General features: G+C 40.2%; 1 long non-coding RNA gene across 1 annotated transcript; it reads left to right on the top strand.

Moving 5' to 3' along the window:
• The first annotated feature begins 3,007 nt into the window (after nt 1-3,007).
• On the top strand, nt 3,008-74,363 carry LOC121078131. Its single transcript, XR_005824466.1, has 3 exons — nt 3,008-3,035; nt 69,048-69,148; nt 74,263-74,363. It is a non-coding gene; the product is annotated as an uncharacterized LOC121078131 (long non-coding RNA).
• Nucleotides 74,364-144,179: the final 69,816 nt, after the last annotated feature.

A 144,179-nucleotide genomic window follows, 5' to 3' on the forward strand; every position in this document is an offset into this window, starting at 1 on the left:
TTGTAGTTTCCATGCCATCTTGCTCAGCTGTTCTCTGTATTTTGTTTTGTTCTGTGTAAGTCATCCTGAAAAAATTTAGGGAATTGTTATTCCATGTAACAATAGCAATTCCACAATTTTACTTATTTCTGATTAAAAATCATTGACAGAAGAAACACCTGGTTTGAATGAAAACTGTAAGATGAATATGCTGGAAAATAAGGTTGTTGCATCCTATTTATAGGAGTTATTTTACTAGCAGATACTTTAAATTTCATGTTATTTAATACCATAATCAAACATGATCACATTTTGAATAAAGTAAGTAAAAAGTAAGTAAAAGCCATGCAAAATTCACCTTTCTCCCCTCATGGAGAAGAGATCTTTTTCTCTTGTGGGGATTTTTTCTCATGTGGGGATTTGGGGCAGTGCAATTCAAGTTCCTCTTTGGTGGAGGAGGGATTTGAAGCCCACTGTGTAGGCCACAGCTAGGAAATTTTATGGCATGGTTGAAACAGTCCTGGGGTAGCTCTTTCCCCAAGATTCACTTTTATTAATATTAAGTTTTCTATGAGATTATCTTAGAAGCACAGCCATGATGAGATGAGTAGAGATGTGCTGATTTACATCAATAAAAATCCTGTCGTAGTTGTCTTTTTTTCGCAAGTAAAAATTGTCTTACATCTCAGGAGTTCAAAATATGTGTTCCAAGGCTTGACATTTAACAAATTGTACATTTTTTTATTAGGTAGTGAACACGAAGTATCATTATATTGTAATTGCAAGAAATAAATATTTTGTGGGATCTGTCCTTCATCTTTTTCATAACATATTGAAACAATCTTTACTTACTTTTATACTATTTAGATACATTTTGAAAGGTTTTATTCTGAAATATATTGCATCAGTGCACTTAAATTTTAAATGCTAGTGTAGGTAGTGTAGTCCATCTTCTTTAACCCTGTGCTGGTGGATGAGAAGTGTTCTGCTGAGGAAGGGCTTGCATTGCAAGCCTGCCAGATCTTCAAAGGGAGACACCTGTTCTGCCTCCTCCTTCCACTGAGACCAGTTTGCATTTTGAGACCTCTTTGGTACTGGTCTGTCTCACCCACACACTTATGGAGGGCCCTGGATTTGGCTCAGTGTCTGCTGGGAAGACTGTGGGGTAAAAACAATAAAGGAAAAGTGCTTCTGGGTTGTGAAAGGAAGGAAAACTCCTACTGTGTTTCCTCCCGGCCTCTGAGGATATCCCAATATATCAATACAGATGGTGCCCACATCAATATTCTTCTGTAAAAAGTTGGAGTTCCACATATACCCAGGTTTTACCCATGGGCTTAATCTGGGCTTGGTTGGCTGGGCAGTGGCACTGCTCTTCTTAGAGATGGAGGCGCACATATCCTTTGCAGGTTCAGAGCCAAAGCTGATGGGTCTGTAATTGCATCACTTCCTTGCACAGTTGAATTTACCACTTGGCAAAATGGCCTGAGATGATGTAAGCTGCTTTGTTAATAAGACATAACCCTCCCTTTTCTCTCATACCCTCTTGAATTCTGCTCCAGGGATGACTGAGTTCATCCTAGATAATCTCAGCAATGAGATCTGGTTGCTTAACTCTTCTTGGAAAGACAGCATGGAGGCCTGAGAGTGGTAAGAAATTATGATTTACTGCCAGCACTTCTGACTAATGCTAGTGCATAGTCTGTTTCCTAAGTGGTCCTCTTTCTTCATTAACCACAAACAGTAATGGTATTTTGAACTTTTGCATACTGAACAATTTTGATTTGTTCTTCTACAAAATGTTACTTTCTCCTTATTGTTGTCTATCCTTTAAACAACCGACCCTTATGCCTATAATCACATTTATTGGCTTTCGTCAGGCCTCAATATTATACGGTCCTCATTCAGTTTATTATTTACAGGATGAGCTCACACCCTTGTTAAAAATACCTGAGAAAAATCACTTGGCTACCATTGGCACTGTGTGGGTAATATTCAGTCTGGCATTTATTTATTTTTGCCACTGCACTCTGCCTCTCTGAATCTTTTGAACATTATGTCTCAAACCATGGCTCAGAAGATTAAGATACACTTCCGAAGTACCAGCAAAGACACCTATTTTGCTTTCTTAAGCAAAGCGGACCAAGTCATCTGCTCTGCAAGGTATAAATGACCTTCTGTTGCAGGGAAGAAGAATGATGTATTATTTTCAGAGGAACAAGAAAATTCTTATACTGACCAACTGCTTAGTATGGTGCTTTGGTCATTCTTTTTGGAAAAATATTTTGAAGCCATTCGTGCTAAAGAACTCCACTTTAAACAAGGTGAGTGTGAGCTTGAAGATCTTACTTACAGACTCAGTCTTGTAAATCCCAAGATGTTGTAAGCATCTTTAAAATAACCTTGAATCCAGCATCATGAAAACATGAAATGCATTTTCTTAACTTCTACACTGAACAGTACAGAGTCATAGAGGACTGTTTAGTCTTTCTCTTAAGCATCTTTTTCCTGACTTAGATTATCTGTGCTTTTTTTTTTTTTTTCCCAAAATGTATATTTTTATTAAAAAGACCTGATACAGTAGGTAGAACCACAACTGCTCCCATTTGCATTTTATGCCATTAATGTAATGTAGTCATTGTCATGAAAATGGTTTTAGCTTGTTCCCTGCATAGGGCTGGGACTTTGTTGCCATGTTGGTGTATAATAGATACCAGTGCTCTGTTCAATATTCAATTGTGATATGAAAGTAAGAGCTAGAAAATTAAAGTAATTAAAGTTGAAAATCCCCAATGCAACTTCAGTTTAACTGAGATGCTGTTGCTCACTTGTATTTTGTTTTCCTCCTTGTGGGTTTGATAAATGAGGCACTTGCCGCACTAGTTAAAATTTTGAAGTGCGTGTTTTGCTGTGAGGTTTCAGACTAAGTTTATTTGCTGCCTAGGTAACAAATCCAGATGTGACACTTCTCTGTGTATTTTACTGAATTATGTGGAACAAGCTGAAGACAAACACAAGAGACTGTACTCAGTTAAAGTGTATGCCGTGGTATCCCGGTGAGTTACTAGGGAAAACAAATATTGTACTCCTTGTCACTTGGATCTGTCTGGAAGTGAAACCAGAAGCTTGGCATTTAGACATGAATAACTGCCTGTATGATTTCCATTATCTTTCTTTGACCTAAGATTGTTTTACTTTAGAAAGTAATTGCTCTGTGTATTGATTAAAGCTTCACGACTATAGTGTTTCAGCACAAGAGAAAATTCAAGCACAGAGAAGAACAGGATTGATTGCTGCTACAGAAAACTAACAGCAGTTTGTTGTCTTTTTATCTCTGACGACGTTAATCTTGAAACTGATTTTCTAATTGTAAATCACTTTACAATGTGTACTTCTGAACTGTGAAGCTGGGCTTGCTGCTGGAATTGATACAGTTATTGATAAGAGTTTTTTTTTTATTTTATTTTTTGCAAATCAGTATGTTATAGAGATATACCCTCTTGGAAGAGCAACTGCATTTTTTAGAGAGTAATTCACCTGGCAAACAAAAGTTCCAATACTTTGTGACTAAAGGGATTACTGAGAAAAAAAGCACAAGATCCTGCCATAATATATCTGACTTTCTGGTCTGTGCTGTTTAGCATGATAATGACCCAAGATTCAATACTAGAGACATTCAGAAAATATAAAAGGTATTTTCTATATTTAATGAGGTTAGAAATGAAGCCAATATTCACATTATGAGTACATTGTATTCCTAATGTAGCTAAAATCATACTGATTTCAGTGTGAGATTTTGCAGTATTACAGCGAATTATCCTCCCATTGTTTGACTTCTCCTCAAACTCAAATGAATAAGTGATCTAAAAGGGGGGTGGAATCATCTTTCTTAGTTTTTGGTGAATGGCTTAACTGCTAAGAGCAAACAGGATTTAGCAGCTAGGAAGGTGCTTATGGTGACAGTGGCCTCAGGCTCCATCTCTGTGCTGAGGCTGCCCTTTCACAGACTGCTCCAAGCCTCCTGGCCTTTGCTCTCGCTTTGGGAGCAGAGTTGAGTATTTCACACTGTAGAAAGCAGACTGGTGGGTCTGGAGAACAAGAGATGATGAGCTTGATTATGAGCAAAAAGCTGGGGGCTGCCCTCTCCCCACTGATGTCAATGAGAGTTTTGCCACGGGCTTGGATGGGGCCAGGATTTTATGCGATGGGGGTATTTATCAGCCAGGTCACGGATGCCATCCTGTGCTGGAACTGAAGGAAGCTGCTAATAAGTTTCCTATGATGGAAATTTTTCACAGAAGGCAGTTTTCTATGCAGGAATGAGACAGAGAAATTCTCAAAGTCATGAAGGACCATAGGTGAAAAAGGTTGGAAAGAATTAAAAAACATAAACAAACAAACAAACAAACAAAAAACCACCATTCATCTTGCGTCTTCTCACACAATAACAGAAACATTAGCTCCTAATGTCTAAAGTTCTTGCAATCAAAAATGATTAAGCAGAATCTGGAGGTTAAACAACTCAATTTTAGCTTATCATCCCTAAAAGGAGAAACTAAATTTGGGATGCAATCTCATTAATATTGATGTGCTTTAAATATATTAATAGTGTGGTAGTGTTATAATAAATATTCTGAAATCTTTGGAATTGCACAGACTTTTCCTTTGGACACCTCAGGTCGAAGTCTATCTCTTCTTGTTCATTTTGGTAATCTCAGGGACTGTAGCCTCATATTTGCTGTGACTGAAGAAACTTGAGGAGGAATCTGCTAGGGTTCTCTCAACCTACTTGGTATTTCTTGCTGTACTGGTGGATTAAACGTGGATTCATGTATCTGTGAGGATAACTCTTCTGTAATAGATTGGAGAAATATTGAGAATACATTATATGTTCAGCATGGATCTATACACTGATTTATCCTCCATTTTTAAAGGTAGTTGTTTGATTTAACAGTCGTGTGTTCAAGAGGCTCCATAAGGTATTACTAAATTTTAAAAAGGTGCACATCTGTCTGCTCTTGACAGCAATGAATCTTAAGTAGATTTCCAAGTTATTTATGGGTATCAAAGTGATGTTCCTATTGTAGATCAAGAGCCATAGTGTGCTTCCCTTCTTTCCTGCTTTCCCCCTTGCAGTGCTGTAAATCTAACTTCTGCCCATCCTATTGTTCGAAGAAAAGCAGCCATATTGTGCTGATTGCTATTAAATTAAAGCAGAAAGGGAGGGAAACAAATGCGGAAGCCAATCTTACCAGCAGGGATACCACTATCTTTTATTTTGTTTTTTGGGGGTCACAAAGTCATGGCAGGCAGCTGACCTCTGATAACCTTTTCAGTGCCACAGCATGCAGTTTCTTTCGGAAGAACTTAATTAAACACAACTGAAGTTCCTGGCTAACATTTGTTCTTGAAAAGAGTCTTCTTTGATTGGTGTTTTCTGCTGAGGGGACAACAGAGATGCTGCTTTTGTTCCTAGGAGAAAAGTTAGCATATGTTAGCTAAGGATTTGTGGTTTCCTATAGTGTTGCTGGTCCTTTCTGAAGGTGCACCAGGCTTCTCAGCTAGCATCGAAGAACCACAGCAGTGGAGAAAAAGCAAGTTCAAAACACTTTGTATAAATATCAAATGAATTTACTCCTACTTAGGGCCATGTGTAGTTTGGTCCAAGCTAAATAATATCGGATTCCTCCTAAAGAGTTGGTGTTGTGTCTGTGGTAGTCCGTGTCTTTGATATGATCCATGCAGTATGGAACATGCATCCACCAAATCTTGGCTGTGAGGCCAATCAAGATGAATTGCAACAAGATGAGATTTTAATTCTTCTGTCATGGAAATGTGCTTGCAACACACGAGAGAATAAGCAGTTTTTTGTGGTATAGGATACAAATCCAGAATACTGCTTGAATATAGATTGCACATGTCAGGTGAAGTGTGTGCTGTCACAAGTAAAGCTCTTTCAATTGCAGAAATATATGGATATAAGTAATCTTCTGTATGCTTTTCTTAGTTTGATTATATTGGCATTTCATAAGTGGAATCAGTGGCAGAACATTTGACTGGAGGGAAGGACCGTTAACGATTCCTGGAAATGGAGCTGGGTTCTGTACATGGTGTTTGCTGGGCCTCTTTGAAACAGAAGGTATTGCTGACACGTGTCTCAGTCTAGCTCAGGATGCGTGAGCATCTGTATGAGTCTTTGATGGAGACAAAACTAAAATTTGAGCTTTCCTGCACAAGCAACAGGAAGAGGGAAGCTGTTTCTTTTTCTCACTGGCAAGAGCTGGGTGCTGGCAGCACCCAAGTCGCTGGTTTGGGCAGGGAAGGTCCGGCTTGTTGCCAGGGGAGGGATGTCTCAACAGAGGGACAGCTCTCATCAGCTGCCACCTGCTGCCATAGCACAAGGGGCTCTCAGTTTGCAGTGTCTCACTTTGTTTCCCAGGTCAAAACATTCAGTGTGTCTGGCCACTGAGGTCTGCTGTGCTGGCAGACATTTCTGACTGGGACAGCAGCCCCCTTTGGGCAGGTGAGAGCAGGGGAGCAGCTCCTGCACTTGGAGGTTGTCCTGGGTGTTGCCAGGGGAAGTGAATGGTCCTGCTTCATCAAGAGCAGTGGGACAAGGTGAGGTATATAAAATATACCACAGGAGACCCTTCCTCCTTTGCCGAGAGAGGATCCCTTCCCTCCTCCCCCTTTAGCAAATCACAGCAAAGCAAAATTTTCCCATTATTTACTATTCCATTTTCTCTGTCCTCTTTTTGCCCCTGCTGTTTAATAGTGTATGTCTCAATCTCGCAAAAGAGGCATGGGGATGATGTTTGCTGAGACTGCGTTGCCAGTTAATGCATCTCCGAGCAGGCGAAGGGTACAGGAAGCATCTGTTTTCAGGGCTGCGGCCACACAGAGCAGATATGGTGCAGTAAGAACTGCCTGGAAAGATCAGGTTACCAACTCATTAGAGGGAATGCATCCTGGTAACTGTAAAATGAGCTTCCATATTCCCTCATTTCTAGCATCTAATTTGCTAGGTGGTTTCATTTATTATTATACATTCAAGTGTGTGGGCACTTGTATGGCTCTTTCTTTAAGAAACAAAAACATTAACCCTCTAGTACACCACCTGTTTGCACTTCATTGTCAACTGTGAGGGGTTATTTTATTGGCTTCATTGTTTCAGTTTTCATTAACTTTTTTCTTTATTAATGTGCAGGCTGCAATCTGGTCTCTTTTTGCTAGAAATGGACTTTGTTTGTCATTAATACCATACTTCTGGCTATATTTCTTTATTTAAAAGAAATAAAGCTTTTCTTTTATATCTAGACTTTATATCTACCCTTGGTCTGTCTCTGTCCTAGTGGCTTTCCAAATGTACTTGATTTAGCTTTTCAATATGTAATTAATGCCAAACAAGTTAATTGCTTTACAAGTGTCCAAAATTCCCTCGTTTCATTTCTATTCATTTATCAACCTTCATTATACAGCCACTGTTCCACATAAACACAAATGATTGTTAATGAATGCCTAATGTCGTATTCATTAGAAAATCAGGTTAATGGCTAGTAATGAATATCTGAGCTACTTGTTACTTTCAAGTGTGTGTGTGGTGTTTTTTTTTTCCATGTTGATTACAATACTTCTTTAATCTACAAAGAAATCATACCTGTATGTTAGACCAACTGAAATGCGATGAGGTCAAACTTTTGCGAAACCCTAGAACCATATTGCAGGTGGTTTCTCTTTGGGTGGAATGCTAAAGACATTGACAAAGACAGACAACCTGTAACCACTACTTTATCCTTAGTTTGTGATTCATTTACTTAGCAGACTACTCGTGTTCTTAAAACCATTTGAGGCTAGTCAGGCTGACAAAGAGCATTCCTAGATCCCTTTTTAGAGTCATAAGAGATTTGAATATGCAGGATTAGTATATGTAGCTGGTACATGCTTCTGAGACATACAGTAATTCCACTGAATAGCTTATTTCTCTTTATGGGAGTGTGAAGTGCTGTCAGCCAACCATCCAGACGCCTACTTTTGTGGGCCACTATGGTTTAAGACAGGTGAGCACTCAAATGGAAACCAGTGCTAAATTTAATACTAACTAAGTTTTGACCAGATAATGCTATTGCATGTACTTCTGTATATCCATGCAGATATAGATCAGTGGGAATGAGTAGGTCTTACATGTTTTTGACCACAGATTCCCAGCTGCTGTATACTGTCTAATCCCCATGAGGATGATCTGCCCCTAGGAGGTTTTAAAGCAGCATTGGAAGAATGCATCAGTAGAGCTGCAACCAATGCTTTGATACTGATGTTGTGTGGAGATTTTCTAGGAAGTGATCTGCTTTATGGTAGTTTTGGACATTGAAATACAGTTCTGCACTGAATATTGGCTGACCTTCGGGAAATAAGCTTTGGGAAACACCTTATTTCAATCAGAGAGAAAAGTGGGTCCTGACTTTTTCTGTAGTTTAAATTTCAGTTGAACTTATTGAGAAGACATGAAACTCTGCCTTGATCAAATTGCATTCTAGCTAACAATATTCTTTTGCCTTCACCAGGAGTGCCTTTCAGCTCCTGGTCTCTACAAGTGTTGTGCATGATATTAATTCCTTAGGCTGGTTGGTATCACCCACCCCAGAAGTGGCTGCATTTTGGTGGTTGAAGAAATTCTTAGATGTTGGCTATAGTTTTAAAGTGTTGTATTTTGACTTACAATAACTCAGTAATCCTGATTATACGCGATTTTCCAAATATAAATACGTGTGTGTGCATGTACATGTAGTGCCTTTTCACAGATATTTTAGAGATAACTAACACTGAATAATTCTTGTCTTGTTTTATAAGGCTTTGCCTGCCAAAAAGCTTCGGCTATTTGAAGTTATATGTCCATAATAACTAGGCTATATTTCACATTTTGTTTTATAAAGCATTGGCTCGTCTTTGTTTGCTATCGCTCCTGCCATGGTAACATCAAGGCCTAGAGATCCTAGGAGCATTTGATCTGGAGCTATAGCTCTTCTGAGGGCTCAGGAAACGAAATATGTTGTATTGTTTGTATTGTATTGTGTTGATATCCATCAACAGCCTTCCTATTTTGCCTTATTAGACCTTTAAGGGACTTTACAAACATACTGAACAATAATGGTGATGAACATGGTACTACTGGACACCCCAAGCACAATAGCTCTTTACAGCTATAAAGAAATTACTCCTTATTGGTAACTAAACCTAGAAAGAACACATTTGCCCTAATTATAAACAGTGTGAAAAAGAGTCCCCAGAGTGACTGTGCAGACTGCTGTTTGTCAGACATTGCAGACAATTAAAAAAAAAAAAGAAACACAATACAGTTAAAATGTAATTGACTCCATAACGTTCCTTTCAAACAAATTACAACATGAAATAAGATGAGAGAATTTGTGCAATGAAAGACAGTAAATTATATTTATTACTCACTGAAAGTATTTAAGTGGCATTGCTGCATCAAGAGACCATTATCTGCTCCCAGTTAATGTTGGTAGTTTGGTAGTAACCGTGGCCAGGATTAGGGTCCTATGTCAGCACAACCGCTAGATGTATCTTATGTATGTTGTTTAATGTCTAGCAGTAACACTTATGAGTGCTTATGGTCAGAATGATTCCCTAGGGTATTGCTCATAAGTAGAAAGTCAAATATACGCTGTGCAATTTTTCTGAATCATTTCTACTGACACCCCAGGTTTCATCAGCTTCCTCTCTGCCTGCTCAGCAATTTGCACAACTGAACTTTAACAAACATGCCAAAACATAAGCATGTGCTGAAGTTGCTCTTTGGGCAAAGACAGCTGAAATGGTTGCTAGATGCAACACAGAACATCATGGTCTCTCTGTGTAAATCTTCTTTGGGTGACTTTAAGCTACATATACAATGGATTCATGGTTGTGGCCTGGAAAGGGAAATGTGACCAATTAACGTGAAGTAGTGCTTTAACCTACTGTAAGAGTAATTGTAAGATAAGTCCCAGATATCTGTTTTTACTTATTTATGATTATTTTGATCAGGTCAAGAAAGTCAGCCAATATATGATGGAGCAATCTCATGCTTTATCTTTCCATTGGACTTGGGGAGTGGAAATTATGCTTCAGGAAGTCTGGTTCTAAAAGGTGCCCAGCCCTAAATGATTTAATTTCTAATAAATTATCAGTTGAGTTTTTAATTTTAGAACCTGTTGACAAGCGTGACATTTACAGAGCTGAGAAGCCAACTGAGGAAATCTGACTATGACAGGTCATGGTCACACTGCAAACCTGTATGAGGCAAAACTCAGCTTGAGCTCAAATTTCTATTTTACTGCCTTAGCATCACCTTGGATGTGTTATTTCTTTGAAATCTCTTTTTGAAATCTCATCTAAAAATGATGTGCTCAGCCTGCAAAACTGAAATAAAAATAAGAGGCCTCTTTTTAAATACATTGTAGGCTGTCCCTTATTACACAGCCTTTGTGAGTGGAATAACCTCATGAGATAAAGGTGTTTGCTGCTCCACTGTAAACACAGTCTTATAACTGCTATGTTGCATTCAGCGTTGTTTTGCATGCTCTGCTCTACTGGCACCAGTTCTCCATTCACGGGAGGTTATTTGGCATTTCACTATGCCCAATTATCTTCACTGGAGACTGTCCTGCACAGGAATAGGGATGGCTTGTATTTTTGACCCTGTCATTCTGCTGCAAGGAGGAGAAAGACCCCCAACAGAAAGAAAGGTAACCTGTAGACCACAGACAACAGCATGAGGTAACTCAGTAGCATTGCTAGCAGTTGATGAAGGGTTGGTGGGGTCAGGTAAGGGTGAGATACCAGAGCACACAGAAGTTTCTGGACTGATTGACAGAACTTGGCAAGTAGCACAGGGAACTTATGGAATAACACAGCTCATCTCTGCCAGGCGAGCCAGACGTACAAGCTGATAGCAAAACATCCAACAGGAAACATTATAGACCTTTCTCCACCCACGAAGTTAACTGATTTTTAACTCTTAATAAGTACTATGGCCACATCAGTAGTATACAGCATATCCAAAATCCCCATCATAACTGCCAGGGATTTTTGTTTTAATAGGTTATTCATATCTTGTGTAGTTTTTAGGAATTCCTGCTTTGATCAGGCTTGGAGCTAGTATTCTTCTGCTGCTGGATGGCTCTTGATCTTTTGACTGATTAAATAACCCCTTTTCCACACACAAGGATTATAAAACATCACAAAACAACAACAAATAAAACCTTGCTTGGTGTAATTTTTAGAACTATTGCTAGCACTATCACCTTTTGCATTTAATGTGCTATTCAGATGACTCTATGAAGAATATTTTAGGAATACATAGATGTCAAAGCATTGATTTTATTATTCATCTGCTGCGTAAGAATCAAAATCAGCTTTATAGGTGCAATTTTCTCTTCACTAGAGGTACAAAGCACAAAAATTACAAGAATAATTTCATCTTTCTCTTTCAAATAAAAATAAATAGATGAGTTCATCAAGGAAATTGCTGACCTGTTATATTTTTTCTTTCATTTGCTAATGATCCCCTTTTTCAGTGAATGAAGCTTGAGCCTGGTGATTTTTCCTGAAATGTGTACATGTATATCTGGTAAATTAATGTCAGTGTGTTGGGAAAGATGGTAGCCATAGGCCAGGGCTTTTCGTTGCCATGGATCCATTGCAGACCTCTCTGATTGTAGCTTGTTAGGGCTTTGTTTAAACAAGAAGGAACTGGAAGAAAAAGGTTTTCAGCTATTTCTGTCATTTACATTTTAACTGTTCTAATTGTCCTAATTTCCTTCCTATTTACGATGAATAGTTAGGGGAGTAAGCCTTCAGTGGTGACCACTACACTCTTCAAACTCAGGCCCCACATGCTGTCCACATTTTTTTCCCTGTGCTATTCTAGCATGAAAAGGGTTTAGCTGACCTAGGTCTGCCTATCGGAGATGATTTGCAGTACCTTACATATATACAGACTCATCCCATGTAAAATATCATGTGAGAACTGACAGTGCTGATGTGTTAGATTTAGTATGAGAAATATTTTCTCTCTGACTTGGTCAGCAGTGGCACTTGCTTGAATTTACCAGACTATTCTGAATAGGGAAATATACTCTCTAATATTTTCCATTACTGTCAGTATAAACAGTAGGTTTATGCTGAACACATAAGGTTGTCACGTGTGAAGGCCAGCTACCTGCTCTGACCACAGCAGTAGGTACCAGCTTTTGCTGCAGGCACTACTGGTGTGCCAGAGTGGGGGGCTGTCGTGGTGACAAAGTGTCAGTGGGCAGCTGGCATCAGATGGACATTGCTGGGTGGTGATAAAATATCTGTGTCTGAATGTGTCCCCCCAGAGCGGCCCGTTCCCTTGGGGCCCAGAGTGAAAGATGGGAAATGTGTGAAATTCTGTGAGGGCCTGAAGAAAGAGATGTTTGGTACGATGTCTCCTGCTGGTCTGAACTCTACCTCCACTGAAGGATCTGTTACCTGCATGTTTCTCTTCTGTGTCCATGTCAGCTATACCTGTGCAGATACAAATAAGGAGCATTAAGGCGAATGAAAGTGAGGTATATCAAGTTTACTGTTACATTATTATTTTTTTATTTTTTTTTTTTACTCATAAGGTAAGCGTATTTGCTCTAATATAAATGAATCTAGTTTATGTTTCTAAATTTAAGAGCACCATTTTACCCTGAGGATGAGTAGTGTGACCTTGATGTGGCTGGAGATATTTAGGGATGTTATACTTAGAAACAGTATTTATTATTGGTGCCAAGACAAGGTTGGTTTGCTATTGCTAATTAATACTTATTATCTACTAGCTGTGAATAATGGTATAATTAATGACATTGCTAATAATAAAGGCCAATTTGTTGGCTGCATTTTTTTAATTCAAGTCTGTGTGAGCTGAAAAACAGGACCCAGTATCTTTCTCCTTTCTTTTGTTCAGATGTAACATGCAGCTCACCCAGTGAAAGCATCTAACCTTTTTTAAGACTGTGTGTAACCCAAAAATCTCAAGTTGGCCACTGAGAGCAGTTCAATGAGGTGTCCCAGCACTGTAGAAGGAAGAGGCAGGATTAGGGCTATAGCCCCTATTGCCAGTTACCCTATCTTTTTTCTCTTTGTTTATGACAGTCCCAAATTGTAATCACCTTCTGCATCTCTTCAGCCATGAAATTTTCAGGGCAGAGGTGTCAGTGAATAAAGCTGCTGGAGCAGCTGATGAAACATCACACAAGATACTATTCCACTATTTTTTGCAAATGTTGCTGTTAACCTTATTTGTACTGGTGCTAATGTAATGCCTTGTCTCTTGGCTTGGTGTTTCTTCTGCTTAGCCACAGACCTTTCTCCGTGTCTGTATTCTCTATGCTGCAAAGTTTTTGGGGTGCAAATTGTCACTTGTTTTCTTTGCAGTGTTGCATGTGGTAGATCTTGGTTCTTCTTGACCCTGAAGCCACACATTTATAAAGACTAGAGTCACAAAGAAGGCAGTCTGTCTGGGTGGGAAAAGAAAGGGCATAGACTCAAAAAGTTCAGCCTACGGAATTATCTAATGAACAACTGCCAACATTAATCCAAATCACCTTTCCCTGTAAGCTCACGCTTCTATTTGGCCAGCAGAGGGAAGATTCCCCACCTGCCTTTCTGTCACTACAACTTTCTTTCCTCTGCAAAACAAATAATCCAAGTGTTTGTGGCAGCTTGTTCACGTTGCGTTTTCCTCTACTATAAATTGCTCTTAAAGCAAGACACAGCATTTTCTTCTTATCTTCCAGCTGTTGGGGCATAAAAAAGTAAAGTCCACAGTCTTACGGCCTTGAGATGTGCAAAACACTGCTGGAGTCAGCATGTGTGCAGAGGTCTTCAGGGATACCGTGATAATCAAGTACTGGCCCCCTACAACACCCAGAACAGAATAACTTCTTGCTGGCCAAGGCATGCTGGAGCTTGCAGTCTCTCACTGCATTTCTCCATAGCGCAGCATCCTGAAAATGTCATTCAGACTGACAGCAGAACCTCAGGGAGTCTGCTGGGCCCTGATGGGCAAAACTTGCTGATTTTGGTACAAATTCTGACCCTGGAAGGGGAAGAGGGGAGGCAGGCATTGCTGGTGTGCCTATGGCAACATAGATATACTGGTAATACCCCCTAGTGGAGACACAAGGTCTGCAAGTGAAAAGAGGGGGGTTGCTTGCAGATTTTAACACTAATTTCAGGACAGCTTTATCAAAGTACTATATAGCTGCTGTAGGCCAGCATATAGGAAATATTTGAGAGAATGTGATTTATTTCTGAGACTCAGCCACTGTTACTAGGCAGGCAAAGTTGTGCAGTGTAGACCAATCTTTTGCTACATTACTTGTACTGTTACGCATTTACATGGGGGTCAAGCATTGCTCCTCTAATTTAGTAATTTACACTGAGTTTGTATTGCATAAATGCTAAATATGAAGGCTGTTAGCACTTTTTTTTTTTTCTCTTTCAATAGCGTTTTTCTGATAACTGCACGTAGCAGAGGTGAGAATTTATGTCCTGTTTCTTGCTGCTATTAGTCCTACACTACTCTGCCAACTTGATTAGGCCACAGGAATTTCTGCTGGTGAAAGAAAGACTGGAATTCAGCAATGAATAAGTGCATAAGCGAACAACATCACAACTTTCTTTTTTCTCTAAGTCATTTGCATGTAGAAAGCGGCGTGGTATTCCATCAAGATTTATAGAAATGTTATACTGGGATGATCGGATATTCTTCAGTAGTTACCAGTCTAGTATATCTTGTAGGAACAGAACTAAGACATGCTGCTGTTCTGTGATGTCTCTGTTTTGTTGTGAGAGATTGTCAGTGTCATGGGGAAGCCTTAGGAAAAGGCTGATATACGTAAACCAAAAACCCTCTGGTCTCTGCCTCAATTAATTTATTACTTGAATAAGGGATATTACTTCAGGTTGGAAGGAAGAAAGTCTGTTGGAGATCTATGCTATTTTGCTTCTTGAGCAGTTTTACAAGTTATCTTTCACTCTCGAAAGCTTTGGGAGAAATTATTTAATAATACAACAGACATAGTTATGGTATTATTTTATAAGACTTTTAACTCTGTTGCAGATATGGATGCACTTTAACATCAAATAACCCAGAAATCACAATTATTTTTTTTAAAGGATATTAAACTGCTGTAAATACAGAATCAAAAATAATGGGAAAAGAAGGAGCAATGGTGATTCTTTACTAACAATATTTAAAGTATCAATGCTTAAACTGTAATTAGCCTTTTGAATAAATTGCTCAGTTGATATAGCTGAGAACAGTTTCCATGACTTTGGATTTTGGATGTTTTTTGTATGTGAGGCCAACCTTTACTTCTGCTTGTACCATATGGTTTTGCTCACAACTAGAAAGAATATGAATACAACCTGATTGTCCCTACCCTAAGATTGTTTGGTGGTCTTGAAGTTCACTTTCCAAGGCGAATGTAACCAAGATTCAGCTGAATCTGACACAATTCTGCTAACATCTCAAGAATTGATCTAGATTTACACTTCTGTAAATGACAAGCATGATTAAACCTGTTGTGTTGCCTGCCTAAGTTCCTTTGGGCTCAGGTTTTTAAATTGCTCCCCAGGGTCTTAGTCAAGCACAGCAGGGTGGAATTTAAAGAAATTTTTTAGTTTTGGTTTAACACCTCTTCCTTTGAAATTAAGGGAAAGTTTTGAAAATCTCGCCAGGACTGTGTGATTGCTGAAGCCAACATTATTAATGATGTGTAAGTGCGTTGGCTCACTATGTGCAGTGTCTTAAATTTGTGTGAATGTGCAAAAAAACATGAGATAAGGTTGCTTTCTAGATAGTGAAGTAGTTATATCAGATTAAGAAGTATTGATTAAGACAATGGCAAATTGCTGGAATGCCAGTTGAGCGATGAGATCACAGATGGTTTGTTTGCTCTCTGTGGAAAGCTTTTCTTCAAGAGAAAATCACACCTCTAAACATAAAATGATATGAAATTGCAGTTTAGGATTTGTATGAGGCTATTACTTATTATATGGTGTGAGGAGGATAGACAGCAGGGAACAAGATATGCAGCAGCAGAACTGTGTAATCTTCCCTCTGGGTGTAAGAAACTTAAATTCACCTAAAAGGCGGGTACTCTGAGGTACTGTGTTCATGGCTGGTGCTCTGGAGGTCATTATTTATTTCATACCCGATCTGAAAGGCAGACAGTTTTGCAAGGTTCTTGCCTGCTAGTGGCTCACACATTTTTAGCACAGAGTTCTGAAGTTTGTATTTGTAACTTGAAAAACAGTGCTAGTTTTAACACTGTTAAGGACTAAAGTACAAACCCAGGTATTTTGGGGGAAGGAATGCTATATCTTTCAAGAAAGTCAAAAGTCAAGCCAGTACAAACCATCTATTTTGAGTTGACTTTATTATATCAATCAATTAGACAGTTGGATAGAAAAGGTGTTTGCTACCTGTGGAATGAAGAGGAAACCTAGCAAAGAAGGATCAGTAAGACTATGAGATACTTAATTAAGAGGGAGAAAAGTAATTTGAAACACTGAAAGGGTTTATAAAAAGTTAATAGAGTCGTGAGAAAATTAGAATGCGCTGAAGAGTCCATTGATATGATTAGTTACATCCATCAAAGTTCTGTATTTTAGTTTTATTTGTTGGTTTGTTTGTTTGTTCCCCCCTCCCCAGTATTTGGTAGACGTGTAGTGTGGTTCAGGATCTTGCTGAGGGCAGAGGTGGACTTGCTCTTGTACTGTCATGATGCACTGTGGGTGTCCCAACTTCTGAGCTTGCTCATTGATATATATAAAAATGTAAAGAAGTTAAGGTAGCAAAATGTTAAGCTTTGACTAGTGTCTGGAAAATCAATGGCTGGTTAAAGGGGAAAAATCCTGTTTATTTACCCACTGAGGAAGAGTTACACTGAGAGCTCAACTTGTTATTAGACATGAGAGAATCCCCATAAGAGACTGTCTGTAAGAAACAGACAGTTCACAAGTTCTGCTGCATGCTACACAAATGTGCATGCTACTTCAACAGTGACTTTTGAAGTGCATTAGGAAGAGGTGCTGCAAGCACCAAAATTACCTTGGGTTCTAACAAGTCCTGCAACATTAACTCCTCTGATACAAAGTGTTCCAGTTTCTCTTTCTGTGGACTTCCTTTGTAAGAGAAGTCACTGCTATGAGCTAAATGGATGGGTGGAAGTGCAGGAACATTCCTCTCCCAGCCAGCTTAAGACCTGTTTGGACAGCACTGGGGCATGGCTGCTGCCTTGAGGAGCTGATGGTGCAGGACCACACATGGGAGCGAGGGCAGTGCCAGGAGGCGAGGACATGGGGGAGGCAGCTCTCATTACACCACAGTCACTGTGACAAAAATTGTGAAACTAACTGTAATATTCAGACCAAAATATGCAAAAAGCCCCAAGTCCCCCTTTCGGTATATAAAATGTATAAGGAGTAGTAAACCATGTTTTGTTTGAAGCCAGCTGTAAAAGAGAAAAATGCAGTAAGTTCTCCTGGTGTTTCTCTTTCTCTGTATACAAAGGTATGTTTTCTCTCACAAGAACAGTCTAAATATCCCATTAATGCCTTATGTGTAATATTAGCAAAACCCCTTTCAAGATAGATTACAGTATTTTGATTCGTTACTCATCAGCATGTATAATTATCGTTTAACAATGTTATGAAGGACTGATGAAGGGAAGCAGGTGTTTAAACATGCGGTACCAGTAGTTTGACACAGCATTTAATTCTCTTTATTTGCGCTTTTTAAAGACATCTATTCAAGGAGGGAAAACAATGAGCCACTATATACTCGTGAGTGTTTGCAAGAGAAAGAAAAAAGATGTTTAGTCAATTTTTTGAGCAACTATTTTTCAATTAATAAGGGTGACCTTTTTTATAGTAGTATAACATATGAAGACAGTGAAGTTAATGAGTTATGTTACAATTTTAGATAGCAAGAAACTGATATCCTCAGATGGGCTGTATTACCCATAAAATGCTGCTGGGTGTCAGGATAATGAAAAATACAGCCTGGTCCTGAAAAACAAAGTATGATTTTTGAAGTCCAAAGAAATGACTGATAAAAAGCCTGTCCAGGGCAATTCAAAACCCTGCAACTATTCTCCAAAAGCTTGTTGTTTTGCACTGACCTCTCTGAAGGCTATTCCTGCAAACACTGAGTCACTTGGCTCATGCAAATGATTTCTCTGAGTGTGCTGGAACCACTTGTATGATCCAAATGACTCAGCTGCATGCCAAAGTGTTCAGCATTGGTCAGGGCTGGAGGTCACCTGGTGATGAGCCTGCTGGAGATGCCCAAGGTGAGGCTTTCTTACCTGGCTGATGGTGCTTGGTGAGGCGACCATGCTGCTGCTCACCCATGGCTGCCACCCCTTCCCCCCAGCCACTGCCAGCTGCCCACAGCAAAATCATGGGTGATGTCTGCCTTGGTCCTCCCCCAGCAGGACGCCACCCAAACTGCTTCATTTACAGGCAGTAGCTTAGGTGATACAGAAACACATGCTGGGACAAGCTGGTTCCCCACCCAGTGGTTCTTCTACAGGAAGAGAGTTTGAATGGAGAAGCTTGCCAGAGGATGGGAAATCCCAGATGGATCAGAGAGGAGCCAGCCAGCTCCATGGAGCGGTCTAGCCTCCGGGTATGCTTGGGATGCCCCCTGGTCTCCAGTACATGCTAGATGGTGCCACTGCCAGGAGGTGGCTACCAGGGCAATGAGGGACAGCGTGGCCCCAGTGGCCCTGCCTGCCTTGCCTGGCTGTGCACTTTACCTCCGAGGGGATGAGCAAAACACCACAGGGAAAGAACCACATCTCTGGAGCTTTATGGGGTGATGTATGGGAGAAGCTGGGAGCTTCATGACCAAGCAGTACTGTGACATTCTGTCCAACCATCTCTTAGAATAAGAACGCTGACCTCCAGGTAATGGTTGAGAGGTCCTTGAAAGCTTCCATGGCTATGGGCTGATCTATACCAATAGCAGTGGTGTCTATGGTCATTGCAGTTTGTCTACTCATAATTATTATTATTTGGCTAACAAGTTTTAATTAATATAGTTTAATACAGCCTTTAAAATAAATTTTATTTGAGTTAAAAAGATTATTTTTATTTTTATTTTTAACTCTCAACCAATGGAGCAGCAGTTTTCGGATGGAGGTCTAGCAGATGACAGTAGATTGTTTGAAATACTTCTGCAATGCAGCAATATTAGCACTGAGCTTCCTTTGAACAGTCATGAAGCACACCTGACTATTTCTTCTTTGGATCTGGCAGACAGGCTGAAGTTCTATGAGGTGATTCAGGAGATCTATATTTAGTTTTTTTGCTCTAACACATTGTACTGAAGTAAAAAAAAGAGCTGTGTAAGGGCAGTTTCAACAGTCTGGCTCAGCCTGAGTGAATATTGTGTCAACGCCACAGTCTGACTGCTTAGAGGAGAGATTTTCCTGTTTGCTGATGGAGAAGAGGTAGAGAAGGGGCAATTAAGCCACATCTCCTAGCCCTATTGCTACTCTGGTACTTAATCTCTCTCTCTCTCTTTATCCCTATCCAGACAATATTCTGACAGTTCTGTGGTGCTTCACTTCTCTGTTTCTGAAGAACTGTCTTCTGTATGAAACAAAACCTATGGTTACAAAGCCAGCAACAGCTCTTCTGAGAGGCAAAATGATTTTTGCATTAGCAATTGTGCTGTTGCCATTATGATTTGCTTTAAAGGTGCCAAATCTATGCCCTACCTTATGATGAAAATCATTGTAAACGATCCCTGTCAGTCATAAAGTGTACACATAAAAAGTAAACAGAAGATGATGTTTCATGATTACACCTGTGTTTCTCTTTGCCTGCTAATTTTGTTTTCTTTGCACAGTATTCAATTATTCATGAAAATTGTGTGTGTTTTGAAGTGACTTACTTTATGGGCAACCTTAATATTTCTTTTCCTCTATTTATTTGTCTCCTAATTGCTGATACATGTCATTAACAGGGCAGCTAGAATTATTGCACCTGCTGGGACACATAAGCTTTTTTCTTTTATTTCTCATTGATGATCTTGTTCAAGTAAGTTCTTAGCATGCTTGACTTGCTACTTGAATATAAATCTTCCATCTTACTTGTGCTTTGCTTTCATTAGCCAAATTTATTTATTTATTTATTTATTTATTTCCCAAGGGTGAACTGAAATTGCCGGTGAACTGAAATTGCCAGTGAACTGATTTGCCACTTCAAGCAGCTGTGACAGTTTATGCTGAATCATGCCCTGGGCAGAGCCAGTTCAGAGACCCTGTGTTGTCTATTATCATTTGTCTTGGAGACTCATCTTTCTTAGCATGTTACGCAAGCTGAGCGAGATGTTATTCTGGTCAGCAATCGACCTCTTTCACTTCCAATGAGGTCAGTACAAGTCCCCTAAGGATGAGACTGTAGTATTATTTGAGATAGGGTTGTAGTGCAGAGACCTTCTTCCCAACATTTGCCCATGTCAGAAGTAAAAGACATTAAATATAACAATGTGGACTTGGTGTATTTCATTAGTGGGATTTTTTTGGGTTTGAAGGATTTTTCCTTGTTAATGTGGATATCGAGTGGTTTTGCCAAGTAGCTTTGCTCCACAAGTACAGTTGGGTCACTTTTCATCCCTGGTGTATGTCATACCTACCAACCCTTTCAGCTGTTATAAAGCATGTACAGAATTTGCATGCAGAGGTGACTGTGCAAATGCCAACTCCTTTAAAGTCTGTATTTGAGCTAAAGAATGGGTTTGGGGATAAATAAACACTGGTCAGTACTGACTTTGCCCAACGGATGGATCCACTCCTTGGCTCAACAGGTGGCTGGTGTGTGGCTGGCAAATACGTGCTTTCTGCACCTCCTGAGGTCTCAGGGAGCTCTCCCAAACCTCTGCAGGAGAGCACAGCAACAGCATTGCTTGTTACTGTCAGCAGGGCATTGGGAAGAGGACCAGAAGTGCCTCCTGTCCCTGTCTCCTTCCTCGGCCCTGCTGTATTCACTGCTCAGCCCCAGGTTTTTTTGGGGAATGTGTGCGCTCTCCTTTGTTATTTCGTGGTGGGTAGGCAGGGCCCTGCTGTTGCTGAGGAGAAGAGATTGCCTCTGAGGCTCCCAGGCCTTGTGCCCAAGCCATGGTCAGCAGAGGGTAATTTTGGGGCTCAGCAGAAGGTTGTTGGGTAGGGGGCAGCTGCTGTTACCTGTTGGGAGGTATTCCCACTCTCTCCATTTCTGCACATCACTTGGATAAGAGACTCGTCTCTTGAAGTGCTTAATACAGGCAGGGGCAGAGACAGTTGTTTCAGTGGGCTGATTCAAGCATGTGAGCCAGGTCCCTGCTCTGAATCCTCTTCCAGAGATGTATCTCTTTTGGGATTTTACAGGGATTTTAGGAAGCTGAGCCTCCTTACCTAGGCAGCTAAATACGCACCCTGCTGCTTTAGTTTCCTGAGGTTTCTGTAAGATAGACCCCAGCTGCACACATGCTGTGGGGCCAGGCCGCGACCTCCCTTCCCGCTTCCTCTCTGCAGTGCCTTCGCCACCCTGGGGCATTGCCTTTCCCTGGTGCCTCCCAGTTAATCGAAGGAAGATTTAAAGTATGAATTCAGCTCCTTGCCATTTCTTCAGTGGGCTCCCACTGAAAATGCTCACTAGGATGACTTGAGTGGGAACTGAGGGCTTTTCATGCCCTGCAGATGCTCGGCCTGCAGAGCTGCGCCACAGCCAGTGTGTGTGGCCAGGAAGGCCGCGGCTGGCTTCAGTGCCTGTTTTGTTTGAGGAGAGACAACAGGACAGGCTGGACATCACTTTAATATGGCTTTTGTGTCCAGATAAAAATGTAACTTCTAGTATCAGTTGTATGAGAGTTGATGTTTAACTTTTTGGCCTTTAAGAAATTATAGTTTGACATTAAGTTTAACTTTCCTGGCTAATGAAATTACCATGATGGAGCAGCCCAAGTAAATAATAAATACAATAACTCTTCTTTGCCCGTTGTGTGCTTTTACTATTCATAATTTTTAGGACCATAGATATTAGATACACTTACGTAAGACTTAACGAACAGTAATTATCTTTTGGCTAAAGAAAAAGCCCAAACGAATGCTAAGCTGCATTATCGCTTGGCTTCTGACATGAGCTGATAATCAGATTTTCTTGCTTAAATCCATGGTGCTCGAACAATGCTACCCACTGTCTGTCCTTCCCGATATTACCCTTAATTAGAAAGAACAGAAACACAAATCTGAATTATTTCAAAATCTGGTTTCCATGGTCAGTGGTTGGAAGGGCTTAACTTTATTACAAATAAACCTGGCTTTATTTACTAATGAAATCTGAAATGCTAGGCCTGTAATAGTAGATAGCCTAATAGTATGGTGTTTACATGCTGAAAAATCTTGTGTGGGCAAAGTATTTTGTAATAAATCGTTAAGTAATTGAATTATGATTCTTTCATCCAATTAATAAAGCAGAGAAGACCCATAAGGAAGCCCTATGCTATAGTTAAGGCAGGCAATGACACATTGTTCTCTGGCCTCGCTCTTTGTATGAAAGACTTTTTAAAGATGCATTTGGCAAATGCCTGTTTCTATGTCATATATTTGAGATTTTGATTTGCCTCTTTTCCTTTTCTTTCGTATTTGCTGGCTCCTTGTTTCTGAACACTCAACACAGTAACATTATTATTATTTTTTGATATATATATGGCTAGGGAAATCACTGTATTTTTTTTCCTTTTCTTTTGTGGCTAGAGGATTGGAAGCCCCTTTCTCCAGACTAAGTATAGCCTTTTAATTTGCATAGATAACTTTTATTCTCTATAGTACACTAGAAAGGGTATTTTATTCTACCTGATGTCTCATACTCCATGCTGACAGAATTAAAAATCTGCATCCGTATTTACTGCTGTGGTTCTTTTTAAGCAAAATATAACTTCAAATCTGCCACAAAACAAGAAGAGTAAGAATACCTAAGTGATAGCAAGAGATCAAAATTAAACCCAACCTTTTCTTTAGTACATGCTTTTTGTTTCATGGCAAATACATAGCACTTGCTAATGTACCAGAATACGTATAAACCTTCTATCAATAGTTGGAGTTTTCTGCAGCATTTTCAGGCTAACTTCCATTTCTAGTAAAACACTGTATATCTTCAACAGATATTTTGTGCATAATAAATAGTTATTTAAGAAAAAACAGCAAAAAAACCACAGTGTTCTTGTGTTCTTGGCAAGCAAACAATTGGAAGGTACAGGTGCTAGGAGTGGGCATAGGCCTAAAGTAAATAGTTTTTTTTCCCTTTTTTAAATCAAAAGAAGGTACCTTTCATTCTGAGAAATTTATTTCTTTTAAATATTTGCAATCCACAACCGATAGCACATAATTTTCTTTATCCCTTGACAAAGGGAATAGCTTGTGGTAACAAGCAGATGCTTGAGTGGGCTGTGTAGCATGAGGTGTACCATCAGCCAAGAAAATCAATATTTACTGTTCTAGTATCTTTGTAGTGTGGGAGTTTGCCTTGTTTAAAAAGAGGATTGTGTATAATATATAAGGCCTTGCTTTTAGTTAATCAAAAGAGCTGTATTATTGAAAAGGGCACGTTCTTTACAATGACTCACACTTAACCCTGCATGTCCTATAGTCCTTGTCTTCTCATCTACTATGCAAAAAAATAAACTGAAATCAGACGAACGGTTAGATCTGACAGATGTTTGCAGTCATTTTCTTTTTGAAAAGTACTTGTTGTTGGCATAATAACTATGCTTAATGACAATGCTAAAATGATGTCTGTTTGCTAGTGGGAAAGGTGAGCATCAGCGGAGTCTCTCGGATCACTGCCGGGACATCACTAGGTTGGCCAGAGTGCAGTCCTCCTGTTGGGGTGATAGCAAGGGTTAATGAAGAATGCATCTGAAACATAGTACTGAGATGTGCTGAAGTACAGGTCCATGCACTACTAGGGGAAATAATTTTTTGCCTTCAAGGAAACATTTATAATGAATAAAACAATTAAGAAGTCTCAGAAATAGTTCCCCAATAATAATGGTTTACTTTTTGAGATTACATTTTAAAGGAAAGACTCATATCTGCATTTTGCGTTGATTTTTTTCCCCTCATTTCACTTTGCATTATGAAAACAGAGTTCAATCCCTTGTGATAAATTCTCAGGCTACCTTTTCCTGCACCATGCTTCTCTGCTGTAATTTTTTAATTCACAGTAGGGTGGAGTATAAACAAGGAAAACAGATGCTAGAGGTGGCTATAGGGAAGCAATGAAGTCTGTGGACCAATTCTGTGAACCCAAAAGTTACTTACTCACAGAATGGGAATTATTGTTCATTTGATTGTTCAGCTTTGCTCTTTTCTCTCTTCCATTATTTATTAGGCAGATACCATTTACAATGCCTTTTGTTTATTGGTTTTGCTTGTAGAGGAGCATAAACCTCTACTTCATAAAACTCCTGATCCCATGGAAGGCTCTCAAATGTTTTAGAAACCATGGGTACAGTTTATAGCTCATTAAAAAATTGAGAGTATTAAAAGTTCTTAAGTCAACTGTTGTGCTCCTTTTCACTCTGTTGTCTCACTTGTCTTTTGTCATCTTTGCCAGGATTGCAGTACTTGGGAACCCAGAGAGGAATAGGGAATCCTTATGCAACTAGACAGTGGAAATGGTTTTGAACATGTTATATGCTGAGAACTAGAGCCTGTGGTGAATGGTGCTGAGGAGCTCAGGAGCTGTGTTACACCACATCCTGAGCCTGGCTTGTAGACCTGGGCTTGGCTGCAGGCACCCTTCAGGGGCTGGTGGAGGGATGTCTCTTGCTAGCTCCGTCCTTTAACACCCCATGATCCTCAACCCTTCTGCCGCCAAAACCTCCTCCCTTGGCTTTTCACAGTGTTTGCTGGCTTATCTAGGAGATTGGGTTAAGTGCCCAGGGTAAATACCTTAGAGCTGCTGTGTGTAACATAGGCAAGGAATTCTAATTGTTGATGTTTGTATTGACAGTTGGTCAGATGAGCAGCACTGAGGGGTGCAAGGGCAGGTGAAGGACCAGGCTGGAGTGCACAGGGGACAGGATGAAGTTACAGATACTTACCTGAAGCTGCACGGGAAGGAGTCAGTGAGAGCTGTGGCAGAAACAGGAAGGCTGACATGCGAAGTCAAATGCAGAGTTGCTGTGCATCTGGTAAACATTAGTCCTATATAAACCCAAGCAGATTCTCCATTAGTCATCACAATGTACCATTTGATGTCTGTGTAGTTTCTGGGAGTCTGCTGGCCTTTCTTCTGCCCAACTTCTACTGCTTAACCTTAAAAAGCCCACCTTAAATACCAGAAGTGAAGTAATTTGTTTGAAAATGATTTGGAGAAACCAAGAAGTAAAGATGAATGGAAAAACCTGTTTAAATTTTAAACTGTATCAAAACAATATATGTATTTCTTCCTTCTCTTTAGAAATTCTTCATTTGCATACACTTGGAAGACAACAGATTATGCTGGAAAATACTTCCTGCACTTCCACTTCAGTGCTGTTGCTCTGGGATGGCAGGATGGTGTCTCAAACAACAGGTACAGAGATGTGCTAAATCTCACTTACTTTTCACTTCACAAAGTGCAAACAGAATGAAGAGGAAATTTAGCTGTCTAGCCCCAGACTCGTGTCACCATTGAGGATGTTGTGTGCCCCTGGTCTCAGCACCAGCCTCCAGGGCCTTAGAGCTCAAAAGGGGAATTAAATCTCAGGGGCTTCTCCCTCTCAGAAGAATATATTTGAAAAATCTAGATAATAAATATGTGTTTTCAGTCAGGGAGATTTAGGATGTTGGAGTTGTCAGTGTTATGACTGTGGAGTCTGTTGTTATCTGACTGCTTTGGAAGAGAAAATTGAACACCAAAGAGAAGTTCAGATGTATGCTGGTAGTGCGGGCACACAAACCTATACTGTGCTCAAAAACATTCTCTGTTTAGTGTCTAAAAGGGCTCAGAGTGGAGAGGAGATTTCTTATAACTACTCTACACCACTACACTTGTACAATAAACTTATTCTTGTATTGCATGTATTGGCATCATCTTGTGACATAGATCTTCAGCAGAGTCAGACCACATGCCCTCTTTATAATATTTTTTAAAATTTCAGCAATTGTGAATGGATAAAAAACATCATATGGTGATGAATTCCTCTGTCTTGCTTATTATTAGCAGCCTGAAGGCATCATGTGTTGCTTATTGCATCCCTTTCTTGCTACCCTTGCCTTTTTCAAAAATGATGGTTGTAATTTGTGTAAACGTACATTTGTTTCATGCTATGAAGAACTATTTCAATTATCTAGTTTAGTTTCTGCATAGTCCAGAATAGGTCACCTGTTGGTAGATGGTGATAGAATTGGGGCACAGCTGTCTGATCTTGATTGAAGAGTTCTTAAGAAAGGGAAGGCTGCTGTCCTAGTTTCCTCAGGACAACTGTACCAACATCTATGCCATCCTCCGCACCTTATACTTTTCTACCATCTTCCCACTTCTTGACAATACTGTACATTTATTGATCCATCTTCAAAATATTTTTTGCATATTGGAGCTTTAGCCTTTTCTCCATATGGCAGTCAGCAGGTAAGAAAGATTGTAATACGGTTTCTCTTTTTTCTTTATGACTTTGACCAAAATTCCATTTTTATTTTTTTCAAGATGGGCTGGAAGTGCACCAGAAACATGTCATACTGATTTCTATGAATGCCATATTGTGCGTGTTGGAAAGAGCCATGACGACACCTCGGCATGCAGAACCTACTTAAGAATATTGCCTGGAGTTTTTAGGACTCAGCAGGAGGGACTGTGTAACCTTTTAGCTTACTCTGAAAAGCAGAAGGTCCAGTTTGTTCCTTCCCAGTAGTCTAGGGTCAAATGTTTGCTCAGTGGGGAGCAAGACATTTTCTGTATACTCTCCAGCTTCAAAGGAGAATTGGTGTGAGGCCAAATGCCAAGTGCTTTGGAAATTTCTCCCAATAGAATGAGGGCTACAGTTTATCTCAAATTATTGCTAAGAGAGGGCAGAGATTCATCATGGGGAGTCTTGATAAGAAGCTCAAATTTAGGAACTGCCTCAAATCCTTAGCAATAGGTGTTTGGAAAGATACGTTGAGAATTGGGGGTGGGAGAATTTCTCCCTTTAGAAGATCTGTTGTCTCCATCAGATAATCTTGAGTTCTTATGTCTTCTGGACTGAGAGATGGGAGAATTTTCTGAAACGTATTTTTAAAAGTGACAGAGCAAGTGTGCCTAGGTATATAATTTCCATTAATATATGGAGCAAAGTTCAAATGCGCTGTTTGTGTTAGGTTGCAAGATTGTGTGGCATTAATTCATAATATATTTAAACGTTCTCAGACTGCATGAGTATAGTTTGCAAGTTGAATGTCTGACTTAAAGAGAAGACCGATATAAACAGGTATGAATAATAGTTGATTCATGGGCATAAAAATACTGAGGAAATAGTTGGAGTGTTCTGGATGTTTTTCAATTTTTTACATTAAACAAATTCTCCATCTGTAAGTAAGTAAATCCATTTTAGTTCCCAGAATAAGAGGAAAAATATTTTATTGATATATTGATTATTGGATATTACTGCTGCTATTTTTAATCTCTATGTGTAATTATAAAGTATGGGCAATGATGTCCTACTCTTAAAGTTGTGTGCTATTATCAGTGATTTAAGGCATCAAGAACACATTGCCAAATTTTCACTGTGCAGGTTTAGTTTTTCCATATTTGCTGTATGCCTCAGGCAGAGTCTTTTTAATAGTTGAAGCAGCGACAGTGATGCTGATTCCGAGAGCAATGTCAAGGAAAACAACTTCACTTGGCTAATGCAAAAAGATTTAGACTGTTTCCTTGAGAAGCTCTGGTGTTCTCTGGGAGCACTGAGTAGATCTCTAGCAGGATTTATGCTTCTATCCAGGATTTGCCTTTGCTAGAGCCCTTGAATTTGACAAGTTTATAATTAAAAAAACCCCTCCAGTCCATGCTTAGAGAACGATCAGTCAGCTACATTCTTGGAAAGCTCCATGGATCCGAAAAGCCCCCTCCTTTCCCACCGCCCATACATCCCTCTGAGCCTCCCCATGGCTGCCTGCCCAGGCAGAGCTGTGGTGGTGTGGGGCTGGAAGCCTGGGTACGGGAGACATGTTCAGGTGGTCTCCTGTTACAGCTGTGAGAGACAGAGGAGGCTCCAGGTGCTTCACAGCCACACAGGCAATGCAGGAAGTTACAGAGCTTCAGTACAGATCAGTCACTGCTCCTCTTCACCAGCTGAGACCTGGTAACGCCCTGAATTGCCTTCCTCCCTTTCACTGCAAGTCACCCATATGCACAGCATTTCTTGTAGTCACATGTGCCTGACATCTACACATTACTATTTAGTGCTGAATTAATAAAATTGCTCTTTTCAACATGGGCCAGCAAAGTTAATCTCTCTATTTGATACCGTAAGTTTCTTTTCTTCGTTCCAAACTTAGAAAGGTGGGCTAACTGCCTAAAGAAAAGCATGCCCTGATGAAAACAGCAGGAGTAGGGAGAAGCCATGTCCAACAGGTGGCAAAGAAGCAAATCACAAGAGGATGAAGAGGGTAGATGAAAGCCTGAAGGCAAAGTTCAGAAATAGAGGTAGAGACTACTGATGGCTTTTGAGCATGGCAAGGCGAAGTTGAGACACTGGCATAGGAAATGAGGTGCCACAGTACTGGACAGTTTATTAACTTTTGCATGCTTCTCCTTAGATGCTTAGCAAATAAGTGTTCCTTGAAATGTATTGGAATAGCTCACTCGAACTCAGAATCTGATCTTTTTGTCAGTTAGGCTGAAAGCTGGTCCTCCAGCTTCTAAATAGTTCTAGTTACAGGGAAGCTTGCTGTTGCACTCACTGTCAGTTCGAACAAGTGAAAATACAGGCTCTGTACAGCAAAGCGTTTAAGCATGTAAAAAATTAAATGCAAGCCAGTTTACTCTGGGTTTAGCTTTAACCCTACGCATAGACTTAAAGGCTTTTGTCAGGTCCCATGTACAATGTCTGAGCCCTTTGCTCTGCCAAAAAAAAAAAATCTGCTGAATTACATTGATTTTTTTCCCTCCACTTCAACATAAATTTTGAATGTAGGCAGTGTTTCTAGTTTTTGTCAGCTTACTTTACACAGGTACATGTCTGATTTATAGCACAGCTGCTCAGCAGCACGACTGTCATTCAGGATTTGGCAGAAACAGCCCTCTGTTATCTGATAGTAGTTTGGTTTCTCAAGAGCAGGCTGTGGACACAAACAAGAGATGTAGCCCTCAGAATCATTCCCAAAGCATCCTTCAGGAAGGGAGGGGAGGTTATCCAAGTCCCCATGCTGCTGTACTCATATAAATGCTCCCTCTTTTGTTGCTGCTGGACTCCAAAGAATAAAACCAAAACACAAAGCAGAGGCGGCACCACTGAGCGAATGCCACAGTGTTCCCTTAATCCATGTGGATCAAAAACATGAATGTTTCGATTCTGTAAAGAATCTTCCTCAGCATGCTGGATTAATCACATGGATTAATAAAACACTGTTGCACTCGCTCAGTGGTGCCTCCTCCGCTTTGTATTTTCTTTTATTATTCTTTGGAGCCCTGCAGGAACAAAAGAAGGAGCATTTATAAGAGTGGCATAGGCACTGGGAATTTTATAAACTTCTCCCTGTATAAGGTACGCTGCTTGTATTTTTCCCCATGGATTGTACACTGCAGATTTGTCTGTGTCCTAAACCCTGTGCTAGTGTTCCTCTCTGCCTGAGACGTATCCAATTTAAAACCCAGGCTTTTTTCTTTCATTGTGTTTCTATGCAAAAAGTGAGTCTAATGGCACATGTGGAATGCTCTCACTTGGCTTCTTTTGTGGAGCAAACACTTTTGTGTATCATTTCAGTGGCTGGCTGGAAACTGGAGCAGGGGCCAGCTTCAGAGAAAGCCTTCACTAATGGCTTTCATATGCAGGAGTGATTTGGGAAGTACAGACTCACACTTTTCATTAAAATACACTCACATGAAAAAATATATGCTAACGTTAACTCTGTGAAGCCATGTGATAAGCTGCCAGTGTCCAGCATCTGACTGTCCAGTTCCCTCTCTGTTCACTGGTTCCAGCTCTCTGTATTTTTTACAACATCTGCTTTCAAAAATCATCCTACCTTTTGGCTTGTAAATGTGAGGCTGACCACTTCCTCTGCTGTAGGCCCCGTAGAATGTAGGTGCCACAACAAATCAGTCCAGCATAGAAATTTTCTCAAACAGTAAGTTTCTATACCCATACAGCGATGGACATTTTCTCACATGGCCAGAAGAACGTCTTTCTCTTTATATTCCTTCTTGTTTCTCCAGCTTCCTAACTTCTTTCCATTCCTACCTTCCTACCCATGCCTCTGCCCTGGCACACTATTTGCAGTGTCCTATCTGTGCATGCATTACTACAGTGCTCGATGACTCTCAGTTTGTACCCAGGGCTTACAAAGTGCTCCAGGGTTCATGCCCGCTGACTTCAGTCATCCAGTGTCCCCTAACCTTCATGCGGTACAGCTCTTCAGACTCCTTTCCTCTCTGTGCCTCCGTTTACTTCCTCTAAGTCCAACTTACTTCCCCTTTGCCAGAGATTCATAATTGGTTGACTGACTGTAGCATTACACCACCATTTTCTTTTTCTTTTCAGATGCTGCTCTGAAAACAAGTCTCTTTTACACTGATAAGACCAATTTCAAGCACCAGACATCCTGCAGTGAGCTCCTACTTTACTTTCATAGCGTATCTGCTTTGCCCAGGATTCCCCTTTTTGTAGCCTTCTTTATTCTTTGAATTTTAGAAATTCTCAAGTGAATCAAGTTGAACAATTGATCTGTACTACTTAACATTTGGTTTTTTATCACGTATCACAGAAATTGTGGCACTTTGTTCTTCAGTTTCTTTGTGTGAGCTCCTTCTTTTGCTATCATGTTTTGCATCCAATAGTGTTAAAATATTGTTTGAGAGTATTACCTGTCAGTGGTAAGTGATTCCAAGGTTGGGCATCTTAATTTTCCATATAAAAAGAAATTCTGAAAGCAAAAAAAGGTAATTACATGGGAAGAATCACCCAATAAACAGAATTTTAAATATATAGGGTATAAGTTCTTTCACTCTGTGGTAGCTGCCATTCATTAATGATAAATATAGAAACATATTCCCCTACAGACTGGTGTCACTGGAGTGTCCACTATAAAGTTTCTTGCATGTTTCTTTGACCTCTTAGGTGCTGGCCAAAGTCCTGTGCTGAAAAGAGTGCAATATCCTTGATGAAATGGTAAGCCTGTTGGTATATGTGATATGTGGCAAGGGAATCACAGATGATATGTGAATATGTATTACTACTGCCAACATGAACCACAGCTGTAGAGTTACAGTTGCCTAGAGCTGAAGCAATGACTGGTATTGAAAACATCTATCTGTTATCCTGTAGTGCTTCCTTGTCTAAACACGTTTCTGATCCACCGAGGTGAAAGAAAAGACTTCCTTCCTTCCAGTGTTTTCATGATAAATGAAATGTGTAGATTCCTTTCTATTGCTAGATGAGAAGCATTAGACTTCATATGTTTTGAGCTTATTAAGGCTTTAGAGAACACCTGATGTGACATTCTCCTAAGCAACTAGAGAATTATAGTGTATCATGCTCTAGGATAGGCTAGGTGCAAAACTGACTACATAACTATTCACCAGGCAAACAGCTACAATTTGCAGTGGCTGAGATGATGACTTAAAATTGTGGCTTACCCTGCCAGACACAGGACAGAGCCTATCTGTTCTGCTCAGCCCTGATCGCTTGGGTGTTTTGGGTACCAGGCCACAGGAAAGATGTGCTATCCATTTTGGAGTGGAAAGGATGATAAGAGTCTTTGCAAATCATGGAAGAATCTTCAAGAATATGAAAGGCTGTTGCAAGGAAGAAGGCAGTAATTTTTTCTCCCTGCCCATGGCTATTCTCAGAATAGCTTCAAGAGAAATCTGTCAAGAGTAGGACAGTACAGCTGATTTTGCTTGGAGTGGGAGATGGAGTAAATGACATCTGACCTCCGGTGATCTCAAACAGATGCATTTCGAACTGATTCTCTAGACACTCTCTTCCCATTTCCCAACAATAAGGAAGTAAGAGGCACTTTGCCTTTCATCAGGCCAACCCAAGGTTTAATGTTTTGGAGAACTGGGACTTCTTTTAAGACCTGAAAACCTGGGGTCCAAATAAAGCTTTATTTTTTATTTTTTTAACCACAAACTCTCCCAGGTTAGGTTCTAACTTTGTATTTCTGTGTCTGACTGGAGGCATGTTTCACAGTGTTTGGGTGTTTACCAGTTAGTCAGTTAGTTCATGTAAAGAACGTGAAAAGAATTTATTGTGGCACATCAAAGACAATTTTGGGTGGGCTGACAGGAGTGGTGAGACAATTTTTTTTCCTTTTTTTTTTTTTATTATTTTAATTTTTAAATACTACTTTGACACACCACTGTAGCTGAAAGGGACAATAGCAAGATCATTGCCACCGTGCATTCTTGCAATGTTTTTCTTTGGTCTTCTTGTCTGAAGTTAAAAGTCAATATGCTCAGTCACAGAAGGAAAAACAACACTAGATTTAGGTTGTTCTCATCTCCTAAACTTGAAAAGACAGGTAGTTTAAGCTAGTACTACAGCCTTCCAAGTGATTTCCTTGGTGTCAGACATATACATATTACCTTCTGAATTTTAGTTTTTTTGTTTGTTTGTTTGTTTTTGTGTGTGTGTGTACTGTAGAACTTTGCTGGCTGGTGCAGAGCAGTTAGTCTGAAGGTTATTTGTGCATGTTTAGAGTATGCATGCTGTACAGTCTGTAGGCATTGATTAGAATCATAGTTTGCTCTGGCTATCCTGATTCCTTATAAATGAAGGGAAAAAGTGTATGTGCTTTTCACTCTTAAGTACCGCCTTCAGTGCCCCTTGCTCTCAGTGTTAGATATCTACCTTAGAAGCAGGGCTACATGTTTCTCCCCATTGACCCTAGATGACTGCCTTGTCCTTCATCATTAGATGAGTCCCAAAATTACAGAGAGGTAGCAATGACTCTTGCAAGTTATAGGAAGATTTGGGTGTCTGGTTAGAGCTCGATTAAAGCTATCACAGATTGGGATATGGAAAAAAAGAGAAGGAGGGAGAGGGGAGAAAAGACCCTTAACCCAAATCATAGATGAGTGTTCCTTTTACAAAAAAGAGTCCTCACACCCTCTGTAATACATGCCAAAAAGTGAACAATTGAATGTACTGTAAATGGCCTCTTTTACTGGAGCAGTGATTATATTCAGTGTAATAGTGAGTACTGGATAAGCTAATTGCTAGAACCAGGAAAGAAAGGGAAGAGTGTGATTTTGCTGGGACTTTGTTCTGAGACAATGTGTGTTACAGGAGCAAAGAACCAACCCATCCTCTTGAAGGCATACAGCAAGATCATACTGACATACTGATAATGCCAGTTCTGGTTACTGAGAATTGCAGCCTGTGTCCTTCTGCTCAGCATTTGAGACTGTCTTTGTTCGTATAACTTCTTGTGATGAATTTGTCTGTGAATTTCTTCCAGCATTAAGCAGTTTTTTGTATTTCTGAGAACCAACCCAACAGTGTGCAGGATGAGGAGTATGGTGAAAAACTAATGCAATATGCCTTTCCTTCACTGGAAGACATAACAATAGTACTTAACTAATTAAATTGTGAAATTAAGCAACCACAACAGGCACCTTGTGGAAATCTTGAAAATAATATTAAGAGGATATCTTATGTGAAGAGCACGTGATACTGTCCATATGATCAAAATAATAATAGCCTGATGCATTTTTTCAAGACTTATTCAGAACAGACATTCAAGCATCCAGTATCCATCATCAGTGATTCATGTAGTCTTGAGGTGACAACAAGGAATGAATGGGAGGGGTTTTCTGAAGCCCCAATTCAGGAATTTTTAAGTGCTTTTAAGAATGTGTTGAGTTGTATTCTCTTCCAGGAGTGTATTTGAATGGGATTTAATCCTATTCTCAAACCCTTTTTCTGAAAGTGGTTGTCTTCTGGAATCAACTTTCATTTCCATTTGTGGTCCAGTGACAGCCCCCACCTGGATTTGAAATGAGGTCACTGGACCTGAAAGGTGGGGGTAAAGGTATCTAAGTAGCTTTCATGGAGACTTACTCTGTTGCCTATAGCTACTTTCATCTTAAATAAGGAAGTGTGGCATGTTTGTATTCACAAATCCCATTGTGCAATGCTCTGTCTCAATTGGGGCTGTCTGTGTCTCCATACTAAGTCTGAGGGCAGCTGCAATTTCCTCCATTTCATGCAAATTAGCTTCAGCCTTAAAGCTCCTGGCAAGGCGCCAGCACAGCCCTCTTTGGCAAAATTTGGATTCATCTGGGCAAAGGTATTAGCCCTTTTGCTTCAAAGCCTTTATTTTGGGACATATTTCAGTATTTTAAAGACAAATACTTAGGAAAACCTGCATTTTTTAAAGAGATGCATTCTTTAACTGCTAGAATATTCCTAAAGATAGGTAAATAAACTACAAAAAATTAAAAGAATGGTATACGTTCACGTTGCTTATCTTGAACACTACTATAAATGCCACTGCACCAGTGCCATTAAAATGCATGTCAGGAATTTTCCTTGGCTGCCTCTATGCAGCCTTTTAAGATCATTCAACTACATAATGACTTTTAAAGATATTCTTTTTGAAATGGAAGGATTTTTTTTTTTCCACGGTCTAACTGAAAAAGATATTCCACAGATTTTCAATGCAGGTTTTAAAGATATCTTAATTCTATCCCTCTGAGTTTTGGAAAACAATTAAACTCTTTAGATTACAGAGTGAGTTTGTGTTTTTCGTGGCTCCTATAGTTATTCTGTGAATATTTTAAACTTTAACTTCATTATAAATACTCTGTTTTGTGTTTTATTCTGGGTATGTGGTATTCATTTTAAAGTCAGATTTGATCCCCTCCTCCCCTGCCTTCCCACCTGTAAATACAGTAAAAATAGTTAGTTCTTCCTTCTATTCTTCTCACAAGGATCGCATTCCTAGATTTCCTAGGCACCAATTATTTAAATTCTATTTCTACCTGAAGAGTGACAATACAACAGCATCGGATGTTCCACATTCGTGCTGTTACACTGATTTTGGATTTAATTGGTTAGCAAGTAAGATTTTTCTTTTCCAGATATCCCTGCCATGTAGTTTCTTGGCTTCTTAGAATCAAGATGTGGTCCTCCTGTATAGATTGTCATTAACAAAAGCAAAGACCTTGCAGAAGAAAATTAGACCTGTGGTTCCACTTGTACAGACATTTTATCTGATATGCTAATTTCTGTAAACCTTCTAAAGCACTATGGAGTTCCACAGGTATTACCAAAATAACTGTGTCAAAACAGTGCAATTTCAGAGTTGTCACTGAAATTGCTGACTTTTCTCTTTCTTATTACTGTTGACATGCAAGATGATAAGATTCCTGGTTGTTTGTAGCATCTGAAGTGTTTTCAAAGGCTGGTATTTAGAAAAATGTCACTATATTTGCGCTATAGTAACTAGAGGCACTTTGCAAGTGACTGGACCCTTATTCTTGTAGTTATTGAGCCAGCGTTCGTAACAGCTCCTGATTTTTAGGCTGTCTATTGTTGTGTGCACTTATATCTGCTCTTATCTCTCTAAGATAAAACATGGCAATGATTTCAGTTTCTCTTTAAGAGCTTTCTGTGGCCTTCTCCAGGCCTCTGTAGTTTCACACAGTGCCCTATCAGCACTGGAGAGCCCTCTGTGCGCATAGGGGTGAAGGCACCTAATCTGCCATGTAATTTTCCAGGGTGATAAGAAAAAATAAAATATATATAAATGGATATTCATTCATCAGGAATAGGATTGAAAACCTGAGAGTAATACAGGATTGTTGATTTGTTCAGTAAAATACAGTTAGTTTTTGTAGCTGCTGTAGTTGGTCTCCTGGTCTGACGTTGTAGGTTGTTCAAATTTTAGAAAAAATTCTATGATAGTTGGCAGCTAGTACAGTCTGTTGTTTTACATGTGCTGGAAAACTGGCTATGTCACGAAGTGAAGGCACAAACCTACCAGCTTGCTAGGGACACTAAAATATCCATTGTGAATAGTCACAGCCCTCAAACGTGACAGCCATAAAGTGATGAATGCCTCTCCTTGAACAATTTGAAAATGCTAAAAACTTTGTGTTGTTAAAAAATGTTATAACTCTGGGAAGAATAATTTTGCATGAAGAAGGGAAGAGTTTGATTTGAAATACTATCTCAACCAGTGTCAAAGGTGGTAGATCATAAACTCCTTTTAGTTTTACCTTCTTGCAGTCATAACTTGTGTATTAAAATTGAAATTTATTTATCAGGCAAGCAATTTTACAGGGAATTAGTTACTGGTTTGAATGCAAATTATATCAATTTGATCACAAAGAAGGATAATTTCATTTAGATAATACACAAAAGTTCTCAGAGTTTGGAATAACAGAGAATAACGGTTGACATTTTCTCTCTGTGCTTTCTATAGGTAAAAGTCCTACTAATGTAAACAATAGAATAACTGTCTAAAGCTTTGGCCAAATGTGTTGTTATTAGGCATGTCTATTAGCACTGCTCACCTTTCTTACGAATGCTGTTAATTGCAATAATACACCTTGTCTCTTAGCTAATTACTGATTGGGGTGGATTTCCAGGATAATTTGTCTGTTATTTTAATGCAGAATATTTCTCTGATGAAGCACAGCTGAGATTGTGGTGGAAGCAGCTTGAAGGCAGATAAACACAGAGGACAGGAATGCCTTAAACTGGGTTTGTCTGTTAGATTCTGAGTCATGAAACAATACCCTGGAGTTATCAGTCTTCATCTCAAACTTGGCCTGGAAACTGGACCAGAGCTTCAGACTTGAGTCCTGGCACTCCACCTCTTGCTGTGTGGACATAATTCTTGTCTGTGTTCTCTGTATGTCATTACCACCCATTAATCAAAATTGAAATACTTTTCCCATAAGGTTTGAGTCACTGAACAGCATCCAAAACACTCGATCTACTGAAAGAAACTGGCCATACATAAAATATGTGAGTGTTTTCTACGTCAAGGTGCTACCAAGGAACTTGAGGGATCAGTGAATCACCTTTATAATTCTGCAGCCCTCTCTCCCACAAGCTTAAAACTCCTGCAGGTAGTGAACGGAAGAAAAAAAAAAAAAGACAGGGAACAGGTGCCCTGGTCTGGGCAGATGAAATCCACTTTTCCATAGCCATACCATTATCTGAATTAAACTGTGTGACTCCTGCTTGATCAACACGATTTAGTGGAACATCTAGATGATGATTTCTCTATTCAACACTCACACAAATTAAATGGAACAATCGGTTCCTGGGACTGCACCAAAAGGAGCTAAATCTGCAACTGCTATCATTTCATAAGAAAGTAAGAAAAAACAAAACCGTTGATGCTGCCTGTGCACATTGTCTGTGTCCAAGGTTTGGGTTAGTCCTGGGAAAAAACTGCCTGCCTAGTGCTGAACACATGATAAAATGACAAGTGCAGATAGAGATTTCAAGACCTGCCTGCTAGTCAGATCCAGAAAGTGCATTCAGACCTGTGCACAGCTAGCTTTTGTGCTCTGATTGACTTCTGTGGTCCAGCTGGACTATGAGATGCAGCAAGGTTGAACAACTTGCCTGAGGTTTGACAGGATCTGAACAGGGATCAGGCTGTGCATCTGGGTTTGCTCTGTGCCTTTCACCACTAAATGAGGTTTCTGTGAAGGAAACAGAGATGTCTCAGCTGCTTGTTCTATCTCCTATCTTCTGAACAGTAGTTGTTGCCTGTTGTTACTAGAATTGTGATGCATATTACAGTGTGCATTTCTGTGCTATACAAAATGCATAGGCCGGAATTGCAACTGTTTTCAACAGCAGTAGTTAATTACCTACAGGCCTGTTTGTAAATTGTTGCTTTAATTTTAAAACAGCTTTGGTGTGCACTGGGGAATTCATTTATGGCAGAAAATAGCCAGAACCATCAGCTTTCCTGAATGTGATCACCAGTTCAGGATGTCTGCACGACATGGGGATGTTTCATCCTATAGAGGAATGCAGGTGAGATCTCTTTTTAATTAGAGAGCTAGAAAAAAAAAAAAAAAAACACTTCAGGGAGCGAAATGTGCTTAGAGGCCTTAGCTGAGCTTTTAAGTTCATTTGATGGAAGCATCAGACATATTTACCAGCCTAGGTCCTTGGAGGTGAGTGTTTGCACAGAGGTCTGGTACTGACTCCTTGAGGAGCTTGTACAGTGCGGGTATTCAGTATAAATTCATATGCATCAAGCACTCAGACAAAGAGAAATGAGGAACCTACATTCTGGCTATGTACACAATGTACCTCGATTGCCTGAGAACAGAAGAAATCTGTCTGAGAGCTCTAAATTGGCAATCCTTTATGTGGGTTCAATTCATCATTTTAAGAAAGAGAGTAGTAAGATGAGAAGAGCATGATGTTTTTTTGCAAAGTTGTTTTAGTGTTTGAGAAATTTGGTTGAATCGTACATTTTAGCCATGACTTGATGTCCATCACTCAGTGCCTTACGAGTCATCGGGATTCTTGTGGTGAATGCAGCTTGCTGCCAGAAAATCTCAACCGTTGTTAATGTATAGGCATTCATCATCTGCTGTTCATTAACACACATATTGCTAATGCCTGGCAATAGAGCGAACATTTTTCTGGAGTGGGGTCGAAAAACTAATTATTCACCATATGGTGGCCAGCTCAGCAACAATTGCTGAGGCCATGGAAGCAAAAGGAAGTTGGCTGGTTGATTTCTTTGGGCAGTTTGCACAGTGATGACTCTCTTGACACATGCCATTCATGTGGCCGCTGAATAACAGATGGGCTAAGGCTGGGAACTGTGGAAAAATCATGGCAGAGATCTGGTGGCAGCCTCTGTCTTTTTATCCTTCAGAATGACTTTGGGTCACGTGGGCTGTGAAAATAACAAGTAGGGGATTGTGCTCTGAGGATTTCCCTGCTTCTTTCATAAAGCCAGAGCGTAATTTTGACTGCCTTTTCGTATTTTGTTTATTAAAGGGATCAGGGTTTTAGATGAAAGAGATTACTTGGTTTGTGGTAAGGGGGCTGTGCTGTGCCCATGACACTCGGCTCATTGTTAGCAGGAAAAATGCTGGCAGTTTGATAAGGGATAAGAAAATGGAGGGGTTTTAAATTAAAATTTAAATTACTCCTTATTTGTTCTTTTCTCATTTGTAAATCTCACATAGGCAAGTTAAGATAAGAGCTGTTTTAGATTCAGAATACTCAAATCTGAAATGAGTTAGTTTTTTTTCCAGAGGAGCTTAGTAAGGGAGGGTAAGATTAATTTGAGCATGCTGCCTTTGCAACTTGTATGCTTTCTGGATTTCATATCGTTCTGATGGTGCCTGAATGGGGATGGCAGTGAAAGTTTCCAAGCAGAGATTTGCTGAGCTTTAGCATCATTCAAAATTAAATCAGGTTGGTCTGAGCTATCTTCAAATTAAATTTTAACTGATGATAGTAAATTGTGACATTTCAGAATCCTCTCATGTCTCTTCTCTCAAGAGTAAGGAGAAGTTGACAAGCAGCAAAAGTGTTGCTGGATCCTCTCTAAAGCTGTGCAGCATTCCCAAGAAGGTGCTGGTCAGGCTGGGCATAGGGTGTAAAAGGAGAGGTGAAATGAAAGTATGGCTGTGCACCAAGTTGCCCCGCATGAGGGAAAGTTTGCATGTGAACCTATCATTTGTGACTTGCATCCATCTTGTCCAAAACAAAAGACAAAGCTTCTTCTGCCAAGTGTGGTATTTGAGGTCTTAATTCAAGATTCACGTTAAGTAAACATTTCTTACTGTCATATTTTATCTAAGCATACACAGGACCCTCCCGTCCCTGTTAATCTGTAACACAGCAAAATTTAAGCCATATTTTACAATTGACTATTTTTAGGATTTCTTTTTACGAGTAAATGGGTGCATGTGGCTTATCGTTGTGGCATTCCTGTTGGCTGTTCTCAAGTAACTCTGCTATTTCTGTATCTGAATGCCACACAGACAGCATCATGATGCTGAACAGACCATTGCGTAAGCACCACGTCTTTGTGTCCTCACATCAGCTCTCGTACAAACTCTGCTTTCCCTTCTGTTTTGCAACCAGCCTGTTGATTCCAGAAGCAGTGGTGGTTGGAGGGACCCCTCTGCAGGCTGATCTTCATTGCGTCAGTGCAAGTACACAGGAGGGAATGAACAACAACAAAAAATTGAAAGCAAAAAGTCTTCTTGTTCCACCCACTCCTCTGTATTTTCTCCTGTAGTGTGCTGAAAATGTTTTTATCTTGGATTCTCCTGTCAGTATTTACCACAGGCCAAGGACAGATAACACTAATTTTCATTACAGCATTTTGACTGCTGAAAGGTTATTCATCTAGTGATCCATGCCATCACCAGGCCATGCAGCATCCCAGAAAAGTGCTGGTTTGTCTGCCCATGCTGGCGGCACAGCTCTCCCCTCCCTGGCAGCCCTCCCACAATGTGGGCTTCTGCTGCCCTTTTGAGCCATCCCTGCACTGGGTTGCACAGCACCAAGAGCTGGTTGCTAACAGGTAGTGAGTACATGGCTGCGTCTGGAGCTCTGGTTTCTACCTCTATGTTTTTGCAAAAGAGTTGTATCTTAAACATCCACATCTTCCACAAAAAAGTATTTGATACTTTCCCATAAGTGACCAAGGGAATAAATTTTACCAGCTCGGTCTCCTCTGAGAGAATGATGTTCACTGGCCAATAACAATGCTGGCGCTGACTATGTCTTCTGGAGAAGGAATAAACAAAGTGTGTTTTATTTGATGAACTTCCTCATCTTTTTTTTTTTTTTTCTTTTTTTTCCCATGGCACTAGTCTCTGAAAGCACTATGTGGGGATATGCTGCAGTTCCCTCAGCCCTGTTGTGCATGATCTGTGTCTCCAGGCTCTTGTGTCCTCCTTGGTCCGTGATGGCTCCTTTGCTCAGCCGGTGTGTGCCCCCGCTTCCCTTGGTAGTTTTCCTATCCACATTAAAGGGAGGGATACTTCTGTTTTTAGCAAGAAGTGAGTCCAGCATTTCTGGGTCTTAGTGCACCAGTGCTAGTGTGTTAGAGGGCTGGATTTTCATATCACTGCTTCTCTTTAGCTTTTGGATTCTTCTTCGTACCCCAGGCACCTAACTACTGACCCTGCATGTATGTTCCACCTACTCATCTGAGCTTGCAGAGCTCTCTGCTCACCTGGCTGGAGAAAGTCCCTCAGATTTTGCACAGAGATTTGCAAGGTATTCTTGTGCTTGCAGTTTTTAAATTTGAATGCCTGCCAAATCTGATAGCTAATAGTCTCTTTTTCCATGGGAAAAATCCAGAAGAGGTTAAATATTTATTAGGAAAATTCAGCAAAATTCCTAAGACCTCATTTGAGGTGTAAAGGGATTTTGCGGATTTGAAGAGTGACAAAGATGGTGTGAAAGTATGTTCTCATACACACAAACCCACATTATATAGATATATTCAAACCACATACACACATAAACATACATTATATATACATGTATACTTCTACGCCATTTTCCATCCATAAGTATATATGTATATAACCATATATTTAATAGCAAAATCATTTATTTTAAAAGTAAAAGGTGCATATTAACAATATCGGGTCACAGAGAACAAAGCCAAAACCTTAATGTAAGAGTGGTCCTTTTTCAGATTGAAAAGCCACATTCTGTCCTGAGACAATGATGGAAAAACATTGCAATCCAGTTTCTTCATAAAGTGCTTCTAATCCAAATTATGATTTTGTTGTGATTTCACCACACACAATAATCTTCTCTTTGACTGTTGTTAGACACTTATCAGTATATTATCAGTATGTGTTCTTATTTTTACAGTGCAACTAGGGAACTGGAATCTGTATTATTCCCCTGCTTATGAAACACATTAAACATGGAAGGTAATCGTCTAGACTTAAAAAAATAAATAAATTGGTATGAAGTAAGTAAAAGCCCAGCTATCTGCGTTGGGATGAATATCCCAGTCTATATTCCAATTACAGAAGACATTAATTCTCCATGTTAATAGCTAACGAGAGTTCAAATGACCCTATTTTTATTTTTTTAAAATCATTTGGAATATCACGCATTGTGGGAAACATCATAGGACTAAATACGTTGACTGTTTCAGTTGAAGTACTTCAGAAGATTGAAATTTGGCAGAAATGTTTTTCAAATCAGAATTTGCTGTTATTTGCTCAGGTTCCTTCAAAAATGGAGATGAGGTGTACAACAACTCCTTGTGTAAAAACTAATCCATTGCCATGCTTTGGTAGTTGTGATGCTCACTGAGCAGTTTTGTTTTTATTTGATTCACAATAACCTTATCAAAGTGTTCAGGCTTTAAAAACAGATGTTAGATGAGCATATTATTTTATTTTATTTTTTTTATGAATGAAGATGCTTTGTAGGAAAAAGTTGTTTAATTTCATATATTGAGCTAAGTATCAGCCCTTCGAACACTGAAGTACAGGATTTGACACTAGTTTTTGTTTAACTCCCCCTTATATGACAAGCAGGAGAAGAACTTGGAAGCCCTAGATATAATGAAAAGCTTTGTTTTGTGTCAAGACCCAATATCTACCATGACCTTCATCTAAGGATTTGGTGAATGCTTGCCTGGGAAAAAGTTCAATAAATTGCCATAAATTATGGGTGCAGAGCAATACAGCCATTTCTGGCTAGGCTTTAGAGCCCAGAGTTTGGTACTTTATCCACTCTTCCTAAATCATAGAAAAGCCCTACGCTGAGCTGAGGGACTCATCCATTTGGATAGGACATGCTGTTTATTCTGTTGCTAGGTTAAAATGCCTCTTACTTTAAGAACAGCTGAATCGCTTTGCTCTCATCCTTGCTTAATACACATCTTATGTAGATTATATGAACCAAATTGGTTTAAGTGAGAGATTAAGCAAGGGATATGTAGTGATTATATGTGCCTCTAAGCGTTAGGTTGTGTATTTGAAACTTTGCTGTATATTTTTGTAAGTCCATTCACATACTGAATATTAAAAACATTCCCAATCAGAATATAGGGATTTTCCCAAGAATAACATCTTAAATGCTCCTTTAACTAGTTTTGTTTCCACTTTGTCAGCCTTATTTGCTGAATCATCACAAAAGTTTATTGGATGTTTTTACAACTTTTGGCTTTGCTACCCATCTCCAGCATGCTGAAGTGGGCCCTTAACTCAGTGTAGTTCGGGAAATACTTCACTGTGATTCTCATGTCACACATTAGCAAATTTCAGGACTGTGAAACAGGACAATGAAAAGGAGGAAAAAAAAAGAGAGAAAGAGAGACTGGATATTTCTTTCTATACTTCCCTGTGCTTTATTTACACAATATATTTCCATCCTCCAGCAGCTGAGTTCAAGCAGATGGTTTAAATGGAAAACTAAGCAAGGAGTCTGCAACCCCATTTTTTGTGAATCTTAGCCTAGACTCTAGTGTCCATTTCCTAGGAAGCAATTTAACCTAAATTTGATTTTAATTAGATTAGGAGGGAGACCAAACCTCCCTGTTGTTAGTTATAGTTCTCAGAAGAAAAGTGAAGTTTGTCACAAAAGTAACACTAACCACTGAACCTGATGGTCGAAGTAGACCTCACGGTGTCTGGAAGCCCCGATGAAGCAAAGATCAGCTATGGTCATGCTGGTGCTGACTGATTTGTCTCACTGGCTTGTAAAGGCTTCCAGAGGTGAGGGCTCCACAACCCCCCAGGCAATGTATCCCATTGCACAAACCCTTCTTGCATGGGACTGAGTTCAATGGGTTTGCCACTGCACTTGAAAGCTGTTTAACTTTGAGCCCTGGAAGACTTTTGGGTTCCAGGCAGTGATGTATGGCAGTCAGAGTTTTAAGCAAGTTGCTTCAGATGATCTGCTAATGGCTTGGCACAAAGGGATGGTTTTTTTGACACAAATAAGATTAATCCCATTACCATGCTGTCAATACTCCTGTGGCCTCATAAACCTGTGCTCATTCTAATGCCACAAAATGCTTTGCTTGTTATTTGATCTGGCCACTGTTACACATATTTCATTTGATGTCTGTGTCAGACCCAGCTTTTTGTATCGTCTGTCAAGTGTAACTAAGGAAGATCAAAAGTAAGTGGGTCTTGTGGTTTTCTTCTATTTGCCAGAGTGTGTGTAATGTTATTCCACTTACGATAATGTTCTTGGCCTTTTACGAAGGCTGTACGATGAATTCTCTATGGATATGAGACCAAGTTACCCTGTATGTTTTCTTGGCAGTATGCTTCAATCTGTCTTGGAGTTGGCAAAAACACAAGCAAAGTGACTGGTGAGCAGGTTGCTTTATGATAAGAGTAAGGGATGTCAGAAAAGAGGCCAGACACTTGTACATATTGTGTGAGTCTAAGTCTGTACGTATCTGCACAATTAAACAGAATAAATGCTTGTGGTAGGTTGGTTTTGTTTAGTGAGTAGGTAAACTTGCCAAACACATGAGGTGGTGGACACTGGGACTGTCAACGTGACAGTGACAGAGAGGACAAAAGTGAGGGCAATGACAAAAATGGGGATCTAGTAACGTGATGTTTCTTAGTGGCTGAAGAGATCATGGTACCTATATAGTGCAGCAGGATTGGAATACAAGTATTTGTGGTCTGTAGATTTTACATATAAAAATATTCAGTTTGGGTCTCTCATAGTTTAGCCAAGAAATGTATTTTCTTTTTCCCATGTAGCTTTGGTCTAGTGCACGTTTATAACACTCTGTCCTGTAATTTTATGTGTGTAAATACACAAACATACATTATTAAACTCCTGCTCAGAGCTTACTGATGCAGCTGTGTGATGTGATTGTATCTGCAAGACACTGTCTCGTCTGGTCACTTAGTGCAGATGACAGTTTTCCATAACCCCAAAACAGTTTCTGGAACCTACAGTTTACTATGGAAATCCTCATGAAACCTATTGTCTAAACTTATCTTTTTCTAGAGACTTGGTTTTGGAGGGAGAAAATATTTTTTCCATCCCAATAATGAAAACTTTAGTAAGTGTTTTTTTTTTTTTTTTTTTTTTTTTTTAAGTTCATTAGTTTAGGGGGGGAAATTGATCTCTGAAAAAAATTATAAAGTGAAATAATTTGTGTTGACAGCTGGGATGTGTTGATGCGGTGGCTCTTTTCTGTTGCTATCTAATTTTTGTTCTGAGAACGTTACACAAATTCAGGCACTCGCTAATTCAGCAAATAAGGTCCCACTGCCAAAGCAAATTCTAACTGTGAACATGTAATCAGTTCTGTGGCTCAAATAGGAAAGTGCCTTATGCCTACGTTTAATTTCTGTGCACTTTTTTCTGCCAGGCTGCTCTCTCTGTCTTTGAACAAGTTCAGTTTTGCAGTCAATACAGGAGCTGACCTCGTCATTCTAATAATATTTTTCCTCTTTCAGCACATGAAAACATTTGTTGCGTGGGATGTTTGGGTTTGCGTTTGGGTTTTCATTAACACAACCTGAGTGGAAGCCAAATCCTCTCTCACGGCTGCGTGGGTGTGCTTTGACTGGCAGACGGGTGTCAGCCCATGACGTGGGTGGGAGGTACGGGTGGCAGGGAGGGACCTGCTCGCTGGCAGCTCATCCCCACCCCATGTCCCCTGGGTGTGACGATGCACCCCAAGAGCAGGGAGCTGCCAAGGGGCCGCCTGAAGGAGCCTGAGCAGGTTCTGGGGTCGCTGGGGACTCCAGGAGAAGCGGCGTGTCCTGCTGATGTGTTCCAGTGGGGGTTTCAAACAGGACTTTTTCATCAACCTCTCCCCAGTGTTTAACAAATAGCAGTCTACACTGAAAAAATGTGAGAAATATTAGTGACCCCAACACTGAAATGTTTGTCGGATGTGCTTTTCCTCCCGGCTACTTCCTGTCATTAAAAAAGAAAGCCATCTTTTATTTTCTCGGGGGCCTCTCTTTCATTATCTGTGGTGATATTTACTTGATTATTCCATATAAAGGAAGGATTATACCATATAAAGGTAGAGGCCCCAGACAACATCAGGGCCCTTCAGAGCTCTGCACTGTGCAATCACACAGATGACACTGCTCTTCTGTGCCGAAGAGCTTGGGATGATCTGTCACCAGAGGCGAAGAAAGATGTTAGTCACCAAACCAGCCTCTTGCTCCCAGAAGACACCCAAGGGGATAAGAAGAGCCACAATTAGGAACAACATGTCTGATGTGTGCTGGCTGCACCCAGTGTGTGCTGCAGCCTGCTACCACAAACAGCTTGTATGGCTGGGAGCAAACCAGAGTGTCTGTTAACCACACCTCCTGCATTGGTTTGAATTTACACTTTTGGAGATCCCTGATTTTGCCCCAGATTTATCTGTGCAAAACTGGCATCACCAGTAGAATTTTAAAGATCGACTGATTTTAATTTCTTTTTAAATGGTGAAGGAGATTGTATCAAGTATATTACTGTTTAGTGCGGAGCTGCAAATCTGATTTTCACTGAACAGTCAGACAGCACTTTCAGACAATTAGCTGAAACACACTGGATGAACTAGATATAAGGTCTAGATGAAGTTGATGTACATTACCTGTACTTGGAGCCAGCCCTATGCCTGTGAGAGCACTTAACACGTGAGGTAGCAGGTAAAGGAACACAACTGCAACTTTTTATGTCCAGCACTGAGGGCACAGTGGGACTGAGGCAGACTGACTGCAGAGCTGCTATGCAGAGTCAGCAGCTGAGTCCCACAGCTATGCTCATCACAGAGCTAGTGGGTGTATTTCTCGAAAATGTCTTGGGAAATGATCTCCCATTTTGTTCTGCTGTGACTTTTGCTGTTCTGTTTTGCCTTCTTGAGGAACATGGTGACATCCTTATCTTCATATTGCAAGTATGGAGAAAAATCATCTTTCAGAGTAATCTTGCACTGGCACGCTGTACAAATTTCACTAAAAAATTCATTAATACTCGCTGAGAAAAGAAATTAATCTAGCTGAAAATCTTGGAACATGATTATTATGAACATATATAGGCTTAAAGGTGAGTTTTATACTGCTTTTACTAAACCACAGACTTCAAGTTCTGATTAAATTGTCTTTAAAGCTCTGGATTGAAGGTATTTAATGTTTTTCTTAGTTCTTATTCTTTTTGAGTACGCTGCATAAGCTAGAGTATAGGTAGGCCAAAGCTATAGCTGTTTGATCTCTGAACATAAGGATTAATTCATCTTGGCTTCATGAATTTGAGTCTCCTGTTTAACTGACATTTTCCTTGTCTGCCTTTTTTTGATGCCAGGGAATCCACAGCGGATAAAGCAGTTAGAAATCTGCAAGGAAAAATACCCAACACCACCCTTTCCTCAGAGCAGGTACTTCATTAGAGCATGGAGAGATAATTGCAAGAAGCCTGGATCGAATGTTTGAGTGCTCTGCTGCCTGGGTAGAGACAAGCTGGGCTGAATCTTCTCTGTGGTGAGGAAAGGAGATGTTTCTCTCCAGCCCTCAGCCTCTCAGCTGGGCTATGAGCAGCACAGCAGAGCTCTTTGCGGGGCATGAGGCTGGTAGAAACCCGTCCATGTCGTTCCTGGTGTCTCCTGAAGAACCCCTCCTGGGCTGTGTTAGTGTAAAACAGTAAAAATGCTCTGAAAGCAGTGTCCTCCTTTCCCTTTGTTGGTGAGTTGTTACATAAATGGTCTTCCCAATTAAAAAGAAAAAGATTTTGCATAGATGTATTGTATTCAGATTCTCATTTTAAGTATGTATCTGTACAATTCCGCTAACAGCTGACTGAAGCTATAAATAAATAATACTATCTTTCTGGCTTCTCACTGTTTAGTGGGGCAGAAGATGATTGGGAAGCCTTTATTTGTTCATTGAACAAAGGAGTCAAACTATTTAATTTAACTAAACGAATGAGCACTGATTATGGAGTCTTCCTGTCATTTATTAATTTTACTAAAGAGACTTCTAAAAGGTTTGTAACGGTTTTGTCCCTTCCATGCCATCTAAGGGCCAGACTGTGAATGTCATTTCCTGAGAAAGAATTGCTATAACATAAGGAATAAAACTGGCATTTAATTGGAGTAACATCACTGGCATTATTTACGTGGCTACTGAAGGATTAGTCCAAGATTTTAGTCCCCTGCGCTATATCCTTTTAATTCTGATTTTCAAATGCTTTTACAATTGAAAAGTGCATTATCGAGCCTCAAAACCAGAACGTTGTTGTTGACTGCCTGTTCCTGGCTTGTCAATGCAAGAGCTATTGTGGGAGCTCTATCTTATAGGAAGAACTGCTGTTCAGCCTAATTATTACAGATTATTAGATTAATTTTTTAATTGAGTAGCCTAATTAAAGTAGCCCCCCTACTAGCAGTTAGGAAGAATATATCTATTATCTCGTGTTCACTTTCTCTTTGCAAAATCACTGCTAAGGAGAAGGAGGACAGCTCAAATAGTTGCTATGCTTGCATCAGTTGCCAACTTTCAGGCGTATTCTGACAATAACAGGTTTTGACAGAATTTTAAAGCATTTTGCCCCCCTGGTTTTCAGCGATGATAAATGTGCCATACAGATGACCTTTACACAAGGCCGCATGTTAATATTCAGAACCGTGCTTTTGTTTGTCTTGAACAATGGCTGTCATTAAGAAAGCTTGGTTTGCCAATATGCCCCCCTGGTCCAGCGCCGGACCCTTTCTGATTGGGCACCGGGAAGCATCATGTGCCTTTGACTGAAATGACATGGAAGATGTATGGTCCAAGTGCCGTCCTCGGCACCACTGCTGTGATGGGAAGAAAACCACTCTGACCCAAATAGACCTGCGCTCATACAATGTCGCACCAAACGAAGACAACATATTGGGAAGAAAAATGCTTGTAAACTGTGTGTGCTGGAAGATGTATTGGTCAGACGGCCATAGGGCAATCTTTGAGCTATTGAAATCTTTAGAAATATTGTTTAGTTCTTGAACAATACTTACAAACCTAATTAATCAAGCATAGATGGTTATTTTCACTCTTTACATACTGCATCATTTTGGAACAAGAATAGGGCTGTCACATTTATTTTGCTGACCAATTCCCAGGTGCTTGCTGGCAAAAGCAGAGTTTGAACATACATTTCCACAGCAATTCTGAAATAACAGCCTTAGCAGAGCTCCTCGCCTGCTCCTAACCCTTAACGTGCTTCAAAACTTCCTCTTTGTTTCCATTTCTCTTTTTGTGCATTTCTTTGGCTACGACACACCATTTTCTTTCTGATTTAATTCTCTTTATATTTAGTTATTGCTAGGAATAAATTTGACATCTCATCCAGAATAGTATTTTAAACGTGCCATGGACTTAATGTATGATGGAAAAAGGTAACAGCACAATTTTAATGTCAAATCAATCATATATATACCTCACAAAAGATCGGCAGATAAAAAGTTCAGCATAAGACTTGTTATTAATATATATATTCTTTTTTTTCCTACTGCTTATACTACTGTCTTTTCCGGAGAAACTCTTGGGAATAACTCATGCCATGAATTCTTCTTGAATTGGATGTAAGCTGAGGACTTTGATCTCTTTCCAAAACTCAGATTTTTTGAATCCACAGTCCTACTGAATTCCAAATTCTGGTATCTCTACATTTAGATTACTCTTATTGTAATAAAGGCTTACTGGCTTCAAAATTTTTGACATACAGATTGTGGCCAAAGCTTCTGAACATTGAAAGCAGTTATTGAAAGCAAGTAACTTGACATTTGAATTAATCTTAAAAGCTATTATCATATTAGTAAGTTTTGAAACTAATTTTTACAGACAGTAAGCAATTTATTAAAATGTTTGAGGTGGTTATTGAAATTTTTAACAATTGTGTATAGCAAGAACCATTAAATATCAAGTTTCTTTTTTATAATTAAAATCACTGAAATGACATTTATTAGTTAAAATACCAATTATTATTTTTGCATTTATTATAATATAATAATCGTACTAATATGTTCAAGAGATCTCCTAAAGTAAACTACCATTCAGAAAAAAATGTATATTTTAAATCACTTCTGATCCTGGGCTTTATGTTAAATGAACAGTCAGAGTTAAAATCACATTTGAATTGCCCTCAGTGGCAACACTTTCCCACTTCAGGGCTTGCTTGCTTTAAGAATGGAGATCCTTAAGCACATGTTTCATTGTATTTAAATGCAATGCAGTGAGATATGCCCAGAAAATATGGATCTGTTGAATGTATGTAGGAACATTTTTGCAGTTCCAGCTATACGTGCTAATTAACTATTTTCTTTTTAAAAGTACTGCGTATAGCCTACCACCCTGGTAACCTCATTTATGCATGTTTAATATAATAATCAGTCCCTATAAAAGCATTTCCCTACCAACCAGGCTTGAGGTGGTGTAGGAAAATGTTCGGCCATTGGTTGTCAAAGCCTGCTGCATGGGGAACACGAGTGTCCAGTGCTAGAAGTCTTCCTATTTGCAGAAATGAATGGAAATAAGCCACGTAAAAAGCAGTGTTGCTCAGGCTAGAACAGTGAATTTGTCTGTAAACTAAAAATCAATCTGAGGCATGTGAATCTTCAGAGTTTGTGCACACAGCATGATTACAAAGTAAGGGTAGCTGTGCAGATCTCCAGACTAATTTTAAAGATGCTAAGCTGCTAGGTCCAAGCAGCATTCCTGTCTCCAGCACTCAAAAATCACATGGCATTCAAAAATTATTGATTTTGGGGTTTATTCTGCAAGGACAGGAAAAGCAGTAATTTTGTGTAACAGGGAAGAGAGGTGGTGAGTTAATGATGTGGTTGCAGCCATGTTGGCTTCAGAACCAAGCCAGTGACGTGAGGCATTCACCATGGAAAAGTAGTTACTAACCCACCAGGCTTCATGTTACTTTAACTTGATGACTGCTGCCTCGGTGCATCACATTTTACTTTTCCTCCATCTGTTTCAGTCCATTTTAGAGAAGAGGACAGAGAAGTTGTGCCATCGCAATTCTGAACACGGTGTTCCCAAGTCACCCCCACCCAGGGATGCTACCCCATCAGGCTGAGGGGAAGAAAGGACACAGACCACCTTGAACCCTGTAGGCCAACACAGGCAGAGATGAAGATGCTGCATTAGGTGTGCTTCAGGATGCTGCTCCTCATTGGTGAGAGCAGGGTGCTGACAGGAATGGCCATGGGGCTCAGGCTGATCAGATGTTGGGCAGAGCTCAGCTGTGAGCGAGCAACTGATGGGCCAGGTAGGTGTTACAGTTGGATTCATTTGCTCTGTTTTGCCTTTGATCTCATCTTCAGCAGCACAAAACCAAGATTATGTTGTATCAGTTCCTATTCTGCAGCTTATTTCAGAAACCAGTTACACCCTTCATGTTTAAACGCTGGGTAAACCAAAACCCTAGCTTTACAGCGTATTTTCCATAGTTTGGGGCTCTCTCTCCCATTTCTCCAAGAGCAATTTAAATGCTGATTACAGCGAAAATGGAATTTTCTATGATAAGGAACTTATGTTGAGGTAAATGCAGAAGAGGAACTGTGTTTTACCCTGAACAGTCCACCTGTGAAATGCTGCTCTGGCTGAGCAGTGCCTGTTCCCAGTAACAACACTGGGGTCATTGGTGACTTTGGGCAGTGCAAGTAAAACAGTGTTTTAGTTTCTGTCTCAGTATACCTCAATGAGGATGGCGGTGGCTTTCTGGCCCTGCTTTGGTAGGAAGATGTAGGTGGCCTGCGTATATACACAGTGAGCACGCTGTATAGGTCTTTCTGGCTCTTTTTGTGTGCTCATCTATCCATCAGCTCAGCTGCTGAGCCAAATCCTCACTTTTGGATTTTTGACTTAAATCCTCTAAGTTTTTCCATGTCTGCTGAGGCTAATGCAGATGGGGAAGGGGCAGGAGCAGCAGGCAGCCATGCCAACCCGTGCCGCACGAAGGCTGTGCCTGGGTGGCAAGGGGTGGCTGCGGCACTGGCAGCCCCAGCATCCCCTGTTACCATGGCACTGCTGACATTCTCTGGGCTTCTTCATATTCCGCAAAAAAATGCTTGGGGCAAACACCTTCTTTCGCAGAAATTTGGCATGACCGTCTCCTTCACCACTGGCCTGTTCTTCCACCCATCTCCCCACAAAGAGGTTAATAAATGTTTACTTTTTTTCCTGTTTCCATATGGTTTGTTCACAGGCTTTTGCTTGTGTGTGTATGAATGCTGACTTGCATTGACTGCTGTGAGGGAATTGTTCTACTAATGCTGGCCATCTTCAAATCAATGCCTGCACATAACAACAGAAAGTGCCTCAGATGTAGTGGTTTCCACAGGACTATTGTTAGGCCTTTGTTAAGCATTTTTGAACCTAATAAATAATGTCAAAAGTCTCTATCCTAGCCAAAAATGTTCCTTTTGAAACAGTTCTAGTAGTATTTTTGTTCTGTGATGTTTCCCAGTGTTGTGAAGAATTTGTGCCTCACAATAGGAATCTGGTATATCGCGTGCCACTTTGCCATTTTTTTTAATTTATTTTGAGATGGGAACCCTTCTTTTCTGGGCAGGCATTACCATTTCTTTACATAAATGTGACTTTTTCTTGAATAGCCATATCTCTTGGAACTTCGGTGTTGTAAATGCTACTAAAATTTGCAAACTACAGAAGGATCAAATCTTAATAGTGATGGAAAGAAGGGAGGGAAAACAAAATGCTCAACTTAATTATATGCTATTTCAGTGAACATCCTTTGTGTTTTGTTGCATAACTCATAATTAAATTAAGTGTAAAGCAGGGTTTTAACAATTGCTTTATGCACTGAAAAACAACGATAACGATGGTCAAACATGATCACAGTAGTCCCCTCTGACCGTAATATCTATTCATCTAGACCTTAATGACTATTTATTCTGAAAGAAGTTCCAATTGGTGACTCACTGTGATTCATTATATTTTATATAGTACCTATTAACAATAAACTTGAGCTGTCCTTAATCTGTAGTTTAATTTGTGGATAACATTCCTATTTCTGCAGTGCAATAGTGTGTAGCAAATCAAACTAGTATGAAGCATACTTGAAAGACATATTCTTTTTCTGCGCAGTTTACTTTGCTTATTTTAATTGGACTACGGGGAAAAATGTCAAAAATCACATTTCTGTGCATTCGTATTCTCTGTGGCACCAAAGCTGTTGGATGCAAGCTGTATCAAACTACTGTTCATTCTGTAGGGCTTTTTGGTAGTCATGTCTTTTCAGTTTAGTGCGAAAAGTGACATTTTAGCTTGTTTTCTGGCTACAGGAAAAAATAAATATTAGGGGATATACAGTAGGAAGTTCTTACTTGTGGTGTTAGGTGGGAGGTCCTAAAACAAGTTTCAGCTCAATACAGTTGTAACAGAGAATTAAACTCCATTTGGTGCACAGGCCTTGATAAACTGGGCTTCTAATATTCCTGACAAAAGTAGTGGACATACTGATTTTAGCAGAAATTGTAGTAATGATTTTTTTTTTTTTAGCTGCCATCTTCCAATTGTAATCTCAGACAAGAGCTCCAGATATCTCTGGAGAAGGCTTTGGCCAGGAATAATAGTTTTCTATCAGAATTTAAATAGCAATAATATCAAAGTGCCTGCTAGAAAGGAAAAAGAAAACTCCAAAACTTGTATGAAGATTTAAAAAGAAGTATTAGGAACTTACTTTTGCTATTGAAATTATACAGAGGAATACTGGATAAAACAGATCTATCAGATAGGATATGTGCAATAGTAGTTTTTAATATAATTGCATTTTTCTTTTTATGTTACAGCATGAAGAGAAAACAATGCTGAACTTTTTCTTAATATTTGAAAACTCCGTGTAATTTCAAATAGCAGAAATCAGAAAGAGAGTCTAACTTGAGTGCATCTATATGCAGTCATTAATGCCCAAGGTATATTAAATGTCTGCCTGCTTGCTCAGTTGGTAACAGCTATTGTTATCTTTGTTCACATTTAGGTAGTGTAAGAGGTAGCCAAAAAGGTCAGTAGGAATGATTTTTTTCCTTAGAAAATCCCAGTCTTTTTCTTCAGAGGAAGGGATTTTTTTGACAATATTTCATCTGATTTTTTAGAACAGCTAGAGGAAAAGAGGGAGGGTGATATGGTCTGTACTGAAACTGTCTCTAGTAAAAGACGTGTGGTTTTCTGAGAAATTAGTCTCAGGACCTGAGGACCGATTCAAAAAGACCTTCATAGTGTAGATTATCTGATTCATCTCTAGTACTTTAATACACAGGGCAGTTGTCTGAATGAGATACATAGTATAGTTTGATTTAGATGGTCCAAAGAAATAAAATGATCTCTTGAGCATCGTAGGTAATTAGCACACACAGCAGCTTTTTTTTTCCCTGTCACAAGTCATAGAATCATGTAATTTTTTATGTTGGAAGGGACCCTTAAAGATCATCTAGTCCATGGCCATCTTTCACTAGGTCTGATTGCTCAAAGCCCCATCCAACCTGGCCTTGAACTCTTCCAGTGATGCGACATCCACAACTTCTCCGTGTAACCTGTTAACAGTGTTGTGCCACCTTTGATCGGTAATTAAAAGCATGAAGGAAGGTTACATTGTGGACTGGAAGAGAAAGAGGACACACAGAGGGCAGGGAAGAAATCTGTTAGTTGTCGGGCTTTGGCAGCAAGTAGAAAGGAGCAAGGGATCTGAGCAACCTGATTACCTTTCAGCTTGACGAATGTGGCAGTATCAGGTGTGCTGAGCAGTAGCCATGAGCATTGCTGAGCTAGTGGCAGTGCTTTGGGTGCCAGAAGTCCAGCTGCGACCACAGCTAAGTCTCCATGTGTGTGCAGTTTGAAACTGTACTAATTGAATTTGAACTGTGACTCACTGCCTTTCAGCTGCAGACGTGATATATATATTTCCAAGGGCAAGATCATATATTTCACAGTAGTTTTCCTTTAAATGAAATAGGCTTCCTGTGGGGAATCTTCACTGGTTCTGGTGAGGTATTTTTTCTTTTAGATTATGCTTCTTTCATGGATAAAACCTGGAAAAAAAATGCAACTGTTGCTGATGGTAAGGTCATGAAAACCTTAATATTAAATTGAATGAGAGACAATCTGAATACAAGGCTTTTTGGAGATGGGAGTTCTTGGTGACCAATATCAGCTGTTTCTTTTTGTATGCCTATTTCTGCAATTCTCCTGGAGACTGCAGAATTTCTTAGAAGAAATCAAGAAGTCACTCAGTTCTTGCCTCACCTTGCCTCACCTTGCCTCTCTTCTCTCCTTGTCACTGTACAGTGAATACCTTTGAACGTTGCAGTAAGCAACGTGACTGTCATCTGTCATTCATAGCTGCTGTCTTCCCTGCTTGCACCACCTTACTTGTGACCTCTTCAACTTCTCTGATTTTGAGAACATTTGCCTTTTTGTGACAGCTATTAACCTTGCTTGCCAACAGAGTCCTGAGGAGGCACAGGAAATGCTGATGGTGCTCCTGCAGTGTAGCTTGCCTGTCCTTGGAAAGTGTCCGGAGCTGTCCTCCAACAGTGGGACAGGACTGCACAAGCCTTAGCCAGGGGTTTGGTTACTGTACTCATCAACCCTTGGCTGTGTGCTTTTCACACCCCTCATCTGGTAAAACTTTGCGTGTGTACCTGGCCTTGCTATCTTTTGGGCCTAGGTCATGAGGGGTATTATTTGGGACTAGAATGAGGAGAGTGTTCATGATTCCTTGTTCTCTAAAGCAAATAGAAAGAAATTTATTGTGAGGACGGTGGGGCAATTTCCTTAGCAAATCCAAAGGTTTGGTAGATGATTGAGTGAAATAACTGGGTTTCCCCAAAAGGATGTTTTTACCCACCCTTTATACTTGGAACCTCCTCCCAGCCATCACAAGGCTTTTCTGAGGACTCCAGGTCAAATAGCAAATATCAACTGGCTCCTGGGAGCCTCATGTCTGAGTAGGATTTTCCTTCCGCTCCTTGAAACACTGCCATCTGTGTAGCTTTTCCGTGCTTAATAAACACCTCAAAGCACCTTCAGCTTTTACAGTAGGGCCAAGAGGAGTGAGAATTTGTGACCCTCCAGATCCAGGTTGCTGGGAGCCTGATTTCCTGTAAGCAACCTTTCAAATGATAAAATGTATGTGTGAAAAGTTACAAGAGCTTTCTATTGTCTCACAGCACAGTTTAAATATTAAAGAGTGTTTTCCTAATCACCACCAGTGTTGCATGGAAACATGCAAAATGTTGGAAATGTGAAAATCAAGGCACAGTCTTTTTGCTGTTAGAAGTTCCGCAGATCCTGAAATATGATTTTAGATAATCATTTTGATTAGTGACACTTGAAAGAGGACAAAGATGTATTTGTTCTCGTAATGATAGATAGTAAGTGGGTTGTTGTGCATTGGTCAGGTGTACACTCCTGAGATCAGAGGATACGGGCTTTTTTAGAGAGGAAACCCCCTGATACTTGCTGCCTAAATGGTTCATTACAAATACATCGTCAGGTGAATTTAGCACATTTGCTCTCTAATCATTAATTAAAATGAATTGAATTTTTGAAGCTGTTTATTACCTGAAGCAGACTTAAGTTTGTTTCAGAAAGCTTCCACCTGTATTTTCTATGAACCGTTACTTGTGATGTATAGCTAGTCTTTATTCATGGAGCATAATTGCTTTTCTAAGACATGTGAGATTGCCTCTTTCCCTTGATTTGGGGACCAGGTCTTCCTAAACAAAACAGTAATGAACTGAAATTAAAGATTGTTCTTGGGTACAAGTTCACACATGAATATCAGAGAATGGAGGATGCTGGAAAATCACTGTCTATCTTAAAATTATACAAATATATATGAAAAGCATATAATTGTTGCAAAGATTTTATTTTTTTTTATTTTTTTTTTAAAGAAAGGACAAATTCACTGCAACTCTTCCTTTCATAGGGACACACCAACAGAAAATTTGACTCAGCATTTTTCAATTATCCACAGAATGATATCAAACACTGGGAAATTTAAATCTCAATTTTACTTTAAGAAAAAGAAAACAGACAAAATCTAACCACATTTGTCATGAGAAGTCTTTATACTTGATGTTGTATTTTCAGTTTGTTCCATTTATGGTGCTGTTGGTGATGTCTGTACACATTTATCATCACAAAATCTTTTTTCATGCATATCACTTAGCAAAAATAATGTTAAAACTGAAGTTTTTCTGCCAGGTGTCAGTGCTAGGATAATTTTTTTTGGAAAAATTTGGCAGATGTTATTTACCAATTTATGTCAATAGAAATAGATGTAAGAGGATATTTTCTTTTTCTTACAGAGAAAAAATGTATATAATCATGAGAATAAATAGAAAAAAAAAAGGAAAAGTGTTTGTGTTTATAGTTTTCAGCTGGAATGTGGTGAGGAGGAAGACATGGTACCTTATACAGGATGTGAATTTAGATTCATTCTTAGGTCCTGAAAAGAAGAATTTGCACATGTGCAACGTAGCTGTGTTACAAATCTGAGTTTGGCATCTCAGGTTTCCTAAGATGCCACCAGCCCTGAGCCTGCACAGGTTTCATGTATCCTGAGATGACTGTATTTGTAGCATCCCCATTCCATGATCTCAAAGGCTGAATGTATCTCATCTCCTCTTTTGCCTCTGGCTGCAGCAGCCTGCTCTCATACTTGGCATCAGAGCCCAACAAGGGGACAATAGGTCCCTTATTCTCTGAACACCCTGGCTGTTGAGACTCATGAACCATAGAGGGGAAGAAGTCACCCAAAGGAAATGCAGAGGGTGAGGAACATGGTGTTGTGGGGGATGGAAGAAGAATATCAGAGCGGTTGGAAGAGGAAAACCAGAATAATGACATAGCTTGAATTGCCAAACAGTGCTGGGGGGGAAGTTTTGTACTTTGACCTCTTCCAAGGCATTTTTTCTGAAGCTGGGTTAGTCACATATGTTTGAATTATACAGGAGGACAGTAATTTTGTTACGATCATTTTCACCCCTGTTTTGAATGGCCTACTTTGAGACTGGTTTAGCAAAAAGCTTAAAAATCACAACTGCTGTTGAAAATAGTTAATTCTGAAAGAGGCACTGATAGAGTACTACTGTGACTCCCGTTACTCATTAGCAATAGATAATCACTCACATAAAGTCATAAAAACATGAAAAAATGATTTCTGAATTCAGATGTTAAGGATGTGCAGTAGCAAGGATTAGTCTATGAGGCTTTCAACTCAACATATTCATAGAAACGTTTCTTGCCAGATGAACACTGAGGCATTTGTTGTTTGTTGTAATCCAGTATACGAGTGTGAAGTAAAGAAACTGAGCAGATGAAATTAGATTTTTTATTTTTTTATTTTTTATTTTTATATCTTTAAAAACTGACCAGGGCTTGCTACAGGACAAGTTTTCAGTGCTGTCTCTGGGATGAAATCATTTGTCAAGAAGGCTAAATAATATTTTATACCTGAAAAATGACCTTGGAAACTCTTGAAAACATTGAGTTTTAATTAATATTCTAGGAATAGCTTGCTTTGATTTGAGAGCACAACAAATAAAATTAAAAAAAAAAAAAAGAAGAAACTTGGTAGAAGTTTTGAGTAATTTAAGTTACTTTTTTAATGGGAGGGAAGATAATGGGAAATAGCTTGTTACATCTGTTATTTCTTACTCTTGTAGAAATAGGCTACTATTAGAAATCTTGATTTCAAATTTAGATGTGAATTTGAACTTCTTGAGTAAATAATTCAATTTTTCATGGTCTTCCCGCGTTTTATGGCCGATGTCATTTTATGTTGACTAAAAGAGAATACCACAGGCCACGTTCTCAGCAGCTGAGCATTGGCTCATTGACTTGGGAGGTACAGAAGTTACACCACATTAGAGGCCAGTTCTGCATCTTAGCAGACAGAAAGATGTAACAAAGTTCAGCTCCAGATTCAAGGATTTTTCAAAATGTAAGGATCCATTCAGTTGCATTACACTGTTTCTTATTGTTGTCTTGCCGGGAGATTGGAAGAGCAAGAAGGGAGAAGCTGGCTAATAAACAACATATGCAAGACCATCACTGACCTAAATCAGAAGTACAAAATGTGGAAACAGAGCTGACTTCTTGTCCCCAGTGATGTTACTGGAAGCTTTGTCACTAACTTCAGCGGAGTGGAAATTTCAGGCTATTTCCTTTCTGAAGTAGCTCATAATGGAATGCTTTGCTGCAAATGCAGATGCAAATTAATACACTTAAATTCATGACTAGTTACGCTGAACTGAGACTCTTTCAGGCTTGGTGCGTATATTCCTATGCATTGCTCCATTGAAGTATCAGAAACAAGCCAAAAATTTGATGAATAGACAAATTAGAGTAATAACAACAATAACAACTTGTTTTATATAAACAAATGGTTTTAGAAAAATCTTTTATTTCACAGATGATTTACTTTCGGAATTAAATTTCTGTAAATTAGATCTGAAAGCTTTTTTAAAATGGTAACTGGCTTTCACGTAAGCATAAAGAGAACACGGACAAAAAGAGGTTTCAGTAGGTGAGATAATTTGCGTGCAAGGAAAGGTATTTTTTCAATTTTACATCTTTTTCCTTTAAAACATTTGGTAATGACATAATTTGGTAAAATCCATTTCAGTACCTAAGATGCATCCATTCTCTCTAGCTGTGAAACATTCAGTGATTTCCAGGAAATGTTGTGACAGTTGGAACAAGACAGATGGAAAAGTCGTAGGAAAATTATGACTATTTCTATCAAGGTTTCTGTTGTTTTTTCCTTTGTTTGTCATCTTATATCTCTCTTGTCTTTTCTGCACTTTGGATGCCTGTTGCTAAGTAGTGTTGTATTTAGACTAAAATTCCATTTATCCACTTGTACTGCTGTTTTTTTTTTTTTTTTTTTTTTTTTTAATCTCCATTTCTTTATGAGATTACATCAGTATTGTGTGTTGTCCTCCCCCACAACCCCATAATTCCACAGTTTAAAGATGTGCTCTTTTAGATTTTTTGTGTGTGACTTTAACAATGTTCTGTTCACGTTTCCTTGGATAGACCCAACAATTGCTTGTTGACCCATTTTAACCCCTTTTGAGCATCATCTTCAAAGTGTAACTGTCCTTGACAATGAAAGAGACCTTCCTATTGTCTGGTCCTTCCAGGCAATCTTTAGCATTGAGTTAAATGGCTTTCAGATGGAGGAGTTGGCTGGAAGGAAGGAGACAAAGTGGCCTGTTGTTTCTGAGTGACTTTGCCAGAGTTTCCCTTTTTTCTTTTAGAATGGTGCATTTCTATAGAAGATGACAGACGTTTTGACAGGTGCAATATGCTTTGAACTGTTGTGTCAGATAATTCTTTTGTCTTGGTTTTTCCCAGCAGAGTAGTACGTCTCCTTAGGATGCTGATATGCATATTGTTTGCTTTTCATTTAGTGTGGTGAAGCCTTCCATCCTCCTTTTCTCTCTCCCTCTCTCACTTTTTTAATGGCTCTTTGCATATATGTAGCTAACCCAGATGGGAAGGCGGAGTGACCATGACTTAAACCTCTCTCTCCAACCTTTTGATCGTGATAACTGACAGTTATAACTCAGGAAATGACAGTAGTAATAGAGAAAGAGCTGGCAAAGACATACAAAAGCATGACCTCAAATGTTATAATCTCATCTCTGGCTGCAATGAACTATGTTTGTATAAAAAAGACAGTTTTGAGACTGTTACTTCAGAACAGGAAGGATTTAGCTTTGCTAACTTACAGATTGGCCTAGGTAAAAACAGTCTGCGGTCCCATCACAATCAAAGCTGGGTTTAGAGGAAAAGAAATCCAAGCTAAAGTTTTAAAAATTAAAAAAATATTTTATTTTATACTCCCAAAGTCACTATGGACAGTATTTGTCAGTCAGGTAACTTAATTTTTTTGGAGTGTGTAGACTATGTTCTACATTTGTGGTCAATGTTTTTGCAGTGTCAGTAATAAGGGGTTTTAGGGCTGCTATGAATTACTGTATTATAAATAGGGCCACTGTTAAACTGGTCATGTGGAGAAGATATCGGGATTTGTGCATGATAGTATCTTCCTAATTGTCTCTCCGCCTGTCTGTTTGGGACTTAAATGGACTTTTCTACTATTACTTTTGATGTTTTCTTTTTACTTTTAGAGTTAACACCTCTTCTTTTGGTTGCCTGGGTATGACTCTCATTCATTGTGTCATGAATGACATCCGTGTTACTGAAAGACAACCTGACCCTGAAAAATTGAAAACAAGATCTCTTTTTTGCAGTTGCTTCACATGGCATAAGCTCAATGGGGAAGAGAGATTTAAAGGCTGTCAATCAAATGGAGGAACGGATGACATAATTTACTGTAACAGGGAGAGGTGGCTTGGAAAGCTTTGTTTTACAAATCTTTCCAGAACATCTGAGAATTTGATTTAATACCTCATGATGTGTTTAAAATATTTAGACCAAGATTTTTAAAAACTGGGGACTCACATTTAAATCTCTGTAAATGATAGTTGGGTGACCTGGTAGCCTGATTTCTAAAAAATGGTAAAAATGAATGAACTTTTGTGGTTTTCATGGCCACCTCCTCTGAGGAATGCTTCAGAACATCTTATTCTAGTGTTTCAGCCTGCTTAACAATTTTAAAATTCTATGTGTTATAATGGTATATAGTGAGTAATCTTGCATTTTTAAAAAATGTACCTTTCCTGAAATAATGAAATTTATGGGAAGCTTTTGACTGGTGATTATGATACTCTAAACAGTAAATGGCTATATTTATTTGTTTTCTAGAACATACTGCAGTGCAGCAAAGTGTTCTGCAGAAGAGCTTAAGCATGTAAGATCAATAGGACTGAAATACATGGCTAAAATATTGTCTGAAGTGCTGACTGCTGCCATAGAAGGATTCTAATAAACCTTATACTTGAGCGTTAAAAGTGCTTCTTTGGCATCATTGAATTTTTCTGTCTCTTCAGTTATTTTTTCAAGTAACGCCAGTTTAAATTTTAACTCTTGCTTTTGTAAGTCAGTCATTTAAACAAGATACAAAATCTTTCAATTTTAGTAGCTGTTCTTCTTAGCTGAAAACACAGTATTTTTGCCCTCCATGTTCTGTACTCACCTGCTGCCACTAGTCTTTGGTTGCAGATTTATCTTGTAGACTGATATCTAGCTGAAACACAGCAGAACAAAATATTATTTGCAACACTGGAAAATTCAAAACATATTCATGTAGTTTTACATTGTAGGCAGCTGAAAACACATTACGGTGAAGACTGTTGGGCAGTCTTTCCAAGAGGCCTACTTACTGACACTGTCTCTAATTAGTATCTGTCATGGAAAGCTCTCATGTTAAGAGATTTGACATCTTTCAGTGAAGAACCAAATGGAACTGATGTTAAATTGCTTCAGACTCTTGCAAAACAGAGTACTAACTGAAGCTAGGAGAATTTTGTCAAAGGACCCACAAGGCAAGACTTTCTTGGAATGATGTGCATCACATTTGGTTTTATGGTTTCCCTTTCACTGTTCAAGGACATTGCATAGCTGAATAGGTTGAAGGGTAACCCACGCTTTTTCACAGGAGTCCAGCGTAAGCATGGCAGAGTCCTTGTTATGGTCATCAGTGAGCTGGTTATTTATCACTTGATTGGTATCTAAAATTTCTATAGGGTTCTCTTTAATAAAATAAAGGTGGTTGCTCTTTTGATCAGTTCTAGTAGGAAAATATGCAGAGTTCTCACAGGCTGCTGACGTCTCAAAATATGCTCACTGTAACAATTCAGAGGCTGTAGAAACTTCATGGTTGTCAAGTGTTCTGCTTGCCCTTGCCATATAAACTTCATGGTTGTCACAGGAGATAGAGAGCTGTACCTCCTGCTCCAAAAGCATAGGCTCCCACTGTCAGGATTGGTATCGTGTTGCCAGCATGGGGAGACTATGCAAATTGGATAATGTAATGCTGCTCATATGGGAGCTGTCTGGGCTAATTCCCTTGTTAATCCTGTGAGCAAATGAACAAGCTACTCATAGGCTCCAAGGCTTGTTGAGGCCAAGCCACGTACTCCCGCCTCAAGAAGAGCTGCGCCCACTCTCCAGGTAATCTGTCTCCTGAGTGCTCAGTAAATGCCACACCTGCCACCTGATTTCCCATTGCCATTGATGTGCCGAGTATGCAATAACCTGTAAGGAATCCACTGATGAAAAATCAATTAAAATCAACTGGGATTTTTTCCATCAATTTGGCAAAATTTGGATCACACTGTTAACAAGAAAGCCACACTGAACACATCCTTTCCCATGGAATCATTTCACCTGTCTGGCAGAATAACAGGCTTTTTTAGAGTGACAGCATATGGGAAATCCCACTTTTTTTTCCACAGTTGGTGTTCAAGAGTCATTTCAGGCTCCACAGGACAGGAAAAGGACCACTACTAAGTCTTTCTTTGGTAGAAGTAATATGTTGGCTCCAGAGAACTGAGTTAAGGAAGAGGCAACGTCAGTGTCATTGCTGATAGTTGCCTACTGAACAAAATCTTCGACTTTTTATCTTTCTGAAACTTCGAATGCCATCACATGAATGTACTTTTGCTTTTACATAAACTTTGACCTACTGCGACAGTTTTCTATATTTTTCTGTTCTTAGACCCCACAAATGAGATAGCAGCTTGAGCATCCAAATGTAGTGGTTCACAAGAGGCCTTCAATAATCTTGGAGGACTTCTTCCACCCACTGGCTCCTCTTTGTCCCAAAATAAATATCTTATCTGACAAAACAGAGCCATATCTCTTACGTAATTTTTCCTGCTTGTTCCTTCTCATGCCTACCATAATACTTTTGCAGAGAGCATAGCTTTTTATGAGTGTGCTCTTTACCAAGGTTTAAAATCAAAAAGGAAAATTTAAAATGAAGTTTCTAAGCTCACATTTAGACTGAGTTTACTCGGTCAAGTTTCTACTGTGTTTTAAAGCATGTTATCAAGCTACAAAATTAATGGTAGACCATAAAATCTCCATGAAAAGGCATGAAAAGTGCTAGTCCAAAATCACTATATTTAGTAGAGGACAAACTACATCTCTATGTGACTAGATTCAAGCAAAAGGATGGACCCATGATTTTCCATCTCTGTTATTATGTCCATCAACATAAAATTCTCTCATGAATTATCTCAGTTCAGTACTGAATTGATGCTAATGAGATAATGTTAAACTGTTAAGATGTTCTCTAGCCTTGTATCCAAATATGCCAGTCAAAAGTTAGTCCCTTTTTCTAGAAAAGCTTAGTCTCAGATGTTGTATTTATTTTGCAGTGTTTTCCTTGTCATCTTTAAAATGTTTAATCAGATTGAAAGTGTAAATGATCAGCAGTACAATCTTATGTTACATAGCTATAAAAAAGTTTGTCTATGCATTGACATATATTGCCCATGTGGTAAAGAAAATACTGAGAATTAATTGCCTCTGATCTCTTCTCTGTATCATAATGATGATGTTCAGTCATTAAGATTTTTAATTTATGGCTGTTTTTCTCATGTAAGAATGAACTAAAAGAAATGATGAACAGAACCTAAACAAAGTTCTCCTCATTACTTTGAATTCTACTGAAATATTTTCTGAAAGAATTAGGTGATTTCTTAAATGGTTCTGAACAACCTTAGACTTTTTATTTGGGCTGACTGAAAATTTCCTGTTCATGTATTTTCCTTTAAATGATTTTTGATTTCAGGAAACCAATATGTTTCCCAGAATCATACTGATTTTATTACTATTTTAAAAAATCCCAAGCGATTTTTTATAAGTTTAAATTATTTTGTTCCAGGTTTCACTGTTCATCTTTTATTTTATAATTTGTGTTACGATACAAGACAGAAAACAAATTGGAAGGATGAAATATCACTGTGGAACATTTGATAATGTCAAAACAAAATCCATCATTGTATGGATTTCTCTGCAATATATATATATTTTTTAATATACTGATTATTTGGGAAATATCAACATAACTTATTGTAAGTCACAAGAATACTAGACACTGCCTGTCACTTGTCCTGTATGTTTTCCTTTTCAGGTTTCTCAGACATGAACATAGTACAGAAAATCAATAAACAAGCAGTAGTTGCTTTCTCTTTGTCTCGCTGAGATTAGTCAATGTATATGTTGCTGGGTCAGGATTTCTTGCTCTTCTTGCTTGGCTGAGAAATGAAGTCAGTCACTTGGCTGGGGTTTGATCTTCCTGCTGGTAGTCTTGAGGGTGACCGCTATTGTCAGCAAGGTGACTGATAGGCAAATTAAAGGAATTAAGTTATTACTCTTTAACTGGGATTTATATTGAAAATATCATTCACTTCAATGAATGCTGGTCCAGATCACCTGATCCTGGAGCATAACTTTAGCTGGAATACATTTGCTGATGTTGACCCTAGAGAAAAGGATCACAAAAGTAATCTCTATACTATGTTGCAAGAGGAATATTACAATTATTTTCCTAAGAGAATAAAAACAAAATAATTTGAAGGTTTCTTTTTATTTCTCCTTATATTAAAAACCTACCAGAGAAATATACAGTGAAACATAAACAATTCTTGGACTCTCTTTCTTCCCTGTTTCCTGCTTTGAATCAACATTTAGCAACACTGGGAGTCAAGCACAACTGATGCAGTTACTTTGCATAGTCTACATGACTACACATGCAGGAAAGCCCTGGAGAATCTGGATACTGTACACACTATTTAACCCCTGGCTTGCTGAAAATTAAATTTTGTGGCATATTTCCCTGCTCTTCCTCTTCTCAGAAGAAGTTCTTAGAAAACTTCTTTCTCTGTTAGTAAGCCAGTATATCAGTGATATATCTTCACAATTCATTCACAGCAAAATGTGTAAATCATTGCAAATTCCTTTTTATCCTTTAGGAAATTTTCAGTGTAACTAGTGACATTTTTTTCCCTGGCTGAACTGAGCTTTGAGCTTTGGTTATGTACACAGCAGTGAATGAGTGGCTGATACCAGACATTCTTTGCTGAAGCACTGGAACTGGGGAAAGATGTATCACAAAAAGCATAATTATAATGATTTGGGAATAAAGCAAAGTTTCATATGTTTCATGATTTAGAGAAAATATTGTTGGACCTTACCACTACCAACATCAACAGTAGGAAGACATTTACATAAATGGCACTTCAGTTCAGAGTGACTCTAATCTTCACCTGGACAATGATTAATGTATTGCCTGCAAATATGCTAAGTCCAACTATCTGCCAAGACAATTCTGTTGAGGATTTTCCTTTAGCTAAAGGAAAGAATGAGAAGTGGAAAGAGGTAGAGAGGTAAAGAAGATCAAACAGTGACAGTGGTCTGAGGTTGAAATTGGTTCCAGTACGTCATGAGCAGGTTATGCTGATTACCAAATACATGGAACAAACAGCTAAAAAGAGACTGAAGGGATGCAGCAACCAGACTACAGACTGCCTCCCCTGTGGTATTGCATTCAATGCTAGGCATCAGGTTATTACATTCACTTCAGATGTAGATAGAACAGCACACTTTTCTTTAGATTTTGCCAGAGCCTCACTCTTTCCTTAGGGAACTGTCTTTAAAATGCTTCATACTGGCTTGACATGTATTTTGAATTTTGCTGTCTTTGGTTTCCTATTACCAACAGTATGTGAGAAACCATACTAATCATGACACAGTCACACCTGCAAAGAGGAAAATTGCCTTAGTTAAGATAAACCGAGACACGGACAGAAACACTGATGTGTAACAATTAAAGCTAGTATGTCATCTACATTTGCTAATGAATAGTTTCAATATCAGAACTTACAGAAGGATGTACAACTTGAAAAATCATTGCCTAGATGGTGAACTATCTTCTTCTCTCCTGTCATTCCTTTGTCTTGGTGATATGATGAAGAGTTCTGGAAAAAATTCAGATGAGACTAAATAGCATACAGCTTTTCAGCATTCATTCTGGATGCCATGCACTTTTCTGGACATAATAGATGAGAGTATAGATCCTGTGCAAGCTTTAAAAATGTTTCTTCAATGGTTTTCATCTTGACAGCTTTAAGGTATCTTTCCTCTATTGAGATGAAGATTTCAGAAGATAAATTGTTTGACTTATGGCCCAGTTTCAAAATATAAAGATTACTACTGTAAGTTATTCTGGTGCAAAAAGAGGAATGACATTGATAATCAGTTTTTCAATTTAGTTTTAATTTTACTGATGGATGAATGTTGAAAACAGACCTAGCTGATTTTTGTGTGTGTCAGCAGTTCAGTAAAAGGCTGATGTGGGTTTCCTTGGTACCTACTGATCTGGTTATGATCGTGGTTGGATGCCTCATAGTGATATCTCTATTGATATTTTAGTTATATGGAGGAGAGGAAGGCAATAACAGATCTATATTTTCCATGGTTGGTAAAGCTAAAGGTTTACCAGGTTGGTAAACGTAAATATTTTAGAACAGGTGGCTTGAACAGAGATTCTTACTGAACTGGCTATATAAGAGCAAGAGTAGTTTTTCCCTTGAATGACAGGGAAGAATGTTTCATAGTGTACTTACAGCATATTGAAGCCTGTTTAACTACCAGAGGCAGGTCTCTAGTAATATGTATAGACTAGTAATATGTATAGACTCATTCCAAGGCCAAGTTTTCCAGTCTTTTGTCTAAAGGCTATGCAGAAAGGCTCTGCAAAATGAGGTAAAGAACATAAACCCTTCAGCTCAGAAATGGTATCTTGGGCAGGTTGATCTTTTAGAATACCTATGACCTGGCCACCTAGGAAAGAACAAACCAAAACAGATGGGCTGCTTCAGCCTGCAAAGAGCATTCCTGTTCCTGGCAGAGTTTTGCTCCTGGGAAGCACAATGCCAGCAGAGCATCACTGCCTGACTTTTTGGCTATGACATGGCTTTGGCTGCCTCAGAAGTCAAAGATTTTAAAGTCTGAAAAGTTTGGAAACTTATGTTTTTCCCACATACTCTATTGTATGTACAAAGGAGAAATAAGATATATATTTGTTTTGCTTTAATTTGCTGGCATAGGAAAATGGGAAGTATGTGTGTGTAACCTGGCCCTTGACATCTATTGATACGATGGCTGCATGAACACATTTCTAATGTCAAACTATTAAGAACTCAGCTTTTATGAAGTATTCCTCTGATTTTTGGTCAACATGAATGACCAGCTTCCTGCTCAAGCTGTATTTTGTGCTGTATTTAACTCACATGTAGGCACCCAGTTATAAATTTGCTACAAGATTTATCTATATTTCTCACATAAGCTAATGTAAGTCACATGAAATTCTTTTCCAAGTTAGTTTACATCAGATCAAATTAGTGCAGAAGGAGCTAAAACAGTAAACAAGGAATCTGGGGACATTCTGGGCTCTCTGTCACTTCCAACTACACTGTTACTGAATGAGCCAGTTCACTCAGGGAGTAGCACTTGCCAAAGTGGGTAAGGATTTCGAAAGCTGAAGACCATACTTCTTTGCAATTATTTTTCTGTGTAATTTTATTTGAACTTGTTAGCTTCAAGATTACTTTCCTTCCAGAAAAGCAACTGGTATAATTATTACATAGTTTCATGGCTTGTAAGTCATAGGATGTTTTCCAAACCTGTTTTACTTTGCTTGTAATGACACAATGACAATGTTTTGTTTTAGATGTACTAAAAATTATAATGGGTAAAGAAAATTGAGCCAATCTGCTAATGGCAGATGAGAAGTTATTTTCTTCCTAGTTTCTTATTACTTTACTGCTTTAATTCCTGGCAGCATTGCATTAATGTTAAGCACTGGTCCCCAGCACCGAGTGGCAATTTATCATCTTTCTTGGCAGGCTTCCTGCTTCATCCTGCACCTGCCTCCTTGAAAGAAAACAAGACATCAGATACTTATTCAAATAATGCAATAGCTGATCAGCAGAGTATCTACACAATGGTAAGTTATCCATGATAAAAGGACAACTTTTTCATGCATTATATGTGACATATGTGTCCTTTCTCTTAAGATTTATGACATTCATGACGGTTAGTATTGTTACTATAATCAAATCTTTTACAGCCAAGCTGCAAAGGTTCAGCTTATTGTCAATAGATTTCTATATAAGAGTCAATCAAGCAATTTCATAAATGCTTTGAAACACCTGCACTCTTCTTGGAAGTGCAAGAAATAGCAATATCATAGTCTCATCTTTCAAGTCATAAGGCTACTATGTCTCAGTAATTCCCTATAGGGAAGCAAAGTGGAAGAGTCAAAACTGTATGTACATCTGTTACATACATGTGTGAGTGTGTATATTTATGTGTTCACACCCACCTATTTTGCGTGTATGTGAAGAATAGGTTGTAGCCTTAACCCAGTAATACAGAAGAAATCAAAGAATGGCTGTACCTATGACTCAGGGTGTGAGAGAATGGTTGGAATTGTTCATAAAAAGGATAATATGAAATCTTATTCACCAACATGAAAGGAAAGGTCATATGTTTTATTAGGAATTTGCATTTTACAAGCCTCACTGGAAGCAAAGTACATAACTGCTAGGAAGCAGGATGTCATGTGCCTGCTGGAATGGGAGGTGGGTCCATCCAGTTAAGGCATTAGCCTGTGATCTGGAAACCATTTTTTTGCAGAGCCATAGGTCCCCTGGGACTGGCTTTAAGTTTCTTCAAGCCCCATTCCCCATCTGTAATATGGCTAATCTTAGCCCTTCCTTATGCATTATCAATATGTGTAGTTACCAAAGACACATACAAGCATTGGTCAGCTTCTTATATTTGTTCCAAACTATTTGAAATATTAGAACAGTTCAGCTGCATATGATGACATGGTGATCAATAAAGCCATGGTCCTCTGAGGAATACTGTACAATCCATGATTATTATAAGAATCCATATCAACAACCCACCATGTTAGGAGCTGTATAAAAAATAGAAGAAAGGGTAATTCTTGCTTGAGAGCTGTCAACTCAAAGAGAAAAAAAAAAAAAAGTAGAAACATTCATCAGGAATGGAGCAATTAAGTGAAAAGTGACAGAAAAAGATCATATGTAGACAAGTGGTGCATATATAGAAGTTCTTGAGCTTTCAAAACATCTTACTAGAAATGCTAAGAAGGAAATGAGATAAAAATCTGACCTCAGGGAATTATCTCTTTGCCATAAATTTGCCCAAAGAGGAGAGAAAATGGAACCTGATGGACAAAGAGGTCATAGCTGTATGGAGGAGCTTAGAAATGACCTTGCATGTGGAAGAGATACCATGTAGAGCTGCTCAAATCATTACAACAAAATACTTCTTTTAGGTGCCCATCTCAAAGCAGGAGCTTAAACTTGGAAATCCCCATCCCAAGCAAATGCCCAAAGCTTGGGGAATGGCTCCTCTCCCTCTTTCTCATCAGAGCTCTTGTTGTGCATAAAATTTTTGAACATGGCTACAAAGAGGGACTACCATTGTGACAACAAAATATTTTAAGGCAAGATATTTATTTAAAGCTCATGTTGTGAAAGATTTTAGCTCAGAACTTTACATGTGCCTACTGAAATATCATCTACAAGAGTTGTTTGATCCAGAGACTAATTCTGGTGTCTGTCTCCTGAAATAATTTTTATACTGATATTTTGATTAGGAATTTGCATTTATTCATAACCCAGTCTTCAGCTGAGGTCCTGTTTTGTTTTCTGCTCATGCAAAGGGAAGAATTGCTAGTTCTCTGCAAAGCTAATTCTACAGCTATGACACAAAAGGTTTCTAATTTGTCCTGGGCTGCTGAGCATTATTTGATACCTCCTGGAAATGTGAAGGTCTGGTTCTGCATTTATCCCCAGGGTTAGGAGAGGGTGATGGTATACTTGGCAGGCTTCTTGGAAGATTTTCCCGTATTGTAGTGTTTTCAGTGGTGTTAACAGCTGTGCTGAAAGGCTGGTGGAGTGTTGTCTTGCTGTTGCAGAGCTTTGTTGGTCTATTGAATATGAGCCTTTTTATTGCTACTGTATTTGGAATAGTCAATTGGTTTTCATTATCCCAGGCTGGAAAGGTGAATTTTGCTGTATTCATGTGACCTTGATTTTTGACAGCAGCCACCCTTCCTGTCAGGAGTACAGAAAAGAGAGACTAAAGCGTACTAATCACAGTGGTACTGCTCTTACCTTATGAAATCACCCTTTAAAAAGAACCAGGGCCACATATCCGTGAACTCCTGGAAGCTGACAGACAGTACTGATACAATGCTTAAACAGCACTACCAGAGTCTGTAGGTGTCCTGGGTGGTGATAATTTATTTTTCTCCTGTTCTCCTGTTCTTGCTGTAGCACTGGTGGAGCTCAGTCATGATGGACAAGTCGGGTAGCAAAGGCTTTCTCCAGTATATCACCCCCACAGAAGGCAGTCCTTTGGTCCCCACAGCATGACCTAGGTCTGTGCTGCTGCTGTTCAGCTGCAACATGTGGTGGGCATCACCAAGCAGCAGGGGGTGACCTGGGGAATTGGTCCTAGCTGTTGGACCTCACAATTTAGAAGAGCAAAATGACTGGGAATGCTCATGATTTTTTTTTTTTTATTTTTTTATTTTTTTGTCATGCTGTATACGTGGCTCTTTTCTTTGATTTCTCAGGTTTCCTTACATGTTTGGATATCCCAATTTTCCTAATGAGCCCTCGTGCAACTGCTCGGTAAATACCAGCCTTAATGCTTGTGACTTAGAAGCTTCGTTCAGTAGCAACAAAAGCAGAACAAATGCATATGGCTTTGTGTATCTGGTTGCTTGGGCAAGTTGCCTTACTTAGCAAATGCAAAGATATTAAATTTCTATTCAGATGATTAAAAAAGAGCTTCTTCATGTTTTACCGCATGACCAGCTCTGTTTACGCTGCATTAGGTGTTTACTATAGGGATAGAAAAATGGCACCTTCTCCATCTCCCTCTCTTCTCCTTTGTAACAGATGTTTCTTCAGAAGGACTTGGCCATCACCTGTGTCTCCAACAGCATCTAACACACTTGCATTAAAAAAGTAAAAATTAAATGTATGCTTGTCTTTATTTTTTAAGATGTGATTTCAAAAGGTAACAGCTAGTGTCAGGTTTCTCAAACTGCTCTTTCTAGTTCTTGTTTTCAATTGAAACAGTGTGCCGTGTCAGCAAAACCCACAACGCACTGCCACACTCTCTTTTGTTTTGTGGTAGTTTGACACATAAAGCTTGCAGCTGCTCTTAAAGGACCCTGCAAATTAGCTGTATTAAAGATACAAAACATGAAGGGGTTCTTTTTCATGACGGTGGGAAGCTTTCTTAACTGCATATAATTCAGGGCTAAACCTCTACTACTATAATTAAAAAGATGGGTGAAATAAGAGCATGTTTTACATACAACAGGATGGCTAACACTGAGAAGATGGGATGAGATGGGATCAGAATTGGCCATGGAAGAGTTATAGGCTCAGTTCTTCCAGCAATTATCTTGACACATGAGCCATAGCTGTGTGCACTCTTTGAGCCTAAGAGACAGAGTCCTCTGCCTGCTGTCACTGCAGATGTTTGTGTTGTGTTGTGTCAGCTCACGCGCATGAGTGTCATCAGTGTGAGAGTCTTTGGGAAGAACTTGTTGGTGCTAAAAGCAATCTTACAACCCTTGGGTCACTCCAGCTTTACGGTGAAGTTACACAGGAGCTGTGTCACTGCAAGGTATATAAGCAGATACAATCTGTGCAGTGTACTGGATATGAGAGGCTGAAACAGAGCCCAGCAAGTAGCACTTGGAAAAGAAATTGTTTCTCTGCCAAATTTTGACTAAAACTGGGAAATGTTGTTTCTCTGTATACTTCTATTATACTCACTCCTGATCACTGGTGAGGCCTTGCCATATTATCCAGAAAGAAATGGTGAGGAGTGGTCCCTGTTATCAAGCTTTCACAGTCTACATGGCAATGACAAACAGCAGGGAACTACAGTTTTGTGATCACCATGAGGGTACACGATTTATCCAAAGTAATACACCAGATCTATATCAGAACCTGAAGAACGAGCCTCAAAGCTGATTATGTACCTGAGCTGCGTGCCTGATCTTCTGAACTTGAGAATAGTACCCTTTTTGTTAGAGGAGTGAATTTGGAGTTTGGGTTTTGCTGGGTCATCCAGCTGACAAACATAAGAAGTCTACATCAAAAGACAGGCACTGTGGATCTGCCATGTGGAAGAAGCCATTTCAGTTTGCAGATTTTCTTCCAGAAGAGAAACTTCAGGTTTCTGTGAGGTGCCAGGGGTGCCTGTGTGTATTGGCAGGGCCTTCCCAAGCGACCCACCAGCCATCCAGCAGCCTGACCCAGGAAAGACTGGCCTTGCAGAGGGGAGGTGTCTTACAGGAGTGAAATAGGGAGGTTGGCCACACCTCACCCGAAACTGAATTCAGTTTGGCATGGAAGGAAATGGATCTTGACGTCCTTTGGGAGGGGGGTGGTGAAGGAGAGCACTGTCTGCAGGCAATCTGGCAATATAGAGGCAGTTCAAGTGCAGAGTTTTTTTGTGGGATGGTTTGCTCGTCCTCTCCTCTCAGATGACCTTTGTTTTTATCTTTTTGGGGTGGGGGTTACTGTTTTTATCTGAGGAGAAAAAAAAGACCCCAGAAGATGAGCCAGGCAGGATCTTTCTATTGGAATGCATATTTATTTATTTATTTATTTTAATCAGAAAATGCATCTTTCTACACTAAGTTTTCTATGAGGAAAACTGACCCTGATTTAAGTCAGTTCTGTCCAAACTGTGTTTCAAAGGCCATCATACTCCGTAGATGAGATTACAATAGTCCTGGGGAAGTGAGGCAAGAACCAGAGGAGGGGAAGCAACCTGGAGGTAAGTTTCCAGAGGAGAAAAGGCAAACCCAGAGTGTGGTTGATTGTTTCCACCTCAAGAATTTCCTACTGTAACCAGTCTTTGCACTTAGATCTGAACCTGACTAAAACATACAGTGAGAAGAACTTCCTATACTTCAAAAAGGAAAAGAGACATAGGTTCCTCAAAACTTACCAAGGACTTGACTATTGCTGATCTGTTTTTTTCCTGCAGGTGTTGAGATTTCATCACACTGGAGGGCAGTAAGGCTCAGCTTCAAGCAGATAAGGTGTTTTGTGTTGGTGGAAAGACAGGCGAGCATGCAAATAAGTGGAAAGTGGGCTTAAGGTAAGTGTCCTTTGAATAATTCCATATCAATGTGAAAGTTTTGATACATATTATGGATTTTGAGTGGAAATGAAGAATGTGGAAAATGCATTAATACATTGTGCATTGCTTTTAGAAACTCCCTCCAGCCCCAGCATTAAAGCCTAAGGAGGATTGAAGGCCTCATGCTGTATTTCTTCAGAATGTTTAAAAATGTTAAAGACCCATAGTAGATCTAAACAAATAAATAAACAAAGTATGAGAATTATTTTTTCCTATCCTGCTTCTGTTTTCCTGGAGAAGGTATTTTGTCATTTCAGTTACTTTATGAGTGGGACCTATAATGTAGATAAATATTTACTGCTCTGGTCTTTTATTGGAAGCCAGAGAACTTGAGGGGTTTAGTTCCTCAGGCTCCCAGCAACCTCTCACTTTAAAGGGTGTGAAACATTTTGTCTGTCATCAGGAGTGCATAAAGGAGTTTGTTAACTTGTAGTAAGAGATTTTTGTCAACCTGACATGTTTAATTTGGTTCCATCATGTAAATTATGCTAACCATACAGTGTTCAATTGGATAATGCCTACCTGATGTCTGTTTCATGAGTAGAACTTCCAAGTACTGAGCAAAGCCAAAGTGGTCTTATAAAGGAAGTTACATTTGCAAGGGAATGATGAAAAATGACAGTTCCCTCTTAAGATCTCAGCAAAACTTCTCTGCTGGTAACACAAATGGCATGAACCAAGAGGATACAGGAGGAATATACATATCTGGGCAGAACCCCAAGGGACTGACATTGTATATATGCTGCATAAGGAAAATAGTGGGATCTAGGGATATGGTATCTTCCACACAGAGGTCTAAGTGTATGGTATCTTCCACACAGAGGTCTAAGTGTAGACTGAATAAAATCTGTTTCAGGGACTGGCAGCCAGGCCCTGCTGGCCTAGAAGGCACTGGAGATCTGGAACTAGAAGAAACTGGGTTAAACTGTAGATAGGGCCAGATCCTCTAACTCATCAGAGCTCCAATGAATGTGTCAAGTGACCTATTATTGTTAAGGAAGCTGAGGAGAGCTTGTGACTTAGTCTGACCATGATGTGCATATCAGGTGAAAGTCAATGATGTGAGATCCACATGTTTGATTTGGACCCTGAAAATAACCACTACTTTTTTTCCACAGAGATCAGAGAGGACCCTGCCTCCCTGTCCCCAAAAGACCTGAAAATCAGTATTTAAAGCTCAAGCAATCCCAGAAAGCATCATTTCAGTTTTATGGTGGGATACAAAAATTGCAAATGCTAGCTGCTTTTTCTGTCTAGGTGAAGTTAGTGATGTTTCTCTGTTTCTCAATGATACAACCGCAGAAGGGATGAGCAATATGCAGGCTTAGCCTCATCTGAAAGTGACACAAATAACCAGAAGTTTTTCCTTTGTCTGCAGTGGCCTTTTATCTGTACATTTGTACTATATGGCAAATGATATACAAATTAAATGATTCATACAAATGAATACATAATTAAAAGTTTAGATGGTCTTTGGTACGTTAATAGTTTAAGTGACAATGTAAATTGTGAGCCAGATATTCAACTGGAATGTCAACACTTGAACCATTTGCAAATCTGAAAATATTTGATGAAAGTACTTGTGACTAGCTTTGAATAATTTATAGGTTCAATACTTTCACAGTCTGTCCACAATGATTCACTTAGAGATAAAGGTGAAATTCATCAAAAATGTTTCTAGCTGCAAATTATTCTTTCAGCAACTCTTAATGAGGCCAGCCACTGTTTAGTACTTTTATTTAATAAATGAAAAAATGTAGGAGCCCTCCGGTGGTCAAAATAAACCTCTCCAGCTAACTCATATTCCCCTTAATGCTAAGCAATTTAGCTGACAAATGCTTTATTCCGGTTAGTATATTAGTTGCAAGCTATTTTAAAGATTTTTTTATTAACACTTCTGTCGTCCTGCAACTATGGCTGAGACAACTGTTTTTCTTTTAGGACTACAGCTAAGACAACTGAAAATTTCCACATTAAAATCAAGAAAAGCTATCAACACTAAAAACAAATAAATTAAGCAAAAGGCATAGGTAGGAAAGAGAAGCTCCTGAGTTCCCAGTGTTGTGTGCACATTTTACCTGAGCACAAATATAGTCTGAAACAATCAGTGCAAGCTCCTGGTGACTCTCCATAGGCACGTATCTCCCAGTGTAGTGAGGTCCTCTTCTGTTCTTGGAGACCTCATGTGTTTCATGATGCAGTAAACTACAGATAATATTACTTTGGCATTTATTTGATGCCACAGCAAAAGACTGTTTGTGGGGCAATGTGACTGTGAACTGGGTCTCTGGTTGAGCTTGTTCTCTGGGAATAAGGACAGTTTTTTGGTAAGTACTTAAGAACACATTTTCACACTTTCTTCTCTATTACTGAGGTGTTTTATAAGCTGTAAAGAGAGAAGAACAAGAACTCTTGGCTGTAAAAAGAGTCTTAGTAAAAATTAGTTTTGTACTCACATTAACAAAATGTAGTTACAGCCAGCTTGCTCTCTGAATTCAGAGCTCCCCCAGTGAAGGTTTATGGCAAAACCATAGTAGGGTTAGTACTTGTATTCTCACTGAATTACTTAGTATAAACCATTATTTTGCTTAACATTTGTGGGAAGATGAGAAAGGGAAAGATCATATCTTGTTGTCATTGCTCTCCTGCTCATGCATGACTGTGAATAAAGGTTGATCCCCCCAAGTCATGCAGTCTCTTCTGGTTCTCACTGGCACTGTATGGGCATATGCTCCCTCAGTTTTGAAGTTCTTCTTGCCTCCTGTCTTTGAACATGGCTTTTCTGTTTGATAACCACCCTCTGGTTTGGGTGTTCCTGGAGTCCCAAAAGACCTAAAGTGGGCTTGCACCCTGGCCTTCCTCTCACTGCCAACAAAACATTTCAGAATGAAGAGACTGTGGGTTTATAGATCATTCTCAGTGTAGCTGCTCACAAACTAGTTCATGACCAGAGCACTCAGCACCTTGTGTAATTGAATCTTAAGTCTGTGTGTCCTTATATGCAGTGCAGGGTGTCTGCACCAAGAAGGATGCATTACTAATGTGCACTATGTGTCTGACTTTACCATACTGAAATTACTGTCAAAGATCTTGTTCTTTACAGTAGGGTGGGACTGGATCTAACATAGCCTTGAGTATCTCTTCATTACCAGGAGATATTTGCAAGATGCAGTATACTTCAGAAGGTAAATTAGTTTTCATTGCTCCTTTGTTTGCTGGAATAAAATCATCAAGTACCCTCAGGAAAACTCTATCTACCCCTGAAATGTATTGCAAAAAGCAATTTGGAATAAAATTATCTGAATCTTCTTTGGTTGAAGACTGATGCTTGCTCTATTGGTTACCAGATAAGTAGGAAGCAGACGCAGGCAAACTGTTCAAAGTGATACGTGCTGCCTACTTTTCTTCCCCCAAGAGAGCAGGAGGGAGAGACCTAACCAGGATTGTTACATCCAGCACTTCTCAAGGTGATAAGGTAGCTATCTTAAAGCCCTCCATGAAAAAACTTATTTTCCTTTCAGCAAAAATCTTATCTTCGTGTTGAGTAGATCAGCTTTCTGGGGATGTTCAACTTCTCATCTTGCAAGGAGGGGGAGGCTCAAATAACTAAACTATAACAGCTAATGAAAATGAACTGCATAAGGTTATTAAACAAAGAGAAACTGATGGTATCGCTAATACAGCACTCTGAAACCCAGCCTAATATTCTTGCCTAATGCAAGCAGCAGGTTGGTGTGGTTTGTTCTAATAAAGTGCTGCTCTTCTTGCTAAATGAACACCTTACCTTTTGGTGTCTGGCATTAAAGAAGGCAGAATGCTTCTGCATGTCTAAGACAAATTTTGCCCAAAGTATTGCTGTTTTCCCAAACCAGATAGCAGTCTGTGCTGCCACAGTGCTAACCAGCTGCTCTTTCCTTGGACAAAATTGGGAGACTGAGTGGTGGATGAAGGACACTGATGCTAAAGAAGAAAAAAAAGTCAGAATCTGGAAGCACATGGATAAGAACAGGTTCTCCTTATCCCTGTCACTATCCTATGCCTGTCCTGCATACTGGACATGCTCCACACACATCTGGAGCTGCTCTGATGGCAGTACGTGTAGGCTTTCAGCTGGGGACTGCAGACCTCAGAGCTGCACCAAGCTAGCTGCACCGCTAGCTGTTAAACTGTGCTCTTCAAGGAATGATAGAGCCATTTTTTTAATTAATTGCTTAGTGTTTTCATTTTGTTTTGCTGAAGTTTTGTAATGAGTATGACCACAGAAAGAACATTTAGCTATTTAACAGAAGAATAAGTTGTTGTAGGGATGGGGACAGATATAAGAGCATGACATCTTCCTCAGGGCAATATCATGTATTTTTTAATGTGAACCTGTTCAAATTACTCTGTTCCAACTGACTGCTTAGTAGGGACTGTCTAGATAGGAAATGTGATCCTGTTAGTCACAGAGTCTGTCAATGTGTGAATGGAACTGCTAAATTGATTTACAGTGTATTAGCACAGCTACTCTTGGACAAGCGAGGCTAGAGTTACAGAACAATTAGTGTGAAGACATCAAGGGTATTTTATTTATGAAAAGTCTGCTCATGTTCTGTAATTGGGCCAATCCAACCACAGTTATTTATGAGCTGCAGTTAGCAAAAAATATTCTCAAGAAGTTAATTACAGTAAGCAGTAACCAAGGAAATCCTGATCCATAAATGTTTTGCAGCTAAAACAGTATTCACAGATATTTTCACTTAAGAATTTTTTAGATCCTCCCTACTTCTTCCATAGGACATGGTCAGAAAGCATGTGCAGAGGAAATGGCACTCTTCAGACCAGTTGCAGAAGCTGAACATGTGCATAGTCTTAGCCCATCAAAATTTGGAAAGTAGAATGTATAGGCTTGAAGTCCTGCTCAGGATGATTTAAGTCAGCCTACGCTCCTTTGCTTTGCTGTGGAGCAGGGAGGTGTACGTGTACAGTGGTTGGGCATATTACTTCCAGCAAACATGCTGCTTGTGTTATCTCAGTCTTTACAGATAAATCTTTACACCTGCCTGATTCTTTGGCAAGTTTTATCTGAATGAAAATCAAGCAGTCAACTGTGACCTGAACATCAGCTTTTCTATGGTGCCCCAGCAGCAGACCAAGATGCAGATTATCATTTTGTTCCCCTGAGACTCCTTGAGTTCTAAAATTGAGAAAAAAAGCATTGTCACTTCCTTGCATTTTTACCTGATCAAAGTGGCTCGATTATACAGCTTATTTTGCAGATGATGGCGTTTGCTGCTGTTAATGCATATACTATTACTATTATTATTATTATTATTATTATTATTATTATTTAGATTATTTGGAGTCACCAAGTAAGCCTGTGTATCTGTCCTCAATGGATTGTATTTTGAAGAGGTAAAGACACTTTCTCTCACTATCAGTTTCTTTAAAGGCAAAAGGATTCTGTGTAGGAGCCAAGACCCTCAACTGTAATATTTTTGTTGGCTTTGGCAGCAGCACCACAAAACATACAGTGAAAGCAGATGAAAATAAAGAAAAGAAACCCAATGGAAGCAAGGAAGCAATGGAAGCAAGTGATATTACCCACAGGTCTTGCATTTTGGTTTGTAGGGTGTCATTGTCCCATGCTTGGCTTAGGTTTGAACCTGAATTTTGTTGGTAGCTTGGGGCCCATCTATCCAGCAACTCCCCACAGCCACGTTGTTGTGTCCCATAGCTTGGATTTTAAGGTTCTGCAGGATGGAGAGGCTAAGCCTAACCTTTCTGAGCAGCTCAGCCCCTGTCATTATGGATGAAGCAACAGTGAAGTCACAAAAAATTATCCTAAGTGATGAAAATCAGCAGGAGCATCTTCTGAAATCAGCTTTCCACCATGCTGGAGGAAACATCCCCCACTGCAAACTCAGGCAGATTGCATTGAAGTGGCTTGCACACCCCCGTTGCACATCCCTGTTGGCCTTTGCACCTGCTAGAGACAGAAGCACTCATGGAGCCATGCGGGCAACACGCAGTTGGTCCTTGTTCTTGGGCAGGCACTGGGCAGAGGGCAGGAGATTTGCTGGGGCATGAGGCAAATTTGCACTGTGGCCATCACCTTTGTTAGAGTAACTCTCTCTAACATTCCAAAAATTGGAAGAGAAAGCACCCAGATGATTTTTTGTTGTTGTTGTTGCAGTTTCTTTTCTCTTTCACAGATCATCAACAACAACAACAATAAGCCTCTTAAGAGGTCTTTTAAGTGTTATATTTTTTATTTATTTAAAGATTCCATTGATCTATAACTCTTCTAACATTTATTTTCGTGTATTTCTTCAGATATGTTTTCTTGGATTAAAATGGAAAACCAAGACAATTATGGTAAAATAAGGGGTTGGTGACTTATACTGCTAATCTTGTTAATATTCAGAATCTGATAAAAATCTCTTGGCCCTTCTTTAGTCTCATTTATAGTAACATTTTCTGACAGGTTTGCATGAAATTTAATCCAAGCTGAAGAACTGAGACCCTCGTTTTACTGGGCAATTGTCTAAGACTCGGGATGGTACAGGTAAGCTGAGGATTGTTTCCTTAAAGCCTTCTTAACTTTTGTATATTGTGTTTACATTCTCATTAAAGTGCACCAGCCTGTATATATAATAGTAAATGCTATGATTCCCTCGATAAACTGGTTTATCTTTCTAGTCCCTTTTCTCATCTGATCTCAGCTCATGCATGTGTGTTTTTTTTTGTTGTTTTGTTTTTTCCCTCTGATCTCTCACTTTGTCTTCATTACACATCTCAGGGCTTGCTGGTCTCAAATAGCACTTGCTTTTGAAGGTCTGATTGCTTGATTTTGGGACCTAAAAGCTCTTGGCTGCTTTATAATTCAATGATTGTTTCTTTCTCCAGTATTACATGAATTTGTGTACGCTCTTTCTCTGGCTTTAACTATAGTGATGTATTTATACAGATAAGACAGTATTTCATAAACACTACAATGGGAAAAATTGGATGAAACTTATGAAATACTGTATGTGGATGTATGTGTCTGTGCATATCTTCACAATTTCCAAATCTATCAAAAATGTCTAAAAGTTACTGGGTAGAAGTTTTATTTTTCTGTCAAAGGAAGTAAAACACATGAATGCCTACTGATGTGAATGCTCATATAGCCATGTTATTACTATTGTCGAAAATCCTGAAAAAAAAGTAAAGACCTAGTATAAAGAACATCTGGAAACTTTACTAAGCTGTCAGGCATGTCAATTACTTTCAACAGCTTCTTGTCCTAGCATTTTTTGTGTGGGCAATTTCCCATAGAAATATGAATGAGAAGCGTTTATACATGGTGATAGTGGGCAGGATTTGTTTGATGCAGAGGAGGGTAGTGATTTGATAATTCATGTTGGGTGTCACTTCCGACATCAGGTAAGTGTGGGAAAACAATGTCAGCCATGTTCAGAGATGGATAAATAGAGGCCAGGTACTGGTGGTGCTTGGAAGACAGGAAGCAATGACAGCAGAGAGAAAAAACAGTCAAGAGTGGTAAAGTCACTTTGAAATTGATGACACAAACCTTGAACTTGATACAGAAAGATAAGATGAGACAACAGGATAAATAGATGATCTTAGTCACTGAAGGGCTCATATCCAAACTTTCTTGCCCTGGCCTTGCTGATATGTAAGGCAATGTAATTTGGTGCAACTTCAGAGTCAAGGGACTTGAAACAAAATAGCTTACCTCTCCTGTCCTTCACTTTCTGAGAGCCTCCTACATGTAAATCATGCCAATATACTCTCTCATGAGCACAAACAGGGCAGATGCAATGTTGATTTAAGAAAGCTTCCCTAAGTCTAGAAACATCTAACATACTTTAAAGAGATCTATTTGTTCCTTACTCATTCCTTTAACTAGCCCAAAGTGTCCAACAATTTTCCTCTTTAATTCTCAGCCATGCATTTACATCTTTGCTGAGCAACTTAATATAATTTTTATACTGAAAATATTTCCATGACTGTCAAGCTGCATACACCATTTCTGAATACACTGGAACTGCTGAGCAAATGGGAGCAGAATTCAGACTCTTAGGCAAATATCTGAAGCTTAATTTTTGTCCTGATCTAATGAAGGTTACTGTGAATCTGATTATACTAACACTGAATTGCAGGAATAGAAGCTCTGAAAATACATGTTAACATTGCAGGTCCATGGTCACTGTCTGCTATTGTGTTCCAGTTCTTTATGCTGAGACTGACAATGTAATTGTAAGACTATGTGGATATAGTTTTTGTTGTGATTAAACAAACTCTTGCTGGATCTTTTTGACATTCAGCTATTGCTGAAGATGTTAAAGCAAAAGTAAATGTACTAATCATTGGTAACAAAGCAGCCTAATCCATGCTGACCTACAATTTGTTTAGGATCTTTTGGAGCAACAGAGAGATTAAAGTATATGAAAAAGAAGAGGTAAACGGTGGGTCAGAGATTAGAAGTGAAAAAGGAAAAGGCTGGCTTTCCCCAGACCACACACTGATAGTGGACCTTTGGTCAGTGATTGTTAGAAAATGTTTCATGTTTCATTTTCCCCTAGAACCTTAGAAACGGAAGGTTTGATTGGCACTTGTCATGGCTGATAGAGAGACGAAGATGCTTTGGTAAAAAGGAGAGGGAGGCAGCCGTGTCAAAAGCAAAAGTAGTCAAAGGATGATTCCTCCTTTCTGTGTTTTTGTCTCTTTCTAAATTATTCAAATCTGGGTGGCATCTGAGGATAACTGGCATTTTGACACAGCTTAAAGGATTGTCTCACTAACTCTATTGAACTAAGGCTGCCATCCTTTTAAAAAAAAATTATAAAGAGGCAGATCTTCTATAATCTGATATGTATACAAACTAAAGGCAGCTTGATGCAGACATCTTAAATATGTTGGAAGGGGGGGAGGCAATTTTATTCATTTGGTGACTGATTGTCTTCTGCATCCATCTGCAAGAATGCTACTTATTGGTTTAAAAAACCCTTTATTTGATGTTCTTTAGAATATCCATAGTTGCTTGCAATGCATCTGGTGGTTACAAATCCAAGTCAGGCCAGCTGGATTAGAATCAACAAATGTAGGGAATTTTCTTGGTCGAAAGAACGTACCTCCCCAATGGGGAATCTCCTCTATTGATGGTCCTCCTGATTATGGATTTTTCTTTTAGGGGCAATTTTCTTTCTTTCTTTCTTTTCAGAAAGGGACCGTGTCTCCCCTTAGTGCTTTGTCTGAACCATGCTGGCTGGTGTAAAAGGGCTCCCCAGGGTTAGGAGCTCCTCTGTCATTCTAAGCTGCCATTTTATGCTTTGGTGTCCTCTTCACTTATCCATAACCAAAGCCAAATCCTGCTCACTTTATTCACAGGAATCATCCCACTGAAATAAATAATTGCATAAATTTAGCAGGATTATAGATCCAGTGGCATTCTGCGCTCAACATATTAAAATAACTCAGTAAAGCCCATGCTTCCCACACTGTTACAACCATCATAACTAACTGTAGTTAACAGGAAAAATATCATCTTGGTCCCTGTATTGATGAATTTTCTTTGAACTCCTAGCAAGGCAACTGTGGGCCTTCATTGTCTGCCTCAGTTTTTTAATTCCTAATGAAGAAAGTCTTCACTTTTCTGAAAGGGCCAGCTGCATTAGGGAGAGTCCTTACACGTAGGGTGTCTAGGTGGTTTCAGAGGTCCTTCATCTCCACACAGCAAAGGTTGTCAAGATAAAGGTTTCCTAATGGACAGATTAAAGTGACTTTGTCAAATAAAAGTATTTGTTTAGCCAGAGCTTTTAATGATAAAAGCCTGAACGCTAAACAGATTTGGCTGATTTTTTAATGTTTTTCTGAGGAAGCCAAATTAGCCCAGAAGATGACTCTTCCAGAATTTTATGAAAAGGGCATGCATATTCATTATTCCAATAACACAGACCAAGGTATTTTTGCAAGGTTACTGAGTAAACAACTGAAATAAGAGTACTCCCAACACTGAGAACTGGAGGTAAGCACGATTTTACTTGAGAACAGAACTAGGAAGAACTGATGCTTTGAACTGTGAAATTGTGTCTTAACTGTTCATCTGGGAAGGCACAAAAGAGATGCACACCTAGTCTATATATATATATATTTTTTTTTTTTCTGATTTGGCATGATTCTTACTATTCATGCATTTAATTATGATTTATCTTTTATTTTCTAGTGTTGGAAGAACCAGTTGAAGGTTCACTTGAAGAAAAAGATAGCTTTTGCTATCTTTAGGAGGTGGAACTTCTGAACTCTGCAGAAGGCTTACATGAGATTCTTCCTGTAGGCTAAGGTAGACTTCCCAGCCTTGATCACAGAAATCCCTAGGAAGTAGAGCAGCAACAGGAAGAAAAGGAGGAAGAATCACAAATTTTTCATTTTTATTTGAAATGCAAAAAGATCAGAGCTGCCTTGGCAAGGTACAGAAAATATGGCCATCTCCAGTTTCTGAAATTGTGAGTTTTTATGTCTAAGTTTGTGTTAAATGCATTCTAGAGATCAAATGTGAGGAGGGTAGCTGCACCATTTTTTTCTGCAACCTACACTAGAAACAAACTCCTGCCCTCACCATTTTCTATTATGTTGCCATACTTCAGGCTTGACTATGATATGAATTACTCTTTAATCAGCAGGAATACACTTCTGAAGATTATGTTCTTTGTAAAGTGATATCTTTCACCATAGTAGAAGAAAGGCAGGGGGTCTATTTTCAAAACTATATATTACACTCAAATTCTGAGCAAGCTTTCCTTTTACACAAATGAACCAATTTGTGTGTATGAAATAATTGGATTGTCATGTGCAATTGCCCAGAAGAAATCCTAAATCTGCACCTATGACATACATGAAAGTTACATTTTTTTGCATGTGCAGTGTAAACTGCTCTGCTATATAATCCTGACCCAGAAAGTTTTGAAATGTGCTGCTTCATCTGGTTAGAACAAAAACCATCCCTGTTGGTGTCACCGTGTGATTAGCAATCAAGGCTTATATCATGTAATGCAAAGGTCTTTGCAATCTCCAATGTTAGGTCCCAAATTTAAATTAGACATCAACAAATAAAGCAAAATGCTGAACCACCAGAATATCTTAAACCAGAATTACTTGTCCAGATTGCTGAAATCACCGGCCTTAAAGTGATGACTGTATGATCTGTATTTTCCTCAAACTGTGAAATTAGGTTCCTTTTATGGACCCATCACGGTAGTATTGAGCCATTAGATACATCATACCACACTTGTCAGCCAGCCTTCCCCGTTCATCGGGACTGTAAAGCATATTAAGCAGACAATAATAGTACCCTTCAGGATGATTAGGTTGTCACGTTTCCCAGCCGAATACAGTACGTTGCTCCTACATCCTTCAGGCATCAGAGGGCTTCTTCAAAACCCAAGTCCCCTATGTACCACTTGCAGAGGGTGGTGCCAGGGACATTTCTTCTTCCTCTGCTTTAGAGTTTCCTTCCCTATGTGTGGTACCTATGAAAGTCAGCACAGATGCCAGGTCTTCAGCCAGCCACGCTCCATCCCTGTGGTGCCAGTTCCTGGAAAGAGGCTGAAATGTGCTGGCAGGCTGCAGAGTCACAATGCACAGTGAAAAGAGAGTTGTTCAAACAATGTCTAACAGACTTAATCCCCACTTCCTGCCCTTTCAGGATAACAACCCAGTTTCAAAGGCAATGCAAACTAATACACAACTCCTAGGAAGAGTTTGACAAAGTTAAAACATCCATCAGACTGGAACTGGTGGCAAATAAAAGTCTCTCAAGAGGCTAGAAAGGTGAAAGACACATTTCTTTTGTGAGTGTTTCAATCTACGCAGCGACCTGCAGCCTGGCCATGGCCAGACGTGAAAAATGCAGCCTGCCCAGAGCAGTCCCTGCCTGGCCTCAGCAGTCTGATTTCCTCGCTGCCTGTGCCAAGGCCTGGGTGGCTCAGGAGCTGTTTTGGTGCCATGCAGGGAAAATAGCAACTGTGGCTTGTAGGATGTTAAAGTTAGCTTAAGAGAGGCTAAACTCGTATCTGGCTGTGTTTCCTTTTTAAGCTCATTAGGTGTTTTAATGGCCAATTTCAGGTGTATTGGCCTTACGTTTACCTCTTCCTGTAGCTGCTCCCTTTACTTGGTTGTATCTGTAGAGAACAAAGAACAACCCCTAACCCCACAGAGACGTACTCCCTCTGCTTCTTAGGAAACTCCCTCCCAGGGATGATGTGTTATTACTGTCTTTAGGCCTCCTGCTGTGTCAGAATTGCCATGGCTGTGGTGCAAAGTCATGATCGATGTTGATGGCTCAACTTCATACCTTCCAGATCTGCTCTAGGTGAGTGTTGATCATCTGGCCACTCTTTTTCCTGCATCAGGCCTTGTCTGTCCTCTTTCAGGTGACATTAAGCCAGTAGAGGGGCATTAGTATGGCACAACTCCTTGCTTTATGTTTCTGGTTCCCTTGACAGGAGTGCAGCTACGTGTTGATGCCTGGTTTGGATCCCATTTGCAGGTCTGGGGATCTGCTGCAGCATGTTCTGCTGTTAACGATCATAGCGTTGTCATGTAAGTCTTTCGAGGTGTCAGCTTCAAAACTACTGCAGGGACATGTGTATGTGCAAATGAGCCATGGGGTTTCTTGCCCCATTGTCTGTCGTGTGTGATCTGTGGGTGCTCCTCGTCTGGGCTGGGGCATCCTCCTCCTCTGAATCACTGCTGACAGCTCCTACCAGCACAAACAGCGGCCCTGCCACCACTTTTCCCACCCATGCCTGCTGTCGGCAAGATTCACTCTGAAAATGTCAACAAAGCAAATTATATGCTATTGTACAATCATGCTACAATCATTTCTGCAGAAAATGTGCCTTTAATAAGTGCATTGTAAGAAGTTCCCTTCTCTTTTGTGCTTAGCATAATGAACCTTCAAACAGCATTTTAAAGAAAGCATAGCAGTCACTAAGCTATTTCTGTGTTTATTTATCCAGCAATTTACATTAAGCGACAAGCATAATTAGCTTTTCTGGGTAAACACTAAGCAAACTGGTAGTATTTTAAAAACATAATAGGGCACCCTGCAGTGGTTATCTTTTTCTAATACTTTATCCAGAAAAGATATTCCCAGATGCCACATATTCACCCTGTTTGGCGTGGCCCAATGGCTGCTGTCTCAGGGCTGAGCCTTGTCTGCAAGCTGGCAGCTGCCCTCAGGAGTTATTGCAAAGCATGGACTTTACGTAGCATAGGATTTAAAGGTGTGCTGCTGGATAGTTTGGCCAAATTAACACTTTTTAACAGTCTCATCAAATCAAGCAACTAGGCCTCGAGTCAGTGACATACTTCCCTCCATTGACCACAGAGGGAGCCTGATGCGTCCTAATTTAGGCTACCTACTAATGCTGCCTTATAAGAAGTGTCTTCCTTCTGCAGGCCACAAAAAAAAGCTCTTCCAAAGCCCTCTGGGCTAGCCTCCTAGGAGCTGTTAGCCCTGCTCTGGCAGAGATGCCAGTTAGAGCCATGTACCCTCCCTGGTAGAAAAACAGCATGAACTCCAGGGCTTTGCAGACTTGTAACAAGACTGCAGCAGTTCCTTTCACCAGATAAATAGCAAAGGGAAGGAGAAACTGTATTTATGCATCAGGCCTTTTCTCTTTCACACCTCCATAGTGAACATTTGGATGTTGCTTATTTTTGGAACAAACAAAATGCAGCAAACACCATCTGCTTCTGACAAAATGATCAATGCTCACTAAAACAGAAACAACAATGTGCATTAAAATATCTCAGAAGGAACAACAGGCCACATAAAAATATAATAAAAGCGAGGTTTTGTTTAATGCCAAAAATACAGATAGAAAGAAATGTTGAAGTGTTAAATCTAACATAGAGCTGTACCTAACTGGATCCTAGAATAAACCAAAAAATGACTTTGATTTTTTTTTCCCATGTAAAGTCGGAGTTAGAAATTTACTAAGTGCTTATTAATCTTTCTCCATCACAAGGCATCTGGGACACCACACAGAAGTTACAATGGCAGTTTGAGCACATCTTCACTTCTGCGCTGTCATGAGTCTGTTTTTCCCTTACACAGAACTGTAAGCAGTCCAACCTGAGCAGCAAATTCCAAGTTGTCTTCTCAGATATTTACATTTGCTCAGCTTTGTCTTTCTGGAAATGATGCATAGCAGTGAATGTCCAGTCCCTAGTGAATTGTTCCATAAATGAAGACCTTTGGATTAGCTTTCTGGTTTCATGCTGGAAGTGATGGGTGCTTCAGGATGCTTCTCAGAGTATGTCTGATGTAATCATCACTCAGTGTCATAAAGACAGACTCTTCAGTGCTTGTATACTGAAAAAAGCATCACTCTATGTTGTGTGGAATGGCTTTTCTCTGGCCCCTTCTCAAGTGGAGTAGAAAGATGGGATTGTACTGCTTTTTCATGACGTTGGCATTCATATCACATCAAGGATAAGTTAACACTGCCCATTTCCAAGGGCAAAATATGTGTTCACCTGGGCAGTCACCCACACAACAGGCCTTTAATGTGTACTCAGACTATTCTAGGTCTATGTACATTTTGGACCAGCCAGACAACAAGCTGCTCACACAGGTTCTTGTTCTGAAAGATGTTGGCAAATTTTTTAATGATGTCTACAAATGTTCTACATCACCCAAATGGAGAAAAGGGTATGGGCCTCATGTTGAAAACAAGAGGAAGCCCAGGCCATGGAGTCTAGGATCTTGGGGAAGGAGACAACCACAGCAGGAACATGTTCATGGGAGATGGTAGAATGTCTGGAGCAACATGGGTAGAGGAGACCTGGCCATGTTGTAGGCATTTTAGACAATTTGGGCAGCTCCAGGTGGAAAAAATATTGAGGGGGGCTGAAAAGTACAATAAGGGAGAGGTGCCATCCTGGTGGCACTGCCTTCCATACCAGCTGGGTACTGGCAGGGCACTTAGAGTGGAGCTTGAGTCTTTTCAGTGTACATGGTCAGGAAATCAGGCCTTAAGAATATCTCCAGTGAATTTGTTTCTAGCTAAAAGTAATGTAACAAATCTAGGCCTCATTCGTATTCTGTTACTTATTCATGTGAAGTTGTAGTAGAGCTGTTGGCCGTGGTATTGAGCTGGAAGTTCATGTTCAGCTGACTATTCATGATGACCCAAAGATTTTTATATTAGGAAGTCTTTACATCTGGTCACTTCAAAGCATGTATTACTTTCCTGTGTTCAGCTAGCTAAACTATCCAGATTACTCTGGATCAGCAACAAAGCTGCTTAATCATTTATCATTCTCCTGAGCAACTGGCCCTCTGTGGTCTTCATTAGTGACAAGTTTTTCTTCTGCATCAAAGATGTTAAATAGAGGTGGGCCAAGATACGGCTTAATAAATGTTCTTCATTTGTAATTACATTTTTAGACCTGTCAGCCAGTTTTAAAGCCACTGAATAGGTGCCATGATACTTTTGTGTCATTCTGGTTTCTTAATCAAAATTTCATATGATACGGAGTGAAATATGTGGTTGAAGTCCTAAGTCTATTACCTATATCAACCAAACCAGTAATCTTATCCAAAAAAGAAATCAAGTTAGTTTGACAAGATCTATTTTCATAAACCTGTGTTGACTGGCATTAATTATATTTCCCTCCTTCCATTCTTTATTAATCAAATCCCTTATCAGCTGCTGCACTGTTTTGCCTGGATTTGATGTCAAGCTGACAGGTCTATAATTACCTGGGTCGTGCCATTTACCCTTTTTAAACAGTGGCACAATATTATCTTTCCTTGTAGCTCTGGTGCTTCCTCAGTGTTTGGTTAGTGAGGAGCCAAAGAACTGCTCCGATTTCTGTCAAAACTCTTTGAAACAATTTTCTGGGTTGGCTGACGTCTAACTTTTGTGTCTGCTTTTTAATTCCCCTGTAAGCTATTATTGTAGTGAAAAGCACTTCATGATCATCCTATGATTTCATTACATCAGTGAGTTCAGCGTAGTGGTTTGTTTTTCTTCTTTTAATTACACCAAAGGGATATATATTGAGCACTTCTGGTTTTTCTTTATTGCTATTATTGGCGTTTATATCCTTTCTTCTAAGTGTCAGTACAGTAATGCCATCTTTAGGATTTCTTTTGTTTCTGTTATAATTTAAAATTTATAATTTAAAATTTTCATTGTGGTGATTTAACTCAAAGTATTTAGTGAGCTTTAGGGAAGCAGACTTCCAAAACTAGTCACTGTTTGATTAAAGACCTCAGCCCCATTCAAGTGAGCACATCATTTCCCAGGTCCTTTGCCTAGATGTTGCCGCCACGCCACCATTGTGTGACTGACCCAAAAAAGCCTGGTCATTCAGGTCTTCAGAAGCTTAGCATATGCTGACTTTGTGCATTCTTTCCTGGGGGAAAATATGGTAGTGCTGTTGGGGAAATGGACTATGCTGCTTACTAACTGACTCAAGGACCAAATAGGTCTTTCCCTGGAAACCCTGTAGGATACCCTTTAGAAATGTATTGATGATCCCTTCAGAAAAGAAAAAAAAAAAAAAAGAGTAAAGAGGAGAGGGGTGAGTATACAATAAAGGGGATGGAGGAAATTCTGAAATATTAAAGAGCGGGCAAAAAATTATTTTCTTGTCTCAGTGGTATGGGTGGACAATATGGGAAAGCACTGCATAAATCTCTGCTCACGTTCCTCCCATTTTGTTGAGGAATGCTTTGTTGTTGCTATGTTTAAACATTAAAGATGTCTTTTTGGGAAGGAGAGGAGAAGGAAGACAATTGTTTTGTGTGGAGTTAAATTGTTTTTTAGACACGCTCCTGCTTTAGATTACCATTTAATGGTACACTGCACATAAGAAAGCAACCTGTGTCCTTTAAGGGAAAGTGTGTGGGGGTGGGCAGGGTGCTGGCATCGGGAAAGGGGAGGGAACCGGCAAGCGTTCAGTATGTAATCAGATAAAGCGAGCTGTTTGGTATTAGTGTGTTAGCATTGTCCGAGCTCCTAGCATCTTCAATGGGCCAAAGCGCTCTCTTCATTTGTCACCCCAGCGCACCTTTTGTGTGAATAATTTCCCATTGGTATTACCCAGGGCTTGGAGTCGATAGCTGACTAGCCTCTTTGCTTGTACTATTATTTCCAGCAAGCTTCATACATCTGCAATAAATCCAGGAGGATTTGCAAGTGGGCTGAGGAAGTATGAGTGACAGAATGAGCTGATAAGGGCTGAGTCCCACAGAAACAAAAGGCTTCCCATTTTGTCCTGACAAGACAGGCGCTGCCTTGGAATTGATTTGATTTGATCAAGTTTTTGCCAGCTGACCCCAGAAGTTCATGCAAGTGAAGAATTAAGTCCCCAAACTCTCTCATGCTCTCTAGTAATCCTTCACGTCAGTGCCAGAGATGAGAATATCTGTTATGAGTTGGATTGTCTGTTTGTTTTCATAAAGTAGGATCACCAATGTACTGGGAGGCTTTTTCTGCCGATACTTTGTTGATGCAAAGAAACTGCAAAGTGTCCAATGATCCACAGCTCTTTGAATAGAGGATTTTGGAAGGAAACTTCATTGCAAAGCCAGATAAAAAGCTTTGATACTACAGAATTTTAATACACTCTGAAAAGTTAAGACCTAATGAGGTAAAGCATAATAACTGTCTGTAAATCCTAATTCTTATGCTTATGCCTAACCAGGAAAGCATGAGACAGAAGCAGCATAAACTGGAAGGTCTGCCTGACCTTATATAGAACCAGGTGACGTTAAAAAACAGTGGAAAATCTTTAGGAGGATGTAAAAGGTGTGAGACTACTTCTACTTTGTTAAAAGTGAAGATGAACTTGACTTTCTGACTTACACAACGTATGGCAGGAAAGCATGACTGTATTGGGCTTCTGGGCCAGCAAAGCAAAAGCAAGTGTCAGAAAGATACACCTTTCTGGAAAGAGTGGGGATTTGAGAGAAATGGATTTTTAAGAACAGACATCATTAGTTGAGCACATTAGGGGTGTATATAGGCCTTCATTTTCTCATTCAGATATATTCCACTTTACTGAGAAGCTTCTCTTACCTGTGTACTCTTTATCTAATTGGTTGCATTTACTCATTTCTGCTCAGGGAGGTTGAATTCAGTGATACATGGCATAATTTTTTCTGTCTTGGCCATTGCTGTTACAGGGAGAGCTCTAGGGACTGCAGACTGGCTGTCCCTTGCTGTTACAATGGCAGTCCCACCCTTATTTGCAAAGAATAGGTAACATTTGCATAACCTAGGGAGAGGTATCCAAAATATAAGGATATCTATGTTTATGTGTATGTGTACAAGAGAAAAAAGTGGGAGAAGTGAAGAGAAACTAGTTTCAGACCAAAGTCTGAATCTTGAATTTATAAGGTATATTTCTTTTTAAGTGAGAATGAAGTGAGTTATTTACAATGCCTCTTGGATGCCACGCCTGCAAGTTACAGGAGTGTCTGTTGGGGCTGCCTGTAAAAGGAGGTGCCCTTTGGTCCCCTTTGCCCTAGAAAAAAGGTCTCCTATTTCATATGAAACAGTGTTGCTTTGTATATCAACTTGCTTTTACTTCTGCAGCATGGAGGTACAGACTTAACAGCCTCTTGAATTTATTCTATACTTTTATCTAGCAGTGATGATGTGTTAAATCTACTGCGCTGCATACAGATCATGGCAAACATTGAAAACCTGTGAAAATGTTGAAAAACCCTATTTAGAAAACATTTCTGTTTGAATGAGTTGTCATGATATTGCATGGTGGTGTTTCAGAATTATAGCTGAGAACTTCAAGGTTTGCCTTCTCAGCCCTGATGTTAGATTGACCAAGTCCAAACATAAGGTAAAGCAAGCCAGAGAGTACATATTTCTTCTTCAGCTCCTTTTAAGTGGTAAAGTTTTAGCATTTAATTGAGCCCCTGATTATTCTTTTCCTTGTAGTTTTCTTTCAGTCTGTTCTCATAAACACGTATGATTGTCCAGTCAACAGCATTACTTAATTTCCTGAAGATCCTAATCCAGTTTTCCTGAAAAGAAAAGCATCATAGACACAGTTGCCAATTATTCCATTATCTCTATTGACAGCCTGGTGTAGTTTGATGTCCTTCAAAGCTCTGACACAGATATCTATTGGGAGAACATTGTCTCCAGTTAAAGCGTGATGCTGAAGATGAGTGATTTTCTGAGTCTGCTAACCACTGTGTTTGCCGGCTTTGGAAATGTTATTTAATCTCTCAATTTCCCTATCTGTAAACGGGGAATAATGTGTTGCTCAGGAAAGGTTAAGAGGGTTAATCTATTAATGTTCATAAAATGTTACAAGATCTTTTTTATGTTTTACGAACATGCAGCACATGAAATAACAAACTAAGTGGAAGTTATGGAGGTGGGTAGGAACAGAGGTTGCACTGACTAACTGTTACAGCTGCCTCATTTTTTTTTTTAATTTTATTATTGTTTTGAAATATTTTGAAATGCCAAAGCTAAAGTTGCCAGTACAGTCTCACTTTTATCCTCCTTGCATCATGAGGTGGCCTTTCAGAGGCACAGTAGTATTTTCTTTAAGTTCCTAGCCTCTGAATACTTGACTTTTCAGTTTTAATACTATTTTAATTGAAGAAATTTACTGTATAAGATTTTTAGTTTACGAAAGCAAAGTACCCCACCTTCTCCTCCTCAGGAAGGGGACCTGCTGCCAACACTGATGTGGCCTGTGAGCTCTGTTTAGCCATGAGGTCCCTGTGCAAGTCTCTCCCAGGAGCTCACTCTGTGTGTGCCCTGCATCCTCTTATATTTCCCTGACATCTTGCTTGCCCTTTCCGTGACTGCCCTTGCTCATACTGACCTGTGGGCCCTTTCCCTCTGCAAACTTATGCCTGTTTTGTTGGACATATCCTGTGTACCCAATGAAGCATGCAGGAGGAGTGCAGGAAGCAGTTACACAAGTGCGAATGTGTGGATGGAGCAAATATTATAGGTGGAATGGGGCTTGATAACAAAGGAACAAAGACTGATTTTCCCGTTCTCCATGACAGTAATGTGTCTTATTCTTCCTCTTAAGTGCCATTTTGAAGTAGGATCTTACATATACTAGAATAGAAAAGTGTTCCAGTACTGCTTTTTTTTTTTTTTTTTCCGCTTTATGGGATTAAATTTTAGTTGGCAATCCTCTCTGAAATACTTGTTTAGAATGATTTCTGCTCTCAGTTAAAATAGTATATTGATTCCTCAACATTAGGAAAAAGTATTCTACTTGTACCTAAGAAAGTAATAGCCTTGCAATTATGTTGCTGCAGAGCTAGGATATTTCTACACTTTGGAGTCAAGACTCAGCATTTGGCACAAGGTGACTGACTAGTCCAGTGTGAGGGATGCACTCTCTCACAGTGCCATAAAGCTGGCCAGTTCATCGCACGGAATGTTTCAGTACAAACGTGCTCAGTACAAATCTGTTCTGAGTTTGGCAGCTAATTTTTCCTAGGTTTTCCTCAGCTCTGTGCAAGCTGAATAGTGATGGCAAGAGGGCCTGAGCGTGACTTTGGATGTAGTCACTTCTGTCACCAGGACTAGACTCTCTGACAAAGATAGGAAGTGGAAAACAGAGCCTGATGGGTGGCAAGGCACAAGAGTGTACCTGGCTGTGAAGTACTGAGTGACAGCGGGACAAATATGGCAGACCCACATTTGGGTCTGCGGAGCCCAAAGCAGCCTTTTAGGGGTATCTATTATGAGATACAAAGCACATGGGGCCCAGTTTCCCCTAACCTCAGTCTCCATGACTCCTACTGGGGGCACTGCAAGCAAGCCTATATTGAAAGCTATGGAGCTGTTTTAAAACGGTTCTTTACGGAGGAGAATAATTAATTAAACAGGTGGTTCCATGAGCGGCGCTACTAATGATGGCTGCTTTCCAGGGTCTCTCTCTCGTGTGGATTTCGGGGCTGTAACAAAGGTTGAGCTCATGCTGGGGCCTTTCCCTCAATGAGGGAATTAATAGGGCCTCCCTCCCTCCCTCTTCTCTGCTGCCTATTTTCATGAAACTTGTAGGTACTTAATTCCTGTCAAACCTCTATGCCTCCGTCGCACTCGGTCAAAATTGATCGGTGATTTTGAAACTTCCTGGGGATGGGAGGGGAACAAACAAAGAGACAGAAACAGATGCATGAGGAGACTGGCTGGAGAAAGCCCATTCCCTAAAGTCAAAATTATTGCCCAAAATTGGAATGGCAAATGGCACTCTTTATTTGTCCCTTTGGCCACACAGGATACCAGAGGGAAATATAGTAAGTAAGAGGAGATCTATGCTACTGGTGAGGCTGATCATATGGTTTTGGTGCCTATGTTTTAAAAAGATTTCACCCTTTGAAGGGGAAAACAAGAATTATCAAAATTTCTTTAAGGATTGTAGAAAAAGTCTGACAGAAATACTGATAGAGCTCCACTTAATTCATTTCTTTTGAGTATGAACTTCACTAGAGAGTGTAAGTAATTTTACAAGGAGCAAAGACCGGATACTAAAGAGTACTGTAACATTGCAAAGACTGCTGTTGTTGAGACTAAACACAAGTTCAAGTGACATGTAAGCCAAATGTTGATTTCAGAAATATGCACCATACATCTATATGGGATTCTCCATGTTCTGACAGGTTCAAATCAACACAGGACATTCTTCCAGAAAACTCTGCTCTTGCTAGGTACAGCTAATTGGATTAATTATACAGGGATATGTGACATCCTTTGGACTTCTTTATGAGTAGATGATGTAGGAGCCTAATCTAGCCTTAAAAGTTGATTAAATAAGAACTAAAGCTTGCCTGGCTGTAAAGGAGAGCAATGTCTGTCCTCTTCCCACCCCCAAAATTGTTACAGAGCTATTTTGTTAGCAACTCAGTTGGAAGTGAGGTGGCAATGTTATGAAATACTTAGGGAGAAGAAATGTCAAGATTTTATTCAGAGCAAACATGACACATTTTCTTTTATGGTTTGATATTTTCCAGAATCGCCAGATGGCGCCAATGCAGATAATCCTATAAGTGATATTTCACAGAGGATTGGAACATCTATCTCTTCCAAACTGATCTCAGTGAGCAAACAAAAGAGGGCAACTTCTGCAAATTTCTTGTAGGGAGCATAGTTGTTAGATCCTGGGGCAGTGCTCCGTACTAAGTGTGGTGCAACACTTTTCCAGAAGCTAGGCTACTAGTGGAGTTGGTCTTTTTGACTTAAATCCTTCATGGATGCTGCCAATAAGAGAGATATGTGTAAAACTAATTTTGTCAGAAATTAGTTTTATCATTCCTTTAAGTATCACAGTTTAGTTTGGAATTCAGAAGTACATCATGCAATAGCAACAGATCTCGGAGCATCTGTTGATTTGTACTCAAAATAGAAATCTCTGTTGCTGTTTTGCCATGGAAAACCAAGATATTTTTGTTGTTGTTGTTGTTACTGTACAGATTTGGTTCATCTGGAGCATACAGGATAAGAAGCAATGGCATCTAGCCTTCTTTGTTTGTCCTTTTGTACTGTTTAGGACACAGCTATAAACAAACAATGAGCCTTCCCCCCCAAGAGGAACCTTTATTGCACATGCCCCAAAACACAACCTGAAGACAAATGTACTCTTTTAAAAAGAAGTGGGAGATTTATGTTGCGAGCTTGTTTAGATACCAGTCAGAATACCACATTGCTACAACACTGCAAAACACTCCTTTCCTCTTTACAGTAAAGTAATGTTACTGATAATAATGATAATGATGATAGTTCATAAGTTTTTACAGGCCCCTTTTGCAGACTATTACCTGTTTCCCAGTTCTCAGTCTAAATGAGCAGGAAATTAGAAGACCTGAATCCCAATGGTTGTTACCCATCAGGTCCTGAATTGGCCACTTCATTCCCTTGAAGTGAAAATAGAGTCTCTTCCAACTGAAGATGGGAAGGCTGATGAAATGATAGAAACAGCAATCCAAGAATACAGAGAAAGAAATTAGAAAGGAACAAATAAATGTTAAGAGGAGTTTTAATGAAGAAATGCTGTACTCAATACTATCAAGAGACTACCGTTTCTTTCATGTTTGAACTCATTTTGTGTTTGTATCGTGATCTGACATTTCCCTCCAATTTTCTCATCCCACTGGCAGCAAGCCAAAAAAATAGAAATAATTGAGAGGCAGAAATCACATCCTACTTCATCTCCATAAGAAGGGAGAAATAGGAGAAGGTGAGCCATTTCCATGATAGAGGTAAATGATTTAGAAAAAATATGTTGGTATACCTCTCTGATCTTACTAGAACAAAACAAGAGGGATTCAGTTTCTTTTAATACTTCTGGTCTTGGGAGTACATACGGAGAATGCTGTTCTGCAGAACTCAAGTCTAAAGAGGTCCTTTTCTGGGACATTTAAAACAAACAACAACAAGCCCTTGCCACGCTCCTAGACTACTGCCTCACCAGGATGGAGCTCTTATGCATTATACATGTTAAACATCTCCTATTCAGAGTTAACTTTGACTTTGTGCCCTGGGCCAGGTGAAAAGACTTTTCCAAACAAGAAAGAGTAAGGAAAAAAAAAAAAAAGAAAAGAAAATCAACAACAACAAAACAAAATACAAGAAGCAAACCATAAACTGACATTTCTTTAAGAAGAGGTTTCTGTGGCCAGCATTGTTGTGACCTAAAAAAAAATAGTTTTCTTTATCATCATTAACAAAAATGCTTAAGGAGAAGTGGGGAAAAGAGTTCTTTTATGGACTATTTTATCCTTTTTTTGTCCTCTCTTGCAGTCGACTTTTTGGCAAAATACTGCATCTTCAGCCAGGAGAAGTTGGCGAAGTACAAAAGGGCTTTTGAAGCGGTAAGTGTAAATTCAGACTTCTTTTCTTTTCTTTCTTCCTTTTTTTTCCTTTCCCTCTCCCCTCTCCTCCTGTGTCTGTAGACAGTTAAGCAGAAATAATAAGCACCATTGCTTGCAGTACACGTCCCATGAATTACGCTGACATCAAATGTAACTTTAGAATGGAGGCACGCTTTATTCTTTTTGACGAACTGTTCCCCTATCCATTCTTTATTTACATGTCGTGAGCCTAAGCGCTGCACAGCCAGTCAGAACACATACACAAGAGGAGGGAGAAAAAAGGAGGCCATTAAACAAATTAAAAGGGATGGGGATGACTAATACAGTACTCTTGGAATCTGCAATTTGATTAGTCTGAGTTTAATACACAAAAGCAGCGCCGAAGCAGGAGGGGAGTCGAAGTGCTCTTTAATAACCTTCTACAATTAAATTATGGTGATGAATTTAACTATTCTGTGCTTCTAAAGGGGTCTTATTATCTGATTGACTCTGAAAGAAAGTCAGTATTTAACCAGGGTTCTTGAGTCCAGCTATTGGAAGACATACAGTAGTTTTATGCATTAACAACTATTTTTTTTTGTTGTTGCGTGCCTCTTCCCATTTGAATTCATCTGTGATTTGAGAAAGATGGCTCTTATGGTTATTCCCATTGCTTTTGATGGGAGTGCATGCTAGCCCTTTTACTGTACTGCCCAGAGAGTTAAAATGAAAATTGCATGGTTGGGTTTGTCTCCTGTTCTGTATTTTCATTTGTAATTTGTAATTTTCATTTATAATTTTAGACTGCTTCCCTCTGCTGGCCCTCTCCATTGTCTAACAATGCATCATTCAAATGTAGACAGTGGGTAATGCATGCTGGGATCTTTGAAAAGGACTTTTACCATTAAATGGCAGTAACATCATTCCACAGTTTATACTGACTTCTGGTTTTCTCTCTGTCCTTCCCTTTCCATGATTTTACATATGCCAAAGGCTGAGTAAGATGTTTCATCTACAAGATACTAGTATAGAGAGGAATTAAACACATTCCTTAAAACTGTATATTTCTTTTTTTTTTCTCTCTCTCCTTTTTTTTTTTTTTCTTTCCTAGCAAGGATATCTACTTCAGTTTTTTGATCTTTCTGACAGAGACAGGTACAGAGACTTCACAACTAGCCCAGGTCAAAATCAGAGAGCTGCCTTTATTCGAAATAGAAGGATATGATAGAGGCAGAATACAACTGTTCCAGCTTTTACTTTTAATGGCCAAAATGCTGGAGCTCCACTGCAGAGTTTGATCTGAATATTTGGAGAGGATCTAGGCTGACGGGATGAAAAGAGAGAATTATGCAGAGTACTGACTATTCAGCCAAGGCCTTATTCTGATACCTATTTTCATGCTAAGTTGTATCTTTCTCTGCCAGTAGTTTTGTGGAAAAAAAAAAAGAGAAAAAAAAAAAAAGAAAAGAGAAAAAAAAAAGATACTATTTCTGGTGCTATTTGAGTGAGGGTGCTGTACCCAGCCTTCATTTTGTTCCTGCGCGCAGCACCCAAGCACAGGCTGGGTACCTCTGCCCCACGCCAGCTCCTCTGGCATGGAGAATGGCAGCACTGGCCCTGGCTCCCTGCACAGCACCCACACGCCTCACAGGGCCGCATCCTGACATCTCCATTCAGCTTTTACTCAGCTGGCTGGCTCCGGTGAATGAGGCTGGAGCATAATTTAGACCTCTGCCACAGTGCGGAGGAGGGAAGAGGCTGCACCCTCTCTTGCCATGTTCCCTGGAGCAGCTCCCTGCTCACTGGCAGGTGGGAATGAGTGGGCCTGGGCGCTGCTTGCTCTCCTTTGGTAGCATTTTGCTGTGCTGTTGTTTCACAAAAAGGTGTGAGGACAAAGATAACTCGCCGTGGGTAGCAAAAGAGTGGCTAATGCAGCTGAGAAGTGCACAGCTTAAACCAGCAGTGAGTGCAAAATGCAAGCTACTTCTTTCTGGCAGCCTGATACTGAGTGTCCTGAATGGCTTAGGGGAGTAAAAAAAAATGCTGATTTATGTTGGTTGCCCCCAGGAAATATTAAAGCATCTGGAGATGGTAACTCCAGCAAAGAAAAGCCAAGGCGTTTCCTTTCCCTTCCTTCCTATGGAGAGGAGGTGGGCGTCTGTGCTGTGCAGTTGGTGAGCTGGTTCCTTCCATCCTCTACACGAAGGTGTTTTATTCACCCTGAGGGCTCCTCTGCTACTGGCCAAGTCTCCACACACCGGTGGTTTCTATAGCTCCATTAACCAGGATGGATCCATGGGCAGCTTACCCACATTCAGAAGCTCTGCTGTTTATTTTTTGGCCATGATTTTAATTGTTGATGATCTATTTTTATGTCTGTGAAAGGGCAGTTAGAAGCAAATACTTTAGACTAAGGCCACTGGGGGAAAAATGTATTAGTGTTTTGATACTGCAGTGTATTGTTTTGTCTTTAACAGTAAAATCCTTCCCCTTGCAGAAGCTTCCTCGTGAGCCAATGATGACAGGCAAACTTGATGCCAGTTTTAACAAGATGCCGATCAGAGGTTTAAGAGAGATGATTCTTATCAAAAGCTTTTATATGACTTGCGTAGCATAAAATACATTGCAAGTAGCATCCGCAGCTCATGCTTGGTGAAAAGGGCAGCACGCTGCATGAGACCTAGGGATGCTGGGCTGAGCAACGCTTCCTTTTAAGAAGATTGTGCTCCCAAATTAACTTGTTCTGATGCTAAGCATAGCAGAAACAGTGCTGCTGCTAAGCAGAACAATTGCTTTTCCTTTGTAGTCTGCCTGCTGGTTTGTTCAGGCCTGCTTTGTGTTCAGCCTTGGCTGGGTCTGGGACAGTGGTTCAATAACTGTGAAGCTCTGTGTTTAGATCCTAGCCAAATCAGTGACACACAAAATCAGGGCAGGCAGTGAATCCCGAATGTGCCAGGTTTGGGAAATCAGCCCTCTGAATAGATGAGCCAATATCCTGTATTTATTTTGCTCTTCTCTGTACCCATTGCACTTGCATCTGGGTATTTAATGTGTCTTTCCAACCAGCAACACACCAGCCTTAAATTAAATTCCCCACTATGGATAGCAAAAACCAGGCCCTTCCTTCCCTGTGCTGTTTCAGCACTGTAGCAGCAACCAAACACAAGACCATGCTCCCCCAACCCTCCTCCTTCTTCCCTCCCTCCCCAAAAGCAGTTTTAAACTGTTTGACTGAAAGCAGTATTTGAATGAGGATTTCAAACATGGACTCAGGCTTTCTCTTTCGCTCACCATGTGAGAAAACAGTACAGAGTAAATGGTTGATTGCAATGAGTTGCTGGGCATAATTAGGTTCAGTATTCACTAGGTAAAGATAGGAATGAATCAGATGCTCCTAAAATGAGCATGGTAGTGCCAAGTATTAAAAAAAGAGTTTGAAAGAGGGAGGAATTTTACAAAAACGATAAATGGGGACTTCTACCTCCTTCACCTTAGCCAGCCATGGTGGAGTCACAAAGCCAGGAATGGAGAAGGAAGCATGGAAGCAGAGAAATGTGACACAAAGCAGTGTGGTGAAAGGGCAAGTCAGGAGAAGCACTTTGGTCTGAACAGGCATCCTTCCTTTTCCAGCCCCAGGGGTGCCCTGAGCATTGCTGTGCTCCGTTGGGCACTGCACCAATGGGACCTCGGATCTGGCCCTCACTCTCTGTGTCATGTCATCTCCTCTGTGAGCTGCTCGGGCAGGCTTTTGAAGACTCTGACTTTGCTGGTAAGAAATCTGTGTCTAATTCCCAGATTACATTTGTTTTCCTGCCAGCATTGCCTGTTAGTTTACCTTTTTTCCTATTTCCTCCTGTTTACCTTGGAGGTATACACTAAGGCAGCTGTTCTCCGGCTCATCCGGCTCATCCGGCTCATCATGGTTTTGCAAGGCTGATCGAAGCAAGCCCTGTCAATCTCCTGGCCTTGCTATGCCAGGCTGAGCATCTCCTCCTGCACTGGAGTGCAGCATGGGCAGAGGAGCAGGGCGGGCAGGGCAGTGGCCTGGGTGGCAAGGGCCCTGTCCCAGAGCAGGTCTGCTGGCAGTCCCCATATTCGGACACAGTCCAGTGGCTGCAGACACATCCACAGCAGAGAGGCAGGTCTGAGGTCAAGCCAAGAAGTCGGTCTGCAGGTCAGGGTCAACAGTGTAGCTCAGGCAGGGTCCAAGGGTGAGTGTCAGAGCTTAAACACAGCTCCTGGGCCAATGGGTCGAGGCCCCAACTGGGCTCCTTGCAATTCTTTCCATGCAGTCTGATCAGCAAGTTCACCCAACCATGCTGTGTCAGGCCTTGACAGTTGGAAGGGGGTAACCAGAGCTACAGCCATCATGACACATCAGGTCTTTCCACTGCTACTTACTACTGATTCTCTGCTGGAAATACCCCCCCAACAGACCTTACATCACATTGTTCATATCCACATCATATTGCTGGCTCATAGCTATCTCTTACTTGGCCATTCTCACATGAAATTCCACCTTCTATGTCATCTGTATTTGCTATGTCCCTATCCAGCAGCAGAAATTCCTATTATTAATCCTGAAATAGGGCCCTGTGGACATTCACCTCAACTTTGCCCCTCCAGTCATCAGTAACTCCCAATGCTGTAAGAAACAGATCATTCTCTGGTGCTTTTTAACCTTTTGCCAAGTGAATGACTCTTGTCCTGCCAGCTGTTTGCTAACCTGAATATGGTACTGCTGGTCTGCAGGAGGGAAGGGGCTACAGGACTCTTTCATCTTGTAAATATTTCTGACTTTGATAAATCTGAACACAGTGTGACAAAAGATTGCCTGCTTTCTTCTGTTTCCATGTCCTTCCATGTCCTTCTTTTTTTTTTTTCTTATCATAGAATCATAGAATGGTTTGAGTAAGGATGGAATAATTATAATTGTGGGATTTGATTTTCTTTCAGAATTTTGTATCTGGAATTGAATTTGGATGCCAATTCTTGTCATTGGGACTGTGCTTTTAAGAAATGGTGTTGCTAAGTGAGAGTAGTCTCTTTTATGTTACGGTGGGGACACTTTGTTTTGCTGTATTTTGAGTAACAAGGGGGTTTTGCCTTGCTGTAGAGATGAAAGGCCCTTTAGCAGATGTGCAAAATCATCACAGTTTGGTTTAATAAACAAATCTTTCAGGAAAACAAGATTAGTCCTAAAATTTCTGTTGTTGATGGCATGGATCATTGCTTACAGAAATTTGCACCTGATGGGTGGGCAGTTTTGAATCCAGTGCAGTTCCTTGGGGATGAATGTTCACTCCCATTTTCTGACCCTTTGAAAACTTTGGGTAAGATTAATTTGGGCACCAGATCCAGGTCCCAGACACAAGACACTCCTGTGCTTTATCACAAATTGCACATTACTTAGGGGAGAAATTTCTCTTAGTGCCTGGTACAGTAGAGATTTGTCACATTCCCCTTCCCATCCCAGTGGTTCCCATGTAAGGCCAGAGATGGTAAGAGTTACACAAGGGAATAAGCATGCAAGAAGTGGAGAAGGCAGGAACAAGTGAAAAGCTTTAGACGGCATCATATAGGGTCAAAGTGGGAATTTTGGTTTGGCCTTACAAGTGACTGGGTATACTGTGACATGTTCACAAGACCTCTGATTTGGAGGTTCTGATTTAACACTTTAACACTGAATGTTTGGAATTGGCAACCTGATCCTAGTGGTTTTCTATTGTTGTGATTTCACCCTGGCAGGCAGCTGAGCACCACACAGTCGCTTGCTTGCTCTACCCAGGTGGGATGGGGGAGAAAATTGGAAAGGTAAAAGTGCGAGAACTCATGAGCTGAGAATGTGTCCCCTTTCAGTTACTCTCTTTCCATGATATTTTACTGCAAAGGTCTTCTCCAAGACATGACAAAAGGCAGTTTGATGTCTGTGTTTGAAGAAGGGAGTGTTTTTCTGTCATACAGATACATCAATTTTCTCTGTGAAAACCAAGCTTTCTCTAACACACTTCCAAACAGTGAAATCTTTGTGGCAGAGTCTAACAAAAGCCTTAGTTCCTAACATGCTGCCAGGACCAGATCATCTGTGTGCAAATGACCCCATGGTGCTGCCAGTGTCAGTAAGACCCGTGTCAGCCTGTGGTCCAAGGGCTGTTTGCACAAATTTGTCTGGCTAGGGAGAGCAGCCCTGTGCAGTCTGCTTCTCTTTCAAAGTTTCTAAGAGAACTGTCCTTGTGCTGAGCCTCATTCACTGCATGCTTTGCTGGTGCACAGGGAGCACTGTATATGGTTCCTCAGGCATCTGCTGGTGTAGGTTATCTCTGCCTTGTTTGCCTTAACTTTTGCTGCACAGGAAAAAGGCTGGAGAATTTTAACCTCTCACCATTTTGGGGCTGAAAACTCAATGGAGTAGAGGGTTACCAGTGCAGCAGTGCCAGAGCTGTCCCTCAGATTTTGGCTGTGTAGTGTGTGCTTTCCCCTGTGCTGCTGGATAATGAATTCATTAGTATTGGCAAAGGATATAAACATGTAACAAGAAGTTGAGCTTGTGATAACGTGGTCAGTTATGGTATCCTTTCCTTTCTGCTGCTGTACTTTCTCTTTTGAGAGATTGCAAAATTCACTGGTAGTCAGCCATCAAAATACTTATTGGCTTGAACAGAAAGGAATACCAGTTATGTGTGCAGGTTCTCAAGGCACTGAATGAAGGAACTGATGCACTGCTGATATCCAGTACTGAATCTAAAGTACAGCAATCTTCTGCCTGGGAAGATGTATGGGCACAGAGATCAATAATCCAGTTATGCTCCAAAAGGACAAGAAGCTACATATCCCCAGTTTGTATGATGTTGGAGCGGATATTTGCTGCTTGCATATATGACTTCCTTTTTCTTTCTAATTTTATCTCAGATATTACATTATACTACACCCAAATTGAAGTGAACTTTAGTAGTCAGAGGCACAAAAGTTGTCTCCTCAAAAAAAGGAATTTATCTCCATAAAGGAAACTTTGTGGAAATAATCTTTAAATCTGACAACAGGCTATTAGGCTATTAGCATCATTTGTTGGTAATACTTCATCCTGGATAGGATAGTTGGTGACTTCATCCTGGATAGGATCTGGAAAATCCTTTCTGTTTCCTAGCAATCTCATTCTCACGTGTGAAGAACAGCAGCATGTTACCCGAGAGGGTTATCCCTGTCTGTCTCTGCTGCACAGAGTGCAGGAAATCGTGGTCCCCTGGTGGTTCTCCCCACATATCTGTGCTCTGACGTGCCTGATGCTACTTATTCTGTGTGCATAAAGCAAACGGAAAAAAAATCTGATTGCTAAGCTACCAGTCTCTGGAAGATAAACTTCAACCAAAGGCTGTGACCCACTGCATAGCAAAGCTCTGCTTTTGAAAGTCCACTGCTTTCCTCCAGGTCCCTCCAAACGTTTCCCCCATGCACATCTGCCGCTGCTGGCACAGGACCGCTCATCCTGCTGGGAAGGCCAGAGCTCGCTGCCTCTGAGGCTGCCTGCCAAGGGCAGACTATGAAGCAGGCAGTGCTGGCGGTGAGAAATGGTCACCTCCCTCCCTCCTGCCTCTCCTCTTGCTGCCTTTCACTCTCCTTGGATGGGAGGCACAAAAGGCAACCCCACTTTTCGGGAGTGTTCAGTTTGCTTTGGGTTGAAATGTGTTTTCGACCGAACGATCACTTTCTGTGCAGACAGTGACAGCTCAATTGGTTCAAGGAGGGGGCGGGAGGGGGTGCTAAGGTTTTCTTTTGCTTCTTGTAATGTTAGACCATGTCAAATGAGACAGTTGAAACAACATCCAGTTTGTTTGTCTTGCAGCCTGGACCAGGGTGTGAAATATTAGGGCTGCAGCAAAGTGCCTGCATCTCTCCACAGCTGATGAACAGCTCCCACACAGCTTCTGCCCCTCTGCTCTTTCGGTGGGGACCTGCAAAGCACCTTGCTCTGGATATGGCTCCCTTGGGTGCCAGTTTTCTGACCCTCGACTCTCCCTTGAGCATCTGAACAGATCAAAGGCATATTTGAAGGGTTTTGCTAAGCTCTCAGCCTTACAAGTTCCTTACTTGGGATATAAAGTTTATTGAAGCAATATACTCAAGTTTCAAGTTATTCTGACACTGCTCTTTCACTCTAGGCCTCCTTTCTGTACTTCTTTCCCTTAATGCTATTGCTATATTATGGTTTTGATTGAACCAGAACTACAAGTCAGTGCAGCTGTTGAATTTGAGAGCAGGGGAGGGAATCAACAACTTTGTGGTTGTGAGAAGAATAGAGTGCCTTCATATTACCTTCTAAATCTCTCTCTCTCCCTAAAGCACAAAACATGTTCTTTGCATTACAGAAGCAGTTTATACCCTTTTCCTACAAAAGCTTTTCCTAGTTTGTGAACAAGAATGGCTTTTAGCATGGAGTGAGTTCTTTTAATTTTTAAAAATTGCCATTAGTGATTATTTTGGGAGGCTCTAAGCACCAATGGAGGCTAATAAAAGTCTTTAAGAGACCAATCCTGCCTCTACTTAAGCTCTTCTTCAGGAAAGCGTTTTTATCCACTCTAACTCCCTGAGAACCAGTAAAGGAAAGAGTAAATACAAACTTTTAAGAAAGCTCATAATCCCAAACCAGGTCCTAGGCAGACTGTTGAATCTGAAGAGGGAATGTTTTATATTAATCCTATAAGAGAAATATATGTCAGTATGTCAGTCTAAGACAGATGAAACTGATAAAACTTCAGGTGTAACAGAAGAACATTCCACCATCATTACTTTTATCCACTGGGTACATGGATTTGTCCAATTCATGGAAACCTCAAAATAGGGTGTGTAATGATCTGTGTTACAGAGGAAACTAATCCATCTGGGTGTGAAGCAAATCAGGCCCAGAAACCCAACAGCTTTGTTACAAGGTACACATCCTGTCCTGGGATGAGGTCTGTGGAGTCAAACTCAGCACTGCCCTAGCTGTGGATAAATTGTTCCCAGATCCATGCTGGTTGGTTTAGGCTGTGACACACTGGAACATGTGGATTTACCAGCTCAGGTTTCCATCAGCTGTGGGACCTGTGCTGTCCTTCAGTTGGTGATGCAGACATGACTGTCATCTTCTGTGTGACTTATATCTTTCAAATATAGTAAGACTGCTGTAGATTATCACAATGTCTATTTCAGTCAAGTTCTGGGTGCTACTTACAACTAGGCAGGTAAGCACCGAAGCTCCATGTTAGGTGTTATGCTATTTATTTCAGGATGTCCTGAATTATTCTACCATGTATCTGGGAGTTGCACAGTTTCTTCCTCTCCTAGCTGCTGTGGCCAGGCCTGATAGATTTAGTGGAAACCTTGAAGGTGTTGTTGAAGTGGCAGAGGATGACACTTTTTGAAGACTGAGGAAGACTTTGAAGGACAAGGGGAAAGGGGAAGGGGAAGGGGTAGGGGGAGGGGGGGAGGGAGAGGGGAGGGGGAGGGGGAGGGGGAGGGGGAGGGGAGGGGAGGGGAGGGGAGGGGAGGGGAGGGGAGGGGGGGAGGGGGAGGGGGAGGGGGAGGGAGGGGCGGGGTGGGAATGGGGATGGGGGGGAGGGATGGGGAGGGAAGGGGAGGGGAAGGGAGGGGAGGGAAGGGAAGGGAAGGGAAGGGAAGGGAAGGGAAGGGAAGGGAAGGGAAGGGAAGGGAAGGGAAGGGAAGGGAAGGGAAGGGAAGGGAAGGGAAGGGAAGGGAAGGGAAGGGAAGGGAAGGGAAGGGAAGGGAAGGGAAGGGAAGGGAAGGGAAGGGAAGGGAAGGGAAGGGAAGAAGGAGTCTTAGACAGAGAGATGTCAGGGGGTGAATGGGAGACCTCTTTGACTTGTTGGTTGGAGGAAGACAGCTAAGAGAGACAGCTGAGGTGACAAAATAGAAAAAGGTATTAGTCTTCTACGTAAATGACTGATGTAAAAAGTTGGTTTGGGTAAAAGAGGCTGAAAAACAAATCAGTTCTTGCTTGTTCAAATATTTTTTCTCTATCTATCTGTCTTTCCCAGAAGATTATAAAGACACTTAGGTTCTACAGTGCCTAAATATAACTGACACATTGTCTCACTGAGAAACTTAATGAAAATTTGTATATAAAGTGTGGTGAGATTAGGTTCTATGTTAATACTGTATAATGCCAAGTCATAGACTGCAATGACAACTTCCTCCTTTCTTTCAGCATTTCTTTATATTTGAATTTTCAAAGTCATTCATCTAATTCAACGTTGTTGTGTTACATATCCTGAAATGACTAATTGGTGAAGAAGGTGGTGTGGAGCCGAAAAAAGCTAAACTACCGTGCTTCTTTGCTCAGTGAAGGCAAAGACTGAGAGTTCTTGAGGGTTTCCCTCAGCTTGAGAATGAAAGCAGAGATTAACCGCGTATTGTCAAAGCTACACTTCTGAGACACTGGAGTTCTGCCCAGAGGCAAGTGGCTAATTTTCTGAAAACTAATATTGTGAGTGTCTTTCCAGGCTGATACTGGTGAAGATGGGTGCTTGAACTGCTGGCAAGTTTTGATGATCTCGAAAGAAGTTATTGCTTCAGAAGCAATGACTTAAGGAGTAAGCAAAGCCAACATATTCTTTCCTTGAAAGAAATGTGAGAAAAGGTGGCACATATTTCCAGTATCATACCATCATCATTTATTTTTAATATTTGGTTGGTCAAAGCTCCCCTTAAATAAAGGAAGGTGCCTTAACAAGCACAAGCACTGGTATATGTGGGAGATATTCCTTTCTTAAACCATTCCATATATAAGCCAGCTAATAAATGAAATAGTGCATCTTTCTTCTTTTTCTTCACTTTATATTTGATATCCAAAACCAAATAGTCAAAGATATGTGCTATTCACAAGAAAAGCAAATAATCCTTGACTGCATTTTGGAAAGCGTGTAACAGTCAGACACAATTGACTGGAGCAGATAAGAAGTCATGTGTGGTGGCAGCACAGGACTCCTTTGGATTTATTTAATGGTAGAGTTTTGGGAGTATCAGTGTTGTGAAGGGTTTGAAAGGCCTGGGGAATAGTCAAAACTCTGAAAGAAGGGAAGGTCCAAATATCAGCAATGGAAATGGGGGTTTCACTTTAATTGTTACATAGACAATTTTGGCAAAGTAGCTGGGACTGGACCAAGAGGAAACACTAAGGGAGCAGTCTACTCATGTGACTTAATGTTATGTCTTTGCACAGATTTTTTTCCTTTTTGATTGGTAGCGACATTTGCAAAAGTGACAGGGAATTTGGGATCTGTCCAGTTTTGATCAGCCAACTTGGCTTAATGTAGAGGAATCTAAATATAGCTGTAGAAGATGTTACTCATTAGGCAACTGAAACCACTAAGCAAGATAAAAATGTATCAAATACTATGTGGATTTAATTTCATACCTAACTGTCTTCCCTATACATTCCATCTCTGTTAGTTGCTTTTATCTACTTTCTATGAGAGAAATATTTGATTATATCCAAATATTTTGTACATGCTCAAGTATTAACACATTTTCCAAGTTCCATGGTAGTAGTGCATGAAACATTTTCATATCCAGCGTTAAAACATTTGGCTCTTCAAATGATTCTGGTCTTTAGCTGATGTACATCAGTGGAACTGTGCCAGCTTCCTCCAGCTGAGACTTCGGCCCTTCATTGCTGGCCTTTTTGCAGTTCTCTTATCATGATCCTTTTTGAACCAAGCAGACATACAGCACAAACTCTGTTAATACAGAAAACCGGTACTAGGAAATACAGACATCAAGAAAAAGAAGTATAAAACCCTCCATGATTTAATCCAAACCTTACAAAGGCGTTGTTTCTTTGGGCACTTTCTTTGAAAAGACTACCATTTCAAACAAAACAGAAGGAAATTAGTAGGAAGTGATTATGGAGACAGGAAATCTGAAAGCCATGAAACTGTAAATAAAGTGTTATTTGTACTACTGTACGTGGTGCCCTGCTTTGCATTCCCAGCACGAAATGTTAGACAAGGCTTTAGCACTATAGCAGGGACCAAGTTATTTGGATGTGTTTTCTTTAAAAAGGCTCCAACCATGTATTTCATATGATTAAAAGAAGAAAGTCTTTTGGACAAATTATTTTGCATGGAATTCATCTGGGCAGATTTTTATCTGAAACTTGGAGCCCTAAAGACAGTCCCCCTTGCAATTTCTTCCTACAGCAAAGGATGTGACTTGTTTAGACATCAAACAAGTATCAAGTGGCTTGATGTTAGTATTCTGAAGCATTGGCTCTATGGCAGGCGCCAGTGCTAACATCATTATACAACTCATGTTGCACGATGACAATCCAGTTCGGCAGCATTTATTGTTTATTTTAGACTTGCAAGGTTCATCTTTTCCATCTGTCAGCATTATCATGTATGAATCTTTAATACCACTAAGAAGGATGCATTACACCATAAACTTGGATCTCAGTTAATGAACCACCTTTCCCTATAGTAATGACAATGATAAAATGAGAACAGATTTTAATTACTGCCATTATGATATGTTTGCTTTGGCAATGGTTACTGCCTTATGAAAAGTTAACCAGCAAAATTATCCCTACATCTTTAGTTGTTTGTATACATACAGTTGGAAAAAAATCCCTTTCCTCTGTCTCCATTAGCAGCCAAGTATTGTGTTTTGTGCTGTAGATTAAAAATGATTTACAAAACTCAGAGGATAAGAAAACAAAGCACCTGAGCAACGGAACATGCATGCCTCCAGTTCAGTCCAAAGAGACACTCTTAGGCATATGAACTTTGCAGGAGTTCAGATCCTGTGTTTTCATGTTGTGAGAGGCCACAGAAGGCCTGAGTGCAGCAGTCAGCCCCCAAAAGACAATGAGGGCTGACAAAGTCAAAAGAAAAGCCTCACTGTTGTTTCACATCATTGTTTCAGGCAGAAACAACTGCTTGAAGCTGCTGTAAGGCCTTCAATTCCCAGTGGTCTTTCACTTTTGTGTTAAGAGAATCTGGGCGGGGGGGGTGGCGGAGTAAAACCTGGACCTTGATGTTGAACAGACATCCATTTGGAGGGAGCTCCAAGGGGTCTGGTTATGAGACCTGTAGTACACCTAGGCTGGTGTGTCCTAGTACAACAGGAAAACCAAAATGACACTGGCATTATGGTGTAGTGAGCTCTGCAAACATTAGCAAGTAGAGCAAGTGGGCCAAACAAAGCCCGACAGAGCAGAAAAGAAGTGAGCTCATGTTAGCAGAGTTTTAATACAGCTGGGTGGCTCATCATGCCAGTACTATTGCTGGTACTATTTCAACGGCTGCAGAGGCTGTTAACTAGATAATATGTCTCCTGAGAGCATTTTGCACCGGATATGGTTAGTCCTGTTTAAAATGTGGCCATGTGGTAAGACAAATTTAACGTAGCTGAGCCCTACTTGCAAGTTCTGACTATGTTGATGCCTTAAAAATTGGCAAACACCTCCTTTGCAAAGGGGAAAGGAGAAAAGGACGAAGGTGGAAGGAAAAAAATGCACTGACTCTTGTTGTACACTGGAGCATAAAACCAAGAGACAGAAAGATTTGGGGTAGGCTTCTTCACTGATTTAGAGTGTTCTCAGAGATACGTTAGTGCCTAGTTGTGTATGGCAAAGCTTAAATTATAGCTGTAATGTTTCGGATGCCTCCTTCAGCTTTCCTACCCCAAAACATTTTTTTGCCCCACCAGTCTGGTGCTCTTTTCAACTTTCTTAGTCAGAAGAGTTAATATTTTGGGGGATTGTTTTTCTGGCTATGCTAATCGGGCTTGTCTTTGCTTCCATCAGGGCTTATTATTCGGCCTTTTCCCCTTTTCCCTTCCCCCTTCCTCCCTCCCCTCCAAGCGAGGCAGCAATCTGTTCTTTTTAAACCCTTCATCATCTTTGCTCTCGCCATCTCTGTTTCCCCAGATTTTTGAGATTGTTGACTATTATGTAACAGATGGCCTGACAGACCTCCGACTCTTTGCGGTGATGGCTAGCTTGGCTCAGAAAATAGCAGCACTGGAGTAAGCATTCAGCGGCATAGACGCTCATGAATTTTAACTCCTCAGTGACAAAGGAATTCAAGGGGGTAAGAGCCAATCTATCAGTAGCCGAAGTAATTAGAAGACTTAGATGGCTCTCTAGTGCAGAGTATCCCTTCGCTGCTACAGGCTGTTCATAGTAGATTAGGATAGTCTATGTCCCATTGATCTCTAAACCATAACTATGCTTCAAAACAATGGGACAGCTTAATCCAGAAATTGAGACATTCGAGTAAGCATCAGTGAGGGCTGTTCTTTTGGCTTGTAATGAAAAGTACTTTGCAACATCAAGCTGGGATGATGTATATCAGGCAGAGTTAGATTCTGATTTTTGTTTCTGTTCCATTCCTTGTTAGCAGGGGAAATTGCTTGCACTAAATAACCTATATTCCTGCTCTAAACATTTAACACTTGAGGAATGCTTTTCCCTGCCCTCTTTACCTCTTCTTGTTTTCTTTGTTCTTTGTTATTACTGTTTCTATATATAAGAACTGTTTCTATATACAAGCACTCTATAGGAGTTCTTGTAAGTGACCACAGTTTTGGCACCCTTGTGCAATTTTTTTTGTCATCTCTAAGGAGTTTCTGAATATATTATTATCTTTCCTAGAAATCTAGCCATTTGCCTTTCAGAAGTATTTCTGTGCCTGACCAGTCAATGGAAGCTTTTCCTGGTAAAGTAGAGGAAAGGGGGAGAAAAGGAACTCGCCTCAGAAAAGCATCCTCAAAACAAGTAAGTCAGTTATTAAACCAGAGCTAGATTATTATATTTTTAAGATTATACTAAATTAAATTACAACACCTGCACCAATGTACTGAAGGGGCAGAATAGTCAGAAAGAAAAGATGAGGTCAAATGACCTTCCACTGAACTGAAAATAAGGGGAGAGCTGAGCTCAAAGCTTGACTTCTCATAGCTTCCTATTGAGACACTGCCAGTACGTGTAAGTTGGCTAAATTCTTGTCAAGATCTCTGTCTTTCTCTGTTCCCTGGAGTGTAAGAATTGAGCATATGCAGCAGCAGGCAGTGTACAGCTGGGGTAGGTATTCCATGTGTCCCGTGTCAGGGACACCATCTCCATCATGGCATGGCCAGAGATGTCACATCCTCACACCCATGCTTACAGCAGGGGCTCTGGGTGCTTCTTTTAGTTCACAAATCTTTAAATTACCTTGAAAAAACTTCGTATTCAGTAGGACCCTTAACAAGTTATCAGCAGAGGGGAAATTCCAGCAGTGGAAAAACAGCAGCTCTTTCTCCTCTTAGATGCTATGGCATCCCAGAAGATGAGGGATGGACTTTCCAAAGGTACCCCTGCAGTTTAGGAATACATATTCTATTGGAATTCACTTGTGGAAAAGCCTAATTCCAGCTCATAAAGTCTTCAAAGGATAATTACAGTATATGTTTCTTAGCAAATTGTTTTTTTTCTTTGTAAATAAGGGTTGAACTGAGGAAGTGCTATGCAATTACCACCTTCTTTGCTGTATATTTTTTCCGTTCAGTCATCTTGATGGATTTGGGATGTCAATTTTTTTTTTTTTTCCAGAAACAGACTGAAATGTTAGAACCAAGGTTTTCCTGGGTTTTCTGCAAAATTATATATATATAAAAAAAACAATTCAATACATATATGAGAAATATATACTATGCATATTTTAGTATGATGAAGCAGAGGAAAGGACATTGACAAGTTGTATCTACAAACAATTTTTAATCCAAAGTTTTCATAAATGAAGCCTAAATCTCAGCTCCTAGATGCATTAGAGAACTGCACTACTCAGTTTCCTCAGATCCTGTGAATCTGGGAGCAGCAGCTTTTGCAGGCTCTCCATAGAAGAGCGGTATATTGGGTCCTTAATTTAGAAAAATGAATAAGCTGCTGATGGTTTTCTTTTTCCTCTTTGTGTTAGTGGGAGAGCAGTTCTCCCTTCTGTGTGCTCACCTGTAATTTGCATTCGACCTTAACCCAGAGCTAGCCCACAGCCCTAAACACTGGATAGGTGACATAGGATATCCCGGAGCACCAAAATTCTCTTTGAAGGGCTCAATTACCCTTTGTCCTCTGCCTCTGCCTATATGTAGTCATACACATACCTCCTCCCCTCAGCACAACTCCAACCTGTGATCAGTGCTGTAAGACAGAGACCCTACATAGCACCTCTGGGATATAGAAAATCATCCACTCCTTGCCAGATCTCCTTGGTGTTGAGTTTCCTGAGGATAGGTTATCAACAGGAGGATACAACACAGAGGCCAAACAGCAGCTCCAGGCTCTGTAAGAGGTAATGATCTGCCTGGGCTCTGTGAGTGCTAATAATGTCTTTTAGCAGCAATAAATCGCTCTGTTTTAATTTGAGTGACAGTGTCCCAAATGGCCGTTTTAATAAGGTTTGGAGATTCCGGACACAGAGCATTTCTGCTTTTGCAGCCCATAATAACTAGTTAGTTGTGCTTAAGGTCAAACAGCAATGTCTGGTCACCAAAATCTTCCTTTTACAAAGTAGCTTAGATTGGGATGAGAAAATAGCATCACTGTTGTAAACTTGGCTTCTCCATCTCAGCCTATTGTTTATGCAAGTGTCACAGCTATGAAATAACTCCCCAAAAAGGAACTCTAGCATTCAGTCCTGGGCAAAAGAAACCTTGGTAAGCATTCCAGTTGGCTGGAGATACCAAGAAGTGACATGTTCATTTTTATTTCATGTGGAAAAGAGAGATTTGAAATGTGATCTTGTCAGCCATTAAAAATGAATGTTTCATTTGCAGATCACAATTGCTCCCGAGTGCATGGACCCGTGAGGCTGGGAGGCCAGGAGAGATGCTTTCCGCTCCCTGCTGCCAACATGTGGGCCCTGTGTGCTCTCAGCAAATGTTCCCCATCAGCTCTGGGCAGCAGATGGAAGTGGGCAGGAGACATGCTTCAGTCTCTCATACTTGTACTAGGGGCAAATTTCTGCTCTCTCTCTCTCTCTCAGGACTATCAGAGGGCAAAAAGGAAGAGGTTAGGGGGATTTTGCTTGGGTCAAAGTGCCATGGCCTATGCTCATGCAGCTGCAGTTTCTCTATGTGTTACCTGTTTGCAGCAATGTCTCAGAGGACAGGGATGGTTTGGGGTATTTTTCATCCCCATGTAACCAGTCTGAGGCTGACAAGGTCACTCCTCAACAAAGTCATGACTGCCTGGCAGCTGTTGGATGGTATGTATAAAATGAGTTTGGTTTCAGCTCAGTTGCTGGGGGAGTCGAACGCTTGATGAAGCCCCCTGCTCCTTTGGCTTGCTGAGAGCCCTGCAGAGCCACCTAAAGCCCACAGTAGCAAGGACATGGGGAACCAAATGAGCAAGAGCATCAGACCCTCATGGTCATGGCCAGTAGCCCTCTTTCAGCAGTGAGTGCAAAGATGGTTTTGTGATCCATGTGGCTGCTGTCAGAATCCAGGAGGCCAGGGGTTCTGCAACATGGGTCAGGCACTGAGCTCTGCTCTGCTCGTCTCCTCCACACGAAGTTGAGAAAAGAGGAACTTACCCCTTCAGGCAGGCATCAGCTGGGGACTGTAAAGTGCTTGAGAGGAAGAGCCATAAAATCCAACAGGGAGAATTCCAATTGCTAGTAAAGGCTGCTGTATAACTTCCCTTAATGGGTCTATTCTGCAAATCTGGTGAAATATTTAGCATCCTCAAGTTGCAACAAGAGGTTTCTGACTTTCATTTCCAACATAGTTATGCACCTATTTTTCATGCATTTTTCTATTAATAATACCCCCAAAACTCTTTATACATAATGTTTAGGTAACTAGAAGGCAATACTTCGCAATTTAATAGTTTGGGGAATTGTTCTAATTGTTAATACAAGTCTGCTAGCTGAGGAACATAACAGTAACATGCAAATTTCCTGCTGAAATCAAATCTGATATCCCAGGATTTGTGTGACAGGAACCATGATGTTTTGCTTTATTTTTTGTCCAGGCTAATGTTTATACTACTAGGGACAAACAACAGTAATGAAAAAATATATATCTTTTTGCATTATTTGTTGTTGAATTTATCTTGTTTAGACAAGCTACTTTCTGAACTTTAGGTAAGTGAACAGATAGGAATAACCTACATTTAAAATTCATGAAAGACAAGTGCAGCAGTCCTTTGCTTCTTTGTGGGTCAAATGTTCCAGCCCCAAAATAAACATCTGAAAAAAATAAAAGAAAGAAAGAAAAAAAAAAGGTCATTTTGATCGGGTGTCACATGTGAGAACTACCTGAGGGCAAATAAATGTGAGGATCACATTCTTATCAGCCCTTTCTGATAATAATAGCCCGGTCACTGGGGACAGTCTGTTAGCGTTGGCCCACTGGGTCAGATAACAATCCCCAGGCTCTCCCTCTCTTCCCCTGCTGTGACCCGGCCCATCTGCTTTTCTCTGGCCATATGGTACAGAAGTATTTGGGACTGGAGACATTATAGCTTTATGCATCTGAATGCTCTTTGCTTTCACTGAAACTTCAGTGAAATGAAATGACATTCCTTTGAATATGCCCCGACAAATGTTTTTGTTGTTGTTTGGTTTTCATTTCAGGCAGAGTTTAAATGGACGGCAGTGTTTATATCAGCAGAGGATATCTAACAGACAGATGGGCAGGTAAAAAAGCTGACCGTGCATTAACTCCCCAACTTACCTCAAAGGCAATATTATTCATTCTGCCTCATAAAAACAAAAACAGGCTCCAGAATATGCAAAAGAAGAGGTTTTGTTTGTTCTTGTTATAAATAAACCCAGCCTGACAGGATGACTGTGTGTCACAGCTTCAGCATAGCCCAGCCTGAAAGCTGTGAAGTTGCGCTGCAAAGTGAAGGGAAGAGGCCCATAAGGGCAAGCTGTGCTGGAACCAGGAATCCCTCCCCTTCTCCAGACCAGGCAAGGGGGGTCCCAGGGCATTGCAGTGCACTGTCTTCCTCTGGCTGAGGAACACACAGGTACACCCTCCCTGAGTGCACTGCAAACTTCCAATTAGGCCTAATGAGAGCTCAGCCCAAGCATCAAAGGAGGGAGAGACAATAGCAAATACACAATACTCCTCTTCAGTGGTCCTTTTACTGAGAGGAGGATGTAATTATTGTGTGGGCTTTAACATAACAAAGCCTATATGTTCATACTGTGGCAGGCATCCTGGGGCCCCTCTCAGTTGGGACCTCTGCACATTGTAGCAAGCACCTGCGTAATGGAAGCCTGAACTGGAAAATTAAAGCAGGGGTTATTACACAAATATTGCCCCAACAAGCCGATTTACAGATTCTCTTGAGGCAAGTGTCCAGCAGCACAACTGTCTTGCAGTTTCTGTAATGATTTTAAATAATAAGAAGAAAACAAACATCTTCCTATGGAAGCTGGATCCATACCTATGTAACTCCCTTTCCTCATATTTCATATAGGGGTCCCTCATGTTTTAACCCCCTCTGTGGAAAGCCCCAAAGAATCTGTTATGGAAAGCTCCACAGAATTATGAAATCAGTGAGATTCTCTAGAAGAATGCAAGGTTTTTGGCTACGCTTTTATTTTGTCAGCTAACCCTGACATTTCACAGTTCCAGGGAGGTACCTAACTTTGCTCATTTAAACAAAATAAAAAAAATAGTGTTTTCAGTTATGACAGGCTCAACAAATCTTGAGATTTCCTATCTGAAGCTGTTTTTAATTCTTAGAAAATAATTAACATATTTTCCTGGGACATCTGAAGATTCAAAGTTGATTGCGAGTCTCAGTGCTGGAATTTGATGTAGATAGGCTGGCCTTTCTGACAAACAAAGAGGCTGACCGCCTGCTGCTAGTGTAAAATAGACCCCCAACCTCATGATGTCAGAGTGAGCATTGCCATGCCCTGGGCCAGCATTTAATGGATCAAAATGTGTAAGTCCTCACCCTCTACAGCCACATCTGGCCATGCTGGAAGGGATGCTGGTAGCACTTCTGGGGGAAGAGGAGGAGAGAAAGAGGGAGGTAGGGAGAGGGGCTGCTTCATCCTCCTCTCTGACCATTCTGGTGGTCTGTGAGACATGTTGAGGCTCACGTTACCTGCAAGGTAATACTAGTCTTTGCATTAGCACCATTCTGGTTCCTCTTTATCTTGGAAAATTTTATACTTACAGAACAAGATTTGGAACCTTTTAACCAATATGCCATTTCACAAGTAGTTTTGCACTGAGCAGTGATTATGGAGCAATGCTTGCTGCCTTGCTGTCAAAGGGAAGAATAGCTTCCTCCCATAATCCCAGGCCCAACTGTCATTTACCTCCTTTCCCTTCAGAGAAATTAATACCCTGAATCTGTATTGTGTGTCTTGGGAAAGGCAGAAGGCAGGGAGGGCTGAAAAGCCAACAAAATTCTTGTGCCCTTATTTAGAGTTTAAAAGAAATCAAGTTTTATCATGAAGTCAAATGCTTACATTTCCTATCTGTTTTTTTCTTTTCCTGCTGTTGCCCTTTACTGATATATTCCACTTGACAATGAGGTTTATAAGGATGTATGTGCAGGTGCACACACATGCACACACAAGCACAGCACCTAGATGTGAACCAAGTTGTAAGAGTTCGTAGTTGGTATACCACCAGTCACTGTTGTGGCCCACATAATAAGATCATTCATTCAGAGCAAAAAATACTTCTCTCTTTACTTATGCTTTCACTGCCTAACTTACAAAGAAAAAGAAGGAACAAACAACTGAGTAAATGTCATAAAAAAATTAAAAGCAGGTAAGAATGACAACACATTTTTTAGATAATATGATAGCATCTACTGTGAAACTGATTTTCTTTAAAGAGGTTACCCTTTTGAAAGAGAAGGGAAGAGATGAAAGCAAACTATTTTTTTTTTTACTTGGTATTTGCATTCATAGAGGATTCAGAAAGCTTCCAGACCAGGCCCTCTTGTCTTAGATGACATGTGGAGATTTTTTAGGGGTCACATTATATTATATGCATCATGTCGCACCAATTAACAGAAATTATAAATAATTGCTAAAGTGAGTTTCTCAACAATGTGCAACAATCTCTCTCATATCCAACATCTACCTCCCACCCTACAATATCTTTGCTCCTTAAAATATACGGAAAGATTTATAGGATGTTTCAGAATAATGCACTATTAAAAGTTTATGTAATCTTAAGTTTTATTCAAGGAATCTATTCATGGTTCACCTTGTCACATACAAATATACTCCTGTGAACCCTATTATGGAACTGATGTAGTTGTTGCAGTATACTTCCCACACTTCATGAAAACAAGCTTACTAAAACCCCGAGGCCAAATAAAAATAAAATGACAAATACTTTGATCTTCACTATTCTGCTTACAAATACACATTTTGCATTTGAGCAATTTAATCCCTAGTGGGAGAACTTGCAAAAGTGCCTTGGGCCTGCAAGCTTTTAGGAACTGCACTGTTTATTTATGAAACATTTATATAGCACAGTAAGAATATGTAGTCAAGAGTAGTCTTCAACGAACAGGATTTCTTACAGGAAATCGGACTCATGATAATTCAATATCCTGTTGCAAGAATGGGCCATACACACTGCTTCAAAGAATGATGCAACCAGCCCAGGAACTTGTAATTAGGAGATAATGTGCTCTTGGGGAAAGGCTCTTCCCAAGCCAGTGGATGGGGAAGACGCCCTCAAGCCAGAGAATTCATTTCTCATCCTGACTTTTTGTTTTCAGTGCTTGATACTTTGATGCTATGTTCTCTTGTTTTCCCAGAGAAGCATTCAGTGATGGATCAAGCAAACCAGGGGAAGGAGTTATTAGTTTGAAGTAAGGTTGGATGAGTTGAGAGTGTTAAGTACTGGGGAGAAGGGCTGATGGGAGTACATAAAAAGGGTGAGTGGAGGCTTCCTAATGGATTAATTTCCAAACATGGAAAGAGATGACTAGATGACTGATACTTTTCACTTTTCTCTTTTCATTTTTGTAATGTGAGCTTTTCTGCATAAAATCTATTTTTAACACAGGGCTTTTTGCATATTTTCATACAGAAATCTTTACTACTGCCTCAATGCCCAGTCAGAATTTCTTATGGTTTGGAAATATATGAATGAAACTAAAATTAGTTTGATGCTGGTCTGTACAGTAAAGACCAAGACAGGGTGCAAGCTTAAATTTGCTCAAAGCTGAGTAATGCTAGACTGTTATCTTGTCATTAAGAATTGCTTTGAGTCTCTATCTGTTCAGCAACTCTAATTAATGATCATTTAACTGTACTGTCAGTCCCGTTTAAATCTGAGTGTTGCCAGTTGCTTCCTTCATGCAGGCAGCCAATAGGTGCCGGGGGAGTCGTTCATGCATAGCATTGCCCCAGTGGCGCTGGGCCTATAGCATCCCAGTTTAATGGGGCATTCAGGGCTCATTAGCGAGGAAACACATCAGGAGTGACCGCTCCAGTGCCACACGTTGCAACTAATAGCCTTGCCGAACAGAATCGTTTCTGTTTCTGCTCACTTGTTTTTGAATCCTTTCAATGTCAACAAGTGGTCATGTCGGCAGGAGCCCGCCATTCTCCCCAACAGTTTTATCCGTTGCGCTCCTGAGCCAGACTTGTGTCCTCCTCCATTGTTCAAGCCACAATGGAGCCTGAGCAATCACAAAGGCTTCACAGCCATTCATCATCAGCTCACGAATTCTGGGGCTGAGATTACCCGCCAAACTTTTGGGCCATCGTTTTGGCATAATGTGTCAATGCCCGTGAAATACAAATAGTTTCTGGTTTACACTTTTGTTTCAAATGCACGGAATGGTGGTCTGGGGAGGGTTGGGGTGAGGGGGCTGGATGGAGGGAATTAAGAGGAAATAAAACCCAACGTTGCTCCAGCTAAAACAAGAAAAGATCTTGTCGAGGGGAGATAAGAGACAATGAGAGCTGCTGGAACGAGATGTGTAGAAAGAATCAACTGGGAAAATGGAGGTATGTCCAAATAAGTGTAATCACACTTTTGGCTTGCAAATTTGGAAGGGGTCCTTTGGCTTTGCAAGGAGGTACAGACAGCTTTTGTATAGCTGGGCTCCAGAAAGCTCAGGAATGGGGCACCCCTATGAAAGCTCCCCAAACCCTGTCTCCTCCTTCCATTCATGCTAATAACCAATGTTTCTTCCTGGTTACAGGAAACATGACTGGCAAAAGGCCCGCTGGAAGCATACACCTGCTGTTTGTTATTTGTATTAGGCTAGCATTTAGCTCCTGTTGTGTTAAGCACTGCACAAACACATGCTGAAAGGCAAAGTTCTTGCTTCTTACCCTGACTCAGAGCTCTTCAACAAATAAGATGGATGCATGGAAAGGGAATGGATGTTTTACACCTGGTCTGAAGATGAAGTGACTTGACAAGGGTCACACAGTAAAAGCCAGAGATGAGAATCAAAGCTAGAGTGGGTGTGTTCCAGTTGATTTTGGAGTAATACTTTTACAATGGAATGCTCTTCCTTCCATCTGAAGTGATTGGGCTGAATCCCACCTGCTTGAATGCTTGGCAAAACAGCAGCAAGGGGGGACATTCATTTACTGTGTACTGACTATTGTCTGGACATGCTCAATACGCCCAAAGCATCCTCCAAATACTTCACTTTGGGTGATGGAGAAACAGTGCACTGTGATCACAGTGCAGAACAGTGCCATCAGATGTTTGCACAGGATGTGGCAGAGGGCTTGCTGGACATTGCCACCTCTTTTTTAATTTGTGCTCTTTCATGAACTTTACCTAGTGTTGGTTTTGCCTGAGTAAGGACTAATGATTGTGTCCCAGCCAGCAGAATTCGATTCTTGGATCATTTGGAAATTCCTGTGGGAATCCCACAGTCTCTTCCTAGTCATTTTAGCAAACCAGGAGGTTATGAGGGGACAAAAAGCATTCATAAGAAAGCAAGTGTGATTCTTCTGTCTGTCACTGGAAGATTAAATATGTCATAGGTTGAAATCATGGCAAAAGATGCTTTTCAGTACAATCAACTAGAAATGTTTTTTTAGAAATTTAGAATGGAAAAATTTAGAAATTTAGAAACGGAAATTCTCTTGTTGATTTGTTCACAATACTCTGATAGGAAAAAAACACATGAGCATTAACTGATTTATTTATTTATTTATTTCCCACTAGGACAACACCTACTAGATGGCCTGGACTGGTATAAAAACCCCAAGTGTTATTTCATGCCTATCAAACACATTTCTTGGCAAAAGTTTTTGGTGTAGAACTACAGCTATCTCCACCAACAAAGCTAGTGGAAAAAACTGTGAGCATTTTAGGCCTTATTTTATGTGATCGTTGCCATTCAAAGACAGTCACAAACCACTAATTCAATAAATACTGAGTTTTCCGTTATCACATTAAGACCTGATGAATGCATAAGGGACTAACTCTGAAAAGCGGGCTGAGTATAATTACTGGTTATCTGTTGTCTGTATCTCTCTTGATTTCAGTATAGCTACACCCAACCGATACTGCAGCAAGACAGGTGTTTCTTCTTGCCTCCTGTGGTGTAAAGCAGGAATACTCAGAACAAAACAACTGCCTGCAATATTCCTCAGTGCTGTTTACAGTTTGAGTATAAATTTATGAGCCTGATCTGGTCTTAATATGAAACTAGGCTGGAGTAATTCCACTGATTTTATTCACACTTGGTGTATACAACTGTGAGAAGTCAAACACTTGCATGAAAACCCTGAGTTCCAGTTATCCTGGTAATTACCACATACAACTGTTGGATGAGTCATCACCAGCGGTAAAGTCTTTATGAAGCAGAGTAAAATAAATACCCAAAGTCAAAGTCCCAGCTACCAGAGGCCTCTATGCAGGGGGTTGATGAGAGAAGGACTCAGAGGTACATCCATTAACTGAACCTTGCACCTCTGAGGGCATAGAGTATTCATCATTCCGGGGCATCTGCAGCCCCAAGTTAGGTGCTGAAGCTCTGTAAACCAGAGGAGAAAAAGGCAGGCAGGAATAGGAACCACAGAAGCAAGACAGGGAACCATATTGTCTAGAAATGCCTCTTTGCTCCATTTTGCATGTGGCTTATTTGACGTGTACAAGGAGCACATACCGTCAAGTCTTGCACATAATATAATCAGAAGAACATCAAAAGTAATCTCAGCAGATTGAGGTGTGATCTAAGTGTATTTCAGCCACCAGAAATTAAATGGGCATGCCTGGGCACAGCATCATGTATTCAGGGATCCTCAGACTTATTAGCACAGGGACCCTACCTGTCCCTGGGGTTAGTCAGCAGCTTTGCAGAATTTAATGTGCAGAAGTGACTTGTGGAGCAATGGAGTGAAAACCCAGTTATGATCAAAATCTTGACTTGGTAAATCAAATGGGGTTTTGTCCTCAATATGTTTTCGGGTACTTACCCCAGTCACCTCTACCGTAGCCATAATGGTATGCATCCATTCAGCCTTTTCAAGGACAGAATTTTTCTTTTTTCTTTTCTTCCACTTTTTCCCCCTCTCTAAAGCTGCTTATGAAAGAGGTAACTGCTCCTTTTCACAGTCAAAGCAGGATATTCTGAACTGAATGCTAACTAGACTTGGGGCGAGACTGAAGAAAGGTTTGGGCAGTTGTTCAGATCTGGGTTTTTGGCTTCAGGGTCATAAATAATCATATATACAGAAAACTGTATCTGGAAAATGTTTATCTAGCATCTTCTGAATTTCCTTTATTTTTTTTTTCCAGAAGTTGGAGGTTTTCCCTAAAAGAAGGGAAGTCATGGTATGTTAAATTTTTTCTCTTTTTTGTTGTTGAATTCTGTAGTTTTGTGAGAATATTGATTAGCTGCATGGTCTTTAGGACCTGGAATTAGGTGTGCCAGGCTGGGTAGGGACAACATTTTAATGGTCTTCACAAAGCTTCTGTCTGAGTTTCATGTAGAACTCTGTAACTAGTTACCACATCTCCTCTCAAATCCAGGTCCTGCAGAGATTTAACTTTACGTGTCTGCCTAGATATAAACTGTTAATTTGTTTAAAATTCTTCCCATTGTGATGAGTTCTGATTTTTCTGAAAGAAAAATACAGTGGAAGTGATGTGAACACCTATATCTCTGTGGATTTAAGGCATGCATGTGGAGAAAACAGTAAGCTGAGAGGTGTGCTTGTACCCCAAAGTGAGGTTAAAAAAATTATTTTTATTCATAGCTTCCAAAATCACATCTGAACATAAAATGTTTCACTATATGAGCAGATGACTTTCCGTTGTTGGTTTTTGTATTGTTTTGTTTTGTTTTGTTTTGTTTTAATGATTTCGAATAAAAGGAGAGAAAACATTAAAAAAGCAAGTGGGGAAGTATTCTGAGCTGTGTTAAGCAACTGGCTGGGGGCAAACCTTGTTCCTGATACTGATCACATCAGTAGTTGATACTGTTTTCTGGTATCACACATCAAAATGATATTTCAGAATTCCACATGGCTTCTTTTCTTGCCATCAATAGATACATTGTTCAGCATTAAGTAAATCAAGCACCTGAGATGTCACATAGGTATGTAAGTCTTATTTTGCTCAATGTCTTGCTTTGCATCCCATATTTGTCCATAAGTGTTATTTTTAGGCCCAAAAGTTACTCTAGGTTGAGTCAAATAAAAACTTCCCTCACCTCTATCCTGTCACAGAAGTTCATTTTATCTTCTTCTGTGGATATCCATGCTTCACAGCTGGGCCTCCTGTGTTTAAATAGCAATGTTTATGTTGTTGGGCTAACCTTAGTTGTAAGTATAAGGTGGCTAGAGACTGGTGGTAAGAGGGAAAGAATGCCAGAGAACTGAAGTAAGGTTTAGTCTGTTGATCGAACACGAGCCAACCCAGCTTTCAGTGCTGCATGCTCCTATGCAAGGGATTGCCTTTGGGTGCAGAGATTTTACAGCATCAAAAGTGTATTTTCCCCTCACACTTTCTAGGAATGTAATCTGCTTTTTCTGGAGCAAACTTTATTGCATAGCTGTTAGTTTCTTTTCTTTCTTTTTCTTTCTTTTTCTTTTTCTTTCTTTCTTTCTTTCTTTCTTTCTTTCTTTCTTTCTTTCTTTCTTTCTTTCTTTCTTTCTTTCTTTCTTTCTTTTTCTTTCTTTCTTTTTCTTTCATTTTTTTTTTTTTTTCTTTTTTTTCTTTTTCTTTTTCTTTTTCTTTTTTTTTCTTTCTTTTTTTCTTTCTTTTTTTTTTTCTTTTCTTTTTTTTTTCCAAGGACAAGTAAGTTAGAGAATAGCGTTTCCCTGTTGATTGCTCTACCATTCATTGAACAGCATATGGTTTTTGTCTTGGGAATCATCCAACACGTCACAAAGGAAGTGATACTGGACAGTTACTAGGCAGCTTTTGTATACTTTGGGGATAGGGGAAGATGGTATTTTAATAGATTTCCTTGGGGATCTCTTAGAAGGATAATTTAATTATTGAAATCAAATTTTGGACCCCTGTCACAAATCATTACCTTATCTTTCATCCATCTATTCCGTTGTTGTTCAGACTAATAAAATATGCACACTGCCCTCCATTCATGTGATTCTCTTCATACGTTTTTAACTGGTAACCCCGGCTAATAATGGGTAGGTGGCCTGTTTCTGGCTGAGGATTTTTTTGAAGGCATGGATAGTTTCTCTAGCTACCACATTGACAAGGGTGGCAATGCTCATTCACTCAAAATAAAAAGTCACAGGAGCAGGAAAATGACTGAAAGAGGAGGATGCAACCTGGAGCATCTCCTCAAACATTTGCGTTTTGATCACTTGCAGGCAAATTCTGGACAAGTGAGATGTCTGCAACGTGATCTCAAGGCTCTTCTTCGTGGAGTTGTTTTCTCCATTCCTGTGGTGGTGTTTTATCAGCTCACGTTTTCTCTTGGTAATGTTTACAGGATTTAGTTTGATGAATTTTGTCGCACCTGTTTGATTGAAGTATATGAGATGAGGTGTACCCTCTTCTCTCCTTTGTAATTTTCTGGCTTCTTCTATCACCCGGGGGCTCTCTGCCTGCCCTGAGTTAGAGAAACAGCTTGTGGTCCTGCTGCCTCAGCTGTTCCTTGCCAGGTCCAAGCAATGTGCCACTTGCAGAAATACAGACAAGCAGCATCTCTGTCCATCACATACCACTGTCATCTGCGTCTATAGCCTCTCTTCTTCCCTTGGGAGTTTGCTATGGTTCTTCTGAGGATAGTATGAAGGAGCAAGGATCTTCATTCCAGCAATTTGGATAGGAAAAGTGGTCTCTAAACTGGCAGAGGCAATTTTAGGTGAGAAAAAAAGTGAATAGGCAGCAACATCAGGACAGCACGTGCTATGAAGTTAGTGGTATGGTCTCAGAGCATCCTTAACCTTTTGCAAACCTTCAGGTGTCCAAGAAGCTTGACCTTGATCTGAAGGCTGCATCAGCCTTCTGGTCACTCTACAAATTTAGAAGTGGAAAGTCAAAAACATGGAGGTTTATTATTTCTCACTGTCTGACCACATTGCTCAGACATCTCTGTTTGACCACAGGGGCATTGAGGGGATTGAGGGATTTTGGGTTAAGTGATTGTGATTATTTATAGACAGGATTTTCAAAATTGCCTAGGCTTGGCCTATGTCTGCTCCCATAGAGATCACTGGAGTTTTTAAAAAAGAATCACTGTGTCACTGAAGAACTCAAAGTTCTCCTGAAGTGCTCCCTTTGCAGGCACTGAACAAACAACATCTATCCCTACTGTTGAGTATTTACCATGCAAAACAGAATACCAAGGGCCACCAGGTCCAAAACAAATTGTTGGTGTTTTAGACAGAGGAGATGGTAGGCATTGGCTGCACAATGTTTGCTCACTCATTTATTGGCCGCAATTCTCTGCTCACTTCTTGCTTCTAACTAAAGCATCCTTTCACCTCAAGAAATATTCTCTGAGCTGTTGTGAGGTCAAAAAATAAATAAATTTAAAAACACAATGAATAGCTTAAATAATAATGGCATTTAGGGTCTGTTTCTGCCAAAGTCTAGCTACAGTCCTTATTGTCTCAGAATGAGAATCATTATGCAAGTTAGTAGGTGAGCTTCTAAAATAAAGGGATTTTTTCTAGTTACTTCACCTAAAACAGGATCAAATCTAGTGCTTGGGAGCTGATGCCTGCTAAGTGCAGTTCTTGCACATTTCTTTATCCCCAGCCCTAAGAAAACCCTAGCTTTTTTATGTTTCATCAGAAATGTTTTTCTGGAACAAACCAAAACAAACAGAGCCCAACCGGTCTTTTGTTGGTCACTCCACTTCCCAAAGGGTCCTGGGCACTTAATGACACAGCATCTGTCTTGGATGCTATTGAAGGCATTCAGCCCCTAAATACTCTTCCACTGACATTCTTTTTTACTGTGGTATTTGACAAACTCATACAACTTTGGCAGAGGAAAGGGGAAAGACGTTTTTGAATGGGGAAGAAAATATTTAATCTTCTGTCCACCTGATAATCAGTGAAAATTCTCAAGAACCGCTCTATGCCATTTCTACTTGTTTTCTACTTTGGGGGAAACCAAGTATCTCTGTGTCTTTTTATTCTTGTTAAAATTATTTTTGTTCTTGCTATTAACAACCACAATTGGAATAATCCCTGTAGGATTAAAAATTGAAAGCTCCAAGCCCCAGGGCCCTTTTACTAAATGTGCTCAGGATTAGACCCAAGATTTGTGCTGCTTATTTTGAATTATATTTTCACTAATTTTTAAGGAGAAAATGAATGCCATTTCTTCAGCGGTAAAACCTGTGGACGGAGACTAATGCTGGTCTTTTGAGGATCGCCCCTTTAAACCATCCAAGGTGTTTATTTTGTGTATGAAGAAAGACTTTACTGCTCTGAGTAACATAATCGTGGCTGTGTGTTGAAATGGTGTGTGTGTGTGTGTGTGTGTGTAAGGGGGAAGGACAATTGTTCTTTTTGTTCTTAAAGCACCAATGTTCCTTTTTATAAAGAGATTTTAGTGTAGCCCTCTGTATTCTTCCTCACTATAGAGAAAACCAGTGAAATAGTATCTATTTCCTCAGATTGCTGTCCTAGATACCATAACACCAAATGGGGAGTAGATGTGCTAAATTAGAGGGGATTTTTTATCACCTTTGTGGAAGTGTTTGTTCTTGTATCTTTTCTTTTTCGTCATAAAAAGGGGAAAAAAAAAGAAAGAAAAAGAAAAACTTCACAGAATAGTAAACCTGAGACATGGATTCGAGTGCCAGACAGTTGAATGAACAGGATAATCGGGGTATTTTTTTTGACAGGTGCGACAGCCTGCCTATGACTGGCATTATAATCATTACCATTTTAATAAGGCTCTAATAGGGGGGCCGATAATTCAATGGGGTGTGAGGATCCTAATTCAACTCCCAATCCCACATGAATGTGCTAGAATTTGTGGGCTTTGTTTTCCTCTTTTGTACCCCTGAATGCAAATAATTACTGGCTATAGATTCAAAAATTCTTAGAACTGGAAGCTAAATTAGCTCTCCTAATACTGCACAAGAATGTCAATACTCAGGGGGGAAAAAAAGGAAGCAAGTGGTTTTTGGTTGTTTTTTGTATTACACTTGTGGTACTGCAAAGGTTCTGCAGCTTAAGTGGTTTGGTTGGCAGTGTGAATAATACCAGCACTGTTTCTAAAGGACGTGCAGCTCGCTTTTTTTTTTTTTTTTTCTCAAAAGGAAAAATAAATCTATTTGTCTGAAATTCATTTCTGAAAAATCATACGCTGCTTTCTACCTGCTATATTTTGTTGATGCTGCTGGTGTATTCCAGTCTATATCCTTTCAGCAGTGGTTTGTGTTATGTTCAACATCCGTGATGGTACTTTCACAAGAGCCCTTTGGCTCTAGCATAGTTATTTTATCCTGTTCAGATGGCCTTATAAGACAATTCTGAATATTGCTGTAGTGCCTCACCTTGCAGTTCCAGGCTGGGTGCTGGAGACACTGGGTTCTTGCAGGAGCTGCTCAGCACCAGAACAGAATCTGTCTCAAAACTTAGGAGCAGGCGCCAACCTCTGCTCAGGATAATACTTACGTTTGTGCTTAAAAGGCATTTGAACAATTGCTTTAAAATCCAGGAGGCTAAGGTGTAAGCACCCCTTCTTCCGAGCTCCTGCTGACTCCTACCATGTGCCTGACTCCTGGGACACAGGAGCAGGCGAGCAGGAAAGGACTCCTCCTCGTCCCTCTCCCCAGAACCAGACCAAAAATCAAATGGCTTTCAGCTTTTTCTTCTTTATCTCAGCAGGCCTACACAAAGAATTTTTCTATTCATTTGTGATCAATAATACATATTATAATTTCTAATTAATGAACAACAGTGCTACATGGGACAGGACTTTGAAAAAGGGAGAGGGATATTTCCATATAACCCCTTGCAGCTGGAATCAGCTTCTCCCGCCCACTATTTCTTATTCCAAATTATCTGTGGAGTCTTGCCATGATTTTAGTCTTCTTGCTCTTTTTACACACACATTGCCTGATGCATAAGGGGTATGAGTAGCACTTGATGTATAAGGGAGTAAAAGATAAGCAAATGCACTTTATACCATGCTAAAGCAGGAAATAACTGAGGTGGATGAACTGATCTGGGAAAACCAGTCTGAACCTTTGCCCCAAACTGAAATGCAGAGTTCTGGAGGTTTGCCAAATTCTGGTTAATCTTTCTCCCTCTCTGTCTTTTAATGGTATTTATGGTTTCGCTGCACTTCCTGGTTTCAGCTGGGTCCAAAAGTAGGAGACTGAAATATCATTGAAGAGGCTATTCACAGTGTTTCCAGCTGGCTATGACCATGGAATGAAAGATCTCTCACAATAAGGTCTGTTCTAGGAGCATTTTTGCCCAATTTCTATCCTGCCGAGATTCTGATAAGCAGCCAAGCTGTTAGAAAATTATCCTAATTAAATCGAAACTTTGAAAATATGCCCACCCACAAAATAACCACTGTCCTTGACCTGGGGAACCTGTGTAGGCAGAAAACTTTCTCTTTTGCCTCTTTGCTCAGAAGATGTTATTCTTGCTTGACCTTGGAAGGCTTCTCACTTCATTGATATGAACACAGGCTATTTTTTCAATGTATTTCAGGATTTTATGGACAGTAGGCTTCAAACCTAGATAGCTCCTGTCTTGATTCAGACATTGAAATTCATTCTCGATCCCATGGTGAATGTGAGAGTGGGACAAATGAACTTTTTACCTGTTATGATAAGGGCTTGCCAGTTCAGACTATGACCTCAATCTGAACTTCTAGGTGGCCTATCTTGGTTAACTAATGACATCTGAGCTACCACAGAGAGCTTTAGGGAAACGCTCTGGAGGTTTCTCAGGAGTACCGTATAAAGACTTTTTGTTTCAGCTCCCACTTAAGGGTTCCACAGGCATCCTCTTCATCTTCTAAGCATAGGTACAGTGAGTCAGAGAAGACTTCTTACCATCTCCACAAAGTTTTTGCTCTCCTAACTTCTGAGCCCTGAGCTCACATTGTGTACACAGGACCACTAACTGTTTGATTCAGAGGAGAGGGTATCACAATCCTGAGGTGGAAGTGTTACAACAACATTGACTGAAAGGCTCATAACCATGCTTTAGCTCATAAGCATTCTCTTAAGAATTTTTCCTTCTGTTTTGCCTTACCTTTTACTGAAAACATGGCTAATTATTATTACTGTATAACAATTTTATATTTGGGGCTAAAAAGATTGTTGAGAAGTTTGTGAAGAACTGACTGAGAAACTAGATGTCCTTCTTTTCCTTTGGGTTTGTTTGGTCTCTCAGGGGGGCAGGAAAACATCTGGTGGTTTGGGAGATAGTCTTGAATGTACACAAAGCTTTCCCTGCTGACTTGGACCACACAACATGGCTGACTTGCTTCTAGGCACTGACTAGTACCTTTGTTCATCTGCCTCAGAGATGGCAGGAGGCTGTGCTGGACTGTCTCATGCCCTCCAAGCACTTTCCTGAGGTCTCTCTGCAAGTCTTCTTGTCACCCTTTTGGTGACAAGTGTGTTCATGGTTCAGTGTGTCCATGGAGTTGGCAGGTGAGATAATCAGGGGTCAAGGAGCTCTGCTGGTAACCCTCAGTTCTTAGGCTCAGTTTTATTGCTTCTAGCTAGTGCTGCTGTATATTGCGCTTCTTGTCAGCAATCAGGTTTGAGATGGAGACCATTATTTTTGCATGTCTAGTTTGCCACTGTTGTCATCCTGTATATTTACCATGTCTACCCACAGGCCCAGAGCTAGGCATGGGGCTAGAGCAGATATCTTGCCCCAAATAGCTTAGCAGTCTGAGAAAAATAAAATGACAAGCCAGAGGAACATAAGGGAATAACATTTGTCTGTCCTGTGGTGGTATAAATGTGGTGGTATAAATGTGGTGGTGAAAAACTGCTTCTGAACTTAGATGATTTTTTAGGCTATTGACAAGAGAGCACAAGGTAATTTATCTTGTTTTGTAGCCCTCCATGAGCTTGCTATTGCTGCTGCCAGCCTGTGACTGGTACCAAAGGAAACTGGTTGGAATATCTCCTGTGGCTGTAAGGAGAAGAGTCAGTAAAACAACGCTGGCCACCACAGTCTGCAGTGTGTTGACAGTCTGGCATCTGCTGAGTGTTTTTTCCCATGCCACTCCTCATATTTGCAAATTTAAAATATTACTTTTGACTAGAAAAGACTGGAGTGATTTGAAGGGTACCTGTTTGAATGATGTTTCTTTTGGGGTCATGTTTCAACCATTGCACCCACAGAAGACATTCAGATAAATGATCCCATGGGTTTAACAATAGCAGCTGCTGGACTAGAGTTCATCAAGAGAGACCCAAGCCAATGGGACTCTCCCTGTTCTACCAGCCCCATTGAGTCCAACACCGCTATGAGACATGAAATGGAGCAAAGTTTGGCCTTTCCTGATGAGGGCTGAAGTGGGAGACAGCAAGGGGTGTGCAGATGCTGACTTTCCCTAATTAGGTGACTAGGTAGTATTAATGGTGTCTTGATGATCTTTCCACATGTTTAGTGGATAGCAAACATTCTTGCAGATGGAAGAATAGTTAAAGTTAGTTAAAGTTCTCCCCAAAATATGGAAAGAAAATAGAAGCTGTCTGACTGGTAGATTTTAGTAACATTCTCCTGGCCCAAAAGATTATAATGCGGCAGTTAAAGATTTTGTTGCTTCCTGGTCCCAGCATTTAGTTTTTGCTTATCAAAGCAAGATCTAACACTAAGCTGTCTCTGAGCAGGTCTGTTCATCAAGGTTCACAAAGCATCTTGGAGGAGGACCATGATATGGAAGGAGCTGCTGTAAATTTTTGATGACTAGCATTCACTCTGATGTGTCAAAAGTAACCATTTTCCCCTAAGGTGCTGGAAGTTTCATTGTGTGAAGAATTTAGATTAACATTAAATACAGAAGGTTTTAGAAATCATTCACCTTGAAGATTGGCAAAACTGGCATATTCACAGCAGAAGTGAAAGACATGTTTTATCTGTGTTGTCCTTTGTAATTATGCTGCTGAATAACACAAGTATTATCACACCAGGGTTAGTGCCAGAGGATTACCCAAAGTTTTTCAAATGAGATGGTAAAGTGGTGCAAACAGGTGCACAGACAAAGAACAAAAAGAGGGGGGAAAAGTGAGAGAAAGAAAGCTGAGGCCTTCTAGTTTCAGCCACACAGCAAAATTAATGGTTTCTCTAAATGAATAGCATGGCTAGATTACTATTGAGCCTGTAAAATTAGAGGAATGAGTCAGATTCTTCATTTCACTCCTATTTTAATTTAAGCAAAGAAGGTCAAACTTAATTGTGCTTCACATAAAAAAAAATCTTTTCATTGGAATAATTTTGCAGAGGACAAAGTGACACATAAGAATAATATGATCTCTGAAATCTGCTTGCCAATAGCTCCCTTTGCAAACTAGTTCCTTCTAACCAAGACTTCCCTTTGAATGTCCCACACGTGTATTCACAAAAAAAGAGAGGGAGGTATTTCTAAACGAAGTTAAAAATGTCTTTTCAAGGAAAACAGCCAGCATAAGACCATGGTCCTTGTTAATCTCTTCTGGAATTGCCTTTTTAGTTTATCTTTGTGTATTGGTTTATTTGTGTACATTAGAGCTATGCGGATATTTCCTAATCGCTGCATCTTGAAAATAACTGTGTTTGCACAGTTCCTTTGCAAGATTAAATTAGGAAAAGATTGTTGGTTCCACTTTTGAATATGAAACACTGTGTATAATGAGATATGTTTCAGTATTTCCTGTAACCTACCAAACACTGAGCTGTTAAGGGTTAAGGATTTGGATGTGGACATCTTGTGGAATTTTTTTTGGTGGGAGGCAACAGTCTGGGGCTTCCTCGTGGGAAGTTCTCTACTGCGTGGTACCTTTGGGACTGTACTGTGGTGGGAGGAAGCAGGTCTTCAGGCTTTTGGGTCCCATCTCACAGATTTCTGCTTTACCTCTATCTGTTGGCTCTCACCAAGAACAGGGGCATATTTCTGCTTCTTGATTGCCCCGTGTGTGAGGGAAGCCTCCAGATAAGCACGGACTGTTACTACCACCTTGCTCCCTAGGATGCCAGGAAAAGTTTCAGGAGCTCTGTGCGAGTGAGTAATGGGAGATGGGGCAGGTCTGGCATGAAACGTTGATGTTTCCCCTGATTAGTGCCCTATAGTGGGGTTTCTGTGCAAGACCTTGAAGGCCTCTACAATGCACCTATAGCTTTGCTTTGTTAGTTAGAGCATGGTGGTCATTGAAAAGAGACCTCCTGGCAATACTTGCTATAAAGAATTGTCAGTATAAAATCTTAAACTTCAGGTCCCTGAATCATGTGGTGTGAACTAACCACGGGCTTCATGTCTATGCAAATAAACAGCAGCCCTGCGATGCCCCGTCCCCTCTGCTCTCCTGTCGGCTCAGTTCTTGTGCATCACTAAAGGGCATTGAAATTGCACAAGTCAGTCCTCTCAGTGGGCTTGGAGTCCCGCTGGCCCACAAGAAAGGAGACAGCGGGGAGTTTAGGGGCAACAGAGTACACATGTATGTGCTCGCTCCACATGCACGCCCTGCCTGTCATCCCAGCAAGACCCGTCACCCTCCTGATTGTCGTTTTGATCCTACTTCTTCAGCTGACAAGCTCTGAGTCCTCCAGCCACAGCTGAGAAGGATTGACACTTTCCTGTCCCAGAAAATGCCATGAGATTACACACAGTAGGCTTTATGGAGAGTCAGATTTGTTTTCTATCTAAATTTAAAGTGGTGGTGTTGGCTTGATGACGGTAACTGACCACTGTTATCTTATTTTTTTCTGTCATAGTATGCCCAACAAGAGCTATCCAAGATCAGGTCTTGGTTTAGAGAAACTCAGATATCAGAAATTCCTTTCCTTTGAGTAACTTTAATATTTCTGTGGATACATGTGAATAGACAGCACTTCCTTATGGTTCGGAACAACTTTACTGAAGCAAAAGGTTTTAATATTATCAAAACAAATTATTATTATTATTATTTTTTTTTTTTTAGGGAGCAAAGTCATCTTTGTTTGCCAGGGTCTGTATTGCTTGATGGGGAAGTATTTCATTTGAAAAAGCAGGGTCATTCCAGCTGCATGGTTTTCAGGACAGTTTGCAATGAGTGAATGTTTCACGATCCTGGAGTCCAAGCCCTTTGCAAGATTTTGTATTTCCCGTATGATGTTGCAGTTCCTGGCATCAGCTGAGATGCCTAAGAAAATGTAATTCTTCATTAAATATGCCTTACAGCAGAGCTCACCAAGTCAGGTATTTCTGCCTTCCTGGTCTTCCTGAAGTTTGGTGTGCGTATATGGATATGGATATGGATATGGATATGGATACGGATAGGATGAGGTTCTTCTGTATTCTGCCTTTTTAGCCTGGTTCCCTAGGAAGCTAAATTGTATGGTTAAGCCGACCATAAGTCTCTCTACCTTTCAGCTCTCTAATTTTTCAACACGGCTGCTGGGTAGAAGGAAAGCAGACAGATGAATGCTTCTTACTGGAAGAAAGCCTGAGCTCAGTTTAGTATTAACAAGAGAGGATCTACAAGGGGGCGAGGAAGATGCAGATGCAGGTCTCCTGCTGGTCTGCAGGGACAGTGCCTCCTTCCTTCGGTCTCTCACGGTGTACTGTCTTCTGAGGATATTTCACTGAGAGGGATGACAACAAAATGGGATTTGTTGTCAGGCTGAGAAGATCATTCACAGTCTTCTCCACAGTATCTTAAAAAAAAAAAAAAAAGAGAGAGAGAGAGAAAGAAAAAAAAGAAAGAAAAAAGAAACAGAAACAAAACCAAATAATTTTTATTTCATTTTGTGTAAGACAGATTGCCAAGGGACACAAATCACTAGTTGTCTTTGGACAACCCCAGTTTTCCATCAGCAAAGGGTTAGAACTTGCCTACATTTTGGGTTAGTATGTTTATAGGACTGCTCAAGCAAAGCTAGGAGATTAAAGACCTTGTAGAGAAGTATTTCAAAGGCAAAACCACCCCATTTATTAAAATCTCAATTTCTCAATTCATATTTGAGACTTGGACATGTTGACCACATAATGCCCAGTTCAGAGCATGGAGAACTTCTCCTCAGTAAACAACGGTCACTTGTTCAAGCCAGCTGAGAGATGCCCCTTATAAAGCATGTAAAAAAATTCAGGTAAATTGTGCCGTATGACAGAACTAAGCATGGTGTGCAGAGCACAAGCAGAAGTCTGCACAGAAGTAACTTGAGAGCCCAGTAAAACACAGCTAATGGAGAAACGGATCCTCAGTGAATAGAAACAGTGGTTTATTTCCAAGGCGCAAGGGAGTAAGCAGAACAAGAAAAGTGGTGGCTGTCAACTTGCCTGTTGTGGCACAAAAAGTAAGGCTCCCCAGCTGCTGGCGGGTGAGAAGGAGGTATCATTACGCGGCGCGGCCCCAGCAGCGTGCGGTGCATTCGCAATTTGGGGCTGCGCAGCTGTGGCGCGCTGCAGCACGCGATGCTGGCCTTGCTGACAAACTGAAGGCTCCCATTATCGTTGCTGTGGTCTGCTTTGAACCGCAGCCTGCTCTTTGTTCGCTGGGCGCAGGGAAGGCCCTGCAAGCCCCTGGGGGTTTGGGTTTCAGGCCCCTGAGTGAAGCAAAGTTTTCACTCTTCCATACCCAGGGAGGATGGTTACAAAGGAGACAGCCTGGTTTTAGCTTTGCTTGGGTTTGTTTGTTGCTTGGGTTTATATTTTATTATTATTATTATTATCTGTCTGTTGTTAATAATTATTCCTGTCTTGAAAGTTGTTTTTCTTTTCATTTTTTTTTTATTTTTTTCTGGAGCCATTTGAAAGAATTTTAAGATTTGTTGCCACCCACTGTGTTTATTTTAAAAATGACAAAATCTAGAAAAACCTGTATTCTCATCACAGTCCTCCTTTACCTCTCACATCTGGCTGAAGCTGAGGTCTCTGCTCACATCTCAGTGGGATGAGCCAGAAGAGAGCTTATCCCACCTGCCCCTGATCGACGATGAAGATGATGGTCTGGGGGCCCACAGGGCACTGGGGGTGCTGAGGGACTCTGCTCTGGGAGTTTGGCTTCACCCTCTGGCCTAGTGAGATATTCATACTCTCACTGGCAAGGTACATTTGCTTTCCAAATAAAAGCTTTCTGAAATGGATAAAAGCACTCCAGCCTACCCCTGTTTATCACACGTGTACATACACACCTCCCTGTACATTTATGCTTACAAATTTGCAGCAGGACAGGCTGGACAGCAAAAAATGGGAAGTGAAACAATTTTCTCTCTTTTTTTCTTCTTTTTCTTTTATCCATCCCAAATAGTACACTGCACCTGCAGTGCCAGCTTCCTTATCCAGCCTCATCAGTGACCCTCAGCCTTAATTTGGAGGGACGGAACTCTGCATGGGGGAGAGGTCAGCTCAACTATTGCCTAAGCTTGTCCCCACTTAGCTATGAGATCCCATGCTCTTTTTGAACTTAATGGTCTCATCGTTTTCAGTCCCCTGCTGGCACACAAGGCTGGAGAGGATGTTACAGTGTGTACCCATGCATGAGCTCTGCTTGCATAGCCGTCTCTCAGGGCTCGTCTTCCTTACTTGGTTTTGTACAGGTCATTCAGCTTGCCAGAAAGACAGTGCAGTGACTACAGAAGCACAATAGATGGTGTTTTTGTTTTGATTTGGTTTGGTTTGGTCTTCTGTCCTGAAGATGATGTTAAAAAGCATTATAAAAGATGTTGTCAGCATGCTCCATGATTTTTTCAGGCTGAGTACAGGTTAAGACAGCCACTGGACCTTAAGCAAGCATTTTGGTGACATCTTCTGAAATTGTCAGCCAGAAATCTGTGCTCATACCTCGGATACAGAGTAAGTGTATTTGCTTAAACAAATGGTTTGCTCATTTGCAAAGGTAAAGACACACACATATACGTGCAGTCTGCATATTTGCAGGTGAGAATTTAGCAGCTGGACTGAAGTCCCTTTTAAACTCTGGCACCTTAGCAATATTTTAACCCTCTGCTTGTTACATGTTGTCCAGACAGTCACGATTTCCAGAGCTTTATAAGCATAGATCTGTATGCTGCAGTACAGAGAAGATACTCTCAAACTAGCTCCAGCCATGGAAGTACATGAGAAAGAAAAGACCTTGCTCCTTAGCTACCTTCTACTACCATCTATCAGACCTCAAATACTCCTATATTTTCAGCAGGTATCTTTAAAGCTCTCTCTGTGTTGAGGGTAATAGCAAAGTAGGGCTATCTACTAACTAGGGGGCTTTTAATTGCCCAGAGTAATTTCTTAGAGTATGTGCCTAAGAATAAGCCATCACATTTTACCACATTGTACATCAGAGACAGCAGAAGACATAGGAACTTCTCTTTCACTCAGAGACAGGAGGATGGCGAACCCTCTATAACTTTCCAGGAGTGGTTTGTAGATGAAGGTCTTGCTTATCCTTTCTTAAGCCTTGCTTGTATGCCCATGTCATCCTCCTGTGTGAACCAGTACAAAATTGGTTGTCAAAGTATCTCGCTGGAAGAGCTGTAGCTGCCTTCCCAATCACCTTTCCCTCCTGTAGATGTCAGGACAGTCCATAGTCTCTTGTCATCAGTCCTCAGAAGCATCTTCCTATGACTTTTCCTTCTGTTCTGTACAATTTGATACTAGCACTTTTGAAAAGAATGAAGAAGTGCTGCCTACCTCCCCTACCACACACTCTCCTCCTTGTGCCCAGAGAAACACAGAGTTATTTTTTGATGTTGCTTGAAATGCGGATGGTGAAAGTTGTGTGTTTCTGTACCTCTTCAGTGGGAGCAGGACATTGAGTTTTTGCTGCAGCCAGACACAGGACTTTTGTCCCACCATATCGCCAAAGAACAGGTTACAACAGCCCTGTGGCTGTTCTGCCTGGTGCAGAGGGAACATCTCACCCTTGGCTGCCCTCAGTATTAAAGGGACAATAGAGGCCCTGCCACCATCAGCCATGCTGGGTACGAGCTGTGACTTGTGCTAAGACAGCCTAACAAAAACTGCTGGAACTAATGGAAATTGCAAGTTTAGAAATGGACAAAGGTGAGCAGAAACTGCTAAGTAACAATAATAACTTCATTGTTTCCCAGCAATCATTTATTTGTGATATTGACTGCTGGTCACACTGCACTGGAGTAGTTTTGTGGAGAGCTGAGTGCAGGAGGGAGAAGGGAAGACGTGTGACAGCCATGAGAAGGGTGCCACAAAACATCCAGCAGCTGGGTACCCTGAATTCCCTAACCTGCTCCTCTTCCTTTGGATCCACTGCCAACCCACTGGGTGGCTCTAGGACAATGTGACGAACTGCCCGGGTGGGAGTAGGAGGAAAACCAGGACCTCTTAAGGACTTTAGAGGTGATGTTTCAGAGGTAACATAGTGTAACACTCACTATGTTAGTGGCACAGAGATTGGGAGGAACAAAAGATAATGGGCAGCTCTTGTTGCGGTGGCCTTTGGGATCACAACCACGAGAGGCTGGGATCTGGGATAATGCTGACACCACGTGAATGTACGTTATGAGAGAGAAAAGATGTCCCTAGAGGAAGGGTCTGTGCAGTGGTACTTTTGAAAAGACGCCCAGACTTTAAACATGCCAGCATCTGTGAAGGCATTGAACTGATACCAAAAAAAGAGAGGAATTTTATACAAGGCAGTGGAGATTTCCAAAAATGCTTGACAACCACAATTGTTCTTGGTCTCTCTATTTTATTTACATGACTTCATGGAAATATCCTAGGCTCTGGAAAAAAAAGATGCATTATCTGCCATTATCATATATATTCAAACAAACAAACAAACAGCTATTGCACAGGAGGATGATAATGCCAGGAACTGACATCTTCCTTCTTCTCCATTTATCTCAGCAATGCACTCTTGGTCTGGTGACTGTGATATTGAGTATTGTCAGGTTGGGTTTCCACTAATTAATGAAAAACAGGCTGAAAGCACAAAGGATTAATTTGGCCTATTCAATCTGATCACAAACATTTTGCGAATCTGTTTAGATTTTTTTTTTCTGAATAGTGTGAGGTAAACCGAGATAAACAACATCTTGTTTCAGCTAGTCAGCCACAAAAGAAATGTGGATTTTCCTAATGGGGGTCAAAGCTAAGAAAAGTGGAGCTTTGTTCCCAGGAGCCAGACAAGGCTGTTATCTTATGGAGAAGGCTGATACAGGAGCTCTAACAACTTTAGAGCTACTAAATATCCCTGAGGACTTAGGAAGCAAGCTTCGCTCTGCCTTGGAAAGAAGTTTTGCATTATCAGCCTCAGGTGCATCTAATGATGCCTCTTGCTTTCCTGGGCAGGCACAAGTCCTTTTACAAGGATTTTGCTTTCAGTGTAATACGAAGCATCTGAGTCAGGTTCCCAGCTGGTGAAATCAATGTACTTGGCCAGTGAAGAGAGTGGCAATCTATATTCAGCTCCTACATGCATAGTATTGAGCGTCTTTGATTAAACTATAATCAGAAACCAACAAACAGATAATTGGTATATGTAATACTGCAAAACATGTGTAAAACACAATTCTCCCAGGACAAGGCTATAAATACATGCCTAGGCTGGTGCACTAGCAATGAGTGAATTGCTTGCTCCAAGGGAAGGCGCACACTGGCTTAATTACATGTTATGCTCATCATTAAAAGGTTAAAACAGTTGAATCAATATTTTATTGCACTGTTGTAAACTGTAGTTACAGCATATTAGATTACAAATGGCTGACAAATTTAAAAGCATGTAACTGAATCAAAGTCTGAGTAACTGTTACGTGTGCAATTTAGAAACAGTTATACCTTCCAGTTGAGAGGATTGGTTTCTAATTAATATAAAAGCTGTTTATTTCAGTCCTAGGCAGGCAGTATTTAAACACAACAACAAGTCACTTGGGAGTTTCATCTAAAGCACTTTGTGAAAAGCTGTTATGTTGCACTGAAATGAATCCAGCATAAAGTAACTGTACCTACTTCACTCAAAGCGCAGAGCTGTTCTCTGCAGGCTGTTTTCCCCCCTTTTTTTTCCCTTCTTCTTTTTCCTGAATATACTAAAATATTCTTGGCCTAGTTCTTGATGAAAGAACAGTGAGAGTTCTAGTGCTGCTGCAATTTCCTCTACTTTTATTGCCTGCATATCCTGAACTATCCATTGGCAGCTCTTATTGTGGAGAGATGTCATGTATGCACAAAATGAAACGTGAGTCCTAGCAAAAGGAGCACGCAGTGTCAATAAAGCAGGGAGGTGCACAGGGACATGCAGTGCGGTGACCAGCAACAGTTACAGATTTAACAATTACTGGTTTCTAGAGTTTCTAGAAAATGTGAGACTGTGGCTTTGTTTTCCTTTTGGAGCATTTGAAATGGACTTGTTATGATCTTTTTTATCTTTTTTTTTTTTTTTTGTGTGTGTGTGTGTGTGTGTGAGAGAGAGAGAGAGAGAGATTTGGTGGGGTTACAGGTACAGGGGATAAAAACATCAAAAACTCTTAAAACCCTGTCACCAGAATAGTCACTGATTTTTAACCTGTTTTATAGGGTGGTGTGGGATAAATAACATCTTGATCATTTTTAATTAAAAATGCACTTAAAAGGTAGGTATCTTTTTGCATAATCCGGAGTGAAAGGGTATTGAAAAAGTTCAAAATTTCATGCGAGTCCACCTTTCACCAGCAACATATTCCTCTCATTAGTTTCCATCAAATCTCTTGATTTTATCTCTTCCAATTTTTTCCCCCCAATTCCTATGACCTCCCCGCTCCCTCTCTGCATGTGCTGTGGTGACAGCTGGACCTGCAGCTCATCCTGGATCATTTCAGGATCTATCTGGGTGAATGAAAAAGCCAACCACATTTGTGAAAGGTGGGAGTGGTAACTCTCTCTCCACTTGTAAATCCCTGGGTAGGCTGTGAATCCTCACAAAGTTTCCTATGGAAAACAAATAAATTGTTCTTTGCCACCTGATGATTTGGGTTTGATTTGTCATTGAGACTCCAGCAAGGTTTGTCAAGTGAGTCTGAGTGAGGACTCAGCAATGACCAGTTCAGTAAGTCTCTCTTTTTTAGTGTGTAGCTGGTGGACAAATTTGCTCCTTGCAAACTAAAGAAAGATAATGCTTTTATTTCATTTTTCTCTGGCTTAGTTGCAAAGCTAGCCTCACATAAGTTTCTCTGCTTCCTAATTGTATGCTACTGAGGTGCTTACTGAGTATTTCTTCCTTCGTTGAAGGAAGTTCAGGACCCAGCACTGCCCATAGCAGACGGTGCTTGCCTGTTCCCAGCTGTCCTCAGCCCAGGGATGGCTGCACTGCAGGTATGGAGTGGAAACAGGGGCTTAGCTGGCAGTCCCTGCAATGGCACATAGCATAATCCCCTGAAATATCACAAAGCTGTAGGTGACATTTCCATGGTGTGACACCTCCATCACGTACAGGTTTTAAGTGTCTCAGGCGAATCGAGCCTCATATTTCAGCCAGTAGAGAGGAATGGCTTTGTATCAGAAGTAGGGAGCAAGGAATATTATGGGCCTGGCTCATGGAAGTGTTTGCCATGCAGTTGATTGTTATTTACAGGGAATAAATGAAGCAATTTAGATAACACAAGAATGAGGCCAAGCCTCGTTTGTTTCTCTTTCTCCTGCATAAAAGTAGTCCTACTGGCTGCTAACAAACTTGCTTCTGTACACCTCTGTATTTGCCTGTTTGTTGTGCCTCTGAGCAGATGCCTCACATTGTGCACTTTAGGATGGATGTGTTGCTAAGCAAAGGGAAGTAATCTCCTGTAAAAATGATAAATCCCATTGTAAACTGAGGCCCAAGCTCCGAATGAAAACATTTTGGATTTTGATAACTGACTGAAATATAAGCATGACAGTTCATCAGCTCTTAGGATGCCTGGGCTCTAATAATAAGCTGGGTAGCTGGTGATGGGAAACTTACCGAGAAGTTACGTGCAATCTTCAGCAGCACATGGACTAGGTCCTCCATAAACCACAGGTGCACTAAGTTGGGTTAGGCCATCTCAGGTTGAACTGCATGCCTTGGGGTGAATCCAGGAGGAATCACTGTCAGTGATCAAATATTGATATATTGACATACTCACTGATCTTGTTGTAATTTGAGTCATTTATGAGCCTTTACTTAGCAGAGACTTAGAACCAGGCTAACTTCAAGCCTGAATTATCTCTGTGCCTGAAGAGCAGGTGGCCAGTCAGTGCTCAGGTGGGGATTATTGCTGCCGACGGTGTTAGAAGGCTTGCTCTGCACCTGCCTCCTCCTTGTAATAAGCACGCAGATAAAAAGAATCCGGTTCCCTGGCACTGCCAACCAACTCCTCCAATCTTTCAAAAACAAATACTCAACCTTGCCTGTAAAATAAAATAGAAAATAAGAGTTACCACTACCTTCTATTGACTGTTGATTGACCTGAGCACTCTCCAATAGCGAGCATAAAAGATTAGATATCACTTTCCATACAGGTGTTTAAGCAAACCATTTTTCTTCTTACCGGGAGGCTGAATTGTTCAAATTCTGGAAACTGTCTGTGCACAGCTTTATAAGTGTACTTACTAAAAGGAAGACATAGCCTTATGCCTTCAAAGGTGGTGATTAACAATGTCCTGTGCGGTGTTTCCAAAATCAAGAGTTTTGTTAAAGCTTAGCAGAATGTACTGAAAGGAGATCTCTGACACGTTGTGTGTGTTTGCAGTGCAAATACAGGGACAGGCTTTTTAGAAATGAATTACTCAAAGTGACCTCACATAGGAAATAGCCAGCACTACAAGGGAAGGAAAGTCAGGGTCTTCTCCTTATTAAAGACTGGAGTAAGTCAAGAGAAACTCCAACAAATTGTAATCTCCATGTGGTAAAATGAGCCTGCAGGGATCCGAGTAAAGACACAGTTTCTGCTCAGGGGAAATGGATTTATCAAAAGTTTATCAAAAGAATACAGCATCCTTGGCTGTCATGTGTAGTTTTGTAGTCCAAATTCAATATTGGTCTTTAGTAAAGAGCTATGAAAATAAGAACTATATATATATATATATATAAAACAAAAGACACAACATTTCTGGAAAGAGAAACTTCCAAAAACATGGCAACAGTGCTGAAAATGCTGGGAAAAAAAAATTAAGACCTATTTTCAACAAGCACTGCTCATTTCATTCAATAAAGAGTATGCTGCATCCCTTAAATCTAAGCCTAACAGTGATTTCTGGCTAGTTTCTTTAATGGTTTGCTGTTCCTCAAAATACTAAGCTCCTCAATTTCCTCTTCAGTGCTACTGAAAGCAAATTTGGCAAGAATTAGAGACAGAATTTATGACCCATAGTGATGGGTCACCATTGAACAGAT

This window comes from Cygnus olor, chromosome 1 (assembly GCF_009769625.2).
Source record: "Cygnus olor isolate bCygOlo1 chromosome 1, bCygOlo1.pri.v2, whole genome shotgun sequence".
Classification (NCBI taxonomy): domain Eukaryota; kingdom Metazoa; phylum Chordata; class Aves; order Anseriformes; family Anatidae; genus Cygnus; species Cygnus olor.